Source organism: Mytilus trossulus, chromosome 2 (genome assembly GCF_036588685.1).
Source record: "Mytilus trossulus isolate FHL-02 chromosome 2, PNRI_Mtr1.1.1.hap1, whole genome shotgun sequence".
Taxonomy (NCBI): Eukaryota; Metazoa; Mollusca; class Bivalvia; order Mytilida; family Mytilidae; genus Mytilus; species Mytilus trossulus.
Window position 1 is genome coordinate 20,783,745 of NC_086374.1, and position 144,179 is coordinate 20,927,923.

Genomic DNA, 144,179 nt, shown 5'->3' on the forward strand with positions numbered 1-144,179 from the left:
GAAACACCATAATTTAACTTTGTATTCAAATACTTTCTGCAATGGTTGCCAATACGTACCGTTTTTTTCTGGTTTATGGTTTCATCTGTAAAAGTCAAAGTAATCTCTTCAATATTGTCTCCATTCACATTGATTGACACAAGTGTTGATACCTTGGTAAGTGAAATCTTTACGGTTGATGAAGGTGTTACAGTCAGTTTTCTATTATCATCCGAGCTTTGAAGACCAATCAAAGTGTCAGCTGATATTATCTCATCGTCATATGTTATTGACAGACCAACTCCTGAGTCTTCCATCAAATCAAGAGATAGACATTCCTCAGGTGCAGGTGATGGTGTCGGTGTCGCCATTGAAACTGATGGCCCTTCTGTTGGACTCATTGATGTTGTTGCAATCGATGTTCCTCTGGTTTTATCTGAAGTTGAACCTGAAGGAGATAAAAGTTACGATTCAAATCATATAGGTCTAAATACTTTATAATTTTGACTGTCTTATTTGAAACAACAAGTAAGTAAGGTCTCTTAGATTTTGAAGAATGTGAGGCTCTGAAAGACATTCACGTAGTTGTTGTTTCTTCAGACAGACAAAATATTATCTGCAAAGATTTAAATATTCATTATAATTTAGAAAAACAAGAGAAAAATATGGAAAATCAATAGAGTAAGCATGTTGTGGTTTTGAAATTAGTTCGTAAGGCTCTGGACAACATGCTCCTCTATCAATTCCATAAAATATACCCTCTATGCATACATGTATTAAGTCATACTTACTAGTCGTCTGAAGCATTAAATTAATATACAGTAATATGGTATACTTGTCCATTACTGTAGGTAAATAAACAAATATAACAATATTGTATACATATGTTAAACTTACCCTCTGAAATATAACAATAGGTTATACATTTGTACTTACCCTCTGAAATGTAACAATATGGTATACTCACCCTCTGAAATGTAACAATATGTTATACCCACCCTCTGAAAATATAATAATATGATAAACTTACCCTCTGAAATATAACAATATGTTACAAATGCCATCTGAAATATAAAAATATGTTATACTTACCCTCTGAAATGTATCAATATGTTATACTTACTTTCTGAAATGTAACAATAGCTGAAAATATAACAATATGATATACTTACCCTCTGAAATGTAATAATATCTGATAATATAACAATATTGTATACTTACCCTCTGAAATATTACAATACTTACCCTCTGAAATAAAACAATACTTACCCTATGACATATAACAATACTTACCCTATGAAATATAAGAATACTTACCCTCTGAAATTTAACGATATGGTATACTTACCCTCTGGTACTAAACCTTTTTGGTCAGATATTATGTTGTTTTAACACCTTGGGATTTAGCCTGCTCGAATAAGTATGTGACTTTGGTGTGGAAATCACTGAAAATACATGTATTAAATTAAAAATAAATGAAATTACTTGAGTTAAATTTTCATGACTTACCTTGTTCGTTCATATGAAAATAGCAATCATCTACAAACCTCACAGTAGTTATAAACACTGAAGTTTTGTCGAAGCGTCTAACCATTTGTTCTACCACAACGGATGTGCTGTATCAGCCTGCATCAATAATTGCTTTATTATTAACGTTTGGCCTATAAATGATCAACTTTCCATATGTGATATATGTGCGTAGCCCCTGTAATAAATAAATGTTTGCATTAATAAACAAATAAATGCTGTTTAAAACGACAGTCTGGTGTGCTTTGTTTCGATCAGATCGGATAAGTTCACCATTTGTTCTAATTCTGTCCCTTTTCACCTACTTACCAAGTAATGGGATGGTTAAGCGCACGTATACATGATAAGTCCCATACTATTTAGTATGTGTCTGTCACAAGTCAGGTCCCTGAAATTCGGTGGTTGTTGTCTATCATATTTGGGTTTGTTTTGGGTTTTTTTTTTGCTTAGTCTTTTAAGACATGCACCAGGCCCATTAATTTTAACTAATAAATCTTTATAAAATGCCGAGTGAACATTGAAGGATAAAATCAATATATGATTTTGTATGTGTTGCCTTTGTTCTTTTTTCTCTCTTTTTTGTGAAAGAGGTTGTTTTGGGTTTTATTTTTATAAATTTTTGTTAGTTATTATGAGAGGGTATAAAAAAATGTAATGAGACATACCCCGGTAATTCGAATAGCACATAAACAAAGACAGCTGATATATTCCAAGAGAAAGAAAGTTAAATTGATGTTTACAAGACAAAAAAAATCAACCAGAAAATAACCCATTATGACAAAAAAGTGTGAATTGCGGCTCTTCATCTTAACAGTTTAATGTACAAGTTAAGCGATTGAACAGACTCAAAATCTACCATACAATTCAGAAAAAAAATGTGTTCAATTAGACAAGTAGGAAGTCTATGTTTTCTATTTTAAGGCCTTGTCTGACTTTGTGATGTAGAACAGTACGTATAGAGTTGCCCTTCTTCGCTTTTGTTCGTCAAGTACCAGAATGCATTATGATATTAGCTAATAATTACTTTAATTTATTTGACAAGTACTATCTGTTTAAAAAAATATATTCAGATGTGAGCATATAGTATTACATTTTTGCTTAATTGAATTTTCTTGGATAGTTATCTCATTGGCGCGAAAAATAAAATGGACTTTATTAGCAATAAATGCTTTTATTACGAAATGTAATGATATATCACCTCCGACTTTCACTTTAACAAAAAAAGTATGCCTACATAATCAACCCTTCGGACTTCATAAATTTTGTTAGAGTCGATTAACTTTATTTGATGAAAATTAATAAATTTCCTTATACAAAAATGCATCACATATACAAAACAAATGAGAAACAGATTTGTTTGTGACGTGGAGGGCAGCAAGTATAAGCAACAACCACTAAATTACAGGCTTCTGATCACGACAAAAAGGTAAACCTGATTAAATCTTGAAAGTGCCAAGATAATCCTATTTTACCATTGTTGAATAAGTTTAGTTTAGTTTTATATTGCAGCATTTCAGCAGCACCTCCATACAGTTATTTCTGTCTCCTTTTTCTGAAGTTTAACGGGCGCTGTCATGACTTACTTAATCCTCTCTCTCGTCTTTTAAGGTAAGTAAAATTCGTCGGACAAAGCGGCATAACTCAGATTTCAATAAAGATATGTGTATACATGTAGGGAAAACGGTACTATTTATTCTGCCATAGGCGACAATACTAACATTTTCTAAACTTACAAGTTTTTATAATAAAAACCTGGATAAAACAGTTATGTGTGGTGTTAGTACTTTATTACTGTATTTTAAAAATTGAAGCCAAATAGTATCATGACCAAATTTCCAAATGAGCTTGTTTATGTTATCCATGCCCACCGTCATTTTGCACCAAATTTATGAAATTTTGGAAGTCTTTTCGAATAATTCTCTAGAAAATATTTCAATAGGTTTTAAAATTTATATTGTAAATTTGCACACTGCAGTTATTCATAGATAAATTAAAAAAAATATAGTGTACCCTTATATCCAATCACAGCGCTCCTATGTTGACTTCCTTCACCTGTCTTTGGGTACACAAAAGGCCAACCTAATGCTGGGAAAATGTAATACTACCGTTTTCGCTGTAACCGATAGAAAACTGAAATAAGATAATTAAAAACTGGATGCTTTTTTGATATTCACAAAACTCCGTAAAGGAAGATAATAAGAAGTTTCGAATATTCATTTGGTATTTTGTTGCAGAACTTTACTGTGTATTTCATTTGTTTTATATATAAATGTGTAGAACATGTATTTGGTGTTATGTCTATTAGTCTTAAGAAAATGTATGCTCCGCAATTTGTTGAATGTTTCAACAACTCATTCATTTATCATTCTTATATGTTGGTATTTTCAAATAGACAAATAGAAAATACAAAAATCGTCCAAGTTCAATTTATAAATTTCAGTCACTTTAATTTTTATATAAATGAAAACTTTTACGATAAAAGTTTCTAATTACATGTAGAATATGACAACCATGAACCAAAGACAACCCCCTGAATAACAGGCTTGGGAGATGGACAAAAAGAATGTGGTGGTGTTAAACATGGTTGTGAGCACCCAACCCTCCCCTGGTGGTGTTTCATTAAAAAATAAAAACAAACTGTAAAAAAAACACCAGTTGCAATTGACAGAAATCAACAGATCGGTACAAGGTTAAAAAATAATTATAAATTTAAAACATAGGCTCAAAGCACCGACATGATGTTGGCTATTACTTTTCATAACTGTACATGTATAGCGATATACATGTATATTTAGTAATGTCATAGTTTTGAAGAAGAAAAAAAACATATCTATGTTAGATTGGTTACCTTAAAAATAAGTTTATTCAAAGGATTAATTAGTTTCCATACGGATCGTATCTTTTCCTAAATATTGACAACGTCGCCGTTATAATTTGAATGGGATTTCACGTTTTTAATAAGAACACTACCGGTACAGCAAATTAGTTGTATCTTTGAAAGAATTTGTAATGACATATTTGTTTTCCGTCCATTTTTTTTTTACATAAATAAGGACGTTAGTTTTCTCGTTTGAATTGTTTTATATTGTCTTATCGGTGCCTATCATAGCTGACCATGCGGTATGGGCTTTGCTCATTGTTGAAGGCCGTACGGTGACCTATAGTTGTTGATGTTTGTGTCATTTTGGTCTTTTGTGGATAGTTGTCTCATTAGCAATCATACCACATCTTCTTTTTTATATCACTAAAGGTTTTAATTGTTTTATGGAAAAGAATCCCTGACTTAATAATTTGTAAGTTAAACATAAATTCTGTTAATTGAAATAAAAAAAAACAAAGGAAATGAAATATATACATTGTAGGAAGGGATCAAAGGAAAATCGACGTCCAAAAAGGGCAGATTCGAAAACAAGATCGAAAAATCTTCTCTTTTGTCGTTTTTTTTTTCTTTCTTTTTTGTGATGGAGTTCACTGTATAGAACTGAATTATCCAAATCGAGAAAAGGACAAATGTTGCTGTCTGAATATCATTTATTTAAAATCAGTTCCTATGGGTAAAATTTCAGCCGTAAAATAAGAAAATTCTTATTATATAAAGGTTTAATATTTTCAAGGTAATGGTAAGTGTTAAACGTATCAATAAAATGTAATTTCGACGAATATTTACTGTGTTTGGCCATAAACTGTAATTAATCATAATTCAGGAACAAGTTTGCCACGAAACATTTTCTTATGAAATCATGATAACAGCGTCATTGGTAAAACTTTTTTTGTTTTCAGGGGAGGTACTATTTTGACTACCGCTGGTGAAGATGATAAAGGCGCGACAAACTGTTACTTGTATCCCTTCTATCTGACAAAGCTTTAAGTTCTGTGAAGATGATAAAGGCGCGACAAACTGTCACTTGTATCCCTACTATCTGACAAAACTTGATTTCTGTGAAGATGATAAAGGAGCGACAAACTGTCACCTGTATCCCTACTATCTGACAAAGCTTGAAGTTCTGCGATGTTTGATATAATGTTAAAAGCATTCACATGATTCTACACGTAACACTACAGATATAGAAAATATATAAAATTACGATCCAAATTTAAATGAGACTTTTTTATTTCAATTTCAAAGCTACAACTTCATGTCGTATTTGTTGACTACCGATTCGAAATAATTTGTACAAATTGTTAGCTTCCATAGTTTTCCTTTCCCGTTGATATTCTTTTCAATAACAGAATTTGCAATAGTCTTCAATATAGTTCGCATCAAAAGTCAGATGAGGTCACATCATAGGTCAGTTGAGGTCAAATTATTATTTTACAAGACAATAATATATCATCGAAGTTTTAGGACTCATTATGACAACATTATACAAAACTGTGTGATTGTTAATAACGAATTATTTTTCAATATTCTGTTTTTTAAATATATAAAACAAAGGAAATACTTTTTATTTGCTCTGCCAATGCGACAACTACCCATCATAGAATTAAACAACCGTTTAGATCGCCGTAGCAACTTCAACAATGACCAAACACAAACCGCATAGTAAGCTATAAAATGTTCCGTCATGACAAAATATGAAACAAGAAATGAAGAAAACTAGCAGCTTGATTAATGATGATAACAAACGTGACAGACAGCAACCGACGGCAACCACTGGATCAAATGTTCCTGTCTTGGGACATGCGCATAAAAAGTATATGCCAAAGTATAATTATCTACAAGCACCGTAAGTACTTAAACAATATTGTATTCGGTTTTAAATCAATTCTTATTATCAATATAGTTTTAACAAATGTCTTATGATATTACAGGAATGGAAAAATAAACAAAATTTTAAATATTACTGAAAAGGTAAAAAAACATTTTTACTCACATAATAGCTATATCTTGAAGTTTGATGCTCAAATGCCAAATCTATGATATATTTTACATTATATATGAATTTCAATCTATAAATTTGCGCACGCATATTAAAAAGCTGGAATATCAAATTTATATTTTCATACGTGATTGGTCTCATGAGTATTAGGCTCCTCCTCATTGTTTGTTTCATGTTGAATTATTTGACTTGATTTACGTTGTTTTTTTTTCAAGTTTTTTTTTTTTAAGTTTCAAAGCAACAGATGTTGTGTACGTCGAATATTATGACTTTTACTGTTCTAAAGTATGTAAATATTGAGAAAAAGTCCTTGGAAGATAATTTTGTAAACGTCGAAATATTAAGTCTGACAAATTGATGACTTTAAAACATCATTTACCTATTGCTATAATACAATTCAGTACAACTATTGTGCAAATTAATATTGTTTCCCAGGAATACATTTTCAAATGAGTTTTCTTTTATAATTCATTTTTATTAGATTGCTGTTTCTTTATATTGAACTCAAAATATTTAAAGCAAAAAAAACCCAACACTTTTATTGATATCCGTCATCTGAGTATCACAACAAGCTCTTTGATATATTCTCGTTATTTTGTAACCGTCGGTTCTCTGGAGGAATAAATTTCATTATACTGACTCGTTTGTTCTTGATTAGGATATATGTTTTATATATTAAAAAGTAGTTAATTGTTCACCTGTTCCAAGTCAGGACCCGGTAGTTTATGTCTGACATTTTTTTTAATTTTTTTTTTTGGGGGGGGGGGGGGGGGGTATTTATTTTTTTTTCTAAATTAAGCAGTAAGTTTTCTCAATTGATTTGTTGGGCCTTTTATAGTCGACTATAAGGATTAATAGGGTTTTTTTTTCTCGTCGTTGAAGGCTGCACGGTTACCTATAATTGCTTGCATCCACTTCATTTCATTGAAACTTTGGTGGATAGCTGTCTCATTGACAAACTAACCACATTTCCCTTAGTTTTATATTTATAGAAAGGAGGTTTGAAAATATTTGTGTACTCTCTAATGGATTTGGTATGACTTTTTAAAATGAAATTATTCATTTGTCGTTTGATGTTTTAAGACTGTCCTGGTTTAAACAAAAAGGAAGTTACTGTCCACATTTCATAATAGACTGAATGTGGAATATCAGATTTTCTTAAATCTAGAGTATAATACTGCTTAACAAAATATCTCCATCTTTAAAAATTGTGTTTGAGAGGGGTTTTTTTTAAGGACATAAAATAAAAAAAAAAGAAGGCATACTCTCTTTCCGAACGCTATCGACCTGTTTTGATAGAAATATTTTTCAATAGAAAGACAGTCCAACTCTTTACATATCTTATTGTCCATGAAATTCATCAGATAACGTTTTAATTCTGTAACTGAAATACATTAGGCATAAACAAGATCTAAGTATATAACCTTTTGCATTGGTAATCAGATTTATAAGATAAAAATGACAAATTTGTAGAAATGTATAATGAATGATTGTAAGAGGAACATATGTTCCCTTATTTCTCAGTATAAATAATAACGTCATTTGAAAAACAAAATCAATTTGAGTTTGTCAGTGACCGTGACGTAATCAAACCATTATAATTAAACCGAATTAATCAATTAGATAATTTCTTCATAAAGCATTCGTAGTCCTTGTAAATAGTGAACATCTTGCTTTTATATCTAAAGAAATTATAATTAAATCAAATAGTTCTGCACTTTTATCAATCGCTTTTATAAGAATAATGAAAAATATTTCAAATTGATAAATATTATTTGATGACACCGGAATCTGAATTCTTTTCAACTGAGTTTTACTATGCATTTTGCGTTGTGTTTGATCATTCTACTCATTCTACATTGGCTATGTGTATTAAAGGAGGGGTGATATCTCACAAAAACCCACAGCATTGATTCGCCTGTTCCAAGTTTTAAGTCTTTAGTGTTCTTTTTTTTTCATCTTTCTTTTTTTTTTAATTTTAGTTCGTTTATATGTTTTGAAGTTTAGTGTGACGTCCATATTTACTGAACTGGTACACATTTTGTTTTTGAAATGATTTTCTTTAAACCCAATAAATTGTCATAGCGTGTCCGCATCATGTGTCGAATGCACTGTGAAGCAGTGTTGATATACCACTGTCCCAGGTTAGGGGAGGGTTGGGATTCCGCTTACATGTTTAACCCCGCCTCATTATTTATGTATTTGCTTGTCCCAAGTCAGGAGCCTGTAATTCAGTGGTTGTCGTTTGTTTATGTGTTACATATTTGTTTTTTGTTCATTTTTTTACATAAATAAGGCCGTTAGTTTTCTCGTTTGAATTGTTTTGCATTGTCTTATCGGGACCTTTTATAGCTAACTATGCGGTATGGGCTTTGCTCATTGTTGAAGGCCGTACGGTGACCTATAGTTGTTAATGTTTGTGTCATTTTGGTCTTTTTGTGGGTAGTTGTCTCATTGGCAATCATACCACATCTTCTTTTTTATATTGATACCCGTTATCACAGATATGGTGCCCAGTTTCATGACTATCGACTTCGTATATGCTCTCTCTTGATACAAACCTTCAATTTTGTCATAGATTAAAATGGTTCATCTTTGACAATGTATAGGAAATAATCAGTATACACTGGGATATATGTAGTGCATATACTCATTGAAATGTGGGTCTTTATAGTCATGACAGTAGTAGATGCCTTTTTGTCAATTAGTGAACATGAATTTCGGAATTGAAGTTAATTTGAAAAGACACTTCTTTACAACCTTTGGAATACAATATATTTAGGCTTATGAGCTAAAGAAATAGCTCATGATTGAATAATTTAACTGTGCAAACAAATCGTAAGTATTATATTTCGATACTGCATACGAATTAAGCGCATTTGTTTAAGGTTTTTTTTTCACTTTACCATTGAGAGCAAGTCTAAAATATTGTACCTCTAATTCTATTTTTAATAGTAGGCTTATATTTTTATAATATCAAAACCAAAAGAATAACTTCACCACCAATCCTAACTAAGCGGACCCCTATTTTTTTTAAACATATTTCATTTATGTAGGGCAATCTGAACCTTGATTGTTATTTATCAGTTTTCGTTGATTAATCAAAACGAAGAGTAAAATGATTAGTTTATCTGACTGTTACACTGATATACAGTAACATCACATGCTGTAGATTATCTTGTGATATGGACGAATACTTTAATCTGGACCAACATGGCGGACGTCACACAGCTGATATTATTCACCCTTGTTATACTAACATGTTACGTTTATTCAGATGATCCACATCCCATTATTGATGTTTGTAGACAGAAAAGTCCATGCTTGTGCGAATATTCCAATGGGGACTTCGTAGATCTCACATCTCTATCTAATGATAATGACACAGAACCCAGGTAAGAGGAGGCGCAATTTCCACTGAGATTAATTCACTCAGGAGTATATATATATATAGAACTTCTCAAAACATGTAAGATTTTGAGTAAATAGAGGAGTTTGAATAGTATAACATCGACATTCGTCGCTATACATTACTACTAAAGTCTTGATTCAATACCCACAATTTGCATCCTTAAACAAAATGAACTAATTTTATATCTGAAAGACAGAACATATCATTTTTGTTATAATCAATGATCGTTCTGCAAAATTTGCATGATTATGATTAAATTCAAAAGTACTCATAAAAAACTTTCACACTGCGCATTTTTGATATAAAGATTGAAGTATTTCAAATGAACCTGTTTTTAAAATAATACCAAATTATATCAAAAGACAAAACACTTCACTAACAACCAAACAAAAAAATACAAAACTTGAAGCCCTCCTGAAACGACGATCAACTTAGTAAGTGTTTCGGAAGGGTACGCAATTCCTCCTGTTCTGTTTGCCGTCCGTCGGGTGCCTTATGACAGTGCCACTCCGGCGATGACTCGCATTTAGAGCAAATAATACAGACTGTGGTAACGCCAAGCAAAATATACCCTTGGTCAGCTGTGTCGTAGATATTCTGAATGGGGCAACCAAATCCTGTTGATTATACCATTGAAAACCATTGTTGCATTACATTTCACATAAGTAGCAAACCAACAAAGAGGACATGGTAGAAAGAGCAAACTAGAATAATATATCCGCGAGAGAAAAGTTTTCCACATTTCATATTCAATATGCGGATGTTGCTGCATTTTTGCTAGATAAAAATGAAAAGCTCACTTCTGAATCAATAGAATCATCATTATTTTGTGGTACAGTTCAACTACCAATCGACCATCACTGTCAATTTTTAGATACGGAAATAAACAATATCAATGAGTTATGATCTATCAACATGGCTTTAATGAGTTATTAAGCTAACATCATATGGCAGAATTTTAAATTAAATGATACAACCCTTTTCGTTCTTTTTTGTTGAATCTATACATTAAGTATGATGCATACGAATGTACGGATAAAGTCTGCTAGAGAATAAACACAATAAGATGAAGTCGAAAACTCGGCCTTTTTTCAAACAGTATAAACATAAGAAACTAATGTGATTGTTCAGAAGACCACTATCCGCTATGGTCATCTTTTCTATCCGACACGCACAAATTTGCCCATTTGACCAGATAACCTGGTAGACACAAATAGAAACTTTGATGCACACCCATTATGAATGATAAACATTTACAAACATTAGAATGTGTTCTTCTGTTGACAGCATAAAGGTAGGAATCAATTTTGTACATGAAAATTGATTGTCTTCAAGTTAACCTATATTCCTTTACTTAACCCAAACAGTAGTCGTGTTAAGTATAGGGATACATGCTTATTATAAGCGAATCCATCTGTTATTTATTCTCTTTGAAATGAATGACACGCTTTTTGGGATGTGGGACAATGGGGGGTAAAAGCATGGAAATCTTAGGGAAAACCATAAAGTAAAAGTATAAAGGGGGATTTTTTAAACGAGCATCCGTGTCACCTCTTCGTTCTTGTAACTGTTATGGTTTTTTTTTACATTTTTCTACATCAATATCCAACAAGACAGGAACTGATATTTTATAGAAACTCCCTGAACAAGGACACAAGAAAATTAATGTAAATGGTATATCACTTTCAGGATCTTATACATGATCATTATATATATATTAAGCAGAATATTATGATATTGACAGTAATTTTGCTTTATATATTTATATATTATTTAGGTTTAAAGATATGCCATCTGAAATATTGGGTGGTGCAAAATACTCGTGGAATCCTTGTCATCTGTTTAATGAAAAAGAGTGCACAAACGTCACGGTAACAAGATTTTATCATTAATATTGGAAGGAAAATGTTTTTTTGTTTGGATTTTTTTCCGTCTTAAATCCGTTCATAGTATTGTTTACGTGAAAATGAAAACTGTGTTTTAGATTGCTATTTAACTTCGTACATTAATTGATATTTTATCTTGTTCAAGCGTCGCTGTTGGGTCTTTTGTAGACGAAACACACGTGTTGTGTTCAAAACTCTGAAACTGGTATCTTTTATTGTTTGTTTTTGACCATTCCAGGAGGTTTATCTGAAACAAAAGGGTCGAAATATATTATATAACCTAGCCAGCACTGAACCAGTAGTGACCACTTTGGAAAGTAAGACAACTCAGTGTTTCATCGCGCTGGTAGAAAAATCATATATAATGCAGTAAAAAGAAAATGTTTTGAATTCAGGGTTTTATTACTTTCATTCTTCGTAGCAATATCAAAATTGCCCCAATTCTATAAAAGTTGTAAATAAAATAAAAAGAATCTAAATGAGCTGTCATCGATCTCCAAATTACCAAAACAATGGGACAAACACCAAGGTTCCCAGGACTTACACATAAATATATTGCGGACTTGACATTCTGTTTAGATCTTTTACAAAGTATGATTATAGTAACGTAAAAAAGAATAGAAAAAAACAAATCTCTGTATATCTGAGTAAGGTCGGTAAATATTTAAGTTCATTTTCGTTTGAGTTTTTTTATTGCTAGGTTCGTATTTATTAAACTAGTTTTTTGTGTACTATTTTGTAGACAGCTGTGTGTCTGATTTCTTTTCTTTTTTTTGCATTGTATTATCTGTTATTTCTTCTACTTTGATCACCCTTTTTTGTATCTTTTGTCGTTTTTTAAAGGCCTTTCTTTTTGATAAGAAAGAATGGGCATGTTTATTGTATATCTCTTGATAAAATAAAATGTTATGTTCTCGTTAATTTTCTTCAAAGATCTATGACATCTCTTTAACATTGTATATTTTTAGTTAACTTTAATTTAAAAAAAAAAAAAAAAACATTGTAAGGCGTATAAGAGAGAGACTTTTTTTTTTAGATGTGTGAAGTTATTTCTGGGGCACCTACTCCAAGATATGTACCAATTGGGAATATGATGAACGCAAAGTTCGATCATAACGAAGTAAATGGTGACCTTCAACTTCAATATGGTGTAACAGGCGAAGAGAACAGGTAATGGATCTTGTAATCAAACGTTACTCAGACACAAATGATGTGTAATTCAGTACCTTAAATACAAACAGTAACTCTTTAAAAGTTTTTGGATAGGACACTGATACAAGTTTTATAAACAAATTGTTTAATGAAAAATCCGTGTTGAATTCAGTATTTATTATTGTACCTTGACAAATAAAAAAACAAAATATTCTAAGAACGCAGACACTTCTCAGTATCATTTTCCATAAGGACTTTAAACAGTGTTCAAATGGCAATGAATTCTAAACCACACGCACACACGCACACCTACATAGAAACAGATTTAATGTTTAATCTGTAATCACTATTCGCTATTTACAGGACAGCATATATACTATTGTTCTGTGATAAAACCCAGGATCCTGGACAATTCATAGTCACAGGTGAAGAACCTGCAGGGAGTGGTAAATATGTAAGTTATCAATTCAGATAAAGATTAATATCATACTTTTAATGCTTATGTATGTTCATTAAGTATTTGCACCATTCAATTCAAATGTTAAGCGTATGATGCACTTAAAATCCATCAATTTGTTTTATATGCGATCGAGAAATACGTATTTATTAACAAATTGAAGTCTTATAAATCTGCTCGGAACGAAAAAGTCATGACCCATGTTTAAAAGAAAACATGCAAAAATCCTTTCGGGATTCCAAAGGAACTTAGTACAAGGCAAGTAAATATTTTTGAAGATTTAAAGAACTGAAATATACCATTACATGTACGAATAAACCCAGATGTGATCTCATCTGATTTCACAAAATCCATACATTCTCATATGATTTCGTTTACAGTACTTTGAGTTACATAGCAAGCATACATGTCGATCTACGACGTCTCCAACTATATCAAATCCGGACAATGGTTTGAGTGCAGGATCTGTTATAGGTATAATGTAAGTATCAATCAGGAAAGAAGTAAATGTGTAAAGAGCACACTTAGTTTACTCTATCATTATAAAATTCTGAGTCCGTAAATCATTTTTGAGAAAAGCGCGAACATTTTTTTACTACGCTATCAATCAAATTTTGTTAAAATCTAACGCTATAAGGTATTATAGGGAAAATCCGAATTCTGAATATTTTTTTTTTGTTTGTCATTCGCTTGACCACAATATTTATTTTCGGCGTCACTGTTTTTCTCAGATACTTAAAGTAGTATGTCAAGTTGTCAACTATAGTTAATGTTTTGTTTTGATTTAACTGTGAAAGTTTCAGGTGTTGCGGGATTCATCTGACCTTGACCTAATTATCATGGTTCATGTGGAAACATTACGTGTTTGTAGTAAAAAAACGTTACTCAGATACAATTAACAAAAAGGCAACACTAATTTGAATATGGATTGGTTGTAAGGTGTGTGGATGTCAAATGACTTTTTATCAACCTAATTCTCTGATATAAAATGTGCATGTTCATTTAAAAAATTACTAGATCTATAAAAAGTATTATCTTGCATCATATAATCGCGATTAGTTTTTTCTTTGTTTAAACTTTTTGATTGACCAACACAAAATAATGGCGGTTTTCGTACTGTAGAATTGCTTGTTTAGTTGGAGTATATTTACTGGGAGGTATGGCATGTCAAAAGATAAATGGAGCTACAGGCAAAGAAATAATACCTAATTATCCGTTCTGGTCAGCTGTTGGCTCCTCAATAAAGGTATGTACTTTATATTTGAATATTCAAAGCCTTTAGGTCTCAAATGGCTGCTACTGTCGCTGGACATTCAATCCCAAAATATATCATCCGACAAATAGCATTTATTGCGGTTATGATGAACATATTTAAATGATACATTTTTCTGTAGAATTCGAATAAAACCACCTCGGTCTACGTTTGTGTCTATGTGTTTGTTTGGTTTATTTTCGCTCTGAAACCAATCATATTTCGTCTTTTCAAAGTTCCTATCTTGAGCATAAAACCTTTGTGATATAACGCAAATCTTTGCGAAATAACGCAATTATTTTCGAAAAAACGCAAACATTTTGCTTTATAACGCAAACATTTTTTTAAAATTGTGTGGCGCTTATACGCTGCCGTAGAATGTCCTCTCGGATAGCAGATTTTTCGGGACGTAGCAAACGATAATTTCGGAAAAATAATGGTACAAGCATACTTGTAGTTTATACAAAACAAATTAATAACAAATCCGGAAGATGAAAAAATAATGCTTAGAGCTGAAACAGAAAATATGACTACATATCCATGAGATAAGATGATAGTATTGATGAAGTATGACGTAATCAGAGAACTATATTTTAATTAGATTGTAAACGTCCAATATTATTAGTTCTTATTCAGATACAGTTACAGTGGTCCGTGCAACAATTGAGATTATATTAATAAATAAAATCTACTAGTATTTACATGTGTAAAATAAAAACTATAATTATTGTTTTTCTTGTAGGCTGGGGTAGTTTATGTCTTTACATGTGGAAGAAAATCGGAATATGACGAAATTGACGAAAAACAAAGAATAAACCAACAACCACAACAAATCTAAATACATTGACTCGTAGAATGTCGTTCTCTGTGTGAACTGTTCATTATTGTTTATAAAGTGACGACTGTGTGTAAATGACATAATAAAAGAGAAGATATATTTTGTGTCTTTTTATTGTCAGGTCCTCAGTACAGATTCGCCAATAACGAAAAATTGTCTGATCCAAAAATAAGTTATATTTCAAAAATTCTATTGTTCAATTTGAACATAACCACATATAGGAATTGTGTACGTCTTTAATTTTGTACACAAAACTCCACCTTGAATTTATTTTATTCTCATTGTTTCATGTTTTTCGTACAAAAAGGTCAGTTCTATAAATGGTAATATGATGGATGTTTTAATAAGTGGAGAGAGCTGTCAGGTTTTACTTCAACTTCCACGTTGTGACGACTGATAATAACTTCTATTTTACGGATATTACAGAATAAAAAGTAATAAAATCCCCCAAAGCATAGGTTCAGATTATCTGATTGTTCTATTTATAGTTAACCTGATCTACTCACTGATTAATCAGTCTCACTTGCGGACAAACTTATCCCATACCAGTAGTGTTACTGTATTAACAAACAATTATTATAGGAAATATGAAATAGTAACTTATTTATACCCCCCCCCCCAAATTATAATATATATTATTAAGGCATAGTTAACTGTTTGTTTTTTTTATTTTTAGCCATGGCGTTGTCACTTTGTTTTACTAGCTTTATGATTGTGACTGTCCCGTCCCTTTGGTATCTTTCGTCCCTCTTTTAACGTAAAAGAGCAATATTTCGGATTTTGCTGAAAGTGTTTACGCATTTATAACTTGTTAAGTATCATCTAAATATCGACAAATATGTATACAGAGTTACAGTCGAATAAAAAATTGTGAAATATGTCTATAAATAAATGAGATATGTTAAAAGCGGCAAAGAGTATAAAATTTTTTTTATTTGAATTACCAATTTTTTGAAAATGCGCCCACATAATTCAGTTTATAAATTTCATTTTTGTGCTCTGTTTAAAACTGTTAACATTCCTATTTGAGATTATCTTGATTTAATACAACTTTCTATGAACATTTAGGTTATTAATTAACGTTTTCACGTCGAAAGAATTTTCGTTCAATCATCTGTAGAATCATCTGTATACAAATCTTTACACAAAGAGGCAACATATATGATAGTTTAGTTTGATTAAAAGAGGGCCTCGGATATAGCCTTGTTATACGCAAGATTTTATGTATCTCAAATTCATTCATTCATTCATGTGTTTTCAATCTAAACTTTTTTTTAGGTCTGTTTAAATATAAAGACTTGAACCAGTCGAGATTATTTCTAGAGATTTCCAACTTTTTCAGCGTAGAGAAAATTATCGTTTGATGTGTTTTATCATTTGAAAAAAAGTACAATATCGTATATGACACGGAACAAAAGAATATTGCTGGTTATGACAAAGAGAAAAAAGAACAATATTGTACATGTATATGACAAAGTGAAAAAAGAACAAAGGTGTACATGTATATGACATAGAGAATAAAAGCAATATTGTATGTGATAAAGAAAAAACAAACAATGATGAACATGCTTAAGACAAAGAGAAAAAAGAACAATATTGTACATGTTTATGACAAAGAGAAATAAGAACAACGTTGTATATGACAAAGAACAAAAAGAACAATGTTGTATTTGACAATAGAGAAAAAGAACAATGTTGCATATGACAAAGAACAAAAAGAACAATGTTGTATGTGACAAAAAGAAAAAAAAAACAATGTTGTATATGAAAAGGAAAGGAAAAGCACAATGTTACATATGACAAAGAGAAAAAAGAACAATGGCGTATATGACAAAGAGAAAAAAGTAAAATGTCGTTTATGACAGGGAACAAAAAGTACAATGTTGACCTACCGAATTAGACTATTTACCGGTTTTGTGATAACATTAGCAACACGAGGGATTCTACATATGAAGCAGGATCTGATGACCCTTCTGGAGCAACCGCGATCACCCACAATTTTTGATTGTGCTCGTTTTGCTGTTGTACCCATATTTGTGACATTTTGCCTATTTTTTTTACACATCGTTGTCAATATAATGGAATTTGATGCGACTGTCATTCAAGTGAGAGGTTTAGTTGGCTTTAAAACCAGGTTTAATCCACCAGAAAATGCCTGTACCAAGTCAGGAATATGACAGTTGTTATCAATTTGTTTGATGAGTTTGAGCTTTTGATTTTGTCATTTGATTACGGACTTTCCGTTTTGAATTTTTCTCGGAGTTCTGTAAGTTTGTGATTTTACTTTTCCTGTATAAATATGAGAAAGAACAAAGTCGTGTATGACAAAGAACAAAAAGTGCAATATTGTATATGACTGAGAGAAAAAAAGAGTAATTTGTACATGGCAAAGAGAAAAAAAGTCAAATTGATTTCATCTGATTGATTTTATTAAACTGCTGAAATGACTATTCATTTATCAGCTTGACAAACAAATTAGATACACACAGTATAGTATAAATACCGACCTTGACTTATCTCGGTTCACAAAACATTTTATCAATCAACCTTGGTGGTTTTCATTTCATAGATTTGATCTTGATAATAAGATTTTCTTTTCTGTTTGAAATCTTCTTAAAAATTCTTACATCAGACATTATTATTTTCGTATGCATGACATTAGCTTTTAGTACATTAAAAAACTTCTTTTTTTAACATACTACTTTATACATTAAAGAAATAAATATTTGGTATTATATTCCCAAAGCGTGACAACGCACAACAATTCACTTGAACCAACAATTCCTAATGGTGATTTTAACCTACGTTATCAGGTGTCTTGTCACCGCTGATATCCGAAGAGCCGTGGAAAAGGTTATCTCCCTTCTCTACAAGTTAAAGATGATATTCACATCATATCTCAAGAGTTTTCCACAAAACAAAACAATTTTTTTTTTATAAAATAAGTATCAAATATCGGTTATTGTTAATGTAAAGGAATTGCCTTATTAGGAAAATGATATTTTTAATTTTCATCCATAACAGTAGTGTAAAAACTATTTTAAAGAAACTGTCAATGTCAATGAGCTTTCTAACTAAACATGATGTCAACAGTGGCAATGAAATCTGCCGGAAAATAACTGTTCCAATCATCAGATATCTGGACTTGGCTGAAATATCGTAGTTTAGTTAAGTAGTTGATAAATCGAGCTAATATAGAAAATCCCATAATATCTTGACAGTCTGGGTAAATATGATAAATTGTTTATGCATGTCACAGGTATATATAGTGAAACAATATTCACTTCTGATATCAATTAAAGATAAATTTGGCTTTATCAAATCACATGTCAAACATCACGTTAATCTATTAAAATGGACATTTAAGGGAAAACTAAATATTCATGATTGCAAAATGAATGTCAAATTGAGCTATCTTCAAAGGAAAAATTCTTTAATGCATTAAACTAGAAGTTGACTAAGAAGTGGAACATTTACAGCTTTCGTTATTCGTAAATTCTCAAGATGACTCACTATTCATTGTTATGCTTTTTATTCTTTATTTCACTATTCACAGACATATGTTATGGGTTTACTTGTGTTAAGGAAAACCCATGTAAATGTAGACTAGATGACGGGACTGTCATTGACTTATCACCACTGGGGTTGACGAGCGGAAACCCGAAGTAAGTTGAAAATTACTTCTACAGTAAGTTTTAATACATGGTTTTTCAGTGGTGACAGCTTTATCTTTGATAATATTTCTTCAAATACAATTTCGTTAGAGAGTTTCGAAGCTAAAATATTTTGAAATCAATAACACAAACAGTTAGAAGTGTGATATCAGGTCCATACTTAGTCCGATATGGTATTCCATTCGATTACAATCATGGTCATCGTCAATACTAAAAGGAGAAAAACATGTTAAGGACCAATTATAGAATTCCATGATAAGGAATCTGTGAAAAAGATCTGAGCAAATGGCTAAGGTTTTATTTCTGTTTTGTGATTTAGTTAAATTGTCTTTGCATTTGTTTTATTGCAGATATAAAGATGTACCTGACGCCGGCGCTGGTGACGTCTTCTCGTACAACCCTTGTTACAGTTTTACAGAAAATGCGTGTAATGATGTTTCAGTAAGTTTTTCAGAAATCATCATTAAATGTAAATCCGGACTGAGACCATTATTCCATTATGGCATAACATTACTTTACATATATCATATCCCACACTTTTTTATATTGACCATGTTGTTAAACATTTTGTGAATACTATATACCATGTTCTTAAAATATATGGCCACTGTTTCAAAATACTTGGCATCCAACCCAGATCTGATACCAAAGAGAGCTTTATTAGGTGAGCATTTTCCTATGGGCGCAAGACATTTATCGAAAAAATTGAAAATATTCTGGGATATTTTGGGGCAGAGATTAGAGCCCCTTTTAGCGCAGGTTAAATCTGAATTTGATAGCTATTTTAGCGAAAACCTACCCGATTGAATGGTACCCACTAGACTAAAACCATGTAAGATATGCTTGCTTAAAATTTCCGTTCATTGCTTTTACAATTTGATTAATCATGGGGGGAAATGCTATAGAAACAAACAGAGAAAAAAATCCAGTATATGTGATAGCTACCATTATTCAATAGTCAGAAAGACCAAGAAATAACACGAATACTATCATCAAATTGCAAACAACAACATATCAAAATGAGTTTAGATGATTGTGCATCTCATACTAGACAACATTTGTAATTCTTATTTTGGCTTCGTTTTAATAACATTTTACAGATGCAGCATATCAGAATAAGAATATGGAGGTACTCTTGCCATTAAGATAATTCTTAACTAAAAATCCAAATGACGTAAACATTTGCTACTTTATGTCGCCGTACGGCCTTCAACAATGGGGCACGTGTACATACATACCTGTTTACCATCGGCTTGAAGAGGCTTCATACGTCAATTCCGAATGGGTTTCGCGTCTTTGAACACCCTTTTATATTCCGCAAAAGCTTCCTTTAGATTCTTATTTTTTGTCAGAATATGTTTGTCTTTATACATCGTAGTATCCATTCCACTTACCCAATATTTCAATCTTATCGGAATAGATTCGAATATGAAATATACCGATAACCTTTTGATATAGGTATGTCAGATACGGAATGGTGCTGGGTTCAGTGCAGGAACACAAGATAGTGCCCGATTTCAGTATGATGAGCAAAACGGACTGGCTCTTGTGTATTCAGCAACGAGTGATGTTTTGAGGTCAGTATATTTTTGTTTTTTTAAATTCAATATGAAAAAGGTGATACCTGTACATGCATTTTTTTGGTAATCTGATATAAAGCATTTCGGGAAATTGTATCATTCATGATTTTGAGTGAACTTCCGAAAAAACAAACTGCAAAGAATTATTGTACAGGAAATCGGCTAGAATTCTGCGACTTGTATGCAAACATAAATTCACATGAGTAGAACGGGATCTTTTCTTGAAAATCTATATTTAAGTTGATTTCTTCGAGCATCAATTAATGTCATAACGACATTCTTGGCTAAATCAATACATAAAATCATTAAATATTATTTCCAGAACTACATATACGTATCTCCAGTGTGAACCTGATCAGGAGGGGGCATTAAATGTACTAGGTGAAATTGTGCCTGATGGTAACTATGTAAGTGTCAATATTCTAGTTGGTCATACGATTACAAAAAACATATAAGCATTGCAAAATCCAGTTCTATTGCCTGTTAGTGGCACATTACGAGTCCTTCCTGCGACTACTTGACTTTAACCAATAATACGACAGGTTCCACATGAGGAGCATGATCTGCCTACATCTCCGGAGCCCACAAGATTACTCGTCAGTTTTCGTTTCTTTACATAGAAATGGATAAGAAAAGCGTAGTAACCAGTAAGAAAACAGAAAATACAAACGTTCTCAAGTAGTCATAATTGACGATTTCTATGTCAAAGTAAAGAAGGTTAACACAAATACGCAGAACTTTTAGTTAAAAGGCGAAGTGTTAGCTTTTTTTCTCTCTTTCGGATATGCCTTGCATGATAAAGTTAATTATAATTAAGTGTTTCGTGTAATCGCTAAAACAAATTGTTTATATGGTGTATAGATTTTATAATATTAAGCTTACGTTAAGTTTTCAATTGAAAAATATGTCTTTATTGTTTTCAGTATCTGTATTTGGCTAGCAAATACGCATGTCCAACTAAAGACAAATCCGGTTCCAGTGGTGGCGGTGGTCTATCAGGTGGATCCATTCTTTTAATTATGTAATTATACAAGCGAAATATAAAGTTATTTTTTGTATATTCAAGATTCCATTTTTAAGTCGAATCAAAGATAGAGCTCTTCAAGTTTGTTCACGAAAACGCCACACTCGAAAATAAACGGTCAAAATGAAAAACTATGAAAATTACCGAAGATGCTATCTCACACAGCGGATGATTTTTCCAGGTATAAAAGATTGATCCCACAAAAACCGTTATGCAGAAAAACGGTACATTTTATATTTGAAATTGTCCTGTCAGTTGTTAGTTTTTGTTACAAAGCAATTATATTCGAACCTAAGCCTGTTTAAAATGAACAAAAAAGGAATGTCTAGATATGCTAGCAAAATATGGAATAGGAAAATCCATCTTTATAAAATATTATGTTTGAATAGATCTTATTGTAATTGCTGTATTTTTAGCTTTCTTGTCATCTGAAATAGAAGAACATACGTATGATGACGAATTTAAATCTGGTTAAAATTCAGATATATTGACGATTTTTTAGCAGATTACGTCAAAGTCATGATATAAAACAAAAAGGCCGATATTTACTCCATTTAATTATACAAGCAATCCCTGTGTTCTAAGAACACTCTCTAATTCATTTCTATTTTACCAATATATATGTCAGGCTTTCAACACTATAAAAATGATTCCACTACCAATTTCAGAGTTGTTGTGCTGTTATTTGTTTACCTTATTGGAGGATTAGCATTCCAAACAGCTGTGAAAAAGGCAGAAGGCACAGACCGAATACCTAACTTAGGTTTCTGGGTGGCATTACCAGGCTTGATTAAGGTAAGTATCATTTATACTACTTCATTTGCATTGCTTTATGGTTAATTAGATGCCTTTCTGTTCAAGCAGATATTAAAGATAAACTGCCCAAATAAGTTATGCATGTATATCTCAAGCTTGTCGACACATATATATGTGACCTACCAAATTAGACTTATCACAGGAAATGTACTGACATGAGCAGCATAGCGGCTGTCACGTGTGGCAGCAGATTGGTATACCGGGGCACCCGAGATCACTCACCCACTGTTTTGGTGGGATTCCTGTTGCAAAGCCTTTGTTTTTTATGTTGTGTTTTGTGTTCTGGTGTTTGTCTGTTTGTAACTAGGTTTTATTTGATTTTAGCCATAGATTGGTCTTTCGAGTTATATCTTTCGCCTCTCTTTTATATAGCTGGTTTTAAGCTAAATTTAATATCAATCCAAAAACTTTCGCTTCATTGGTTTACATTTGTATACAACTGGGTGTCTCTTATTTTATTATGCACGCAAGTTTATAACATACTTTAATGCATGTGTATGTGTATTACCACTGTTGGTATTATCACTATTATGCATGCAAGTTTTTAGCTCACTTCTGTGTTGTATTCATATCATTGGATGGGTGCCGTTGATTGTATTTTGCACACAAGTTTATACATGTATTATATACTGTATATGTACTGCATGTATATACATACCACAGGGTTGGTGTCGCTATTTTCCACGCAACCATATATACATGCCGCTATAAATGTATAATGTTATAGTTTATAGTTATCATACATCGATTGTGAACATGAAAAATGATGAGAATGACAAAATAGTTATGAACAAAAAGACATTATTCACACTTTCTAAACGATATCCCTATTTGATTGAATTAAGTCATTATCATAGTTTATATGAACATATAGGATTCTGTTGCATTCAAATTTTCGTCAAAAAATAATTGTGTTATGATTTTTCAGGAAGGATTTTCGTTGACCTTCAATACAGCAAAATTAAAAGCTGGATATAGTTCGATATGAGACTTATGAACATGTGGATTATGGAATAAACATTTGGAAGCAATATTTTTAAAATGTGGCTAATTATACATAAAGATGTATAAGATTATTGTTATTGACTGATCATGGTATATGAACATTCAGTATAAACTATATTTGTTTTAAAATAAACATAAATACATGATTTCAATGAATTATTTTTGGGTTGTTTTTTTGTGTTATCAAGGACGTAGGTTTTCTCCAATACAAAATGTAAGACAGGAATGCAGCAAGACCCCGATATTCAGAAGCTTGACTATCACTTCAGAAATTGATGGATTGTTTTAGCGGCAAATTAAATAAATCTCCAGAACACATACGAATGTGAAATAAATATAGATTCTGCTTTTTGTACCAGAATGACACGATTGGCCGCGTATTTGTTTTTTTCTTCTTGCTGGTTCGCAAGGTATCACTGACATGTCAACCTACTCATGGACATCATTCTGACTCAAGTCGACCAGTATAAAATTTTACACTCACTCATTGATGCCACGTGCTCAGTAAAGAAGCAGCGAATACCTTTTTTTTTTAAAGTCTTTTGTTGTGTCCTCTAGTTGATAAAGCCCACTGCCTCCCACAATCTTTTAAGAAAATTATAAAATTAATAGAAAAAGTGGTAGGGACTTTGTTTATACACAACTCGAGCATAGTTGATATTCCGAATAGATGAACAGAGAACCATACATGACACTTTAAACGTATGATGTATCAAAAATAACCCATAACCGCTTTTAATGCAAGAAAAATGGTAAATAGTTTATTCATATTAACTCACCGTATACTTGTTAATTCTCATAATTTTTTTGTGCCATTCGGCATGGAAATTATCGAATAACAACTGTATTTCAGAAAACACCTAGATATATTTTGAAAATTTTATTTTAACATGTTATTGGTAGCTATAATTGCGTGATAGCTAGTTTTTGTTTTAGGAGTAATCATCATCGTGAACGCTTTAGACCCCATCCCGGCCCCATGCTTATAATGGCCCACACACTTTGAGTCTCGAAAAAGAGATACTGTAATTACACCCACAATAAATCGTGTAAATAAAACATTTGAAGGCAATATGAGAAAACCAAAATCAAACAATCGACAATTATCATATTTTGATGGATTCTACTACAAATTGTTTTGTTTTTTGATTTTGCCATGTGATTATGGACTTTCCAAATTGATTTTCCTCTGAGTTCAGTATTTTTGTGATTTTACTTTTTGCAATTTAATTTTGGATGTAACGCGTCTTCTGATTGACTGACGTTGTTTTATTATCAGCCCATAGACATAATTTAGGCATGTGACCGTGACGTCATCAACGTTTTTTAATAATTTTCTACGGTTAAAAATGGAATTTAGAATTAAATTATGAGAAATGACTGTAATATTTTTTCTGTCTATTCGAAATAACATAAAAAAATATGGTGCACACTGTTAAATAACCCGCTACGCGCGTTATTCAGTGTGCACCACATTTTTTATGTTATTTCTTGATAGACAGAAAAAATATTACAGTCATTCCTTAAATAATTCTATTTTTCTATATGATGTTGATTTTATCCTCCAATCTTACTACTTTTCCTTGATTATTCGCTTTGGTTGAGTTTTTGTAATCTTTTTCTTGGTGGTTCTCTTTTGGCGTTTTTTTACCTGCAGTAAAGATTTTCAGATTTATGTGTACATAAAATAAGCCAGTTATTAAACGATGAATTTAGGTAAGTTTTGAGTCCTTTATGATATCCGATTTTTATGTAAAATAAAGTTATGTAATGATTTATCTACGTTATTTAAACAAAACACACTACAAAGATCGAATTAAACTAGTCTACGCCTTCAAAGATAGAAATAAAAAAAAATGGACCTCGTTTTGTTACATCCGTCGAAGATCAGTATTACGTTATACTGTTCTCTGTTTGTCCGTCGTAATAGTTATCAAAGGTACCAGGATTATAATTTAGTACGCCAGACGCGCGTTTCCTCTCCATCAGACTCATCAGTGACGCTCATCAAAATATTTATAAAGCCAAACAAGTACAAAGTTGAAGAGCATTGAGGATCCAAAATTCCAAAAAGTTGTGCCATTACGGCTAAGGTAATCTATGCCTGGGATAAGAAATTCCTTAGTTTTTCGAAAAATTAAAAATTTGTTGAACCGATGTCAATGCTAACAATATTTGTTTCAGGAATAACCTTCACCTGGTAACCTTGCGGAAGCATTTTTTTTTGTTCTCCTCTGGCTGGGTTTCGTTCTCATGGTTCTGAGATATCGTGGCACCAAATCGCTTTGCATTATGCCCGACCAGCTAGACCACTCAACCACCTAGGCTCTACAAAAATAAAGCTACCCTTCCTCTTCAGTTTTTATCTAGCGTCGTAACAGGTGCATTAAGTTAAAACCATGTTACCAATTATAGCTTTGTTGTTACTTTTAATCGTTTACCTGCGATGTTGCAGAAAAGAATTACGCGCTTTGTGTGATGGTTTCTTTTGATTCTGTTGACAATTTTGACTGTTCAACTCCTTACACTATACTTCAACACAATCTTATCAGACTAAAGTTGTCCTATTTAATTCTACCGTACTGTAACTCTGAATGCAAATATATTTGCAGAAACTCATTTAAAGCCTTTTCTGATGAGAAAGGTAAATATGCTAGATATACTTACTGGAGGTGTAAATTATTTCCGGCTTATTGATATTTATGTAACAAAGTTTATCGACAGGTTGTAGGTATTCGGGATTTCCTATGGGCACTAATTGTGTCCCTTCAATTGCAGACTTGTTCTTATACATGTACTCAGGTTATGAATCACAGTTTTTGACTTAACTTAGTAGAGATCCGTTTAAATTGCATTTAAGTGATAAAATTCAACTCACCGTTATCTTGATGATTTTTTTTCGTTTAATAGATGATCAAGAATTTCTAAGAAACAGAACAAAAATACAGCCGTAATTTTCTTCAAGGAACTTACTTTAAATATATCAAATGTAGACAGTAATAACTGTCCTCTCCTTGATTTAGATATTTCTGTTTAATACGGGTCAGTTTCAACACCACACTATAAAGATCACTAAAATTAACAACTTTTCAGTAACTACTAGATAAAGTTAAAAGAGAGAAAGAGAGTCAAAGAGATGAACAAAACATTATCTAAAATGACAAAGGTCAATGAAACAATAATTTGAAAACGCATGTGGGAGAAAGGAGAAGATGGATGAGAGAAGTGAGGAAATTCAAAAGTCTACCCCATCATCTTCTTCTTCTTCTTCAGCATGTTCAGGATGTCCACCCTATCTGCAGGGTCACCGCATTAAAAAAAATGTCTATTTTTAAAATTGCGTTATTAGAAATTTTATGTACTAGTTAAAAATTTAAAATAATAGTAACAGAGTTAGAATAGGGTTAGACTAAAAACTAGTTAAAAAACAGGAACTTGTATTTACACTATATACATTTTAAAATGGATAAAAATACTAACGTATCAGTTGTTTAAATTTCTCATAGCAAAAAGGGAAGTGATATGAATTACTATTCCGTATTAGTTATAGGTAAATGTATGCACTAGTGTAGTTTCATATTTAGTTTATATGTACTTAAAAAATCAAAAATGGTAAAAAGAAAAAGAAAAAAGAAAATGAAAAAAACTATAATAAAAAAAATGTTTAAAAAACAGTAGAGGTCGTCAACACAATTTAAGGTCTACAAGTTTATTTACAGGGGTAATTAATATTCAAAATACTCTAGTTATGATTTTAACTAAGGATTACTTTACTATATCACTTAGTATTTAATTAAGTTTATATAAAATTGAAAATGGAAATGGGGAATGTGTCAAAGAGACAACAACCCGACCATAGAAAAAAAAAACAACAGAAGGTCACTAACAGGTCTTCAATATATAGTATACACATAAATAGTATAATACTTGTTACATGTTACATTCCCTCGAGTGACAGCCAACTGCATGTTAAGCACCGAACTTTAACTGATTGTTCATTTGTTTTCCAAAAGTTGGTCTCTTTTAGCATGCAATGCATAGATCTAGTCTTTGCAGATTCGTTCTAAATCTCTCTACTGAGACACAGTTAAAGGGTTGTTCCTAGAACAGCCAGCTAAGAATTCGTGAAGGTCCTCATCAGAATTAAATATACTGCAATAAGGGATATGATTATCCTCCAGTAGTGATTTTAGTCTATTGAGATGAATTTTTCTCACACTATCCAGACTTTCACACACATTAAAAAGCGACATCTCGTCGCTCCCGTTTTCTGATGTCGCGTGACGCGTGGAGCCACGCGACATATCAGAAAACGGGAGCGATGAGAGATTGGTTTCTAATTAGATTGAGGAAGTGTTTACTGTTTATAATCCTCACGTCCTACCATGCACAATTTGCATTCTGCAGATTTTGTTTCGTCAAATCGGTTGGTAATACTTTGGGTTTTGTAAGTTCCTGTAAGTATCCTAGATTTTATTATCCCTTTGCTAACATCTCTTTTGTGATCTCTGACACTGCTCCAACAGAAGTTTGTTTTACTAAATTCCAGTTGTTAACTTCCATGTAATACAAATTGAGTGTTGTTTTGCTTCTAGCAATTTCGGTCCATCTATTTTTCATGAGTCAATCGTTTTCAATTTTTCTCTGGATTTAGTATAATCTCATGTGCGGATGGAAGATCATAAGATTTGAGGATTTTGTCCACGTTTATGTACCAACTATTTGATTTATCGTCTTTTGCTAGCTAGCTGGCTAATTCCAATTTTACATTCAATTGAGTTAGGATCTTTGGATATTTTGAGAAATAGGGAAATGACAGCTTTATGTATGAGTTGTTCAATAGTTTCTGCTCCGAGCAAGATAGAGATAGCAGCAGTAGCAGTTCTTTGTGGTAAAGTTATAATTTGTTCAAATGTTTTTTTTCTTTCTGAAAAGCTTCTAATTTTTGCGGGATATCAGTTTAATTAATGTTGAGAATTAATTCCATATAGCATTCTCGGTATAACGTATGTCTGGAAAAGTTTATACGATAATAGTGGATTTATACCATTTATTCCATGTAATCCTGCACCTAACAGTGAATACATTGTAGCTCCATGCAGCATAGATTCTTTTGCCACCAGCAGGAAATTAAAGAATGCAAAAGCGGAAAAAAAATACGGTGTCATTTTAAAATTATAATAAAGCGCATGGGAGATAACTACAAATTTTTTCTAAAAAAATTCGTGAGTGGTGTGAAAACCGAAATCATAAAATAAATATCCAGGGTATAAACAATATAAGAATTTAGTCATGACAGAAAAGGAAACATACATAGAGAGAACAGGCGTAGTAAAAGACGAAGCGACAGGTAATAATTGAAAAGAATTTTCGAGGATTTTTTACCCGGTTTTGTCGGTTCATTGACTTAAAGAACCAAGTCTCTATGTACAGTTACATTTGTACAAAGATATTCAAAAAGACCTTAACGTCTAACTTTTTGAACTATGTTAGTGAAAGGTATACATTATGCAAATATCACAATGATATTCACAAGACTTTGGAAAAGAAGCAGTGTCACCAATTTGTGTGGGTTATATTTGATATGTCGTTAACCCTCTTGCTGCCGACCGTTTTTCAAGGTTGCATTTCATATGCCGGAAAATACGACAGCTCAATGTCTGTGACGTAACATGCCAAACAACGACGTCATTCGATAAATGACGTCACGACATAATGACCATTACATTTGGGACCAATCAGAGAAAAACATAAACCTGTTTAATATTCGGTCTTTTAATTGAAAGAGATACAGCATTGATGAGAAGCTCGCATAAATTTATCCATGGACATATGTGTCCCTCCGGCACTGCCGGTTTGGACATATGTGTCCCTCCGGCAGCAAGAGGGTTAATGTATTGTCCCTATAGTTTTTATTCTCCCTTTTTGTATTAACCTGTTAGCAAATGGCTACAGTGCTGAAGGTCCAGGGTTCAATACTGATTTGGGATGCTGGAAATTTCAGTATAATAAATAAGCTCTATTTAGAGTTGGCAAGGTATACAAACAGAGACAACATATAAGCTCTGTTGAGCTTTTAACCGACATTTCAGTACATCACAATGGTGCTTTTCATCTTCCTTCACACAGAGATTAAACTAGAATGGGTACTTTGGGGGCCTTGGTTGGTCAAAGTTGTCCTCTTCTTTTGACCTGTAGATCAAGTTTCTGAAATCTGTCCGGTTTGTCTGATTCCGCTACATGTAAATGGCTCAGTGGTTCTCTCGAGTACTTCAGCTTCCTCTACCATAATAACAAGACTTTCAGGTGTCCTAGCACTCCCTTGTGTTGGGTGGGGATTGATTGTCCTTGTAAAAAAAAATGTCTCAGTTATAAGTTGGTGACACATCTACAATAACATTAATTCAGATCTAGGTAGTGTACATGCAGCTTTCATGGGGCTCTGTGGATAATGGAGGCATTTACCAGTACATATATACATACAGTAATATTAAACTATAATCCCACAACATTCTCTTGGCACTTATATATCTTTCTTCTTCCAATACACATGATACAGTGCAAGTGTAGTCCCTTAATTAAGCATCTACTGAGGTAGGATCCTTGAATGCGGGACAACTTGGACTAACCAGTTACTTACTAATAATAAATAAGACAACTTGAATTTTCAAAATAATTTAAGCAAATAAGCAAATGATTAGTAACTCAAACTGTCTATAGATATAGGAAGATGTGGTGTAAGTGCCAATGAGACAACTCTCCATCCAAATAACAATTTTTTAAAAAGTAAACCATGTATATCATGATTATAGGTCAATGTATGGCCTTCAACATGGAGCCTTGGCTCACACTGAACAACAAGCTATAAAGGGCCCCAAAATTACTAGTGTAAAACCATTCAAAGGGAAACCCCCTTAGGACAGGTGCAAACATTTGCAGCAGGATTAAACGTTTTAGTGGATCCAAACCTTCTCCCTTTTCTGAAACAATAGCATAACATCCCAACATAGAAAAACACACGGTAAAATATCAATTGGCAGACTTAACTCAATCAAAAAACTATGATTAAGACAACTTGGCCAGTCTACAATAACAACTCAGAGAAAGTATTAAAAGAGGATTTTTGAACCAACATGACCAATGTCCATATAAGTGATAAAAAATTATTAAATGTTATATTATAAATGACAATATCATTTTAGCATGTTGCTAAATTTGCAAGCATGATTGAAAAAATACTGTATAATGTGAATACAAATTATTTCTTAGTATTTCAATTCATTCTTAAAACTTTATTGAAGCAAATAAAAGTCTTGTTGCAATCAATGGTGTAAATTTAATTATTCTTAAAAGGTACAAATTTTAGTCATTTCTATACTTAAAATCAGTGTCAAAACTTATAAGGGACTGACTTCTCATCGGACACAGTCATGACAGTCTTTTTCATTTAATTCTTTATTATGTCAAAACTAATTATATACTTAGTCTGAGTGGCCATTATTTTGGTCCAAGTTGACTCTGGGCCTACTTGTATGAAACCCCTATTCACCAAAGGCTGTGGAGAGATGTTCTATAGTCGTTTACTGTCTGAGACCAATGAATACCTGTATGTTGATGTTCTGACATATGCAATTGTGTTGTGTTTTCTCTAAACTGTCTTTAACTCTTTATTTTAGGTGAATTATTCATTCCTGCATCAAGACGGCCAGATGGTACATGGAGAAAGCCACGTAAAGTGAAAGATGGATACATTCCACAAGATGAAGTCCCAACGTAATGCTTACATTTTAGGGACATATTTAATTTTGCATCAATAAAATCTGTGTTATTACTCTTCTTGGACCATTTTAGTTATAAGAAGACATAGAAATTTTGTAAAAAGTACTTTCAAATTATTTCATATCATTTAATGTTATGAATCAAGGACGTATAACTAACAATCTAATATACGTCCTTGTATGAATGTAGTATATATATATATCTATGCATTTTAGTAGTCTCTTTATACTTTTGTATAGAATATGGCTCTCATTTTATTTAGTATTGTTTATTAATTTATAAAAATTTGAATGTACTTATTTATGTTAATAGATAACTTTGATAAAACTTTGAATTGGTGAAAAATTGTGTGACACATACATGCTATAGAACATAATGATCAAAAATTTCTCCTTTTTTACGGCTTTGTAAATTTTCAATTTATTCAGTCTAATAAAAAGCTCAGCTTTGATTATGTTCATACTGTTAGTACAAATGCACAAGATAATTGAGAAAAAAGACCAATTTTGCTAATTTTGTCTGTAGTAAGGAAGCTTGTTTAGAATCAGATATGGGAGATAATATAATAGTACATGAATGCATATGGTACTAATACAGCTGACTGAAATGTATAGAGATATGTCCATCTGTCTGTCACACAGCTGGTTTTAGGAATTAATTTGAGTTGTTTGAATTGAGTGTATTGTACCCATAACCACAGGTTTAGATTTGTTTGTCTTATTTGTTCTTTTAAATGAACAAGAGTAATCATGGTTATCATAGTTATGGTCCTTGATGGTTTAAAAAATTCAAAGTTTTTGATTTTAACAGATCATATTTGGAAATTTATTTTACTATCTAATAAAATGCATTTTTTTCATCTAATGCAACTGGATGTTTGTGGTTTTCAGGATGATGAGTACCAAAATATATTCCATGTGACTTTTTTTCTCAAAAAGATTGCCATGCACATATTATGGTATATAGTAGAACTATGTTTTTTGTCTTTGAATACACATTGTTCTAAATGTTATCAATTAAACATTGTTAAAGGTTAAAATTCTGAACTTTGACTCTGAATACATTCATGACACTATCTATCAATCATATTGATTACATGTCATGTATGAACCGGAATGGAAAACATATATTCAGCATTGTCAAGTTTCAAAGTTTGAATATTGATCATGGGAGATAATTGTTACAACAGTAGGTAGCAAACATTGTAATGCACTTATCTCCCCCTGCCAGTATGAGGTTTTATCATTAGGTTTTTGGCCATGAATATTATTAAAGTAAATAGACAATCGTTGTGATGCTAAATGAATATCAAATATTTAAAACATCTGATTTTGATTTTTTTGTACTTCATCCTTTAAAAAAACACTTGTTGATGATACACTGCTAGCCTGTAGTTGAACATGGACATTAACAGATTTTCATTTAAAAATATGCCACTGGACAATTAGCCACCAGTAATCAAACAATTCAAATTATAATTCATTGAATCTATTAAACCTGCAATAACCAAGTAAAAAGAAGTGGTTGTAATAATTATAGAGACAAACAAAAATTGTGTACCATATTTCTTTTTTTCAGGTATGAAAATAAAGGTGTTCAATGGATGAAGAGTAAACCTTCATTACCACCTGGCATGAGTCCTGGACAAGAACCACCTAAAACACATGTACAGGAAGACACATCAGCTATGTCAAAGTCAGCAAAGAAAAACATGAAAAGAAAAGAGAAAAAGAAACAAGGTCAAGGTGAAGGACAGAGCAGCCAAGTAGATCACATAGCAGACTCATTAGCTAAAACAGACATAAAAACAAAATCAAAAAAATCTGATTCAACAAAAAAATCAGATTTAACAAAAAAATCAGATTTAATATCAGTGAAAACAGTGGAGCCTGAATCAAGTGAATCAAATGACAAAGCCAGTATTGAGAAAAAGTTGCGTAATGTGAAAAAAAAGCTTAAACAAGTTGAAGATTTAGAAGCCAAGATAAATTCAGGTGACTTGAAAGAACCTGAAAAGGAGCAGTTGGAAAAAATAGCCAAAAAATCGTCATTGCTAGCAGAAATTCAAGATTTACAATTAGACTTGAAAGCATTATAATCAGAGATAAATGAAATAAAAATGAAGTTATATAATTGCATCTATGTCTAATGATTTGTTCAGTCAAATTTTTTTTACTCAACTTTAATTATATAATCGCATCTATGTCTAATGGTTTGTTCAGTCATAATTTTTTACTCAACTTTAAGTGGCAGGAGTTCTAAGTAAATTGGTGTACATTTCAGACAGTAAGTTGCCTTTATAAGTCCCTTAAAACAAGGTCAAAGGGTACTTTAACAGTCTGCACCAAAAAAAAATCAACTTCTAGTCCGATGACAATATAAAGACATTTTTCTTATTTGTCCAAACAATGTTTTGTTAAAAACTCAATCGTCTGAATGAAATTTTATTAGTCTGGGGCATCGGACCAGTGGCTAACTGTGCAGACTGGTACTATAGCTTTGCTATATGTCCATCTGTTTGTCTGTCCATCCAAAGTCTGGCAAATCAATGTTGCACACTTTTTCTTCATCCTTGAAGAATGTGATTTGATATTTGGTATATAGTTTTTTCATAACCGGTTAATGATCAAGTTTGAATTTTGTTCCAGTCTGATGATTTTGCACAGAGTTGTGGTACTTGCACATAGAAAATTCAGGCAAGTAATCAGGTTCTGTATTTAGTTTTATCATGAGTCATGATAAGTTAGATCAAAGTAAACCATTACAGGTCAAATAAAATTGAGAATGGAAATGGGGAATGTGTCAAAGAGACAACAACCCGACAGTAGAAAAAACAACAGCAGTAAGTCACCAACAGGTCTTCAATGTAGCAAGAAATTCCCGCACCCGGAGGCGTCCTTCAGCAGGCCCCTAAACAAATATATACTAGTTCAGTGATACTGAACGCCATACTTATTTCCAAATTGTACACAAGAAACTAGAAAATAATACAAAACTAACAAAGGCCAGAGGCTCCTGACTTGGGACAGTTGCAAAAATGCAGCGGGGTTAAACTGTTTGTGAGATCTCAACCCTCCCCCTAAACCTCTAGCCAATGTAGAAAAGTAAAAGCATAACAATACGCACATTAATTTCAGTTCAAGAGAAGTCCGAGTCTGATATCACAGGATGTAACCAAAGAAAATAAACAAAATGACAATAATACATAAATAACAACAGACTACTAGCAGTTAACTGACATTCAAGCTCCAGACTTCAATTAAACTGACTGAAAGATTATATTTCATCATATGAACATCAGGCACAATTACATTTTTCAAGACGGAGCCTTCCCTTGCACCAAACAGCAGGCTATAAAGGGCTCCAAAAATGACTATTGTACATGTAAAACCATTTAAACAAGAAACACTTTTGAAGCATATCAACAAACAACAATCACTTAAAATCTGGTTCCAAACTAGTGACAGGTGCAAACTATTGCAGCGTGTTTAAATGTTTTTATAGGTACCAACCTTTACCCTTACATGAAAATATAGTGTAACATCACAACATTAACAAATTCAACCAAACTTGCTTACAATCATCAGGGTTTGACCCCAACAAGCATAGCCTACATGGGTATAAATAGAACATATGGGTAGCATGCAGTTTTTGGCTTATATCTCTGAAACTAAAGCAATTAGAGCAAATCTGACAATGGTTTAATATGTTCATCAGGTTAGGTAAGATCTGCCCTGAAATTTTCATATGAATCAACTGGTTGCAAGGTTGCTGCCCCTGAATTGGTAATTTAAGGAAGTTTTGCATTTTTTGTGTTGAGCCTACGACTTGTGTTGCAGAAAGCTCAACATAGGTAAAGTGATCAGGAGGCGGGGTGGTGTTTGCTAACTTCTTAAAAGCTTTATATTTTACAAGGTGTAAGACCTGGATGCTTCATATTTTGTATATAGATGACTCATGTTACGAAGTTTCTGTCTGTCACAGGTCCATTGTCCTCGATCTCATTTTCATGGTTCAGTGACAACTTTAAAAAAATGAAAAATTGTAATGTTAATTTCTCTCTTATTATGAGTAATAGGATAAGTCCTTTTGGTATGTGTGGTACTTTGCAAGGTCCCCATGCCAGTCTTACATTTTTCACTTGAACTCAAACTCATTTCATGGTAAGTTTTAACAAGGTTGTGTTTTTGGTGGTCAAGTCCATTTCTCAGATACTATAAGCAAAAGGTCTAGTATATTAGGTGTATGGAAGGACTATACAGTGTAAATTGTTTATCTGGCAGGTGTCATCTGACCTTGACCTCATTTTCATGGTTCAGTGGTAAAAATTTAGTTTTTTTAGTTTTGGCCTTTTTTTTCTGGTACTATATGCAACAGGTCAACTATATTTGGTGTATAGAAATATTTATGATGTACTTTTCAGTCTTGCATGTATTATTTGACCTTGACTACATTTTCATGGTTAGGTCAACTATATTGTTGTATGAAAAAATTGTATAAACCTGTACATGTGTGCCTGGCATGGTTCATCTTACTTGGACCTCATTTTCATGGTTCATTGGTCAATCTAATGTTTAGTTTACTTGGCTTAGTCTGTTTCTTAGAAACAATAAGCAATAGGTCACCTATATTTAGTGTATTGAATAATTGTAAGTTTACTGATACATGTATTTCACGTTTGGTTTAATTTATAACTTATATGACCTTGACCTCATTTTCTTGGATCATGTTATGTTAATGTGATAGTTATAGCAAAGCTTTATATTTAGGGACTGTCAACATATTGTCAATGATTAGTAAAGAAGGTGAGACATTTCAGGGTGTGCACTCTTGTGTAATTATCTTGAATATTATTATGGATAGAGATAAACTGTAAGCGGCAATAATGTTCACCAAAGTAAGAAATACAAATAAGTCAACGTGACCAAAATTGCCAATTGACCTCATAAGGAGTTATTGTCCTTTGAAGTCAATTTTTAACAAATTTTTGTGAACTTAAAAAAATCTTCTCTGAAACTAATTTGGAAAATTAACCAAACTTGGCCACAATTATAATTTAGGTATCTAGTTTAAAAAAAATGTGTTTGGTGACCCTGCCTTTGGGACAACATGGCCTACATGGCAAAAAATATAACCTAAGGGTATAACACACATTTTGGCTTATATTTCTTAAACTAAAGCAAAAGTATAATGGTTACAATACTCCATGCATCAATTTTAAACAAAAATATCAATTGAGCAACACAGGCTCTTTGGAGCCTCTTGTTGTTAAATCTTACACTTATCATCTTTTTTACAATTTGATTATATATTTAGAGCCTTGGTGTAAGGTAACTTGATTTATTTCACTGCTTCATAAGGTAAATTTGTTGTCAAAAAGAGTTAGATTTAATTGTTCTGTTGCTCACTCCACATTTCTTGTAAAATTATAAAAACGTTTAAAATAAAAATTAATGTAGTTATTGTACTTGGACAGAAAAATATGTGGTGCAGCCTGAGACATTAGTTTGCTGTCCATCTATTATATTTGTTCTGTTAGATGCATGTTGCTTGGTTAATCATATAAATCAAAGGATGACTGGCTAAAACTGATTCCAAATGGCTCAATGGTTTAAAAGAGATTAATAGTTTTTGAAGTTCAAATAGTGTTTGTAGAATGGAAACCCAATGATTAAAAACATTTCATTATGCTACATTGCACATATACTTTTTTATTGAATGTTAAAAACATAACTTGTAAATCAACATAGGTGTATTGAAAAATACCAAGTTTATATGTCAATAATGGCCATCAGTAATATGGTATATAGTAACAATTCTTTATGTTATGTTCAAGCATCACATTTTCCTTAAATAAAAAAACTATGACTCTTCGGTGTTTGTTATAATCCAATATCTGGTACAACAATTGTCACGATGCTTGTCTCCTGTCACTTATAAACTAAAGAATCATGTTGACCAGATTACAGAATGAACCATTTAAACCTGCACATTATTATTAGCAGCTCACATTCAACTTTTTATCAACTTTGTTTTCATAACTGCCATATAAACTTGACCTTGAAATCTAGCAGCATCTCCGAATCTACAAAAATAAAGATAAATTGTGATTAGCTGGCACAAAAAAATATATAAATTCCTTTGTTGCATTTTTATTTGATTTACTTTTTCTTTTTAAAAATTGAATGCTTCTTTTTTTTAATTCATCGGAGTGTAAAAGCGTTGACTGAAGCACATTTTGTATGAAGCGCTTCATTCTAAAATTGTGTGCACGTTAAAACTTTTACAACCCAATGAAAATAAATTATTGCAAGTATTTAGCATCTCATTTTTATCATTTTAGACTGAAATCCAATTTTAATTTTTTGCGATATTGAGAAAAATCCTGTTTAATTCATATAAAAAATTCAAAACGCAAGTTGAAATTATTGCGCTTATAACCCTGTCACATTTTTTCACAATAATTTCTGATTTTATATATAGGTATAAGATAATGACTCTCCTAGGAATTTATTTAAAATACTCTTTATGTATGTATTGTTCAATAACTTAACTTAAGAAATGTTTACCTTCTATCTCATGTATATGATAACCTTGAATTGGTATTTGTTTTCAAGATAAACCATATTTTAATGTCTTCAAGTGACATCCTCAGTTTGTGCACTTTCTAACTTCTCCCCAGTGTTGCCTTGATTTTTAAGAAGACCAATATAATTTTGAGCCATGTTGGTCCACAAATATTTTTCTACTTGTACCTACAAATAGAAAATATAGAAACTTCATGTATATGTTACAAAAATTTGAGATCAAATCTTAAACCTATGCAAACAGTCACTTGTATTTTACTGATGTTTTTATTTTGTTTTTAGTATCTGAATATAACACATCACAAGCATGGTGGAAGTGTTTATTCTTGTTATAAAACTTTCATATACATAGACAAGGACATATATTAGTTGTTAGTTATACGTCCTTGACATAGAGTAGCGTCAAAAACTTGTCAAGCCAGAGTTAAATGTATATTTGCATAATTCCAATTATCAAAGGTTTAGGTCTAAACATATATTTCCAACAAGAACCCCCAGTAACATAAATAAAATAATATGTGGTATCATTGACCTAGCACTAGTATTTCACCATAAATTGACCTAATCACAAACTTTTTTTTTAAAATTCATTGTTGATGTTGCTGGATGTGAGAATAAACAGTAGTCAGATTTATGTATAAACCAATACAGGAAAATCAAATATGATAGACAGCAACTCACAACAACCACTGAATTACATGCAATTAGATGACATAGTTCTGCATGTCATGACAACTTTAAAGTGATATCATTAGAGAGATCCAGTTTCAGGACCATTTTAAATAAATAAATTTAAGTTTGATAATGAATGGATAAACACAAATCCATTGTATGTATACAACAAAATAAATTCACAAAACAAGTATATTCGGGAGTTTCTCGCTACATTGAAGACCCATTGGTGGCCTTCGGTTGTTGTCTGCTCTATGGTCGGCTTGTTGTCGCTTTGACACATTCCTCATTTACTTTCTTAATTTTATATGTTGAATACAAATGTGAATATCACTTCAGTATACTCTGAAGGCAGTTGTATGATCAAAAGACTGTACCTTTATAATAAATTATTTATTTTCTTGTCAAAATCTTCACTGAAATACTTCTAGCTTTATCAATGGACTCACAGTTATCATTGACTACTATACTTAATATTACCTGACATATATGGTCTCTGGCTAAAGCAGGGAATTTACAAAACCTTTTTAATGATTTTATCAGCTGTTTACTGGTATTATACAGGTAAACATCTACAATAACAAAAAAAGTGCATAAAATATTTTATGAATATAAATGGCATTGCCTTTAATTGTTTTTTTTTATTGTGTTGTTACATCACTTTCCCAGGTAAGAGAGAGGCTTATGTCCAAAGTGGAGAACCTATAACTCAGTGGATGTTGTGGGCTGCTGTGTATTACAATTGTTTTTCTTTTTACTGTCTTCTAAATAGATCAGGCAGTTCTTTTTCTTTCTTTTCCTATACTGTATACCGGTATATGTGTTTTGATCATAGTTGAAGGCAATACTATGACCTATAGATGCATGCATGCACATAATAGACTTTTGTTGAATAGTTTCCTCATTGGCACTTATTCCACATCGTCTTATTTTTATATTAATCCACATTGATCATTATACAGGGATAAAATAACGTTTATCTGAATTCAAAAATCATTTGTGAATGAAACATAGGATTTAAGCAAAAGTACTGCTGTTATCAGGTTATCTGAAATGAGGTTAAGAACGTGACATATATGTGCTCTGATTAGGTTAAAAACAATATACCTGGAAATATTTCAGGATAAACAAGTCTATTTGGACACATTGGGTAGCAACCATAATATACAGCTTCTAACCTATAATAAAAATATCAATACTGATCCATTAAAATCGTTCATTAAATTATCACTACAGGTATATTGCATATTGTAACATGTTTAAATGAAACTGTATTGCACATGCATAAACATACAATACATCAAATAACATATATTACATGATATAACACAAGGAAAGGTAGCAGAGAGCAAAAACTATGTCAAATGAAAAGTTGTGAGACTTATCACATTTAACATTGGTCTGAAAAGCTTAAGATTGTTTTTTGTTTGAATTTATTGTTGTCCAGTAAAAGTTTAACAGTATCTGTTTCAGCATGTAAACTAATACTAATAGTTATCAAAGGTACCAGGATTATAATTTAGTATGCCAGATGCGTGTTTCGTCTACATAAGACTCATCAGTGACGCTCATATCAAAATATTTATAAAGCCAAACAAACTAAATTCTCCAAATAAGGTTTTATATAGACAGCCCTCCATCTATGATTTTTTGTATTAGCCTCCCCATGTTTTATTTAAACCCAAACAATTGATATTATGGAAATGTTCTCAGTATACTTACATGGAAACTCCAAAAAATTCATGTAATGCAGTTGATACTACTACATCAGCTGACTTCAGTATGTCAATATAGTCTGTTCTGCTCTTCTGGTAGCCCCAATTTACTATATGTCTTTCTAACTTCTCTTTTGCACTATCAAATACCTCTAAATTCATAAAATACAATGTTAATTACCTCTAAATTCATAAAATTCAATGTTAAATAGCTATAAATTCATATAATTCAATGTTCAATACCACTAAACTTATAAAATACAATGTTAAATACAGCTTAATTCATATATATATATAGATGTCCCCAGACTCAGTCCAAATTATAAAAATCAAACCACAAATTTTAACATGAAATGCAACATTTTATTAATTATTCAAAAATGTTGTATTGAAATTTGGGAATTTGACCTAATTTTAAAGGAGTAAAGGGTACCTTTGGTACAATCCTACAGGTAGTCACATATAAGATATTTTAAATCCAGAGGCAGAGACATTTGAATCCATGGGTTGAATTTGTCGCTCAATGTTGTGAGAGTTACATCATAGAAGGTGTGACGTCAATGTGACTCATTTGCATAGCTATGTAAGTATCGACAATGTGGCAGCCAAGGGATAATAAAATCCTTAGTGGATTTAATCTATTACAGACATCATGGAAAATCTACCAAATTTGATGTTTTACAAGGAACAACCAAGGAAAACATTCTTGAAGTTCCCTGGTGAAATGGGTAGACACGTCTAGGTATTGGTAAGCAACAACCTGGGGAAAAGACATTCAACATATCAAATAATCAACTGAGATCATTAGCAATCAAATTTACAAAAACAATTGATAGAGAGATGAACATAGTGACAACTACAAGTTCTGTGTGCATCCTTCATCTGTTGCAGTTATTACCTGGTATATCTGTAAACTGTTCACCAAGGACAGACAAATTAAATTCACTTCCGCTTTCAGATAATGATGTCACAACCTCAAAGAATGTATCTGGATCTTTGTCATGCTCCCTGCAAAATATTCATAATTGTCCTCAAATTTGTGAAATTAATCATCAAATTACATTTTTCTTCACTTTTATACAGGGTATTTGCAAATAAATATTGTTTGGAAATACAGGTACAAAACCTTACAAGTTGCAGTTAGTTCATAATTCTTAAAAGCAATGACATAGTATTTGGTAAATCAAACAAAATGCAATGAATTTTCCATCATTTGAATAACAGAAGGAATTTGCAATTTCATTATAAGCATGTCATCAGGAACAAAAAATAAACTCAATTGTTAGTCACTATAATATAACTATAAAGCAAATTTTTTGTATGTTCAATAAAAATCTAATTGCATCATAATCACTCAACCAAAAGATATTAAACATAAATCTAAAATTAAGATTTTTCAGCTAAATCAAGGACATAACAAATAAGCCATGTGAGTCTTGAAACTAAAATAATAATATGATAATTAAATATTTCCGTACAATTTGCAAGTTTATAATCAAATGACACATACATATCCTAAATTGAATTTACTATTATCATGATTATTGACATAACTATGTTAAGTTTCTGAGATCCAGATTATCTACGACTGAAACAGGATGACTGTTACATAAAATGAAATAAGAGTTATAGGACATATGTAGCATTTCAACCAATTATAAGATATATAATACTGATATATGTATTTACCATCTGTGTGCCCAAACAATATGAAGTGGCTTCACAGGGCTACCATGATTTGCTTCAGGTGAACGGGGGTCTTCTGCACATGTCAAGTTGACTTCCTTATAATTTGTGTATGAGTCCTGTGATTCAATCAGCTGATCTCTGATTTGACATTTGCTATCTGATAATACATTATCAGTGTTGGTCTTATAAGCAGATGATTCTGGCTTCAAGCCTTCTATTGATTGATCACCATTCCTGACTAAATAAGACAATAAATATCAAGAAAAATGAAATCAATTGAGCAATAGACATTAACCTATTGCATATAATTTAAATTTTAAAACATAAGGTATTTGGTTGGATCTGGTCTGGAATTGAAAGTCTTCCAACAAAGTCTAAAAAAAAGATGTTTTCATTGGTCAAAGCTCATGTATGTGCTGCCATATTCATTATTGGTTTATTCCAGTGTTCTCCTCACATTATCAAAACTTGAGTTCAGACTAGAGTTTTTATAAACATTTAATATTTAGAATTACAAAATGTCAATTTTGGCTGTTCTTGTGTTTGCAGTAAAAAATAATGCAAATGCTATTCTTGAATGTAGTAAGTAATGACTGAAGATTATAATAATTAACTTTTTTTAGACATAATATTACCTGGAAAGTACAATACCTGACATTACACTACTATAAAGGTAACAAAAAAATTTCAAGTCCTGACATTAAATTACCTGGAAGGTCCAAGGGAAAGTACAAGACCTGACATTTTGGTCTGATGACATCTTCTAATGTCTTGGGTCTGTGATCAGGTATTAAGTTCAGAAAGGTCTTAATCGATGATAAAAATGATTCCATGTTGTATTTGGAATTAAAAACCACAGTATCAGCTACCATACTGTAATATAAAATAAAAGTTTACTATGATTTGTTTAATCTGTTATGAACAAATTAGGTAAAAATTTTCCTTTTTAGTGTTCATAAGACACATGATTTGTAGTAAAAGAAGCTATTACAAATTATACAATAAATATCCTTAAAGCATTTAAACTGTCAATCGTGATTTAGAGGTCTTAAATAATAATCTGTTACCTTTATTTTTGAAAAGAATTAGATATCAAACATGATCTGTTTTTATTGTTGTGAAGAAAATGTACTTTTTATTGTCATGCACCAAAAATGACCATTTATGTCATTTGGCAACGTTTTTTTTTATCATTATTCACCATTAAGGTAACCTCAATAACGACCCTCGTATTTATAACATTAGCATAAATATTCTGCAAGTTTTAATCTTTTTTTGTGGGATAACAACTTTAAATACCATCAGTTATAACCATATTAGAAATCTCAATCTTGCTGCTTTTTTATTGGATAACAACTTATCATGATATAAGTTCAATTACCGCCATAAAAGAAATCTCAATCTTGCTGCTTACTGATTGGATGATATCTTACCATGATATTATCTGATTATAACCATACTGGAAGTCTCGGTCTTGCTGCTTTTTGATTGGATAAACCAACTGATTTTCGTGGAAATACAGTATCTTTGTGAGTCCCTGCAAATCTGGTCGTAATGCAATAAGTTCTGCTAGATTTAATACTGAACTAGCAAACAGAGTCCTGCAAAATAATAAGTGGGTAAAATTGAAAACATGCAGAAATGTCTCTGTGACCTGCTTTAATGACCATGAATCCAAGATTGATTTAATATTAGTCTTAAACATGTTAAATATAAAAGTTTAACAAATGTGTACACTGACTTTATAACAGTAACCAAGTTAATATTGTCATGAATTCATGATTTTGTTAATTTACAGTTTGCTAATGCCAAATGGCAATAAACTAGCTATCAGCATGATCAGTGACTTTAAATATTTCCAGATAAAAATTTTGAGTCGAAATTGAATTGCAAAGCATTACAGGACATGACTTATAACTGAATATCAATTTAGATCATACTGACAATGACTGATAATCAAACCTATATTTATGAGAATAAGGAATTTGTTGACTCAGGTATATAGCACTAGTTCTTGCTCTCCAGTGCCATTTCTTGGCTGGCATTGTCATCACATCACAGTCACTGATCTTAGACTGAAGTAAATCTACCATCTGTTTGTGTGACCCACCATAAAATGGTTCAATAATTAGTATCTCTGCTTTCATGATTATCTAAAATAAAAAGATAGTTTGCTGTTTTCCAATTATCTTCACACCTATGTAGTGTTCTAAGGTCCATTTAGCCTATAAGTTTCATAGACAATAGACAATATTTATTAGCACATTACATTAAATGATTATGACATATAGTTTTAAGACAATAAACTGACAATAGTTTAAATAGTTAAATGGAATATAAAAGACCACTTTCGAGTTCCTCCGTCACCAGGAAAAATTCATCAATTATGCACGCCTTTATGACGTCATTTACCAAATAGAGGGGATCCCCTGTATCCCTGCACTATTAAAGTTCATCTAGTGTCTAAGGGATTGTCACTGTGCAGGATAAACTAGAAATAATGTTTGTTTTGTAAGTACTTAATCATAGTCATGACAGTTCCATAATGATAGCAGTGCTGATTGTCAATCATAAGAATTTAATTTGCCGAATAATTTGTGCAAAATAGTGTTATAGTTTTCCAACCACTTGCTCAACATTGGAACAGAAGTGACGATGCCCCTAAACACATGAATGATATTCACTAAAACCAGAGTTCTTGACAGAAATGCATTGAACTCAAAAGTTGTATGTTATAAGATAAGATAAGATAAGATAAGATAACTTTATTAGCACTAACACATTGACAATAAATGGTTATGGCAACAAATTAAAGACTAACTACAATAACATATATACAATGAAGGAGTGACAGTGGATATTATTATGAGAGAAATATATAAAAAAATAAATGAGAAGCATATACATTATTACAGAAATCAAGTACCTTTTAATAATGAGTTTCTCACCAACAAGCATTCATTCAAATAGTTGACAACAATTTTTAATATTGTTTGGGAATTACTATTTAGAATTGATATAAGCAAGTTATATGATAAGGAAGGAAATTTGTTGTTCAATAGAACATTATTTAATTTTTTAATAAGGTTATCTCTCACATATTTATAGGAGGAACATTTTAAAAGAAAGTGAAGTTCATCTTCAATGTCTCCATTGTTGCAGCAAAGACATACCCTACTCTGCTTTGGTATTTTTAGATATCGCCCTCTTTCAATAGATAAAGTATGAGCACTTAACCTCAATTTACATAATGTTGATCTATCATGATTTGCATTGATCAACATACGATGGTCTTTTATTTGGTTTATAAAGTATATTAAAAAAATTCAATTTTTTATTTTGATTGATGTCAGTTTCTTGCTTTTGGAAGGCTATATCATTAATTCTTTCTTGAATGGGTTTTAAATACATCTTAATATCAATAGGATTTAGATTAATAAAATGAAATCCAAGTCTTGAAATGAGATTTTTCATATTTATTATCCAAGAGTTATTTTTTTCAGTTGCTTAATAAATTTTTTGGGCAAGTGAATTATTTGATTCAAGTATATGAAGCCAATATTTTATTGCTGAAAATTCTATTTTGGTATATAAAGGCAATCTATTTAGCTCGGCTAAACATGCAGCATTTGATGCTTTACAATGTATTCCTAGAATTTCTTTAATGAATTTATACTGCAAGTGTTCAAAGGGATCTGAATCCCTGTGCTGTTTGCCTATTCCCCATACTTCACTACCGTATAGAGCAATAGGCACAACTAGGGAGTCAAATAATTTTTCTAATAGCTTGCATTGGTTATTAAGTCCAATTATATTAGAGTGACAGTAGTATTCATAGAAGAAATTGGGAAAAAGATGGGATTGTATGGGCCATGCAAAGTGAGCTTAAAAAAGTCCCAAAAACATAGTAACCAATATAATCATTATACTTCAATGAGGGTAATTGAGAGTGAATTGAATTTTGTGCCATATATAAACAAACAGCAAGACTTGTTAATATCATTAGATTTCAAGTCCAAAAAGTAATACTGCTTTCCATACTTTTTATGCTTGACCTTATAGCTAGGTTGGCTAAACACGTTAAAACGCATACCAGGCTCATACAAAATTAATAAATGAGAGCACAGGAATCGGAAGTTCTATCAATAAAATTCTGTAAATAATGAAGTCGACTATCAATAGAGCTTCTCGTACAGCTTTTATTGATAGTCGACTTTATTATTTACAGAATTTTTATTTATTGATAGAACTTCCGATTCCTGTGATGATAGATAAGCAACAAGTTGAACAAGGAACCAATAAAATAAGAATTGGTGGATCCTAGAAATAATAGGGAATGAAACGCGTTTTCAAGAACTATTTTCTGAAAATCTTCTATCTTCTGTTTATAAGCCTCCACATCTTCGCTAGCCAGGGGTTACGATCCACTCCCGTTCTCTTAATGGGAGTGGATCGTAACCCTTGCATGGCTAGCGAAGATGAAGCCTCCAATAAATAAAGCACCTTCACATGGAGTTTAACCCTTTACTGAAAGAGTATGTACAGCAAATACATATTACTTTAATAGTTTTTTTTCTTAAATCATTAGATATCACATATTTATCACAAAAAAAATATCAAAGGGAAAATGCACAAAATAGCGATAATAAACTGTATCTGTTGTATCCTTTATCTCTTGTTGAATGAGATACCAAAATTTTGAATTATTTAGTAAGAGAACATAATCTATATAGCGGAAAGTAAAGCTAATGAATTATATAGCTAACATATTATCTTTCTTCATAAGATGTTCCTGAATGAAGTCAGCCTCATGCATGATAATAAAGCCTGAAACAAGTCGGAAAGAATAGGTGCACAATTGGTTCCCCTTGGAATGGCGACAGTCTGTTGAAAACACGTCCTTCAAACGGAACAAATATGTTGTCAATCAAGTAATCTAGCATGTTGATAATGTCAGTTTCACTGAATTTTTGTTTGAATCAGAGTGATTCTTTGCAAAGAAGGATTTATACCTCCCCAAGACAAGATTAAACGCCAAGATAAACCGACTCCTTATTAAAGTAAGTACCTACAGTCTGGTGCCAGTGCATTGAATGTTCTCCTGTGATATAACTACTGTTAGTCGCAGTCTAGACTCTTTATTAAAGTAAGTACATACAGTCGGGTGCCAGTGCATTGAATGTTTTCCTGTGATAGAACTACTGTTAGTCGCAGTCTAGACTCTTTATTAAAGTAAGTACATACAGTCGGGCAAAGGAAAATAGTTCCGGAACGGAAACGATCACTGTCCGGAGTTTGCCTCCGTAGAAGCGTGAGAAGCTAAATTTTCCGCCTTGTAATATAACGTCGGCGACGTCACGGAAAGAATTTGTTTATGAAACAAAAGATTAGTAACTTTTCTTATATCAGTTTATTGTTACCAAAGCTTCATCGTATGATTATACATTTGATAGGTATTACTAGAGATATATATGTTATATTTATACACACGAAACACATTCTGATGTGATGATCTCATCCGTTCTCTTTCGTGGACCCTTGGTATCATTGACTAAATGAATACAATTACTTTCACCACTTCAGGTCAATTAGTATATTTTTCCAAGGACAGACGTCTCTGATATCTCCAAAGTATTAATAAGTTAAAGAACTAAAAAAAAAGCACGGATAGAGAGGAATACTCGTCGACTTAAACTTTCATTCAGGAGAAGAAGTCCGATACGGATAAAACTTCATTAAACTTAGAGGAGATATGAACACCCGCTTTTGCCAGCACGGCAGACGTGGAAGTACAGGGACTAACCACATTAAAGTTTGAGCAGTACAAGATCTACAAAAAAACACCTGCCCTACAGGTGCATGTATAGGGTCGAACACTTTCCAGCACTAATGATACAAAATAGATGTGGTATTAAGTAATTAAAGGCCACTGGGACCTTATGGCATTTCACAACGAGAAACCCTCATTCAAAATGTAATGCAGGAAAAGGGGGAAGAATCGCTGCACTGTCGGGTTGTCTCCCCTTTCCCTCCAAAAACGTTAGTAACTTTTGAATGTCGGCGGACTGACATCTTTCACTGGGGACTACTGTGTCTCTCTTTTATCTATACCGGGATTCTAGCTTCTTTCGGAGAATCTGGGGAATACCCTAGCTCAGTCTGGTCGTGGTTATACCTTCTTCTGGCGTGTCCCTCATCTCGGACACTTGCACTTTCGAGGCCTGGCGCTGGTGAATAAAATACAATGATGTTTCAATTATTTATTCCAAACAGCAATCTACATTAAAGTGTGATATGTGATCTGTGATCTAAATAGTAAACTTTGTTTTAACTTATTTCTGTTAATGAAAATCTTTTATAAATTTAAGTTAAGTTTTAAATATCTAAGTTATTAAATCAGAAGAAAAATTCTTACTTTAAAATTCATTTGAAAATAGTTTATACTTTAACAATTTACATACCTGGTGAATAAAATACAATGATGTTTCAATTATTTATTCCAAACAGCAATCTACATTAAAGTGTGATATGTGATCTGTGATGTTGGGAGTTTGCGGTGTTCCCTTTTGAACCCAAACATCACTTGCTGATTGGAATTATTTTATTTACCAATGAAATTTAAGCACAGGGGCAGTTACCATTGCCGGGTTTACTATCCATACGAACCCCTAAAACATTATTACATGACCGATTAATTACCGAACCACACTGTGATATGATTGGTCTACCAGGTGAAATGATATTCAAGTTTATTTGATCCAGCCTGTGGTCACCCCGACCGTGCAAGGGCCGTATAGCCAGTCAAGGTCGTTAAAAACTTCCATTTGTTTGTGGTCACTGTTGTATTTGTTTTAACTTCTGCGTTTCGAGACGGGAGCTTTTTGGAGGAATATAAACTCTACCTTTATTTAAATAGCTGGAAATGATCAATTTGACAAAGATAATTGAATTTGTCATTAGTAAGTAATATTCCAAGACAGGATTGCCTTGAAGTTACACAATGACCTTCCCTTTCTGTATTTTGATTCTAATGCATGATGATTTAAGTCCAAAGTTTTCAGTTTCAATAAGAAAACTCTGAGTATATAAGATTTCATGATTTTTTTTCGAATATAAAAACTGACAAATTCATGTAGACATTGCACAAAATAAAATTATAAATTATAAAAATATCTTGCAATTTAACTTAATCCTTAATGAACAAATAGTCCCCGAGCATCCTGTTTCCATTACTGATTTCCCCGGTTATAAGTACTGATGCTCCCAAATGTTGAAGCATAATGCAGTATATCCTTAAAAAATAAAGATATAACCAGGAATATTTGCAGTACATATAATATATATATAATAGTACGAATGAGGGTTTGGTGAAGAGGAGAAGAGAAAGAAGATGTTGTGTCAATTAAGTCTTAGAATCCAATATATACGGGTGTCCCATTTCAGTGTCAAATGTTACAACCCAATGTTTATATGACTTAGCAATTGGAATGTCCTGGCTTTATAAAATAAAGTTTAGATCTGGAAAGTAAAATTAGTAACTATATAATACTTTGTTATCCGTCTTATCTAAATTGTAATATAAATTGCCATTTCCTTAACCATTCGCCCAGCTTCACGGTGGGTATGGTTGTCCTGCGAGAGAACGTACTGTGCTGGTGATTCGGTCCTGACGGGTGCTGGTGATCAATGGAAAAATGTAAACAAAGACGGAAATGATGATTTTTGACGTTTTCACTCATAAAAAATGGAAGAAAACGGTTGAGATTTTTCAATTTTGTTTCTTATGGGTTCATATGTAAACCATTAAAAAGTTGACCCCTCTAAACTGTTTCAGTAAGCGTAACACAAAAATGCTCATTTTCAGAAAATCTAGAACTGATAAAATAAAACAAAAATGCTCATAGAGTCCGCTTTCTATACAGCAATCCACACGACAAAACTATTTTGTGAAAAAAACATTGCAATTAATTAAAATTTAGCATTTTCTCATGTTGTTCATGTCCTGATACTGTGCTGGTGGGTCCTGTCATTGTGCTGGTGGGTCCTGATACGGTGCTGGTGATTTTGGATAAAAAGTTGGTCATATTTGAAACAAATGCTACAAAATCAATGACATTGGGCAGATAATTGTTGTCAATAGGATCTATGACTCCTATTTTAGCTCTTGTGCATCCATTTTGGCTGTTTAATATGTGTTTTCAAATGATCGTAACTTGTATTACATAATAACATAAAAGGGCAACATCTTTCGTCCAATATCAGATAACAATATATAGTATCTAAAATAAAAATAGTTTTATTAAGATATTAAATGCCCCTTACATTGAGGCTTCAACAATGATCAAAGCCCATGCCGCATAGACTTGTTTGTTAGCGCTACGCATTCCCCTCCCCACTTCCACCCAACCAACCCTGCTCATTTCCTCCTTCATTGTTACAGTGGTGTACCAACACAACAAAATAATAACACAAAGACACAAATTATTGAACAACGTATGCTCGCAGGTACTGAACATGCTGAAAGCTAGTTCAAAGTCGCATTTTCAACTAATAGATAAACCATGTTCTAATATACAAAAATCCAAATCGTGTCGATTAAAAAAGTCTCAAAACTTAAGTTCACATTTTAATTTTTGATGAAGCAGAACTTTAAAAGTGTGCAGTGAATCTTGTGCTCACAACAGTTATTGTCATAATTATGTTTGCATAAGACTTATAAAGGAATAAAGAAGGTACCAAGAAATATTTTACACTTCAATTTAATAATCACGAATGGAAGGAAATGGTACGGAAGATTACATAGGACAAAAAGAAATTGATAGTATTTTTTGGCAAAAGACTTAAACGCTTCTTTGCATTATATAGAACAGCTCTTCTATAAAAGCATGCAAAAAAAAACTTTGGTTGACTTGCTTGCTATGTTTGCTTGGATGTTTTCAAACAATAGGGCGTCGGAGTTTCAATACATATTGGGATTAATTTGATTGGACAAATACAAACTGACAGGAGTTGATTTTTTCAAACACATTCTAGTATATACATGTAGTAAACAGACTACTCATCTGTCGTTTACTAACATCCAAACAATCATAGCAAGCAATTTGATCAATGGTTTGCTTTGCATATATTTATAGAAGAGCTGTAAATTCTAAGAAAAGAATCTTGTTGTCGTAGATGGTTAAATCCTCAACAAAATCTCAATAACTTTGTTTAAACGAATAAAGGTTTCAAATCAAATGTTCGTGGACTATTTAGAGTCCACCCTAACGAGGCATGTTAGCTGTTTGAAAGCTGTTGCAACTTACGCACGGAAACTTTCACATTTCCATCTTCTTTACTGAAATATTTTACCCAGCTCATACTTGACAGGATTGTTATCCTAGTAACAGGTATAACCAATGAATTGAACACGTCAAGTTAAAAATTCCACAATACTATATTATTCATTTTATGTGTCCATTTGTTCGAAAAAAAAGTCGAAAAGAAGAAAGTTTTTCTAATGTCATGATTATCAGTCGCTTACTAGATCTATGCTAAGCATTTATTTCAGATGACATGGACTTCTCACCCTGGTGACCCTGTTGCGTTTCATAACTTTATCCATATACATATATCAACAGATAAACAAAAGGCTGCAACTTGTATTTTTGTATTTAAAATGATTCGTTGTAACAAGAATTTTTGTGGTGAATGGAAACTGTGAAGGTCAAAATCTTAAATTGCCTATAAAGGTTGCTGGACCCAGTTTCGTTATCTGATTTGAATTTTCTGAAATGTGCAAGGTAGATAGACATTGGCCTTTTGATTTTTTACTCGGTAAGTTTTGCCCTAACTGCTTGAACTTTTGCAATATTAACGACGATTTCAATGAGTGTGTAGACAAAGGGAATATCTTTGGTTATCTAGCTTGCTGAACAGAAATGTCATTGTTATGTTATGTAAACTACCCTACTTTAAGAGTAGACTAGTCCGACAAATGGCACATCTTTCTGTCTGTAGGATATTACCTTTGCCTACATACTAAATGGAATCGGCTGCAACTAAAAACTCGAATACACTTTAACAGAAAGTGGTCATGTTTGTTGATGAATATTGTTTTTCCTAGCTAGATTCACTCTTCAAAAATCATTTGGTAATATTTGGTCAAGTAATTTCAGAAAAGATCTTTTTGTAATTGCGGACGCCAGGACAATACATGAACCTCACACGACCCCTCAACACAGGTGAGCTTATATATGATCTTATAGCGATTCGGGTTGATAACCAGTTGAAATAAAGCCAGTTTTTTGTGTGTGTAGATTTGTATTGTTTTAAACTGTTATGACCTTTTAAAGTTAAATGTAGGTGTTAAATTTTAGAATTTCTTTTTTAAACTAAAATTCTTGTTTTATACTCAATTGGTAGTATGAAGCTACGAGATATTCTAAGTTTTTGAAATTGAAGGCACAATTAACAAAGCAAACGCTAGTTTCAAATACTTTTAAATAGATTTTTAACGATAATGTTCCCTTGTGTTGATCCCATGCTAAACATAACAAAAATCTCTGTTCAAAGGTCTGTGAATTTTCTACTAAAAAAGTGATTTTATTTTCACCAAATTCTCTTTTTCTACTAAATACAATAATGAACTATAAATAATAATGCTTTGCAAAAAGTTTCCCCTTGATATATGTAAAAAATTATATCTCTATTATTCATTGTCTGTGCTGTTTTTCTACTATTGCAGTTTGCACATTTCGTAATTGACAAGCCTCAGAAGAGGTCATAAACCATACACGAAAAGATAAAATATTGATCAGAGTACTTAATTTGCATCTCTGAACCCCCACCCCCGGCTTGTTTTTTTAGGAGGGTTTCTAAAAATTGTCAATTACAGACAGCCGAGTACGCATTTTACTTTCAAGGCGTGATTACGTTGATTGTTAAAGTCCTGAAAACGGATAGATGGGAACAAAAATGTTTGATATATCTGGTTTTAGATTCAGTTTTTTTAAATATAAATTAAGGCCATATAATAAAACTAATAATTCACAATATCATAAAATGCAGAAAAAAATGGATGAATTGAAATATCTTAGAAAGGAGTCATTACTACAGAGATGGTGTGTTTGACACACAAAACGTAAAAGCTTAGTGATATTACCAATATTATAATAAAAGTGTATTTTAGTGGGGTAATTTTTCCATTTACTTAATATTTTAAATTAGAATTAAGGCACATTTGATTTTTATTCATAAAAATATTTAAATATAGAACAGTAGGACACATTGTTCACTTCCTCCCCAGTAATTCTTTATCAAAGATATTTATTTATTTTGGAATTTTGAAATGAAAAAGATAAGAAATATTACTAGTTTTGTTTGTGTTCTCTAGGTTATCTCGTCTTCATTCTCTGACACATTCTAGTCTGCCCTTTCATAAAATAGTGTATTTTCTTTAATGTTATATCGAACTTTCGAAAAAAAAATACCTGATTACCGTTCAGACAAAAAAAAATATGTTGAAAAAATCTTACAGGTACAGCAAGTGATTCTTAATAGATAGCTATTAGATACATTTTACTTTTAAAATACAACTTTTAAATCTTACGGGAAACTATTCCAAGCTTAACATGTTCACTGTAACCTCGCTCTAACTTATCCCCTACCCCCCCCCCCCCCCCAAAAAAAAACCCAAACAAACAAACAAATCCGCAATACTGTTTGTCATTCTTATAGTCAGCACTCAATTGTTCAAAAACAAATGTGTTTTAAGCTGCCAAAGACATTTTTATTTTATGGGTTATTGTTGAAGGTCGTACGATGACGTATGGTTGGTAACACATACTTCCTTTGGTTTCTTGTGGAAATTTGCCCATTGACAACAAACATACCACATCATATACTTTATATAAGTATTGTATGAATTACAACGTATTTTCATGATCTTGCAAAATGATCGTAATCCCGAAAAACGTTAACATATTTTCTTATCTTAAAAGTGGACAAGAAGGGTTCCATTAACAGGCCAATAAATAAGATTACAGTTAATTTTAAAAAAAAATTATAAAAAATAGGGCCGGTATTTTTTCTCTCATAATAACAGTAAACAGATTCACAACAATGTCAATTTCAAGAAAGTAGACAACAGTTATAATTAAACAATAACAGTACAGCATCAATGATATAAAATATATGACACTTTAAACTAAAATATAAAGGCACAGAACCAGGACCGTTTTTATTATCACCAGCACAGTGACAGGACAATTCCGTTTAACGAACGTGTACGACTTTTTCAATATAATATTGTTGTAATATACTTTGCATGGTACTTATGACGCATCAGAGAAAAATTAAGCAACAAAGCAGTCGTTTTATTGCCGTTCTGATACAATGTAAACAAACCCACCAGCACAGAATCAGGACCCACCAGCACCCGTCAGGACCGAATCACCAGCACAGTACGTTCTCTCGCAGGACAACCATACCCACCGTGAGCTTATTATTTCGTGGTCAATACCTGGTTCGATTGGCAGTGTATTAAGACCGAGATGCCGGTCCAAACATCAGCAGAAAAAATATCTACTAATACAACGAGTTAATCAAATATATCATTAGTCTTAAATGAAATATTCTAGTCTGAGTTTTTACTGATTCCTGAAGGACTTCAGCGGGAAAAAGACCAAATACAGATGGTTTATTATCCAACGTTATCAAATAACTTAGAAAAGTCAGACAAAAAACAAAAAATAGAAGTAGCTATTTTTTTTAGACTGAGTGATTATAATTAAACTGCTTAAAACACAACAGGACAGGTATATACATTTCTATGAGTTGATGAACAGTTTGCCATTTTAGGCGGAATTTTGACAGTATTCATAACACGCTTGTTTCTCGTTATTAAATACAGTTAAACTTATATTAAAACACTCTCTCCATTGCTCTATACCATCACGACTTGATACATATATCGGATATAAATCGGAACGTGGATGCTATATTCACTTTTTTTTTTTAAGATTTCAATAACAATTGCAATAAAACAATTATAGAGAAAGATACATTCTTCAAATGATTTATTAAAAAACTATTAAATTAAAGCATTGATAGAGTTTTTGAATATCACCAACAACGTAATTGAATAATATAGAACACGTATGATAGATACTGTTTCATGTATGTGGGCGAAATATGGTAGAGGACACTTTTTCCTTTTCTTTTTTTTTTAAATAAGACAAAATTAATATATATGTGCATGTTAGAAGATTGCATTTCTCGTCTTTATTACACATGGTATCATAAATCGAATTATCATTTATACAGATTTGTATATTTATATTGTAGGAGTGGAGTATATACAAGTATCTCTATTTCAATTTAAAACATCGTCATAATTATTCAATATTGGTCCATGAAATCCAATACATTTTGTCGTATTAAAAGTGTAAAATAAAATACATAAAACAAAAATTGTTGCATACAAATGTAATGTGCTACATAGAATTGCTACGTGTTCAACACTAAAATTTTGTGTGTTCTATAATTCTATAACTTGGGTAGGAGTGATTGGTCAAAAATAGATATATGGGAGGTGTGAACAATCCTCACTACTGTTTAGTACTGTTTTAACAGGTTGAGCGACACAATTTGTCCATCAATCACTTACTCGTTTGAAATAATAAGTTATTATGTGTATACACTATAAATTAGAATTGATTATGTTATAAAATAGCGATTAACCGACATATTAATAGCGATTAATCGGTATAAATAGCGGTTAACCGATAAATTTAGCGGTTAACCGACATATAAGTAGCGGTTAATCGATAAAAATAGCGATTAACCGATAAATTTAGCGATTAACCGATAAATAAATTTATCGGTTAAATTTATCGGTTAACCAACATAAAAGTAGCGAGCGGTTAATCGATAAAAATAGCGATTAACCGATAAATATAGCGGTTAACCGGTATATAAATAGCGATTAATCGATAAAAATACCGTTTGAACCAAATGGTACACCATAACTTTATGCCTATTTGGATGCAAGGATCCCAGAAATGGTCTTGTCGCACAATAACCAGTAGTTATGAGTCGATTTTGAATATTTTTTCGTTTAAAGTCTCTTGTATGGCAACCACTCTCTTTTTAGGATTGTAAGTTGTTTGCAAAGGGTTTCCTTCTGACCAAACTGCATAATGCTTGGTTTTCCATCTCTGATGTTAATGTGAATGTCTCTTTTATCTCGCTATGTATTAACATTCTTTTTTTTATTAAAACAACGACCTACACTGGAATGGGGATGCCTAATTACACGTGCAATTGTCACACCGACATACCTGTCTCTTTCATGCCGATTATCCGCCATATTGCTGCAGTTTGGAGTTGTGGAGGACCCATTACATGGTGTCAATCACATAACTTTACAATCTTGGTTATTCAAAGTGTCGAAAACAATGAGGATGAAAACATCTATTTTCTGGTCTACGGGTCAAACGCAGATTAGAACTTATCAAGTCGACATTTTTGTTTAAACTTGGGTGAGGTTTGAGTAATGTTTAACTAGTTCTATTTCAATAAATTATGCCACAAAATAATATAGGGTGTTTTTTTTTTATTTGAAATTTAAATTCCATGTGTATATATAGAAAAGCAAAATCAATCGTTAATGAAAGATTTATTAAGTAAAACATTACAGGTGAGGGAATGAGGCTCTTGAGAGACTCTTGTTTCTATGATTGCCTATGAAAACTGTGATATTTAGAAGAAAAACAATTGTATTCGGTTTTGCCTTAAATGATTTGAATTATTATTAACATATAAACAAAAGAAATATTCATTTAACCAAATAGGTCAACTTTTCGAAAATTTCCATCCTGGAAGAACATTTTACCGTTGCAGACGACTCAAATTTTTCCATTGCAGTTACCACCCCTCAATTTAAAAATCGACTAATAGCTATAAGCTAGATGGAGTATTTATACTCAATCTTTAAATCTCCATCAGGGAATCTATGAAAAAAATGCTTTAAAAAACATGTTGAATATTGAAAATCGAATGTTGAAAACGAATGTTGAATGTTGAACGTTGAAACGAATGTTGAATATAAATTTGAAAGTATAAAGAAACTAAGGATTCAACTCCCTCAGGCAAAGTTGACCTAGTACTAAATTTGGCTTTTTTTTTTAAGGTATTTTTGTCATATAGCTCTTCAACTGTTGCGATACTTATACATCCCTCGGACTTCAAATGTTTGGCTTTGAGCGTTCCTGCTGAAGGTCAATAAAAAAAAAAAGCTTCGGACGCATGAAATTATTAAAAGATTGAAAACAACACTTTTAATAATTTCTTGTACCCAAAGCGCTTTTCTGGATTGACCTTCATCAGGAACGCTCAACGCCAAACATCAAACGTGTTGTTTGTATCTTTTTACTCACTGGGTCAATAGCTCCACTGGTGGACTATCAGGCCCGAGGCTTTCATCGTCTCAGTAGTCAGTACTTTGGTACTGGCATGATTTATAACAAACCTTTCTAAATTGTCCGTTTAAAAATTTTGAAATTAAGGAGTCAACACCCTCAGACAGAGTTGACTTTAGATGAATTTAGCTTTTTGTTTTATGTATTTTTGTCAAACCAATGCTAATAAATTACCACTTAAGGTAACAGGTACGTAAATGGCTTTTCTGGTGATTTTTAAAAGAAATTGTATACACGTAGTCCGCGCTGTATCTTTTAAGGGATAGTTGATATGCACTCATTTTCGAACGTGTCCATACGATATCAGTTTGATACAAATTTGACAAGAATTGTACACTTGAAAAATCTAATTAACCATTAACCATAAGGACCGGAAGGACAGACAGAGGAATGAACGTGCAAAATTTTATGTACCCCGCAATGCGTCTCGCTGTAATGAAATAAATATATAGTTAAAATTTCCAATGTAATTACGCAAAGGTAATATGTCCAGTCCTCTCGCTACCGTTTTTGCCAAATCAAAAATTGAAATAATTATGGTATAGTTTCTCTGTCTTAACAAAAGCATCCTTTAGCATATTGAAGATTCTCCTTTATAAGATGTTGTTTTGTTTTCTGACAACAACAAGAAAGAAGATGTGGTTTAATCGCTAATGAGAAAAAAGTAAAAACACAAAAAAACTGAACTCCGAGGAAAATTCAAAAAGGAAAGTCCAAAATCAAAAGGCAAAAATCAAAAGTCTAAACACATCAAACGAATGGATAACAACTGTCATATTCCTGACTTAGTACTGGAATTTTCTAATGTAGAAAAGGGTGGATTGAACCTGGTTTTATAGCTAGCTAAACCTCTCACTTGCATGACAGTCGTATCAAATTCCATTATATTGACAACGTCGTGTGAACAAAACAAACAAAAACGATAGGTAAAAATGTCACAAATAGGGGTTAATAGTCTAATTCGGTAGTTCACATTCGTGAAAAGGGAACAGGACTGTAGTTACGACATAAGAAGATATCCGATATCATCTGTGAAACGGATATTCCATAACGGTCAACAAACTCGTGATATCGTCCGTAAAATTCACAAAGTGATGATATCAACTGAGATGTAAATCTCCACAAGAGACACAAAAATCAACAACTATAGGTCACGGTACGGTCGACAACAATGGGAATAGCCCATACCGCATTGTCAGCTATAAAAACTGTGAATTTTAAATGTGAAAGTGTCATGAATGTGACCTACCGAATTAGACTATTTACCGGATTTGTAATCACATAAGCAACACGACGGGTGCCACATGTGGAGCAGGATCTGCTTTAAGCAACACGACGGGTGCCACATGTGGAGCAGGATCTGCTTATCCTTTCGGAGCACCTGAGATCACCCCTAGTTTTTGGTGGGGTTCGTGTTGTTTATTCTTTAGTTTTCTATGTTGTGTCGTGTGAACTATTGTTTTTCTGTTTGTCTTTTTCATTTTTAGCCATGGCGTTGTCAGTTTGTTTTAGATTTATGAGTTTGTCTGTCCCTTTGGTATCTTTCGTCCCTCTTTTAAAGTCTCCCAATTTTATTCAATTGTTATCATTGACCCGAATAAAAGTTTAATTTTATGAATTAATGTGAAATTCTAAAAAGTGATTTAAACGTGAATAACAGAATTTAAAGGAGTATTGTAATGAAACAGCAGCCCACCAAACAAAACGAAACAAACAAAAACAAACAAAAATCTGGAGGTCAACATATGGTATAAATTAATACGTATTGTAACGTTTTCGCTCGGTGTTGCTATAGCGTTTTCGTTACCCTGAAGTAAAACTCTGACCCACTGACAAAACTAGACAATCCGCCAGACAAACTAAATACTCGACAATAAATACTGTTTCAAATGACTGCTCCCTTGGGTTAACTCAACCCTGTAATCCAATATGTAAATTTAAAGATGCGTTGTTTCCGAAGACAGAAATAAATAATTCGTTTCAAGTTAATGATTTAATGAAGTGTTACTATGATCAGTTATATATATATGTTATTCAAACAATTTCAATATTGTATATCTTTTTACATTAGATCAACACAATAAATAACACTTAATAGTATGCAAGCTAGAGAGTACTCTGGTCAAGTTCTATATACACATGTATTAAATAAACAATCTTATTAACAAGTAATTATAGAAATCTCTATAATTATATAATTGATGCCGACTTCTCAAATGTATAAGTTGCGATTCCGGGTTTTACTGTACTTTTTGTGAATATTCGAATTCGTAATATATATGTAAAGAATAGTTAATAATTGCAGTTTCTATACTGTTGGTATATCGAGTAAATAATACAAGAATAACTTTAACTGTTACTTTCTCTGAAGAAAAACTCTATTGACGTCTTATTAGAAGCGACCTTAAGACTCGAGATGAGTCTCTGTATAAAATATGGAATATTTTATATTTCTGACTTTTCTGTACTTTTCAGTATATAACTTTTTGTACGTCTAATGATCTCTAATCTTTAGAGTCCCTTATAATATGAATTTATATATCTAAATAAAGTAAAACTCTGACAAATTATTTCCTAACCTTTTAAAGTGCAAGACTCAAATTGTAAGTTACAGTGCAGAAAGGATTTATTATTAGGCTTGTGATTGTAAGCAACCTTTTGCCACGGTAGTCCGATCACGACTAACGCGTTCAATGGTAGTGCAGTATATATACAACAAAAAGACTTAAAAAAGACTTCATATTGACGTCAAAAGCGACTCGAAAGACTCTATTTCAACGTAATATTGCCGTTCACGACAGTGCACTTTGACGGTTTACGGTAAAGCGACTCAAGTAAACATGGCGGACATTACAAGGAAAAAGAGAGACTCTGAGTCTCTAGAAACTTGACCAGGTTAACTAATTCACTCAATATAAATATATATAGAGATTAAAACAACATAATACAATCATCAACAAATATATAAAGGTAGGTCCAGTATAAGGAAATTCTGTATTTACTATGTACAAAAATAAATAGAAAGGCGACTCAGTTTCAGGTGGGACTTGACGTTATTTTTATCTCTGCTCAAGTTACTGTTCATAATAAATATCCAAGATAACTTATTCTAATAAAAAGAAACATATTCAAAAATTTATAAGTATCCAATACAGTTAAACAGAGATTTAATCTGATAAAAAGTGAAAAGGGGGAGGGGACTCAAACTATTGAACAACGAGGCCGAAATCCGTTACAATATGTTAATACATGAGTTTGTACAGTACATATACCTGTATGTCAAGTTCTAAATTGCGGAGTCTTTAGTTTTAAAAGCCGTAAAAATTATTAACAGTCCGTCATAACTTTTCTTGAGATATTTCTCACTTAGACCACAAACAAAGAGATGTATTTATGATTTACATGATTATTTATAGGTAGCTCTTTACAAGCAATATTTATACATCTGAAAAATGTCGCCGGTAATTTGCAGCGATAACGTCGAAAAATTCTGCCAGCGACGTCGTGCACGTTAGCGCTAACGTTGAGGTTACAAAGGGAGGGGCGGGGGCTCAATTTTTAGGATATTATAGAATTCAGCACGGTGACATATATTTTTAATTTGAGATTTTGAGAAAGCATGACAAAATGCATCTATTTTCAGAAACACTTTTTTCCATATTTAAAAAAAAACCCACTTTGAGCAACTGGTCCGCAAGGTCAAGCATAAATGATAAAATGTTTAGCTGCAAATTAAGAAACCTATATATGCTGTGTCAACTATTTAATCACAATCCAAATTCAGAGCTGTATCCAGTTTGAATGTTGTGTCCATACTAGCCCCAACCGTTCAGGGTTCGACCTCTGCGGTCGTATAAAGCTGCGTCCTGCGGAGCATCTGGTAATAGCTTGTTCGGTGTGAGCCGAGTATCTGTATTGAAGGCCATACCTTGACCTATGATGGTTTACTTTTATAAATTGTAATTTGGAAGGAGTTGTCTCATTGTCACTCATACCACATCTTCCTTTATCTATTGTGTCCATCTTTCCTACATTGAAAATCTACAACTTAAAACAGGTGAAAATAAGAAAATATAGATCCTGTTTACTTCTCCAATGGCATTTTATTACTCCTATCAATCAAATGAGGACAAGGGTCATTTACAGTTGAGTTGCGACGTTGTTACAACGTCCTATGAAGGTAAAAAATTACATCACAAATTACATTGTGCCAACGTTGTGTGGATGGTTGTCAACACGTGCCTTGGAGTCCACATAATTACGTTGTCACAACGATAGCAACATAATGCCAACGTTTGATTGTTTACTGGGTTAACACATGACGCAATCAATCTACTTGAACGTTGAAAAAATGTGGACGATATTCTGCAATCCACGGATCCTAGGAAAGTTTCTTGTAGGGTAAAGAAACGGACAAAATACGTCTTTGGTAAGTTTTGAATTAATAACATTTTTTTTTATATTTAGACTTATAATCTAAAATCAAGGAACCGCCCCTAAAGTTAAAAAAAAGATTTGAATTGTGCAGTATATCTGAGGAAATTAATGCACACTTTAGCTGTTCATTATTCAGATTATAGCACAGTAAGAACAAAGAGATTGTACCCATGGCATGTGTTAATTACTAATACGACAGTAACGACTTTGTATGTGGCGCATTATTTACTTATTCGACAGTTACGACTGTTTGGTACTGACTCTTGTATCTGCCACTTTATAAATAAAGAAATTTGTTTGTTTAGATTTGTATTTCAATATAAAGCTGTTGTTAATTTTCTTTTCGTCTTTTCTGTCATGTCGAGATGACCAATCAAATCTGCGAAATACAAAAACATAAAGACAATTTAAAATAGAGTTTCATGCAACGAAAATTGTAATATTGAATATGGAATCAATTGTCAAAAGATCCAACGCTTTCCAATACAGAACCATACTTAATAAAAGTACAGTTGTGATACAGACATAAGGTTTGATGGGAGATTAATACATCAACATCCTTACAACTCATACCCTTATCTTAATCTGATGCAAATCAGCAAAAACGTTGCATGGCTTTACATTAATAATTCTGAGACCTTTTATAGTTTTCTGTTCGGTGTGAGCCAAGGCTCCATGTTGAATACGGTAATTTGATTAACTTTTACTAAATGTGACTTGAATGAAGAGTTGTGACATTTACAATTATACCACATCTACTATGTAAAAACTCAATTGCACCACATCTTCTATATAAAAACTCAATGTTACCACATCTTCTATATAAAAACTCAATTGTACTACATCTTCTATATAAAAACTCAATTATACCACATCTTCTATATTAAAACTCAATTGTACCACATCTCCTATATAAAAACTCAATTATGCCACATCTTCTATATAAAAAACTCAATTGTACCACATCTTCTACATAAAAGGTCAACCACATCTTCTTATGAAAACTCAATTGTACCACATCTTCTATATAAAAACTCAATTATACCACATCTTCTATATAAAAAAAACTCAATTGTACCACATCTTCTATATAAAAAAACCTCAATTGTACCACATCTTCTATATAAAACAAGTCAAAGAAAACACAATTATACCACATCTTCTATATAAAAACTCAATTGTACCACATCATTTATATAAACACAAGACAAAGGAAACGACACACAACACATTAACACGTATGAGAACAGATACTACCTGAAATTCGCATATGAATTCGTCCTTCGTGCTATCACAATAACTTGAATCTCTCGAAAACCATGCCTTATAGCCAACATCCAAAACTACGCATCTTCCTGCTTCATATATTATTGTACCCGGATGTGACCAGTCGTCATACGAGTTGGTCTGTGTTGTATTTCCGGATACCCATGTATAGCGAGTACCGTCCTTTGACTCTAATCCTATCCATGGAGACACTAGTCCTTTTTAAAAGATAGGTTGTTTTTTTAATAACGCATGTGAACACTTTTATATGACACTGTTAATTAAGACGAAACCCCCCAAATACGACATAAAAAACAAAAGTAACTGACATGGGGAATTATCGTGACTTCTTTTTTCCAAGTCATTTTCTACATTCATTACGTCAATTATGAAACAGTTGAAAATTAAAACTGTTCTTCATTTATAAATTTATAGTTTTTTTTTAGTTATTTAAATTAAGACAGTTTAAATTAATAATAAGTAGTTAAGAATAAAGTTGTCATAAATTAATCATGTTTGTGTTACAGCACAAATATACCGAATAAGGACAGACAGAACTAAAACATTCACATGGTTCATTTACACTGGGGTATATTTAAAGTTTGTAATACCAATTGCATGCTTTTTAGTACACGTTTTGTTTGGGCAATACCAGTGACATGTTTTCATAGTAAACGTTTAAACTTTTGGTGAATGAGTTACCAAAAGCCGTTCGGTATAAATGATGGCATTGAACACACATTGAGTAAATATTGTTTTCAATTATGGGAACAGCGGCTATTTGTCGATACCTAGAGAGCTTTGACTTTTCCTATGGTTGTAATAACATTAACGGTACCAATTTTCCTGCACCACATACGAGGCAGAGAGGGCAAAACCCTGGTTAAAAAATGTATATAACGCAAATCCAAATGAATTATTGTTTTTATTTGTATTTTCAATCAGATTAATTTAACTTTTAAGAATATATCATAGATGAAAATTCAAACTCTTGCTTACCCAGCGACTCAGCCTTAGATAAAAGGAAGTTATTTTCCGCTTCGTTGTTTATTTCAACGAGTGTTGCACACATGTCTAAACAAGTTGCCTACAACACATTAGTAAAATTTACATATTATATGCTAAAGTGTGCTTCAATCATACAACAAACCAAACAATGTTACAGAAAGAATGATGATATAGTGAATTCAGACGGAATGTAGTAACTATTAATGATGATATAGTGTATTCAGACGGAATGTAGTAACTATTAATGATGATATAGTGAATTAAGACGGAATGTAGTAACTATTAATGCTGATATAGTGTATTCAGACGGAATGTAGTAATTATTAATGCTGATATAGTGAATTCAGACGGAATGTAGTAACTATTAATGATGATATAGTGAATTCAGACGGAATGTAATAACTATTAATGATAACTATTAATGATGATATAGGATATTCAGACGGAATGTAGTAACTATTAATGATGATATAGTGTATTCAGACGGAATGTAGTAACTATTAATGATGATATAGTGTATTCAGACGGAATGTAATAACTATTAATGATGATATAGGATATTCAGACGGAATGTAGTAACTATTAATGATGATATAGTGTATTCAGACGGAATGTAGTAACTATTAATGATGTTGTTGTTATTGTTTAACTATATATATGTATTGTTTTTAATTGAATCAAATTGTGAACACACTTTTTTCAATTATTATTTATATAAAACTAACATGTTACTGAAATGTTGACAACTGTTAAGGGTTATTTGTGCCATTAATATTGATAAATCAAACATATCAGAATATATTTAGGTAACGTAAAAACATAATGTGTAGATTAATTATAAACCTCGGCTTGCGGAAAAGTTTGTAGTTCTGCTTTCACAAAATAATACCGGGAATCCTGGAATAAAGCGAAACGTGAATCTGTGACGTCATCTGGAACACCTATATAAAGAAGACACATTTGAATTCAAGGCACTATACTCCCGTTCGTCTTTGTTATCCTTTGTAATTTTACATATATTACTTTCGCTAGCTGCACTTGGTCAAATGTATTTGTTTATTTTGAGTTTCTAGTTATGAAGTATTGTTTTTTTTTGTTTTTTATGTCTCTTTTCGGTAGGCATAATAAGGAATGATGTGAGTACCTTTTTTTTATTTTCTTGATACCACATTTAACAACTTGTAATTGATGATAGAAAAACGATAATCAATTGTTGACAAGTTGCTATCAAAGTAATACGATTTGTGTGAAAGTCCTGAATTTCAAACTGTGTTCAACTGTTAAGAAAATATGTAAGTTAAATAAAAAGAAAGATTTTAAAACTCTAATATACAAGATATCATTATATCATTAAATTGTATACAATTTATCAAAAGTTAAAAGATGAAACAAGCATATATGTTATGTAAAAAAGATGAATATATAAACATATGTTACATGTAGCTTTTATCCGACTCCATAAGCCAGATTCCAAACACGATATTGTGTCATTCCCTCTGAGGGTATGATCCAAGGGGCAAGACAGTTTCCCAATACTTCCGACCGTTATTCCATGTAGGTCAAAGGTCATACTCCAGTTACCACAGGACAATGTTGGTTGACTGAGACATCGTACTACAAAAACAATGCAATTTGTGATGTGCAAGATACTATTTAGGTTGTTATCTCAATACAACAGATAACTATGGCACGCCGTTATTATATTTATTCAATTTCGAGATATCTTATTAAGTTAAATAATATATCTTAAAAACTAATTGAGATATCTTAATAACAAAATGAGATATCTTATATATTAATTGAGATATCTGATTTATTAAATAAGATATCTTATATATTACATAAGATATCATATTAAAATGTTTATAAAGATATCTTATTAACTATATAAGATATCTTTTATATAGTTAATAATAGAGATATCTTATAAACTAATAGAGATATCTTATTTACTTTCAAATTAAATAAGATATCTTATAAAAATTAAAGATATCTTAATACTTAATAAGATATCTTGTTGATTAATAGAGATATCTTATTACCTCATAGAGATCTCTTATTAACTTATAGAGATATCTTATAAACTAATAGAGATATCTTATAAACTTTTAGAGATATCTTATTAACTTATAAAGATATCTTATTTGATTGGTTATAAAGATATCTTATTTAATATATAAAATATCTCCATGAGGTAATAAGATATCTCTATTAGTTTATAAGATATCTCTATTAATTAATAAGATATCTTATAAAGTATGTATTAAAAAGATATCTTTATAAAGAAGTAAGATATCTTATATAGTTTATAAGATATCTTATTAACTAATAGAGATATCTTATTAACTTATAGAGATGTCTTATAAACTTATAGAGATATCTTATAAACTAATAGAGATATCTTATTTACTTTCAAATTAAATAAGATATGTATAAAAATTAAAGATATCTTAATACTTAATTAGATATCTTGTTAAGTAAATAAGATATCTTCAAATTTGAATAAATATAAAAACGGCGTTCCATAGATAACCCATTTTGTATACTTTTGTAAAGTAAGATAAATCATACTTTGAAAACTTCTCATATCTTTTTTTAAATTCCTAGTATCTAGATTGTTTTTTTCATATATCGATATAACCTATTTTAGTCCGCATTTGTTGGCCTTTAAGTACGAAGATTTGTAGAAACAAATTCATGCTTAAACACATACGAAATAACTTACAGTGACTTGACTGTTAGTGTTGCTATCCACCAATTGCAACTCATTCAAAATGTTGACCAAGTTGCAATTTGTTTTATTAAACCAAATTGTTCAACTGGTCAGAATATTGAACAAATTGTTCAGTCAAAATGTGAAAGTGCAAGGTGATAAAATAAAACATACTTACTATCCTAATAGTTATCAAAAGTACCAGGATTATAATTTTATACGCCAGACGCGCGTTTCGTCTACATAAGACTCATCAGTGACGCTCAGATCAAAATAGTTAAAAAGCCAAAAACAAATACAAAGTTGAAGAGCATTGAGGACCAATAATTCCAAAAAGTTGTGCCAAATACGGCTAATGTAATCTACTCCTGGGGTAAGAAAATCCTTAGTTTTTGTAAACAGAAAATTTATAAAAATTACCATATAATTGATATTCATGTCAACACCGAAGTGCTGACTACTGGGCTGGTGATACCCTCGGGGACGAAACGTCCACCAGCAGTGGCATCGACCCAGTGGTGTAAATAGTTATCAAACGTACCAGGATTATAATTTTATACGCCAGACGCGCGTTTCGTCTACATAAGACTCATCAGTGACGCTCAGATCAAAATAGTTAAAAAGCCAAAAACTCCACTTTAATGATGTTGTGACAAAATTTGTTTAACAGTTTGTATAGGTATATTATAGTCATTACCATGCTTAAGGTGAACTTGTTATTTTGAATTGCTATAAAAATGTCAAAACTAAGCTTTCAAATAGTTTTTCTTTCTAAATAAACTCATCATTAATACCAGGACTAAAATTTGTAAATACGCCAGACGCGCGTAAAAGTATTCTATATTCATCAGAACCAGATATCATTTTAAATAAAACATCATATATTCAGGAAAATATGTGTGAAATAACAATATACTATTGATAAGTTTCCATGGGGAGATGACCTAAATTATTATTCTTTTGAATAAAGACTTTTGAAAGAAAAAAATATTATCTCTCCATGGAAACCTCCTACAAACATATTGCAATTTTACACATATTTTAGCAACATTAACAGTCAAGTAACTGTAATTCACATAATGTCTAAGTCTTTTGAATATAAGACTTTTCGAAAGAAAAACAATATGAAAGCTTAGTTTGGACATTTTGACAGCAATTCAAAATAACAAGTTCACTTTAATCATGTTAATAACTATACTATACCTATACAAACTGATAGACTAATGTTGTCACAATATCATTAAAGTGGAGTTAAAGTCTTAAAGGATTTTAAGTATGTTTTATTTTATCACCTTGCACTTTCGTGACTTGACTGTGGTTTTCTACAGCAGTTGGTTCAAATTTTTGACCAGTTGAACAATTTGGTTTTATAAAACAAATTGCAATTTGGTCAAAATTTTGAATGAGTTGCAATTGATGGATAGCAACACTAACAGTCAAGTCACTGTAACAATAATAACACCGAGTATAATCTATGACAATACACTGTAAAAGACATCTTACAGAATAATAAAGGAAATGTTAAAACACATGCATACAAAATTGATATAATATGTCTGAACTTTTCATGACTTAAAAAATTATATTCTTTTTCATTTACCAATTGATTTGCTTTGTATTGTCTATTATTGTTGGAAAACAATTATTAATGAATTTTAAAACGTAACACGTCTTTATGATGTTGCCTGTCATTGTTTAATTTCACAAAAGAAACATCTTCCCAAAATATATTACCAAACTTATTTGGTGATTGTTATGTCAAAAAAAAAAATTTTCTATTTCCCGTATACATTTTTAACCTAATAGTATAATAGCAAAAATAAAATCCAAAGAAAGCAAATATACTTAAACAAATTGGACCAAAAAATTGTGTAGACAAAGCAAAAAGTAAAATCATGAAATTTATTAATTCATGTATTCTTAATATGTTAAATGAAGGACGTAACTGAAACGGAAATCCTCAGCCTAAGAATTATGTTAATTGTTCTCTTGAGTCTTTCAATTTTGGTCTTAATAATATTTTGTTGCTTAGGAAATTGATTCAAAGGGGAATTATCGTTAATATAAATTTTGTCTGTTATACAAATGTTCTTAGTTTTGAATAAAAGCTATAAAAAAGAAGAAAAAAGAATATTGAATTAATTGTGCTAGCCATTCTGTTTATTTGCGTGGAGTCATAATCATAACTGTTAAAAAAGCCAACAACGACAAACGAGTCGATTCTTACAACACTTTGTTATAAATTAGGAAATAGTTCAAAACTTACCAGGATTTGGATGCTTATGACATCTTTTACTTTTCACTAAGATAAACAAAATATTTATTAATCCTTGTTACATCAAGAACATTGAATGCTTCATCTCACTTTTTTCCTGATTAAAGTACAATTTCTAGTATATCATATTAGACGCATAAATCAGGTTGACGTTTTTAAATGTTTTTTTTTAAACATCGTGCAAAGACTATGGCATTTCGATCGATTACAAAGAGTAAGACAAACTAGAGCAATACATGTGTGTTCTTTTGGTGTACATCTTTTGAAATTAATATAATAGTACTTAAACTATCTATTTGTATAGTCGATTTACAACAAATTGAAAGCAGATATACAAAGTCTTGACTAAATAACATTATTCGTTTCACAATCAGTCTTAATCAACAGTATAAATTTCGCATGCCAGTAGAAAATAATTAACACAACGTATGTTATTTAAATCACGCGTTCTACACTTTAAATTAGGTGGTTGTTGCAGTCCATGTATGGTTAAGTTATTGTTGTTCTGATATAAGATTTCACGTGATTCTATAAATGATTCTGCGTCAGTTCGTACAATAAAAATATGACAAACAGGTGGTATCATAAATGATAGGAAATTGATTTCTTCCCTCCTACATATTTATTAAATCTTTAGTAGGATATATTTATCTATGTATGTATATGTATCTATAATTCGCCTAAATATCAGCTTAACAATGTCAGATCTGTAAATTTGTTTAAGCAAAATGTTTGTTCTATCCTCGCCTGGTCTCGAACTCATACTACTGAGATAACATGGCACCAAATCGCCTTGCACTATGCCCGACGCGCTAGACCACTTCACCACCTCGACTCTACAAAAATAAAGATTTTGGGCGGATGTTGCCTTTCCTCGTCAGTTTTAATCTAGCATTGTAAATATAAGGCATGTAGATGAATTTTTTACTGATCAATTAAATTATCTATTTTAAGGATCCTATAAATTAATGTAAGATGCAATCACAGAAATAATTATACTATAAGTACGTCTAAACCAGTGACACCACACCAGATTTTATCCATCGCGTCAACAGTAGTGATGGTGATAAAAGGCTGAAAATACATTCTTTAATATATGATTCGTCTAATAGTTACCAAAGGTACCAAGAGTCAATTTCACAAAGAAACTTACGACTAAGATTGGTCTTATGTCAAGAACAATTCCGTGTACTTACGATAAATCTAAGTCGTAAATGTTTTTGTGAAACTGACTCCAGGATTATAATTTAGTACGCCAGACGGCGCGTTTCGTCTACAAAAGACCCATCAGTGACGCTCATATCAAAATATTAATGAAACCAAACAAGTACAAAATTGAAGAGCATTGAGGATCCAAAATTCCCAAAAATTGTGCCAAATACGGCTAAGGTTATCTATGTCTGGAATAAGAAAATCCTTAGTTTTTCGAAAAATTCAAAGTTTTGTAAACAGGAAATTTATAAAAATGACCACATTATTGATATTCATGTCAACACCGAAGTGTTGACTACTGGGCTGGTGATACTCTAGGGGACCAAACGTCCACCAGCAGTTGCATCGACCCAGTGGTGTTAATAGTTATCAAAGGTACCAGCATCATTATTTAGTACGCCAGATTCGCGTTTCGTCTACATAAGACTCATCACCACAGCCCAACAATGTTAGATCTGTAAATTTTCTTTCGCACATTTTTTGTTCTTCTATATATTCATACATATATTTGTCAAAGTATTTATGCTACGAGTATACGGCATTGTAATATGATATATTATTTATAGTTAAAAGATCGGTAAACAGAGAAATACTTTTATCATAACAGCTGAGAAAATGAGAAGATTTTAAACACACACAAATGATTTCTCAACCAATTCAAACGAGAAAATTAAAGACCAAAATCATGCATGTCGAGTTAAATTATACTATGTATTTTCAATGCCGTTTCTATGATTCTGTAAGCATACTTACTTTCAATGACTGGAAGATAAAACGTTATCATAAAAATTGTTATAAAACTCATCAAAAACTTCATTCTTGTCGTTGTAACTTATGCACAGAGTTACACGTTTTAAGGAAAACTGACATGCAGCAGTTAATATACATGAATGAATCTCATTATGAATGACGAATAAAGACTTTAAAACTCAATCAGATTATTATATGCGTTCATTTTGTTATTCGTAGAAATCTTTTTTTTAATTTTTTCAATATTCATTCAAGTGAAACAGTAAAGATAACTCTGACATTCAAAAATGAAAAAAAACATACAACACTTTATAATAGCAGGCGTCTGAAGTGCATTTCTTGATAAAACTACAATGTTATCGTTATTATTTATTGACGTTAAGAAAATAAAAATTAAGACAAAATGTACTATAAATTACAGATGTTACAAAACTGCTGTTACAAAAATATATAGGAAGTTTAGAGAGTGACAAATCAAATAATAGTCTGTACCAGGAAGTTAGTGTATCATAAGTTATTCAATATTTTAAGAGTCAGAGGTGTTTCGCCACTTGGAAATTTCAACTCATATGCAATTTATTCAAAAAACGATATCCAAAACAAACTTTATCCAGGTTTGATTTTGGTTACCGTTTAATTCTGGGGCCAGTTTCACGAAGCTTTCTCATGACTAAGACATGACTTAGAAAGGTCTTATGACATATCTGAGTCCTAAGTGGGTTTTTCCAAAGTGGTCCTATTAGGACGTCTCTTAAAATTGGTCATACAGTTATGACTATAAGAAAGGTGTCTTATGTTTGTCATAAGTTTATTTATATAAATAACACTTATTTTTCATATCAATTTAGCAGATTATTTTAATTATTATGTAATTATCTATTCCTGTTCCTGCATATAACTCAATCGTTAAAGATTGACTGATAATTATGATTAGTCAACAATAGATTTTTCGACAAATATTATAGTTTATATAAACTCATCATAGATACCAGGATTAAATTTTGTATTTACGCTAGACGTGCTTTTCGCCTACAAAAGAATCACCAGTGACGCTCAAATCCAAAACAGTTTCAAAGGCCAAAGAAAGTACGAAGTTGAAGGTATTCTGTTCCTGAAGTAGAAAAACCTTATTATTTCAAAAATACTAAAGTTTTGTAAACAGTTAATTTAAATACTTAGGCTTTTCTACCTCAGGAATATAATACCTTAGCTGTATTTGGCAAAATTTTAAAGAATTTTTAGTCCTCAATGCTCAAGGCCTTAATAACTTTTTTCTATTCGAGCGTCACTAATGAGTCTTTCGTAGACGAAACGCGCGTTTTACGGAAGTACAAAATGTCAATCCTGGTATCCATGGTGAGTTAATTCATGTTTTGCATACCGCACTTTATCAACTGGTAACCAATGTATGTCCTAACGAAGAATTCGTCAACAGAAAGTGAAAAGAATAGTTCAATCAAATAAGGACCTTTTTTTTAGATCATTTCATCAGATAGACATAAAACTTCTCAAATAATACACGATGGTCTTGACGTATATATTCTATACAAACTGACGTTGTTTATCTTCTTACTGTGCCTATCCAATAAGCTTTGTGGTAGTGAATTACCTATTGCCTGACCAGTTTAAAAATTTGTCAACACAATTTGTCCATTTAAATTGTACAACAGGTATTGTGAGAGCTATTATCAACAGGTGGTCATTTAACTACCTGTAGATTTACCTGGTTTGTTTTTGAGAGCTTATTTAAATGAATGATACATGTAGCTACTTGTAGCTTGCTTTCCTCATGTCCAATGTCCTGAATGGACTATTCTATTTAGGTATGGGACATTTTACATTTAAGGAGGCTCGAGGGTATAAAAAAATCAGAAAAAAATCAAACATTTGTTTTTCATTACAAATTTTATTTGTTACCTTTTTTAGTTGTTACTTTATCATATTGTACAAAAGTCAATCAAAACAATCAATTTATGTTGGCCCCAGATGACTTTTAAAATGTATACATCATTGAAAAAATTCCAAATTATCTCCCTTTGGTGGAAAAATGCCATTTTTAGCTCACCTGGCCCGAAGGGCCAAGTGAGCTTTTCTCATCACTTGGCGTCCGTCGTCCGTCGTCGTCCGTCGTCCGTCGTCGTCTGTCGTCGTCCGTCGTCGTCCGTCGTCGTCCGTCGTCGTCGTCGTCCGTCGTCGTCCGTCGTCGTCGTCGTCCGTCGTCGTTAACTTTTACAAAAATCATCTCCTCTGAAACTACTGGGCCAAATCAAACCAAACTTGGCCACAATCATCATTGGGGTATCTAGTTTAAAAAATGTGTGGCGTGACCCGGTCAACCAACCAAGATGGCCGCCACGGCTAAAAATAGAACATAGGGGTAAAATGCAGTTTTTGGCTTATAACTCAAAAACCAAAGCATTTAGAGCAAATCTGACATGGGGTAAAAATGTTTATCAGGTCAAGATCTATCTGCCCTGAAATTTTCAGATGAATCGGTCAATCGGTTGTTGGGTTGCTGCCCCTGAATTGGTAATTTTGAAGAAATTTTGCTGTTTTTGGTTATTATCTTGAATATTATTATAGTTAGAGATAAACTGTAAACAGCAATAATGTTCAGCAAAGTAAGATCTATAAATAAGTCAACATGACCAAAATGGTCAGTTGACCCGTTTAGGAGTTATTGCCCTTTATAGTCAATTTTTAACCATTTTTTGTTAATTAAAGTAATCTTTTACAAAAATCTTCTCCTCTGAAACTACTTGGCCAAATTAAACCAAACTTGGCCACAATCATCTTTGGGGTATCTAGTTTAAAAAATGTGTGGCGTGACCTGGTCAACCAACCAAGATGGCCGCCACGGCTAAAAATAGAACAAAGGGGTAAAATGCAGTTTTTGGCTTATAACTCAAAAACCAAAGCATTTTGAGGAAATCTGACATGGGATAAAAATGTTTATCAGGTCAAGATCTATCTGCCCTAAAATTTTCAGATGAATCGGTCAATCGGTTGTTGGGTTGCTGCCCCTGAATTGGTAATTTTGAGGAAATTTTGCTGTTTTTGGTTATTATCTTGAATATTATTATAGATAGAGATAAACTGTAAACAGCAATAATGTTCAGCAAAGTAAGATCTACAAATAAGTCAACATGACCAAAATGGTCAGTTGACCCGTTTAGGAGTTATTGCCCTTTATAGTCAATTTTTAACCATTTTTCGTAAATTAAAGTAATCTTTTACAAAAATCTTCTCCTCTGAAACTACTTGGCCAAATTAATCCAAACTTGGCCACAATCATCTTTGGGGTATATAGTTTAAAAAATGTGTGGCGTGACCTGGTCAACCAACCAAGATGGCCGCCACCGCTAAAAATAGAACATAGGGGTTAAATGCAGTTTTTGGCTTATAACTCAAAAACCAAAGCATTTTGAGGAAATCTGACAGGGGATAAAAATGTTTATCAGGTCAAGAACTATCTGCCCTGAAATTTTCAGATGAATCGGTCAATCGGTTGTTGGGTTGCTGCCCCTGAATTGGGTATTTTGAGGAAATTTTGCTGTTTTTGGTTATTATCTTGAATATTATTATAGATAGAGATAAATTGTAAACAGCAATAATGTTCAGCAAAGTAAGATCTACAAATAAGTCCACATGACCAAAATGGTCAGTTGACCCCTTTAGGAGTTATTGCCCTTTATAGTCAATCTTTAACCATTTTTCATAAATCGAAGTAATCTTTTACAAAATCTCCACTGAAACTACTAGGCCACAATCATCTTTGGGGTATCTAGTTTGAAAAATGTGTCCGATGACCTGGCCATTCAACCAAGATGGCCGCCATGGCTAAAAATAGAACATAGGGGTAAAATGCAGTTTTTTGCTTATAACTATGAAACCAAAGCATCTAGAGCAAATCTGACAAGAAGTTAAATTGTTAATCAAGTCAATATCTATCTGCCCTGAAATTTTATTATAGATAGCGATAAACTGTAAACAGCAATAATGTTCAGCAAAGTAAGATCTACAAATAAGTCAACATGACCTAAATGGTCAATTGACCCCTTAAGGAGTTATTGCCCTTTATAGTCAATTTTTAACAATTTTCATTAATTTGGTAAATTTATGTAAATTTTTACCAAATATAGGTCTCTGTTACTAATGGGCAAAGTTCATGATAGATATAATTGTAAGAAGCAAAATCGTTCAGTAAAGTAAGAACTTCAAACACATCACCATCACCATAATACAATTTTGTCATGAATCCATTTGTGTCCTTTGTTTAATATGCACATAGACCAAGGTGAGCGACACAGGCTCTTTAGAGCCTCTAGTTTGGCTTTAGAATTGAAATATCTTTTTCAACTCATCGGTGACCTATGTTTTTAAATATAATTTCCATATAAGCTGTACTTAAATTAAATTATTGTAAAATTTGAGCGATTTCTGTAATAAGTTTCTGTAATAAGTTTCTTTTTTTATTTCGATATTAACTTTATTTTTCCTATTACTTCAACAGGAAAAGCCAACTTTTACAAAAATGTATGCTTCTTTCGAAAGCAGATTGTGAGCGCACACAAACGGTGACCCCACTTTTTTATTTTATTTTTCTATTAACTATAAGATAAAGTTCATTTGTAGAAAAATATAGAGAAATCCTATATAAATGATTTAGACCCGCGAACCCCCTTAATGCACTATTTGTTCTTTCTTATAAAGATATTCATTGTAAATTTATTTATTTTGCTTACAATCACAAATAAATCATTGCAAGTAAATCCCATTCTCATTATGAAGAATAAAGCACTGAAATTTCTATTCACTAAGCCATTTGTACTTTTTTTGATATATTGAAAATAAAATTTTAACAGTAATTCCAATTGAAGTAGATCCTGAATATTAAATGAAACTTAGCATCACTACTATTCCATTTCAGGAATCGTAATATAACATGAAACTATATCCCATTAGAAAACACCAAGCAATACATGATTCATCTTGTAGAATTATTCACAACTAGATAGGCTATCCAAAAAAAAATCCATTTCACAAACACTTTAACTCCATATAAGGAATCAGAAACTTAAAATACATCCCACATTAAAATCACCATGAATCAAAAATATATCTACATTTTTTATAAACTAAATCCACTGATTGAAATTTCCATCTTGACTATTTAGAGACACAAAAAGAAATGGCTTAAAATGTCCAATCTCTAAATAGAATAGTCTATTCAGGACTTTGGTCATGATACATGAGGAAAGCAAGCTAGCTATCAGTCATTTAAATTTTACCTTTTAGGAATAGTGAAGATTTTTTTACTGGGTAGTTACAGTGACTTGATTGTTGGTGTTGCTCTCCACCAGTTGCAACTCATTCAAAATTTTAACCAAATTGCAATTTGTTTTATTAAACCAAATTGTTCAACTGGTCAGAAATTTGAACAAATTGTTCAGTCACATCGTGAAAGTGCAAGGTGATAAAGTAAAACATACTTACAATCCTATAAGACTTTAACTCCACTGTATTGATGTAGTTATACAGTCTATCCTGTATAGTTATATTATAGCCATGACCACGCTAAAGGTGAACTTGTTATTTTGAATTGCTATAAAAATGTCCAAACTAAGCTTTTATATAGTTTTTCTTTCAAAAAGGAATTTATATTTATAAGAATCATATATCATTTAAAATAATACATCGTATATTCAGTGAATTGTGTGTGAAATAACAATATGCTATTGATAAGTTTCCTTGGGGAGATAACCCAAAATACTATTCTATTGAATAAAGACTTTTTGAAACCAAAAAAAATAATAATGTGTGATTCTTATAAATAAAGAAAACTTTTCGAAAGAAAAACTTTATAATAGCTTAGTTTGGACATTTTATAGCAATTCAAAATACAACAGTTCACCTTTAGTATGGTAATGGCTATTAAATTCTAATTCGTAAACTCACACGAATATAAAATATTTATCAAATAACCACAAACTCTTACATTGGAGACGCCACTTGCAGAGACAAGTGCACATTTTATTATTCGTATATGTATAATGAAAATCAATGTTTTTGTGTAAATACAACGAACATTCTCAGCTGGTACTGGTTACCGCATACTACATTGTACTAAGGTGAACAAATCTGAAAATAAATAATATAAAATTATTATATTATTTATTTGGAAAAGTGCTACTGGTCACTTTAACTGCAATGGCTCGAATGACTTTAATCTACCTGAATTCACTCGTGCATGAAACTTTAAACCCCATTCAAACCGACCTTACTATTAATAACTATACACGTGTTAACTATAAACAACAACAACATTCTTACATGTTCGACTTTTGTACAACTTTGATAAATACATTTAAATTCTAATTCGTAAACTCAAACGAATATAAAATATTTATCAAATAACCACAAACTCTTACATGGGAGACGCCACTTGCAGAGACAAGTGCACAATTTCGACACACAAAGAACGGGATAAACGTAAGGAAAAAGACTCTTTATTCACAGTGTGGGAACGGAACTGTACGGTTTTCTAATATTTTGGTCATTCGGGAGACTGTCAAGCGGTGCTCCGACATTCGAAAAATAACAAGTTGCTTGATGGAAACTTTGACGAACTCTTATGTTCCTATATAACGTTTCTGCTTCAAGTTTTGATAGCTAAAACATTCTTTATGTAAATATGAAGCAATAAAATAATAAGAAAGATATATGCATCGAAACGTTTTCCTTAGAATGGTGGACCTCCGTGTAAAACAATCAAAATGGTCACACAACAGCGATCAAAAATGTCAAATAAACATCGAAAAATCAATGTTTGCTACCTGGATTTTCACATGTGCCTTTTCTGAATTATAGTATTACCTGTCTGAAAGTTTCAAAGCCATTGTCCCAGTAGAAATCCAAATATATTCATTTTCTCCATGTCGGATATTTTTATTGACTGTACAATCGATCGCAAGTTGACTGTAATATCACTCGGAGCCTTCCTGTAAATCACTTGGAGCTTTCCTGTAGAATTGCTTGGCCAAATTTATTAAATACGTTGCATATGCATTGCATTGGTTGTTTGTTGCTGTCCTATTTCTTCATCTATGGTATTTGAAGTGAAAATAAGCACAAAACCAGTCATTTTGACAATTAAGATTCTATCAAGGAACCCTTTTAAGGTGACTATATCAGAGACAAAAACAAAACGTGTACATTACATTTAAAAAAGAAGATGTGGTATGATTGCCAAAGAGACAACTTTCCACAAGAGACCAAAATGACACAGAAATTACCAACTATATGTCACCGTACGGTCGTCAACAATGAATAAAGCTCATACCGCATAGTCATCTTTAAAATGTTCCGAAATAACAATGGAAAACGACTTCGGAAAACTAACGGCTTATTTATGTACAAAAAATGAACGAAAAACAAATATGTAACACATAAACAAACAACCACTGAATAAGTATACAAGACAAAAAGAAAAGGACAGTACAAAATGTGTTAAGAATCTAATTTTAAATAAAAATGAAAATAATCCTCGTACAAAATAAATATTTATATATACCGAAAAGATTCTCTGGAAAGTTAATTGGCATATTTTGAATTTTACTTAATATATTATTCACCAGCAATTTTAGAAAAATAATTAATACATATTTGAACAATACAACAAAGAATTTGTCAGCACAGGATCGGGATATTGTAACTTGATATGTACCATAGTTTGTTTGAAAAAGTGTGAGGGAATCGACACATACACCACAGTTCCATATTAACCCTCTGATTGGTTTACCTGAAGATTGAAAATGGTCATGTCGTGTATGTTAGATACCTCACACTTTTAGCAACTACATTGTAACACATGTTCTTTCCTGTGATATCAGTTCAGAACTTTGACACATGTCATTTACCAAATAAAAAAGTGATTGGATATATGTGTAGATACACAATAGGATGAACTGAATTTCAAAGCAAAGCTTTATCGTGAAATTTAGCCTCTCTTATGGTGTATCTAAACATACCCAACACTTTTTAATTTGGTATAACAAGGAATTCGAATGTGGAATTGTGGTAGCTAACCACTGACCCAAGAAAAGACACGTATATGTCAATAAACATGATATTCAAATAGAAGATGTGGTATAATTACAAATGAGATGTCTGTTTATTACAAGCTATACATGTAGCTACTGGTAGAAAAAAGCTCCTGTAAAATTATTTTTTTTATCAAGGATGGGAGAGGACTTGTTATCTGAAAGACACAGAAAACACAAAATTCTTCAACATTTTTTTTTATATCAATGTCACGATTCAGGAACTTTTTAATAGTCCCAACTATAGCATCCGACAAACGAACGAAACAGTTGTTTTTATTTAGGGAAAACAACATTTTCTCAAACCACATTTATGTTTTCAAGGAGATGTGATATGATTGTCAAAGTTAAAAAATAAATGGATTTAAGCAATTATAATCAGCTTTAAAAGGTCCCGAAAAGAAAAATAAGAATCAATACCTTTCGAATTTAACTGACGGCCTAATTCATAATAAAACAATTTACGAAAAACATATATGACAGACACGAACCAACGACAACCACTGAACCACGAGCTCTTGACTTAAAACAGGTACATAAAGAATTTGGAAAGGGTAAAACTGTTTGTGTGCGCTCATTTCTCCCCAAAACTATCACAGCACAAGACCAAACTATAAAAATCAGATGAATAATCGGATCATCATACTATCATTGACGATATCAGACCAGGTGCGGATCCCGCCTTTTAGTCCAGCGGATATCAGAATAATTGATCACTTTATGGTAAAAGCATGAAACTTGGCAAAATGAAAGATTAAAGGGTATAAACAAAATTCAGATATGGAGCCACGTAAAAAAAATCCAATATGGCCGCCAAATTCAAGATGGCCGCCATAAGTATAAAATTTTTCACTTGATGAAGTCTTTCAATTCTAATGAGTTCCAAAGATGTCAGAAACTTAATGAAATACAATTCAGATATGACATTTATTATGTTGTTAAACCTTATGGTACAAAAATAATAGAAAATGGCGTCCAAATTAAAAATGGCGCGTCAAAATGTCTAAGTTTTACCATATTCGAATGTATACACCATTATTATGTGATAGAAAGTTATCAAAGCAGTAAAACTGATCTTTTTGATATCGACAAAGGGTTACAATGTATCACTTTTACCTGGGTACGAAATAATATTTTCAAAATGGCGGCAATATTCAAAATGGCGCCGTTTAACGTGTAAAAATTTGACGTTTGTTTTTGAATATGATATAAAATGATTAAAAAATAATGGATCCAAATGCAGGGTAATCAAAATAAAGCACAGTCTCAATCGGTTTCTCTTTCACAGTCCGGTGAGCATTTGCATAATGCTGTGCATTTTAATGCTGCTTTTAAGCATTTACATGCACCTCGACATCCTTTCTTACAGCCACAGTGGATGAGCTCTTGGCATGACATTGAAGCTTCAGCAAGCACAGACCAGAATGGTACCCAAGTACCATCAAGTTTTTGCCAACCAAATAAATCTGGTGATGGCATACCTGGATTTGAAACTAAACAATTTCCCCAAATAACACTTCCTTGGTAAACTGCACGTTTCGTATGTTGAAGAAGTGCATCTCTTGTTGGAGGAATTTTGTCTATTGTTCTTGTCTTTTGTGTGAATAACTGTTTTCTTAACTCATTCACCGTATTAGCTGTACTAGACCGATCATACAAAAGAACAACATACCGTTCTATTACTTTCAACACTTTTAAAATTTCAACTTCATTTGGATTCTCAATAATCTGCAGAAATGCATCTGACAACTCCTCATATACGGACCATGTGTCCCAAGCTGATTTCTTACCTTTCCCAGAAAAAGCTGAGACTGTGTCACAACCGGTAAAGGCATGGAACAGTGGAAAGACTTTCGATTTCAATGGTCCTAGAGCAAGGCACAATTCATGAACTGAAATATATCGGAAGTTCTTTCCAGTGCCAAAACCTATCCACAGCTGTTCAATTTGCAGTCTGTTGAAACAAGAGACAGACAAGACAACAACATCTGTGTCAACTGTGCTGATCAGTATTCTGTTATGGCCTTTCAGGGAAGCATCTAAGGCATGCAACAACATTCTAGTATCAGCTTCCTCGTGTGAACATGGGCTTAACAATTCATAGCTATGTCCTGCAGTATTTCCAAGGGCGTTGATCTTGTCAGTTACTACGATCTCATTGTCGATACCAGCACTGGTTATTTTATCAGCGAGAAAATGAAACAACTCAACTTTATTTTCATCTAGACGCAAGAATTCCTGCCAATTTCCTGGTACATTCGTTTCATCTTGAACTCGTCTTTGAATACCATTCCCACGTTTTCCTCGAGTAGACGCCTTTAAGCTATTGTCAATGTATGTGTCAAATTCAATGTCAATTCTTTGTACATTTTTTCCAATATTCTGAATATACGGTACAAACACTTTTAAAGCGTATTCATTAAATGATTTTACATTGACAGGCTTGAGCATATTAACAACTGCAGATCCATCAAGAATAACAGAAGACACTACAGGTTGAACATCTGTTGGAGGGGTTAATCTCTCCAGACATTTTGAAAGAAGGTCAGCTTTTGTTCCTAGACGTATAGTACCATTTTGACTAAGCGATGGAGGGAAAGCATGATTCTCATGTCTGAAGAAATCGTCAAGGTTTCCATCTCTTGATTGACAAGCAATATACAATCTTGAAAATAAAGAACAATTACTTTTCAAAGCCATTAGCTTGTGATCTGTCGTAGACGTTTTCTTTGCAGGAGGTGGTGTTTGAAAAAGTGGTAACTTATTCCTCTTGATAGTATTAAAGACAGACGTTGTTCGATCAACAAGGCGTTCTTTCGTATACTTTTCAAACTGTTCTTGTCCCAATGATTCTATTGTGTTAACAGTTTTAACAACTGATATGTCAACAATGTTCTTCGAATCTAATACAAGCAAATCCTTACTTGTCTCTAAAAACGGATTTCCAAGATCATCAATTACATCATACAAAGACACAATGTCATTTCGGAAAGATTCTTGAAAGGATAATGTTTGTTCATGATGAAGTTTATTAGATGCGTTAGTGTTCACAAAGCATTCAGTGACATTTTCAAATTCATTTACCAACCTAGCCATTTCAGGCCCTGCAACCATCCATCTACGAAGCGCCCCTGGATTTTCCGTCAACCCAACAGCACCACCATCTGCTTTAACACAAGCATTATTTTGTTCGTGGGCTTGATCAATAGCCATACAGGAAAATTTCTTCTCTGTCTTGTTGACAACAAAGTTGCCGTCAAGGAATGCTCTATGAGTTTCTGGGTTCGTTTTTGGTAACTGAACCATATCACGCAAATGAATTGGTAGCCATCGTGAATAATTGGTGTGATCCAAGGCAAAAAAACAAGGAATGATCTTTGAGAGAGCTTCAATATATAATGAAAAGTTAGCCTCACGTATAGACCTTATAAATATTAATACTGTCAATTCAAATCGGAGAGTTATATACCAAAATTTTAAATGAGGAGATTCTTTAGATCGTTCCAAACACCACTCTTCAAATTCTAAGGTAACCTCATATCCCTCAAAATATCTTTGTATTGACAGTAAGCATTTGACAATAAACGGTAAAGTGTGCATGCTGTAACTTGGTGTGCTCTACGTGTTTTTGTAACATGAGAAGCCTTTAGAAATGAATCAGCTGTACCTGGTGATGTAACCTGTGCATTTACTAAAACACTAGTCCATCCACTATCTTCAAGCCAACTACCAAGTGCTTTGAACGCAGCCATCTATATGTGTAGGCCACCGAACATCATAACAAAGTGATCCTCACCATATATCTGAGGCCAGTTCCACTGTATTAGTTTTGCTACAGTGAAAAGGGGTTGGTCAAAAGCAACAACTGGCGTTTGGCCAGGATTTAGCTTTCTAACAGCGCTACGAATAATGTTCAAAGAGTGTCGTATCATTGCAACAGATTTTGCTTGCTCATGAAACAGAGGTAAAAGGGCAGACACTGCTGGTAATTTATTCCCATCTGGCAGGACTGCAGCATGATAGGCGGACCATGAAATATTTGTACCCACTGTAGCACTAACACTTGAATTTTCTGCAACATGTTTCAGCCATTTGAATTCCCCTTTTAATGCAGCTGGGAATGAGAACATATCAATTGAAAGTTCTCCTTCAACTAATGGAATATCTGGTTCGTTGAATCTTAGTACAGCTGGTGGAAGATTTGAATAACTCTCTGTTAAAAGAGAAACTCTCTTTGACTGACATTTCAACATAGTTTTAGTTTGGTCCAATGCTTGAACAACGCCTTGAGCATCCTCTGAAATATGTTGGAATAAAGATATACCTGTACCATGGAATGAGTCTTTTGACGATATACTGCTTGGATTGTGATCAATGTTGTCTACAGCAGATGAAGTGAATACATTTTGCAATGGATTGTTAGGGCAAACAATACCTTCTTGAACATAACGACGACAAGCAATATTGGCCATTGAAGTAGAAATTTCTAACACTCGATCGTAGGAGACAGACAGTCCAAGTTTGAAGAAAGTATCTACTAGATCACGTTTTCTAGTCTTACAGTGGATCATGACTCCCAAATAAACACAAACTGGAGGTTCATGATGTTTCATGTGACGGTTTGATTGTTTCTTTGTACAACTATACATCAGAAGCTGTGCTATTGTTAATGTCGACTGAGAATAGCAACGGTCCTGAATGTTGGGTCCAAACTGAATCATACTGATTAAAGAAAGCAATGACTGGGGTACAGAAGCTTCCTGACATCCCTTTGGGAAGGTTCCTTTGAATTCTGAATTTAATGAGAAAATATCTTTACGAACAAACGTAGCTGCTTTAGATATGTTGACAAACTCATTATCAAAGTCTTCTAAGCAGACTCTCTTCAGTGCAGGACCAATGTCATCTTTGAAAGCAAGAATGTTTTCACGGCCTTGTTTGTAAGCATCTAAGTCTGGGAAATTAGATACGATTCTGTCTTTTAGTCGTGAACTATTAACTCTAGATGAAACATCTGCACCTAGACATGTGATTCTTTCCGTATACAGTTTACATAGATCTGACAATTTGTAAACACTTATGGTCTCATCGCATGACCTTGTCTCATTTATATAAGAGACAAGTTCTGAAAATGCAATGCCATGGATTTGCCTTTCTTTCTTAGATTCGACATTATCATTTTTCATTTCAATTCGAGATGCACGATTATATAGGGAAACTAAACATTTAGAGTGGTACTTTGCCTCCTGTGCAATTAGATCACCAGCACTTAACTTTGCAAGCAACAATGTGTCGTTCAATTTCACTGCACATTCTCTCACACGTGTATCTTGTCCAAATGTTGAGGACTGATGAAGGGCTTCTTGGCCATTTTCATTACAGAAAAAGCACACAGACGGGTTACTGATAGACTGAACGGAAAAGCTATGTCTAGTCTTTTTTTTTAGATGTGGTGGCTTCATCTATACTCTCACGTAATGTTCGTTTTTCTGCTCTATTTAACTTTGTCCTGTTTAGTTTTAAGTTGCAAGATTTATGCCAACATGCCTTGTGATCAATAAAAGACTGAGCTATTCCAGATCCCTCATCTAAGTTTTCAACGCACACATTAATGCATTCAGGCATTAATCGCAATGCATGAAACTTCTTAATATTGTCAGCTAAAGATTGATAACCAGCCCCAACATTGAGACGTTTAGAATCAAATGGGCATATCAGTTTTTCATCTATAATTTCTTGGCATAGGATGCAATTTGCCCAATCAATATTATTTGATTTAGTTGGTTTGTCATATTCTACACTTGATACCCTGAATGTCTTTTCAGTAGCCATGTTGTAAGAACTATGATCGTAAATTTGTTTAAATATTCCTTGTGGATAACTTCTGTATGCCAGACGCGTGTTTCGTCTACAAATGACGTATCAGTGACGCTTGAATCACAAAAGTCAAAAAGACAAACAAAATGTATGTAATTCAAGATGATGACCTGAAATCTTGAAATTTTCGCAAAACTCAACTATTTGTTAATTGTTAATGGCTTTCCAGATAAACACGATATAATGTTTAAAAATAAGACTTTTGGCGGTCATTTTGAATTTGTCGGCCATTATCGAATTGTTTTCCATATTCAGAAAAGATAAATTAGCATCATATTTAGCAATATACAATGTTTTGGGATTTTATTTTCAATGTTCAATTTAACTAATTTTTTTTTATTCTGCCTAATGACTGTTGGCCGCCATTTTGAATTTGTCGGCCATTTTGTGATTAGTTTTGATTGTTCAATATTCGTTAAAGATTAATAAGCATCATTACTAGCAATATGCATTGTGGTGTGCTTTTATTTTCAATTGATAAATTATACCTTATTTTTTTACTCCGTCTCATGACTGTGGGCGGCCATTTTGAATTGGCGGCCATTAAAGAATTATTTTTTTATTTTTCCATATTCAGAAAATATTAAGTACCATCATTACTAGCAATATGCATTGTGGTGTGCTTTTATTTTCAATTGATAAATAATACTATATTTTTGGACTCAGTTTCATCACTGTTGGCAGCCATTTTGAAATTGGCGGCCATTGTGGATTTTTTTTTGATGGCTCCATATCCAAAAATGTTATAAGCATCATAACTAACACTGTGCAAAGTTTCATGCTTTTAGCATTAAGTGATCAATTGTCCCAAAATATTGGACTTAGCTGCTGGACTATTTCTACAAAGTGGGATCCAAACCACGGAACACCATAAAATCGAAAAAAAAAAAAGGCTTCAACCACCAAAAACTCCCTCTCCCCGCATACCAGATCCGCTAATGCAGGCTGCAGCCATTCAAATAAAACGTTCAAAAATCATTAACACTTTTGAGTGTGTAATTTAAGTTAAAACAAAAATCGATAACAATACCAAAAATCGTAACAGAAAAAGGAGAGAAAAATCATGCTAGACATATATTGTATTGGATTGCAGTAGTTTTAATAAATATTTAGATGACAAAAGTATCATGGAAAACATAAACTGATCATGAATGTGACAGAAGAAGTTTAGCATTATCTACTTAAGAGATATAATTAGTCATATGCCACTAGAAACTATTACAACAAAATGCATTGACTAGCTTGCTTGCTAGCTGGACCGTGAAGTCATAAGAAGGTTAAGTAGGTTACCCTCCTTTCGGAGTAGTCTAGTTGGGCAAACGATGAAAAGACAAGCTCCGAGTGATTGTACAGGAAGGCTCCGAGTGATATTACAGTCAACTTGCGAGCGATTGTACAGTCAATAAAAATATCCGACATGGAGAAAATGAATATATTTGAATTTCTAGTGGGACAATGGCTTTGAAACTTTCAGACAGGTAAGACTATATATCAGAAAAGGTACATGTGAAAATCCAGGTAGCAAACATTGATTTTTCGATGTTTATTTGATATTTTTGATCGCTGTTGTGTGACCATTTTGATTGTTTTACACGGAGCTCCACCATTCTAAGGAAAACGTTTCGATGCATATTTCTTTCTTATTATTTTATTGCTTCATATTGACATAAAGAATGTTTTAGCTATCAAAACTTGAAACAGAAACGTTATATAGGAACATAAGAGTTCGTCAAAGTTTCCATCAAGCAACTTGTTATTTTTCGAATGTCGGAGCACCGCTTGACAGTCTCCCGAATGACCAAATTATTAGAAAACCGTACAGTTCCGTTCCCACACTGTGTTATTAAATTCCTAGATTTTGTGAAACAGACAACTGTGATTTAATTTAAGGTCCTCTTTTACGTAACCATATTTTGCTCTGTCTGATTTCCACCTTCCATGTTTCTTGAAAATTCTATCCGAAATCCCAGCGTTAGCGGCTGAAGTAGCACCACCAGATCTTAACGAGTGTAATTCAAACATAGTTTTATCAAGTCCTCAATATTGTAATTTTTCTAATAATAATTTTCTGGCTCTAGTATAAGAGATGTGTCTTGAATCATTAAGAAGCTTATGAGTATTCGCTTTCTTAAAGAATGTTATTTGCCGAAAAATGAATTAATCATCTTCAAGATTTATGTCAGCATCTTTAATATAGCACTCTAAACAATTAACTGGACATTTTATGTTATTCCTTTTCGCAATTATAACACAACTTCCCTGCCTATATTTGTTTGTCTTGCTCTTTTCTATAAAAAATAGACATATGTGTAGATTGAAATTGGATATCACCTGCCCTAATATTAACTATTTCTGAAAATCTCAGAAAACCGGCATTACCTATCAAACACATAGTCACTATTCGTTTATCCAACAGATTATCAGTAGAACCAAATCTATTAACTAACTGAGTAATTATTTCCGGTGTAATGGGTTCCTTTTTAGGACGAGAAAGCTGCCTTTTTGCACCTTCGGCTACATTTTTGACAAGCTCCGATGCACATGGATTGTTATATCCAGCTATATTATGTGCCCAAGCAATAGAATATATTACTTCTTCTATTTTAGACGACGAACACTCATTTTGCATCAAATAAATTAGATACAAACTAACATGATAATCGGTTGCTGGCATGCTGTTTACAGAATCATAATTTTTACACCATTTACACCAACTTCGGAAAGCATAATTATACTTTTTGACTCTATTTAGAGCTTTAGATTTCAAAACAATTTCTGGTAATTTGAATAATAATTCTTTTAAACTCCTATCCTTTTCTTTATGAAATTCCGTCCACCTTCCAACATGGAACAAATCTGAAACATGTATAAACGAAAAGAAAATATATAACCCGTTAATAAAGTTTCTGGCATACAATGTGTATTTTTAAGTAATAGAAACTTAAACGTGTAGTGTTTCGATCAGTGATACTAAGAAATCTTGTCGTCAACATTCAGCTCAATGTAAAACAATTACCAAGTATATATAATAACCGTCAGTCCGGAGACCAGTAACGATGAACCCTGCAAGCCCAGTGACTTTATTTGAACAACCTGCCGCGTGGTTCAATAATAACCAACCAACGGCTTTTATATAAACAAGCTCAATGGCTTTATACCAACAATCCCAGGGGCTTCAATGACATAATCCCAGTGGCTTTTATATTAAGACGCCAAGTGGCTTTATACCAACAAGTCCAGTGGCTTCATACCAACAAGCCCAGTGGCTTCAATGAAATAAGCCCAGTGGCTCTAATAACACTAAGCCCAGTGGCTTTTTATATATCAACAAGCCCAGTGGCTTTTTATATATCAACAATCCCAGTGGCTTCATACCAACAAGTCCAATGGCTATCATACCAACAATCCAAGTGGCTTAATGTTAACCACATGCCTAGTATTTAATTTAACCATCTGCCTAGTGGCTTTAATAACAACTTATTTTCTTTCCAACCGACTCTTTTGGGTCAATAGAAGTGGGACATTTAAAGACGTATCGTATCCGTTTCTGATACGTTGACGTATCTGAGAAAATATATTCTATGTGTTGATGTTTAAATTAAATAAATTAAATTAAATTAATCAGGGCCGTAACTACATTGAGGCAAATGATAATTTGTGTCCTTTGTTTAATATGCACATAGACCAAGGTGAGCGACACAGGCTCTTTAGAGCCTCTAGTTTATATTAAAAAAAAATTGCCCTCGAAAGTAAGCAATTGAAATGTATGCCTACAAATTGTGTCATATGAGGAAATTTTAAAGGAAGCATTTTTATTTGTTGCACAAAATAATCAGAAGTAAAGGCCCTCAGTTGAATAATTATTAATTGAGTCAAAAACAAGCCGCTTAAAAGAACAGTTACATGAAAAAAAACAGAACTTCAAGGAAAATTTAAATGGAAAGGCATTTCATTTCTGTAGGATACCTCTCACTGGTATGACAGTTGCGTAAAATTCCATGATATTGACAAGGTGTGTGCAAATACAAATGTATTATCTTAAAATATCATTTGGTCTCTTGTAGAGAGTTGTCTCATTGGCAATCATATCACATCTTATTTTTATAAGCAAGCCAATTTGATTTATTTTCTGTTAGAATAATGAGAAGATAAAATGTACACTTCATCATTGCAGTGTGTTTTGATCATTCTCTGGACTATATGTCTGTAATCATGTAGTCAAAGCAATGAAGCTATATGGGGATCACTCCATATCTTGATTTGGACAACAATTGATGTATTTTGTTGGACACTGAAATTAGTGGATCACACCATGAAGACCACGAAAATAGGTACCTTAGAGCAGTAACCTTATAAAAAGTAGAAACTCCACGAATTCAAATATACTTATTTTACCACCCAAAAGAAACCTACATCTTATAACAGTTACTGTCGCAGTATCATGGACATAAAAGATAACCTATCAGATTTCATTCACTATGTCAAACCAGACTTTATATGTGCCATGAATAAAACCAGGAAACCACTGAAGAAAGACACAATAAAATCATCTGTTGTCTTCCCAGATAACTTTAAAATCTATAGAAAAAAGTAAAATCACAAAAATACTGAGAAAAATTCAAAACGAAAAGTCCCTTAACAAATGGCAAACTCAAATGCTCAAACACATCAAACGAATGGATAACAATTGTCATATTCCTGACTTGATACAAGCATTTTCTTGTGTAGAAAATGGTGGATTGAACCTCTCACTTGTATGAAAGTCGCATCAATCTCTATTATATTAACATCGAAATTATGAGCAGAGTATTCTAAAGAATACATGAAGATCTCAATTGAACCTGTCACAGATTACGAAGTTGAATGGTCCAAAATTAAATTGAAAAAACAGCAAAGACTTTTTCATCACATCATATTAAATGCCTGATAAAAATATGAAAGACATAACAAATCTTGAACATCACTGGGAAAGATAACTATAGGAAAACCTAAACATATCGCTGGAGATTTCAACTGCCCAGACATTGACTGGATAAATATGGAAATAAAAAACACCGGCTCCAGACAAAGAAGTAAAACAAATCATTTATTGAACTATCTACTGAACACAGCCATATCCAAATCTAAAATAAACCAGAGAGAGGAATCTGTTGGATCTGGTATTCACACACAATCCGTTTCTTATCAAATCAATTAGTAATGCACCCGGACTTTCAGACCACGACATCGTCATTACAGACTCGTTAATAAAACAATGGTTCTTTAAGCAATGCCCACAAAAACGATACACATTTAGAAGAGCAAATTGAGATGAGATAAAAACTGACACAAACATGGTAACAGAGGCCATCTGTAATCATATAAATGAAATGCCAATAGACAAAACCTGACAAACTTTCAAGAACGATAGTGTACAAGCATCAAATGATATTAATGTACGATAAAAAAAAAAAAGAAGAAAAAACATTCAGTTCCAAGGTTATACAGAAAACTACGCAAAATGTTCAAAAGGAAAGCAAGATAAACTGGAAACTACAAAGAATATAAACATTTCCAAAGATACTGCAAACACCAAAAGAAGAGTGGAATTATGATAGATCAACATAAATGCAGTATTTGAAAAGAATAGTTCTAAACAATTCTGGAACAACATAAAAGTAAAGAAACAAGACAACATTGGAGTAATACCGCTCAAGTATGATTAAGGCCAGCAAAGAAAAATAAAGAAATTTGAAACAGCCAATTCAAATCCTTACTCCCAAAAATAGATTTAAATTCACAAATACCACCGCTAACAAAGAGAACAACTTCAAACATTTAAAGATTGGACATTAATATCGGATGGCGTACACAAATTATTGAAAAATGAAAATCCATATAAAAAGTAAAATGATAAAAAAAACAACTGATCTCCCAGGAAAATTCAAAACGGAAAGCCCCCAATCAAAAGTCAAAATCAAATGATAAAACACATCAAACGAATCCACAACAACTGTCATATTCCTGACTTGGTACAGGCATTTTCAAATGTAGAAAAAGATGAATTGAACCCGGTTTTAAAGCAATAAACCTCTCATTGTATGACAGTCGCATCACATTCCACTATCTAGACGATTTGTGAACAAAACAAACAGACACAATAGTTAAAAATGTCAACGCCATCTTTCAAAAATCAATTAACACCGGGGCATCCATCCTTGAACCAGGCCGTAACTAGCCTCTTTTAATAGTGAGGCAAAATATATTCGCCGAGCGTAGCGATGCGAAAAAAATTTGGCGAGGGGTCTGGGGGCCGCTCAAGGCCCCCCGAAGCTCTGAGAAAATAACACAAAATCTTGCATTCTGAGCGTTTCCCGGACTCTTTCTTACATAGAAGCGCAAATAATTTTTAGCTATTTTTTCGACAATATTCAGGTATAAAAAAACATAGATTCATTGTTATTTAAGACTTTAAGGTTTTAGGGAAAACATTAAAAGACCGATATGTAGGATAAAGCAAAAATCGTAATTCTCATAATCATTAATATCGGATCTGTCTATCTGTTCTTGTCTTATATTGTCCTGACTTGTGATTTTTTTATGACTAGATTTATATATAATGACAGTGTGCAATCCGAGTAATATACTTTAAGTACTAGTACTGCTTAAGTCTCGCTATAGGGACCATATTGACTTTGTTTTACGGTATTTATGATTCTTTCATTATCGAAGACCCTCCAGCAACTATCAAGATGAAAAACAGGAATAAAAACTTTGCCCATTGATCATTTTTTTCTCTCAATACATTGACATTGTGTGCGATTAGCTCCCGTGCACGTGTACTGCATATTCCTTTATTTCTGTTAAAGGGTCTGAACACGACTTAATGCAAATTTAACCCTTGATGTAAAAGGTTATATTAGTTCGGCGGCTTTGTAAAAAATTGTGCACATCCTGTTACAAGCATGAAATTTGGCATAGACCTTCCTCAACTATTACTCTTTTATTTTAGATAGGGAGGCATTTGAAAAAAAATGTCTCACTTCCGGTAAAATCCAAAATGGCGGACGTTATACTTTAATCAGCCCAATATCGAAGGCTAGCGTGTAAAAATGTCCTATTATCATGCTACTATCATAATATTTGGTACAGACCTTTGTGTTTAACTACTTTTGGATAAATTAAATAGATTAGATATCTTCAGAAACCCCACTTCCGGTTAAAATTCAATATGGCGGACATTGTACTTAAATAAGCTGGTCACAGACCACAATTAATTCCTCTATCAGTTCTTTATAACCTTTTGCATCATTAAAAAAATTGCACCATGCACTTTTGTCAAATTTTTTGTGTGTGTAATGTATTGTCCTAGTCCAAATATATATCCAAAATTCAGAAAGATTGAAGCAATCACTTTTACAAATTTAGCCAATACACATCCATACCCCTATTGACAAGTCAAGAGATGTTCCGAAAACTGTAAATATCACCTTTTTGCACTTGACCTAATCACTCATTCCATATCAAAATCAGTTAAAATACAACCTCCAAAAATTTATTTGACCTCTCTTCTTTCATTTCCACCCAAAAAGATTTAAGGAATGAGTGAGGAAAGGAAAGAAAAAAAATTAAGGAAAAATACACTTTAATTAAAAGGAACTATATTCGTGGACAACGAAAAGCGGGGTCATTAATTGTGGTCTTGGGCCTATTAGGGGCCTAAAACTTGACCAATTCTAATAAAACTTGGCATGATTCAAGCTTAGTATATTATAAAACAGGTTACAAAGTTTCAAAGCCATATGATACCAAATAAAAAAAATGTGGCATTTTTTATATCTGAATTTTGGGTGCTGAATTGTGGCGTTGAATTAGAACAATTAAAACTATCAAATTTGAGCTTATAAAAACCAAAAGATACCAAAACTAACACTTTTTAATGTCTCTATGTATAAGTTAACATCTATTTAAAGCAACAGAAAGCATACTTCATGTATCAGACTTATGAAAAATGGCCAGAAGTTAATTTTATATGAGCCTGTGCCAAAAAATAGAGGTTTTCAATTAGGGTGAGGCCTTATACCAAATGTAATATTTTTCACTTACCACAATTTTCTGAAGTTGTTAAGTTATCAAACAAACTTTAACAGGTTATAAATGTACTTTTGATGGAAATATAAGTTTCAAATAGCATAACACATGTGGATAAAATGGTCTTTAGCAATGTTATGCTTAAAAAAACAGATTGCCAGTTTAGGCCGTTCCCCACATTTGCATATTTAAAAGCATATAAATAATATGGGTGATGGAGATATACTTCTTTTTGCTAAAATCTGTGCTCAGATATGATAAAACATGGAGCCTGGATGTAACAAGACTGTCACTTTCAACTATATATGCAGACAGTATGGTCTGATGCAAAGTTTATTAACTTTACTGTTTAAAAACTGAATGAAATTTCAGCCTCAAAAGGCCAATATTTAAACCACTAGCTACCCAACAGAAGAAAGTAAAGGTAGTCTGTGCAACAGAAATGGTTAAGCAACCAGTAATAAGTGTTTTTGATGTAGGTTCAGTGCAATCTGTTTTGTAATACAACTTTTAAGTGCATAGAACTTCACATTTCACCTGCTGCGTATACTGACCGTTAGCCTTAGACTATTAAAACAGCACATTTTGCACTCATTTTATGTTTTTATCTACTTTTTTTTGTGTTCAGAGTTCACAAATAAGTTAAACAACTGAAATAAATACCACAAACACAAATAGATATCAGAAAAAAACTGTCAGAGAGAAATTAAGCATGCTGTTTTTGAAAAGATTGTGAAAAAAGTGAAAAAGCTACATTTTAGGCATTTAACCTGAAAAGTGACTTTTTCACAAAATTTCTATCAAATGAAAGTAAAAATCATTTCTTCTCATATAGTTTGACAAATCAATACCAATAGATCATTCAGAAAAGATGCCAAAGTAAAAATTAAAAATTTGCTGAAATGCACCTCTTAGGGGCCTAAAACTTGACCAATTCTAATAAAACTTGGCATGATTCAAGCTTAGTATATTATAAAACAGGTTACAAAGTTTCAAAGCCATATGATACCAAATAAAAAAAATGTGGCATTTTTTATATCTGAATTTTGGGTGCTGAATTGTGGCGTTGAATTAGAACAATTAAAACTATCAAATTTGAGCTTATAAAAACCAAAAGATACCAAAACTAACACTTTTTAATGTCTCTATGTATAAGTTAACATCTATTTAAAGCAACAGAAAGCATACTTCATGTATCAGACTTATGAAAAATGGCCAGAAGTTAATTTTATATGAGCCTGTGCCAAAAAATAGAGGTTTTCAATTAGGGTGAGGCCTTATACCAAATGTAATATTTTTCACTTACCACAATTTTCTGAAGTTGTTAAGTTATCAAACAAACTTTAACAGGTTATAAATGTACTTTTGATGGAAATATAAGTTTCAAATAGCATAACACATGTGGATAAAATGGTCTTTAGCAATGTTATGCTTAAAAAAACAGATTGCCAGTTTAGGCCGTTCCCCACATTTGCATATTTAAAAGCATATAAATAATATGGGTGATGGAGATATACTTCTTTTTGCTAAAATCTGTGCTCAGATATGATAAAACATGGAGCCTGGATGTAACAAGACTGTCACTTTCAACTATATATGCAGACAGTATGGTCTGATGCAAAGTTTATTAACTTTACTGTTTAAAAACTGAATGAAATTTCAGCCTCAAAAGGCCAATATTTAAACCACTAGCTACCCAACAGAAGAAAGTAAAGGTAGTCTGTGCAACAGAAATGGTTAAGCAACCAGTAATAAGTGTTTTTGATGTAGGTTCAGTGCAATCTGTTTTGGAATACAACTTTTAAGTGCATAGAACTTCACATTTCACCTGCTGCGTATACTGACCGTTAGCCTTAGACTATTAAAACAGCACATTTTGCACTCATTTTATGTTTTTATCTACTTTTTTTTGTGTTCAGAGTTCACAAATAAGTTAAACAACTGAAATAAATACCACAAACACAAATAGATATCAGAAAAAAACTGTCAGAGAGAAATTAAGCATGCTGTTTTTGAAAAGATTGTGAAAAAAGTGAAAAAGCTACATTTTAGGCATTTAACCTGAAAAGTGACTTTTTCACAAAATTTCTATCAAATGAAAGTAAAAATCATTTCTTCTCATATAGTTTGACAAATCAATACCAATAGATCATTCAGAAAAGATGCCAAAGTAAAAATTAAAAATTTGCTGAAATGCACCTATTAGGGGCCTAAAACTTGACCAATTCTAATAAAACTTGGCATGATTCAAGCTTATTATATTATAAAACAGGTTACAAAGTTTCAAAGCCATATGATACCAAATAAAAAAAATGTGGCATTTTTTATATCTGAATTTTGGGTGCTGAATTGTGGCGTTGAATTAGAACAATTAAAACTATCAAATTTGAGCTTATAAAAACCAAAAGATACCAAAACTAACACTTTTTAATGTCTCTATGTATAAGTTAACATCTATTTAAAGCAACAGAAAGCATACTTCATGTATCAGACTTATGAAAAATGGCCAGAAGTTAATTTTATATGAGCCTGTGCCAAAAAATAGAGGTTTTCAATTAGGGTGAGGCCTTATACCAAATGTAATATTTTTCACTTACCACAATTTTCTGAAGTTGTTAAGTTATCAAACAAACTTTAACAGGTTATAAATGTACTTTTGATGGAAATATAAGTTTCAAATAGCATAACACATGTGGATAAAATGGTCTTTAGCAATGTTATGCTTAAAAAAACAGATTGCCAGTTTAGGCCGTTCCCCACATTTGCATATTTAAAAGCATATAAATAATATGGGTGATGGAGATATACTTCTTTTTGCTAAAATCTGTGCTCAGATATGATAAAACATGGAGCCTGGATGTAACAAGACTGTCACTTTCAACTATATATGCAGACAGTATGGTCTGATGCAAAGTTTATTAACTTTACTGTTTAAAAACTGAATGAAATTTCAGCCTCAAAAGGCCAATATTTAAACCACTAGCTACCCAACAGAAGAAAGTAAAGGTAGTCTGTGCAACAGAAATGGTTAAGCAACCAGTAATAAGTGTTTTTGATGTAGGTTCAGTGCAATCTGTTTTGGAATACAACTTTTAAGTGCATAGAACTTCACATTTCACCTGCTGCGTATACTGACCGTTAGCCTTAGACTATTAAAACAGCACATTTTGCACTCATTTTATGTTTTTATCTACTTTTTTTTGTGTTCAGAGTTCACAAATAAGTTAAACAACTGAAATAAATACCACAAACACAAATAGATATCAGAAAAAAACTGTCAGAGAGAAATTAAGCATGCTGTTTTTGAAAAGATTGTGAAAAAAGTGAAAAAGCTACATTTTAGGCATTTAACCTGAAAAGTGACTTTTTCACAAAATTTCTATCAAATGAAAGTAAAAATCATTTCTTCTCATATAGTTTGACAAATCAATACCAATAGATCATTCAGAAAAGATGCCAAAGTAAAAATTAAAAATTTGCTGAAATGCACCTTATTAGGGGCCTAAAACTTGACCAATTCTAATAAAACTTGGCATGATTCAAGCTTAGTATATTATAAAACAGGTTACAAAGTTTCAAAGCCATATGATACCAAATAAAAAAAATGTGGCATTTTTTATATCTGAATTTTGGGTGCTGAATTGTGGCGTTGAATTAGAACAATTAAAACTATCAAATTTGAGCTTATAAAAACCAAAAGATACCAAAACTAACACTTTTTAATGTCTCTATGTATAAGTTAACATCTATTTAAAGCAACAGAAAGCATACTTCATGTATCAGACTTATGAAAAATGGCCAGAAGTTAATTTTATATGAGCCTGTGCCAAAAAATAGAGGTTTTCAATTAGGGTGAGGCCTTATACCAAATGTAATATTTTTCACTTACCACAATTTTCTGAAGTTGTTAAGTTATCAAACAAACTTTAACAGGTTATAAATGTACTTTTGATGGAAATATAAGTTTCAAATAGCATAACACATGTGGATAAAATGGTCTTTAGCAATGTTATGCTTAAAAAAACAGATTGCCAGTTTAGGCCGTTCCCCACATTTGCATATTTAAAAGCATATAAATAATATGGGTGATGGAGATATACTTCTTTTTGCTAAAATCTGTGCTCAGATATGATAAAACATGGAGCCTGGATGTAACAAGACTGTCACTTTCAACTATATATGCAGACAGTATGGTCTGATGCAAAGTTTATTAACTTTACTGTTTAAAAACTGAATGAAATTTCAGCCTCAAAAGGCCAATATTTAAACCACTAGCTACCCAACAGAAGAAAGTAAAGGTAGTCTGTGCAACAGAAATGGTTAAGCAACCAGTAATAAGTGTTTTTGATTTGAACGAAAAGCGGGGTCATTAATTGTGGTCTTGGGCCAATAAGCTTATTTTTTTAGGGAGGGTAATTGAAATGAATTTTTAACGTATTGCTACTATAATTACATTGTGTATGAACCTTTATTTGGTGCTTATGATGGAGACAATGTATAAGACATATGTCTTAAAAACCCTCACTTCCGGAAGTATCCAAAATGGCGGACAGAGAAATATCAGTTTTTTATTCAAATTTTCAACTTTTTTCAAAATGTAAAGAAAATGATTTTATTTTGTGCTGGTCATTAAACTTTTGGCTTTAAGTTATCACCAAAACCACTTATTCTAGCATGTTGTAAATGCTAAGATATAAAGTTGACACTTCCGGTAAAAATATGACGTAAATTTTAAAGATGAGTCCTCAATCTATTTCTTCGATGTAGAGTTTTGGATAGATTGATTTAAACAAAATAAAATCACTATAGTACTAAAAATTATTTAAAACTACTTCTATTTGGCCAAGAATACATGTTTATTCACAGTCAACACCACATGCACACAAGGCACTGCACGTGAGACCCAATTTTACACATTAAAAATAACCGCGGCATCCTTTCTTACATCCATAATGTACAAGCTTCTGAAAAAATGATGAGGTCTCAGAACGAGTTTTTTTTAAAGGGACCCTCTTTGTCCCTTCGCAATCCATTAGTGACAAGACTAGGTAGCATAAGAGTCAATCCAAAGCTCGTCTCACTAAACACCTGCATTAGTATATTACACGTTTTACATGCTTGAAAAGACTAGAACAAGTCGTGAGAAAAGCCTCACTTAAAATTTTGTGCAAAAATTGACTTTCTTGGTTCGTTAATCATGTTAGATCTGATAAGTTTGTGCGATCTTACAATACAACCCCGGTGATTTAGGCTGATCAATTATCATTCTTTATGTTAAAGTCACATCTTCAAATACCATTAATGTCTCCCACGCAGTCTTTTTTTTTTCCTTTTCAAGCAAAGAGAGAACAGTATCACAACCCGTCATAAGGTATTGGTCAGAAATAAAAGTGTGTGATCACTCATTGCCTAGTGCATTTGAAAGGCCATTGATAGATATTAATCCAAAGATTTTTGCCTCCCCAAATACAATCAATAGTTCGTCTAACCCTTTGTCACGGAATAGCGAAATACTGGTAGTTTGAAAGCTGCTAAAAGAAGCAAGGGCAACATTTAGGGGAAAGGGAAAACACAGACGAACCCAGGATTAAAAACATCCTCAAAGATGGGAAAGTTTTCTGAGAGATGACAACAGTAAGAAAGAACTTTTAAGTTTTCATTCACAGGAGCTTGCTCAGTACAATTTTGAGTACAAGGTAGTTGGAACAACAAATGCTCAGGATGTTTAGTGTTATCCACCACTTGATGATGTTTCAAGTTTAGCACCATGTTTACACGAAGAGACTGACACTAGAATCAAGATAGATGTGTCTGATGCAGTTAAACATAGACTTAACTGAGTCATGACTCAAACAGTCGATATGTTTCGCTATTCCGTGACATAGGGCAGACAAACTTTGGTTTGCATTTAGAAGGGGAAAAGTATAAGATATATATCAATCAATGACCTTTCAAATGCACTAGGGATTAAAAGAAAACACGTTCGCTGGAAAAGGAACTGCGTTGGTGACATTAATGGAGTTTGAAGATGTGACTATAGCATTTAGAATGATGATTGGCCAGCCAACATCACCATATGGATTTGATGTTTAATCATGTCATTGAAAACGATACGTGGTTTTGTTGGAAGATAAAAAAAAAAGAAACAGATTAGGTTAACAAGGCAAGAAAATATGTGTTTTTGCAGAATTTATTAAGATGTGATAAACAATACCACAGTCTTTGAAAATGTTGGAAATCAGCTCTCCGATTGTGAATTGCGGCCTACTGAGTATGCTGATTGGGTATTATGTCCTTACCTAAATAAAATACCTTGAAACTGAAATACGAGTGGATGAAGTCTTGGATGCGTATGGTAGTTATAGCAACAAATGGTCAGGATATTCTATCTTATCCACCACGTAATGTATTTCAAGTTCAGCACCAAGTCACATTTAGAGGCAGACACTAAAAACATGGTGCATGTGCCTGATGCAGTGAAACACGCACTTAAACGAGTCATGATTCGAACAGTCGTTAATGATGATGTTGTCACTACTGTTTCGCTATTCCGTGACATAGGGGTAGACGTTGTGTTTGGGAGGGCAAAAGACTTTGGATTAATATCTATCAATGGCCTTTCAAAGCACTAGGCAATGAGTGATCTGAGTGATCTGAAACACTTATTGTTATCCATGTCTTTACCTGTTGTGATATTGTCCTCTCTTTGCTTGAAAGGGGGGGGGGACTATTTTGGAGACATTGATTGCATTTGAAGATGTGACTTTAACAAAAAGAATGATGATTAATCAGACTAAATCACCGGGGTTTTTCTGTAAGATCGCACAAACTTAGCAGATGTGTATAACATGGTTACCGAAGCAAAAAAATAACTATTTGCCCAACAGGGACGGCTTTTCGAGGCTATTCCCTCAACTTGGTCTAGTCTTTTCCAGCATGTAAATAATGCAATATACTTAGGCAGGTGTTTAGGGAGACGAGCTTGGGGTTGACTCTTATGCTACCCACTGCAGGCGGGGACAAAGATGATAACTTTTGAAAAACTCTTTTTGAGGCCTCATCATTTTGTCAAAAGTTTATACATTGTGGATGTAAGAAAGGATTCCGCGGTCATTTTTAATGTGGAAAATCGGGTATCCCGTGCACTGCGATGTGTGCATGTCATGGTGACTGTGAATAAACAATTTAAACATGTATTCTTGGCCAAATAGTAATAATTTTAAATAATTTTTAGTACTATAGTGATTTTATTTTGTTTTAATCAATCAATCCAAAACTCTAAATCGAAGAAAATGATTGAGGACTCATCTTTGAAATTTACGTCATATTTTTAACCGGAAGTGTCAACTTTATATCTAAATATTTACAACATGCTAGAATAAGTGGTTTTGAGGATAACTTTAAGCCAAAAGTTTAATGACCAGCACAAAATAAAATCTTTTCTTTACATATTGAAAAAAATGAAAATTTGAACAAAAAATTGATGTTTCTCTGTCCGCCATTTTGGATATAACCGGAAGAAAGGGTTTTTAAGACATATGTCTTATGCATTGTATCCATCAGAAACACCAAAGGAAGGTTCATACACAATGTAATGATAGTAGCAATACGTTAAAACACATTTCAGTTACCCTCCATAAAAAATAAGCTTATTTAAGTACAATGTCAGCCATATTGGATTTTAACCGGAAGTGGGGTTTCTGAAGACATCTAATCTATTTAATTTATCAAAAAGTAGTAAAACACAAAGGTCTGTACCAAATATTATGATAGTAGCATGATAATAACACATTTTTACACGCTAGCCTTCGATATTGGGCAGATTTAAGTATGACGTCCGCCATTTTGGATTTTACCGGAAGTGAGACATTTTTTTCAAATGCCTCTCTATCTGAAATAAAAGAGTTATAGTTGAGGAAGGTCTATGCCAAATTTCATGCTTGTAACAGGATGTGCACAATTCGTCTGAAATATGCTTGTAGCCGCCGGACTAAATGGATTCATGACAAAATTGTATTTTGTTGATGGTGATGTGTTTGAAGTTCTTACTTTACTGAACGATTTTGCTTCTTACAATTATATCTATCATGAACTTTGCCCATTAGTAACAGAGAACTATATTTGGTAAAAATTTACATAAATTTACCAAATTAATGAAAATTGTTAAAAATTGACTATAAAGGGCAATAACTCCTTAAGGGGTCAATTGACCATTTAGGTCATGTTGACTTATTTGTAGATTTTACTTTGCTGAACATTATTGCTGTTTACAGTTTATAGCTATCTATAATAGTATTCAAGATAACCAAAAACGGCAAAATTTTTTAAAAATTACCAATTGGAGGGCAGCAACCCAACAACCAGTTGTCAAATTCATCTGAAAAATTCAGGGCAGATAGATATTGACTTGATTAACAATTTAACTTCTTGTCAGATTTGCTCTAGATGCTTTGGTTTCATAGTTATAAGCAAAAAACTGCATTTTACACTTATGTTCTATTTTTAGCCGTGGCGGCCATCTTGGTTGAATGGCCAGGTCATCGGACACATTTTTCAAACTAGATACCCCAAAGATGATTGTGGCCTAGTAGTTTCAGTGGAGATTTTGTAAAAGATTACTTAGATTTATGAAAAATGGTTAAAGATTGACTATAAAGGGCAATAACTCCTAAAGGGGTCAACTGACCATTTTGGTCATGTTGACTTATTTGTAGATCTTACTTTGCTGAACATTATTGCTGTTTACAATTTATCTCTATCTATAATAATATTCAAGATAATAACCAAAAACAGCAAAATTTCCTCAAAATTACCAATTCAGGGGCAGCAACCCAACAACCGATTGACCGATTCAGCTGAAAATTTCAGGGCAGATAGATCTTGACCTGATAAACATTTTTATCCCATGTCAGATTTCCTCAAAATGCTTTGGTTTTTGAGTTATAAGTCAAAAACTGCATTTTACCCCTATGTTCTATTTTTAGCGGTGGCGGCCATCTTGGTTGGTTGACCAGGTCACGCCACACATTTTTTGAACTAGATACCCCAAAGATGATTGTGGCCAAGTTTGGATTAATTTGGCCCAGTAGTTTCAGAGGAGAAGATTTTTGTAAAAGATTACTTTAATTTACAAAAAATGGTTAAAAATTGACTATAAAGGGCAATAACTCCTAAACGGGTCAACTGACCATTTTGGTCATGTTGACTTATTTGTAGATCTTACTTTGCTGAACATTATTGCTGTTTACAGTTTATCTCTATCTATAATAATATTCAAGATAATAACCAAAAACAGCAAAATTTCCTCAAAATTACCAATTCAGGGGCAGCAACCCAACAACCGATTGACCGATTCATCTAAAAATTTCAGGGCAGATAGATCTTGACCTGATAAACATTTTTATCCCATGTCAGATTTCCTCAAAATGCTTTGGTTTTTGAGTTATAAGCCAAAAACTGCATTTTACCCCTTTGTTCTATTTTTAGCCGTGGCGGCCATCTTGGTTGGTTGACCAGGTCACGCCACACATTTTTTAAACTAGATACCCCAAAGATGATTGTGGCCAAGTTTGGATTAATTTTGCCAAGTAGTTTCAGAGGAGAAGATTTTGTAAAAGATTACTTAAATTAACGAAAAATGGTTAAAAATTGACTATAAAGGGCAATAACTCCTAAACAGGTCAACTGACCATTTTGGTCATGTTGACTTATTTGTAGATCTTACTTTGCTGAACATTATTGCTGTTTACAGTTTATCTCTAACTATAATAATATTCAAGATAATAACCAAAAACAGCAAAATTTCTTCAAATTTACCAATTCAGGGGCAGCAACCCAACAACCGATTGACCGATTCATCTGAAAATTTCAGGGCAGATAGATCTTGACCTGATAAATATTTTTACCCCATGTCAGATTTGCTCTAAATGCTTTGGTTTTTGAGTTATAAGCCAAAAACTGCATTTTACCCCTATGTTCTATTTTTAGCCGTGGCGGCCATCTTGGTTGGTTGACCGGGTCACGCCACACATTTTTTAAACTAGATACCCTAATGATGATTGTGGCCAAGTGTGGTTTGATTTCGCCCAGCAGTTTCAGAGGAGAAGATTTTTGTAAAAGTTAACGACGACGACGGACGACTTCAGACGACGGACGACGGACGCAAAGTGATGGGAAAAGCTCACTTGGCCCTTGGGGCCAGGTGAGCTAAAAAAGGAATGAATGTTGTCTGTCATGAGAGACAAACAAGTAGGTGTGGTGCACATGAACACCTTTTTTGCAATGTATCACAAATAATTATCAAAAAACATATGAGTATTTCTAGAATCTTTCTTTTTGACAACTTCAATTTCTACACACTTATTTTTTTCAGCAAATTTTATACCAACAAATTTAATTACCCATGAACATGTAACTTTCCCTCATATCACTAAAAATGGATACCCACAAATAAAGGTACTTTCTCAGTATGTAAACCTAGATGACTGATTGGTAATATTCTCCATACCATATGTTTCTAGTGTGGGGTACAACAAAAGTATCTAAAATACAGATCTGTTTTATTCGGTTTTGTAGTATAGAAATACATATTTACTAAATAAAAAATAATCAAATTGACATATAAAACTTTTAAACAGGTATAATTTTGAAGGCAACTATTTTATTTTTTTATTGCCTTCTAATTTATTGTTTATTTACATGATTGACATTTACAATTTCTAATGGATTCCTCAAGAGTTTTTGCCTGTGACTGGTTCTGGTGTTCTGGTGTAAAATTGTAAAACTAATCCATCTTAATATCTGTCATAGGACAACAGAATCTAGGTTTGATTTGTCTCACATTCCACATTCCATGCAAGCAAGACAAAAAATAATTTCTGTTTTAAATTGGAAGTTATTTGTTAAAAGACATGAGATCTTTACTTAGCCTGATTTCTCTGTATAATACAAATTTTAAATTTAAACCTGTTAACAAACTACCAAATTTCTGAAACATGAAATTATATCAACAAAATGAATCTAAGACATCCATGATAATTTTTAAATGACAAATATGTGATTGATGATGGTGATGTACATAAAACTGTCTCATCCATTTTCAATAGATATTAATCTGAACACAATTGTGTTAAATTCTAAAATCATTGCCACTGTTTTTGCAACCAATAAGACTTTTTGCCATATTTTGTGGCTTATCATTAAAATTGTTCAGGCATCAGCCTCTAAATGTTGTAACAAAAGTCTTCTGTGACACATTAAAATTGTTCAAGCATCAGCCTCTAGTTGTTGTAACAAAAGTCTTCTCTTCTTCTCTAACTCTCCTTCACTGAGATCACTACCTGATGACGCCCAATCATTGGCCTGAAAAACAAATAAAAATACTTGCATACTATTTGAATAACAACGACAGTTAATTTGCCTTCAATTTTCAGTTAATTAGGTGTGCTTCATATCGACTTACAAACTAGAAATAAACTCATCATAGATACCAGGACTAAATTTTTCATGTATGCCAGACACATGTTTCGTCTACAAAAGACTCATCAGTGACGCTCAAATCCAAAAAAGTTCAAAAGGCCAAATAAAGTATGAAGTTGAAGAGCATTGAGGACCAGAATTCCTAAAAGTTTTGCCAAATACAGCTAAGATAATCTATGCCTGAGGTAGAAACGTCTTAGTATTTCAAAAATTCTAAATTTTGCAAACAGTTGATTAATAAATATAACCATATCAATGATAATTCATGTCAGCACAAAAAGTTCTGACTACTGGGTTGGTGATACCCTCTGGGAAATAAATCTCCACCAGCAGTGGCATCAACCCAGTGGTTGTAAATAAACTCATCATAGAAATAGAAAGTAATCTTTAATGAATAGAACTATGCTTCACGACTATATAAAGAGATAAATTTTCTCTTTGTGAAATTTCATTTTCCGGTACAAGCACTCAATCAGTACATAAAAGACATATCTCTCAGTAAATACAATACTTTTAACTTTCCCATCATCACTTCCTTTCTATTGATTCAAGGGTTCTTAGCACCAAAATTAAGGTCCTCTCTTCAAAAGTTTTACATACACAGTTATGGTATTATTCATTTTAAAGGGAATACTAGCATCTGTGTTGTAGATGACTACTGTTATGTTCATTTTGGTATTGATGTAATGCTATCCTATCTGATCGTTTGAAAATAACTGTAAATTAATGTATATAAAAATAAGGATATGAGGTATGATTGCCAATGTGACAACTATCCACCAAACTTTAAGTAAAATGGCTGTAAGCAATTACAGACAACCATGTGAGCTTCAACAAGGAAAAGATGCAGACCACTTTAGGAGTTTAGGTTGTTAAAATTGTTTTTTGTAATGACTGGAAATTTTTTTTTTTTTAAAACCTTGACAATGTCTTGAAATATTAATGATTTAATGTTATTTATTAAATATGACATATTCTAGTGATTATTATCCTATATTTCTTATAAATGGTGTATGTCAAAATCTCAAAACGTGTACTGCTGAAACATAAAACATTTCTTCTACTGTTGTCAAAATCATCCAAGAGGTAAGACAGTACAATAAAATACACATGATCACTTGAAAACTAACAATTCTACCAAATATGAAAGTTGAAGCACATAAAGCCTTAGTGTCATTATGCTAAAATAGGTCAAAGATAGTCTATAAATTCCAATAAAAAACTAGATGTGTCAAAGCAACACGAATGGCCCCGTCCCAAAAAGTTGAAAAATCTGCAGTTTCAATAAAAACACATGTGGACACAATATGATGGTAGTCTCACATATCAAAAACCATCTCAAAATCTGGAGGTGTACAGATTTTTTTTGTGTATACAAAGTCCAAAGCCCGTAATTTCAGCATAAATTAGCAGATTGAAACGAACTTGAACTTGACCTGTAACTCATCATGGTTAACTCACATACCAAATATCAGCTCAATATCTGAAGGCGTTTAGAAAAAAAGTCTGTAAAATGGTTTGTTGTGGAATGACGGAATTACAGATTTTTGAATTACGGAATATCGGAATTACAGAATTTCAGACAAGGGTAAAACTATATGGCACCGACAGTTTCGTTGCTGGGCCATAAAAAGCAAAATGTAAACTAGAGGCTCTCAAGAGCCTGTGTCGCTCACCTGTTACTGTATTTACTGATGTTGGTCATCTTGGTTGGTAGGTGGGGTCATTAGACACTTTTTTTAAATAGATACCATAGTGATGATTGTGGCCACGTTTAGTTTAATATGGCCCATAGTTTTAGAAAAGAAGATTTTTGTACAAGTTAAAAAAATGACGAAAATTTGTTCAAAATTGACTATAAAGGGCAATAACTCCTAAAGGGGTACTCTAACAATTTTTATCATGTTGACTTATTTGTAGATCCTACTTTGCTGAACAAAATTGCTGTTTACAGTTTATCTCTATCTATAATAGTATTCAAGATAATAACCAAAAACTGCAAAATTTCCTTAAAATTACCAATTTTAGGGCAGCAACCCAATAACGAGTTGTCAGATTCATCTGAAAATTTGCGAGGGGATAGATCTTATTCTGATGGACATTTAAATCTTGAAAGATTTGCCCTAAATGTCTTAGTTTTAAAGATATAAATCAAAAACTGCATTTTACCACTATGTTCTAATTTTAGCCATGTCGGCCATTTTGTTTGGTAGGCAGTGTTATCGGACACATTTTTCAAACTATATACCACAATGATAATTATCGCCAAGTTTGGTTTAATTTGGCCATGTAGTTTCAGAGAAGAAGATTTTTTACAAGTTACAAAAACTAAGGAAAATTTGTTAAAAATTGACTATGAAGGGCAATAACTCCTTAAGGGGTTGACTGACAATTTTGGTCATGTTGACTTATTTGTAGGTTTTACTTTGCCGAACATTATTGCTGTTTACAGTTTATCTCTATCTATAATAGTATTCAAGATAATAACCAAAAACTGCAAAATTTCCTTAAAATAACCAATTCAGGGGCAGCAACCTAACAACGGGTTGTCCAATTCATCTGAAAATTCTACAGCAGATAGATCTTGACCTGATTAACAATTTTACCCCATGTCAGATTTGCTCTAAATGTTTTGGTTTCAAAGATATAAGCCAAAATATACATTTTACCCCTGTGTTCTATTTTTAGCCATGGCGGCCATCTTGGTTGGATGGCCTGGTCACCGGACACATTTTTTAAACTAGATACCCCAAGGATGATTGTGGCCAAGTTTGGTAACATTTGGCCCAGTAGTTTCAGAGGAGAAGATTTTTGTAAAAGTTTACGGACGACGGACGACGGACGACGGACGCCAAGTGATGAGAAAAGCTCACTTGACCTTTCAGGTCAGGTGAGCTAAAAAGGGGATATAGTTTGAACAAATATACATGATGACAAACAATTGTACTAAGTATGAATGTTTTTGGACATAGAGCTTTAGAGGAGGAATTATTATGCTACAAAAGGCATTAAAAAATTCAACATCCCACAACTCAAGCAAAAGTCTTCTAATCAAGCTGCTATCATGACAACCAATTCATTCATTTAATAGCCAAATTCAAATCAACATGGCAGAATTGAAGGGCAAAATGAATTGAGTTATAATATTCTGAAAGCTTTACAAGGTTTTATTATGCTACAATTACCTTAAATATTGTCAAAGTCCCATAAGTCTTGCAAAGGTGAATAATATATAAATATGGTGATGTGGTACCAGTGCCAATGATGCTACTTATCCACCATAAAGAAAATGTGTATATCCAGTCTTTTATAATAGAATTTTGAATAAAGCAATTTCTTTCACAAAGATCTGTCAATAAGAATCTGCCTGCCTCAATGATGTGTTTAAAATAAATTTAGACTTTTCTACTGAGGACGAAATAAATACATTAATAAGAATATCTTGCAACCTTTTCTTTTCTTGTTTCCTGCTCATTTTTGTCTTTTTTCTTTTTCTTTGAATGTTCTTCACCACCACTCAAACTTGATTTAGATGGCTACAAATATTATAAATAGGTCAAGGCAGAAGAACTTGATTTAGATGGCTACAAATATTATAAATATGTCAAGGCAAAAGAGGTTGATTTAGATGGCTACAAATATTATAAATATGTCAAGGCAAAAGAGGTTGATTTAGATGGCTACAAATATTATAAATATGTCAAGGCAAAAGAGGTATCAATTAAAACCTTGAAAAACTAACATATTATGGTGAGGTGGGGTGTGTTTCATGCAAGGATATCATAATTATCATATAGTTCTATCTATTATAGTTTGTTTAACATCACAAGTACACAGATGCCAAAATAGAATATCAACTATACAGATATATATATGTTCCGGACCATATGAGTATTTGGACCATACGCGTATGGTCATGACCATATGGGTATATACTCATATGGTCCGACCATACGCGTATGGTCTGACCGTACGCGTATGGTCGGGGTAATTAACACTCTGTTACAGTTTACTTTCAATACTTCTAAACTCGTTCATTAAAAAGACGCTATCATATATTTAATAGGTAATTTTATTATAATATCATAATAAAACGATTAACTGAATAAGAATTAGAAGTTTCACACAGTTAATTTTACTTACTTGTCAAAACTATAATAAGCACATTTTATACCGATGGTCATTACCGATTTGTTATTACGAGTGAATGGCAATATACCGACTTAAAAAAATTAATTCCAAAAATTTCTTAATGAACTGTTACCCGAGGAAGTCACTGGAAAGTAAAATTGTTTATTTAAGTTATCTTGTGAGTATGGTGTATTGCAGTCATGCTACAATATTTGAGATCTAGAGCTTCATAAAAAAACACCGTAGACATATCGGGATGGGCCAAGACCTAGGTTTCAAGGTACGAAGCTACAACAAGTTTAGTTTTTCACTCGCAAACAAAAGGTGTAAATGAAAAGGATCGTGCACAACCAAGTCTTGCAAATGCAAAAAAGCTATGATACCGTGTTGAAGTAAATGTCACCCAAGCCTATATGCAAGAATGTAATTAGCGATGAAAACTAACTATTGCATCAATATTTTATTTTAACGTAGTATTCAAATTATAAAAATAGTACCTTGCCATCTAACCATCATTGTTTTTATTAGATAAAGTACTGGTATTATTGAAACTTGAATAATGTAATTTTAACAAAAATACCTATATGGTCCCAATACTCATATGGTCCGGCCCGTTAATAACCAAACTAGTATTATACTCATATGGTCTGACCATATGAGTATACGCATATGGTCATGACCATACGCGTATGGTCCAAATACTCATATGGTCCGGAACATATACAAATTTACTCTAATGCAAAATGTTTCTTGTATAGTATCACTTCAGCAAAAATATTGACAGTGAATAGAAAAGTAAGTCTTTCACAATTGATTATAATTATATGACATCATTCTTTAAAAGGGCTAACCTGTTACAATGTATGATGTGACACAAAGAGGTGATGGGGTATAGAAATATGGTCATATGGACAGCTTTCTCAATGTGTCATTTATTAATAATTAGGTTAGTACAACTAATGTCAGTGTGTCATTCTGTCTATTTGTCAACTTGTTTAAGTGTCAATGCATTAATACATCAATATGCCAAACTATCAATTAAACTGTTGTCCAGTCAATAAGTAGAATTGTCAACTTATCAATACATATAAGGTTACAATATTTTTTGATTTATTGAATCCTAAATTCAGTCTGGTATACTAATACAAAAAATCCTTAAATAGAACTGACAAAACCTCAGGTGTAGGTCAGGCAATACCAGCTAAACGGGACTAGCAAATTATCTACTCAGTGAATTTTAAATGAAATTAACCAGTCAGCTGTTGTTTTTTTCCATTATACAAAGCTATTCTAGGAAGCAATATACTGTAAATTTAGAAAACTAATGTGCTAATATTTTTCAAATTTGTTAAATATTGCAATGCAACGACTTATGGATGGAAAATCTATCCATGTAGCTATTGGAATACTACAAGCTCACGATTACATGTTAGTTTAAAACAAAGATCATCCTTTCTCCCATTAATAATACACCAAACTAGTTAGTGAATCTACAGAACACACTCAGACGTTATTACTTACAGATCTCGATACATGTTTCTTCTTTTTAGACTTCTTTTTGTGTTTCTTTTTACTGTCATCCCTTTCATGATCTACAAGTATAAAAAGAGAAATTCTATCCTTAATTCTATACATACTGTTGCTGTAACATGTTTGATTGTCCCTGAGATTTCTATCTTTCTGTTATTTATCATTTTCCTGTCATGCAAACTTCATTTTAGAACACCTAATAACATTCATTAAAACCAATCAAGGATTTTTTTGTTACCGTGACCATTCACCTATGACAGATATTTTACAGTCATTGTTGGATGAGTACTGAATGATATTTTTTCGTATTTGATACATGATTTTTAAGTAGTTGTTATTGACCAGCATTGTGATTGACCTGGAGTACCAGCATTGACCTTGAGTACTCTCAGATTTGAACTTTATGTCTTTAAGTGTGTTTTGTTCGTTGTTTTGATGCTTGGTATGATGAGTTGTCCTTTTCAACTGTTTTTATAATTAGTTCTGATATTCTGCCTTCACACTAGAGTCCAAGGACAGTGGAGGGTTGGGCACTTAACTCCACTACATTCTAATCTAGTACCCAGTCAGCAAACTGTTTTTTCATTTTGAATTGTTTTACATTTATCATTTCCAAATCATTGAAGCTTGCTATGCAGTATGGTATTGCTCATTATTAAAAGCTGTACAGTAACCTATAATTGCTAATTTAAAACTCCTACGTTATATTGTTTCTAGTGAGAAATCTCTCAGTGACAATCACACCATAGTTTCATATTCATCCCAAATTAGACATTCAAACTATTTTGACAGGAAACATTATTCAATTCTAGCAACTAGTTTACTTCAACATGTATAGGATGCAGACCCAGGTTTTAAAACATGCACATAACCATTATATAAGCAACAGGAACAGTTTGGATAAAAACACAAAAATTATTCACTGTTTTTTATCCACATCTTTTCTGACATTTTAAATTTGTATTACTTGCAATTGAAAAAGATACATGTACAGACATGATCTGGTAAGACATTTCAGTTCACTTAAAAAGCAAAAAACTGTAAACTTAGTATGCTACATCTTCAATATACAATACCTTTGTGATGAATAGGTAAACTATAGCAAATATATATAAAGCAAAACGGCAAAAAATAATAAAAACCCATAACAAATTGGCTTTTGAGCTAGTGATATGCCTATTCATTGAAATACAAAACTCATTTATCTAAAAAAAGAAAGGACTTATTTTTGACAATCCAATGCAAAGAATTTTCAAGTGGACAATATCTAATTATACTTTTATGTACTATGAAAGGTTTAAAAGACGTCATTTACTTAACAAAATTGTAAAATAATGAGAAAATAAAGGTGAACCTTAACCATTCAGTACCCGAAACCTGTGTAAACATTGTTCTAAGACATCCTAAAACCCTGTGGAACCTAAACCATTCAAAACCTGAAACCTGTGGAAACTACAACATGACAAAGATCACAGCTGTTGAAACATTGTTCTAAGACATCCTAAAACCCTGTGGAACCTAAACCATTCCAAACCTAAAACCTATGGAAACTAAAACATGACAAAGATTGCAGCTGTGGAAACATTGTTCTAAGAAATCCTAAAACCTGTGGAGACTAAACTCTCTAAAAATGTAAAACATGTGAAACCGAAAACCTTAAAAACTTAACTTTTGAAACAAAACTTAAGAAATCATGAACCCCACAAATATCTGAAACCTATTTAAACAATAGTTTTTCCATCTTAACTTTGTAACTAATGAGGGTGCAATAAATACTCTTTTAGCCTAATTTTTCAGTGAATTTTAACTTTTGTTTATTAGGTCTGTCTTAAAAGTTGGATAATTTGAAATAAAAAAAAACCCAGATCAGAGGCTTAAACTTTACAATATATTATAAGTAAAGTTATGGCATCACAGAAAGACATATTTAAGCATTTTCATGAATATATGGATTTATAAGATTCAAATGGTCTCAAAACAGTAGTGAGGTAAAATCCAACAAAATACTTAGTATTGTAACTTCTCAATATTTCATACATTAACTATTATGACAACTGAAGCTATCTTTGACACTTAAAAAAAGCATACCTTGAACATTAGAATTGTCATAAATATTCATAAAAATTCTTGAGAGAACTTAAGTTTAGACTGAAAGATCTGGATAAAATGCAGTAAATGCTGTGTATCTTAACAAAACAAATCCCAACAATCATGCTGTATCAAACTCCCTGTTATGTACTCACATTTAACACTGCTTTGAGAGACAGAAACGTCTTCTCTCCTGGCCATGTGTCCTAAATTTTATCACATGTTAAAAGTAAGTACAAATAACCATGCAATTACAAAAGTTTGATAAAATATATCTTTCATTCATTGACACCATCAAGGCACATATTTAAACTCATGCAGATTAAGCTTGTCAAATCAAATTGAAAAAGCATAATTATTATTATCTTACTACTATGTAAAATAAAGAAATGGAGACTACTTTTTGTGTTAACTTCAGATTTTTGTCTTTAAATTACAAACAACATTGAATTCAATTAAATTACAGTGCCACTTGACTAATTAAATACCAGTGGCCACAGCAATAGATTACATTTGTTCTTTAAGGAAGTTAATTTTAAACATAAGTTTATTGAGTTAATGTAGACTATAATTGAAAACAGGATGCAAAACACATTCAAATTGACAAAAAAATACAATTTTCCCTTAAAAAATTTATTTAGAGGCATAATAAGAATTTCGTACAAAAATATGCCTGATTCAGAATTGTAACTTCAACTTGTACTCAAATATATCAGATTCAGAGACTGAACTAAAATTTGTACAAGAATATACCTCATTCAGATGTAAATAAAATTTATTCCATAATTTACCTGATTCAGGGATGTACCGGTAACTAAGATTCAACTAGAATTTGTACAAAAATTTACCTCAAAAAGAGACATAGCTAAAATTTGTACAAGAACATACCTGATTCCAAGACTTAACTAGAACATGCACAAGAATATATCTGATTCAGAGCTGTAACTGGAATTTGTACAAGAATATACCTGATTCAGAGCTGTAACTAGAACTTTTACAAGAATTTACCTGATTTCAAGAATTTATAGGATTCATACAAGCATTTACCTGATTGAAAGAAGTCACTAAAATTTGTATAAGAATTTACCTGATTCAGAAATACAACTAGAATTTGAACAAGAATTTACCTGATTCAGAGACATTACTCGGTGACCTTGATCGGGATTCTGATCTATGTTTTCTTTCTTTTTTCTTCTTTCTGTGTCTAGAGGAAGATGTTACAGTTTCTGCTTCAGACTCACTTTGCTAAAATTGAAATTATAACATTGGATGCTAGAACAGAACAGAAAAATTCATTGTTTCTATGATCACCCATCAGATATACCCCTCAAGGTACCTAGTCACATTTAACTTCTAGTTGATATGGTATCAATATCAGAAGCTGTTTCATTTTTGTTTCTTTTAGAGAATAAGGAAAAGTATTGACACTTATGAAGTTTATATTATAAAGTTTTTTGAAGTACGATTTATGCCAAATTATTTATGTTCTTTATTTCCTTGTATAAAAAGGAACTTGCATGTTTTACTTACTGATTTGGATTTTGACCTTGAACGTCTAGTTTTGTGTTTTTTTGCTTTTTTCTTTCTTGAATGGTGATGACTACATGATTCCTCTAAAATTTGTTGATATTCTCTAAACAAGCGTATCCTTTCCGACTCTACTGTCACAGCTTGATACGCAGAGTCTTTCTCTAATTTCTCCCTAACCTACAAAAAAAATTATAATTTTTTTAAAAGTTTACCACTGCTCCTATCCAATGCAATAAACTCAAACATTCATGATGTATAATAAAGTTATAATTATAGGAATGATAAATATCTCCTTAGTTTACAGTTAAGCAAAGTTCTTTTGTGCATTTTCTAAATATGCAGGTGTGGTGTAAATTAAAATTAGAAATAAACCCCATAACACAATTTAATCCAATTACAGAATAAAACTATTGCTTAAGTAGTTTCAAATAAGTATTTTCTTTAATTCAAAACATAAAAAACAAGAATGTGTACCCAGTACACGAATGCCCCACTCGCACTATCATTTTCCATGTTCAGTGGACCGTGACAATGGGGTAAAAACTCTAATTTGGCATTAAAATTAGAAAGATCATATCATAGGGAACATGTGTACCAAGTTTGAAGTCGATTGGACTTCAACTTCATCAAAAAACTACCTTGACCAAAAACTTTATCCTGAAGCGGGACAGACAGACGGACGAACAGACGAACGGACGCACAGACCAGAAAACATATTGCCCCACCTACGATAGTAGTATTACAGGTGTATAGTTTTATTTCTAGTTTATAAACCATTGTACATGTTGTTAGACTACTCACATCTTCCCATCTTGAAGTTTCATCAATCTGTGCTGGACCTGATTTCAACAGGTTTCTAAATGAACTCTCAATTTTTCTCAACTGTTTAAAAGATAAAAGAATAAACTACTGCTGTGAATATACAAATTAAATAATTAGACTATCATAATGGAATCTAATCACATTCTGGTTTAAAACGCTGTAAGTTAGCAAAAATGTGTACCTTTTTCACTTCTATGGAGTGTTAATATTAATATGTCTTTGAATTAAGCATTCAAACTATACGTCTCAAAATGTCAAATGAACCTCAGACTCATTTTCTAAAACAGTTATGAACATACAGGTACAAATGCACATTAGGCTAACACTTTTATTATGTATTATTCCAGCGTGTAGTATTGAACAAATATGGTGGATCATTAGTATATATATTTTCTTAGATAGAATTTTCTTATACTTTGCCATACAATAGATTTTTCCATGCTGATAACAACAATACAAAAGAATGGGTCACAGTGCTATTTTCAAGCTACAAGTCCAAAATTGCTTAATTTCCATATTGTTTATGAAACACAAAAAAAATATGAAATAAAGGTTTTTAAAATATGCTTTAAAAAATAAAACAAAAAATGGTGTCACCAACCTTGTTTTCTTGCTAAAAGAAAAAATTGAAAACTTTCTCTGTCATTCCAACTGTACTTATTTGAGTAATCTCTTCTTAAAGAGCTTAGTTGACAATTTGATTCAAACAAACACAAATATAAGGTGTTTGATAAATCGGTCTGAATAATGCAAAATCACTTATTTTTCTTTGTTCCAGTAAAAAGTCTTGCCTAATTTATTATTGCCCATCGGTATCAAAATTGGCAGATTTAATTAAAGGAATAGGCCTATTGTGAACTGCTATATAACATTCTAAGATTGTGGTAACGGGTATCTTATAACATCAATTTTGACATCATTACACAAGAAGATTAGTGAATAACTTTACATAATGACATAACACCAAGTTTATAACTGTAGGAAAATGTTGGCTTACTTTATGAAATGTTAAACACACTTTACATAAAATTAGAGCTTTTTTATAAATTTTTTTAAGTTTAAGTAATTAAAAACAAACCTTAACCTTTCATTATTTAAGATTGTTTTTTTAAAATTGTTTTGTCTAACACTAAACTTTCATATATATTTAATTACAAAGTGATAATAAGTTACTTTCATAAGACTTGATTTTGTACAACTAAATACTTTTAGTTTTTAGTTGGTTAAAAAGCTCATGGTTTTTCTTTCTGTTATCATGTACATATACCAACTTTAATTACTTGCTTACTTTGTATATTTCAATATTTTTATCATAGGTTCATATAAACTCATACTGACCAACACAGTTAGTTGGTAATTCCAGATGTGGCATAGTTGATGACATAAATTGGGTCAAAAGATGTAATCGACCAGTTTATAAACCTATTGAATCAAGTTTATCAAGCTGGAGATACAAAGATATAACCCACCTTTCTTGCTTCTTCTTTCAGTCTTTCTTTCTCTCGTGCTTCTGCTTTTTCTATAAGCTAAAATTATACAAAATGGTAATATAAAATGATACTATCATGTTTATTAAGTTCCTTAGTTTAAACATATTTATTTATAGTGGATTGGGAAACAAGTTTTGCAACTTATATTAATCCCTTTCCAATTAAGTTCCTTAAACTATACAAACAAAAATTGTTACCATTTTTTCTTCTCATGCAGTATTTACCATTGCATATTATTCTACTACTTAATTGCTTCAAACAAAGATAAAATTTTAAAAATACTTTGAATTCTCCTTTATTAGCTCACCTGGCCCGAAGGGCCAAGTGAGCTTTTCTCATCACTTTGCGTCCGGCGTCTGTCGTCGTCCGTCGTCGTCGTCCGTCGTCGTCCGTCGTCGTCCTGCGTTAACTTTTACAAAAATCTTCTCCTCTGAAACTACTAGGCCAAATTTAACCAAACTTGGCCACAATCATCATTGGGGTATCTAGTTAAAAAATTGTGTCCGGTGACCCCGCCAACTAACCAAGATGGCCGCCATGGCTATAAATAGAACATAGGGGTAAAATGCAGTTTTTGGCTTATAACTCAAAAACCAAAGCATTTAGGGCAAATCTGACATGGGGTAATATTGTTAATCAGGTTAAGATCTATCTGCCCTGAAATTTTCAGATGAATCTGACATTCCGTTGTTAGGTTGCTGCCCCTGAATTGGTAATTTTAAGGAAATTTTGTTGTTTTTGGTTATTATCTTGAATATTATTTTAGATAGAGATAAACTGTCAAAGCAATAATGTTCAGCAAAAGTAAGATCTACAAAAAAGTCAACATGACCAAAATGATCAGTTGACCACTTTAGGAGTTATTGCCCTTTATAGTCAATTTTTAACCATTTTTTGTAAATCTTAGTTATCTTTTAGAAAAATCTTCTCCCCTGAAACTGCTGGGCCAAATTATTTGAAACTTGGCCACAATCATCATTGGGGTATCTAGTTTAAAAATTGTGTCCGGTGACCTGGCCATCAAACCAAGATGGCCGCCACGGCTAAAAATAGAACATAGGGGTAAAATGCAGTTTTTGGCTTATAACACAAAAACCAAATAATTTAGAGAAAATCTGACATGAAGTAAAATTGTTAATCAGGTCAAGATCTATCTGCCCTGAAATTTTCAGATGAATTGGACAACCTGTTTTTGGGTTGCGGCCCCTGAATTGGTAATTTTAAGGAAATTTTGCTGTTTTGGTTATTATATTGAATATTATTATAGATATAGGTAAACTGTAAACAGCAATAATGTTCAGCAAAGTAAGATCTACAAATAAGTCAACATGAACGAAATGGTCAATTGACCCCTGTAGGAGTTATTGACCTTTGTAGTCAATTTTCAATCTGCTTCCTTTGTTTAATATTCACATAGACCAAGGTGAGCGACACAGGCTCTTTAGAGCCTCTAGTATATTCTAAAATATCTACAAAATGGGTATTGTTTCCATGATTTTTTTTTCTGTTATAAAGAACTTTTGGCAGTTGTAGTTACCAAAAGAATGTCTTGAAAAAAAGCAAGCTTAAAGCTGGAGCAGCTTCAACATGCCTGCTATAAAATTCCTTACAACCAAGAAAGGATTTATCAGTAAATCAGTCATTTCACAATATTTTTCTCATTTTAAACTTACACTGTTATATGTGAGTTTGATATTGCCAGAATCCAAACCAATTGCTCGTTTATCTTCAGCTATAACATAGGCCAGATCTTCAAATGATGTGGTGAGATCAATGCTAAAACCTTTGTCCTAAAGTAAAAAAAGAAACAACAATGGCTACAATAATTATGTATGTTTTAAAAAATACTATTGAAAGATTATTGAAGATTAACATACAAAGATTGTATTCTTGAACAATCAAGGTAACATTCAGCAAAATTGTAGATGTCACAGTTAGGTCAATCCTGTCACACAGCTATGTACATCTTGTATTGAGTCAATGATTACAATATAGTTTTAACCAATACTTGAAATGAGTGAAACTGACCTATTGATAAACTTTAGCACTGAAGAGACATGTATTGTCGAAATGCGCATCTGGTGCAAGAAAATTGGTACTGTTAATTTTATTAGCATAGATCTTTGAAGATGAGTAAGACCATTAAACAAGTGAATTATACAGTCGATTTCTTTTTTTTCATGAAATGATTACAACTAAACTGTGAAATATATATTATGTACATTACCTATAGAATTATTTTGAAAATCATAAAATTATCATTTGTAAAATCTTGAAACTTGTGTGTTGAGGAATTCAGTGCTTATAGCTGTTCTTTGCCTAGCTTTAGTGGTATGTATATTACCACTAACACAGATAGATATCTTACTCGTAATATTTCTTTAACAACTTTCTTTTCATCATGAAACCTTGCTTTCAAATCCTCAACATAAAACTTAAATAAATCTAAAGGAGTGGAACCTACAAGAAAGGAAAATACATCAATTACAAATAAAATACAATATCATCAATATTAGTTAAACAAACATTGTAGTTGAAGGCTGTATGTTCACCTATAATGGTTTACTTTTATAAATTGTTATTTGGATGGAGAGTTGTCTCATTGGCACTCACACCACATCTTCCTATATCTATTGTAGGTGTAATGTTTCAAATCTATGATTAAAATAGTTAGCAATAGAATTTTTTTTTATACAATTGCTGAATATTTAATGATGTAGCAAGACAATTTCTATTTTACACTGTAATTGTAAAATAAACCATGGAATCATTTATTTTTGTTGAAACCAGTTTTGGTGAATAAATGAAAATCAGATGTTTGATTTTGGGGTTTTGTATAAATGTGCCTTTTAGCTTACAAAAAGTGTGTACATCTAGAAAGGAGATAGAATCTTCTGATAAATACAAGTCTTGTCAAGAGTAAATTTTTTTGTTCTCCTTCATAGGAACCACTAAATAATTTGTCTGATAAAAGAAATAGAACTCACTTTCCATCTTGAGACTTCATGTTATGACCTTAAGATATGATTAAATAAAAGTACATATCTATGCTATAAATATGATAATCCACTGTTATTACCTGGTTGCCCTAACATATTTGTAAATCTGACATCTTGAGTAATAATTGGATACAGATCCATCCATAAAGACATAGAATTTAGTTTGCCCTGTTCATGTAACTCATCCAGTAACACCTGTGAATATGGCAAATATACAAAACATTATTTGGATACATTCTAGCTGTTGACACAAAAATCAAATCTATATTTCAGTGTTTTCGTTTGTAACTTATAGATTATATCTACACGCAATAAAGGTCCATTCTATGAACATTGGAAATTAAATCCAGCATATTGATCAACAAGAATATGTGCATTGTACACTAATGCCCAGTTTCAATATAATTTTCTATGTTCAATGAATAGTGAAAAACTCTTAATTTTGCATTACAGTTAGAAAAGATCATATCTAAGGCACATGTGTACTCATTTTCAAGTTGATTGGAGTTCAAATTCATCAAAAACCAACTTGACCAATTTTTTTTAACCTGAAGCAGGATAGATGGACAGAAAAAAAACATAATATGACAAAAAATATATAAAATACAGGAATTTGGATTTAATTTCTTCTCAAAGCGGGTTTGATAGTACTTTAGTTACAGCAATTTTTTATATTCAAAATAACTTGAAACTTGTCTAAAGACATTTGTATTTTGTTAAGACTGTATGACAACCTCTAAATGTCTTTTTAACAACTTTTTTTATTTGTAAACTGATGAATTTTAACGCTCTCCATTTTAAGATCTATGGAAATTAAAAATTAAGTTCCTCATGGTTTTTTTTAAAACAAAACACAAAATAGAAATAGAAAACACAATCAGATCAGAATCCTGTCATATTAAATGAATCCTACTAACCAGAAAACCTTCCCTATTCTTCCTTTGCTGTCTTTTCATCCTGCGTCTTTCACGTTCTTTTTCATCATCATATTCTTGCTCCAACATTCTTATGTGTTCCTCAAAAGCTATTAATGCATCTTCTTTATCCATATCTAAGAGAAAATTATTCATTAATAGTCTGAAGAACCGTTTTAATAAAGATTTATTTTCTTTGCACCCTAAGCTTTTCTAGATCTGGTGATGAAAAAAGCATTTAGATTCCAAAAAACAGAAAACTTCTAACCACCATTGTGCTATTGAACACAACTAGGTGAATACAGGGATATTATACAAAATGTAATAATTATAGCACCAGTGTTCTGATACTTACTATGTAAATCTGGGTCATCAGTAAACCTAGGATTATCTAGTAACATCTGTTGTGCTTCAGACCATGTAGTACAGTATGTTAAATTAGGCATGCTGTCCAAAATCTCAGCAAACACTTTGGTATTTCTTTTTCTTAAAGTTTTGGCTTCTTCCTGAAAAGAAAGTTTTAATTGTAACTTTTAGTTGAAAATAAAATATTGTAGATGAAATAAGATAAAAAAAACTAGAGGCTCCAAAGAGCCTGTGTCGCTCACCTTGGTCTATGTGAATATTAAACAAAGGACGCATTTGAATTCATGACAAAATTGTGTTTTGGTGATGGTGATGTGTTTGTATATCTTACTTTACTGAACATTATTGCTGCTTACAATCATTATATCTATATTGAACTTGGCCTAAGAGCTTCAGTGGAAATTGTTAATTAAAATTTACAAATTTTATGAAAATTGTTAAAAATTGACTATAAAGGGCAATAACTCCTTATGGGGTCAATTGACCATTTAGTTCATGTTGACTTATTTTTAGGTGTTACTTTGCTGTACATTGTTTCCCTTTACAGTTTATCTCTATCTATAATAATATTCAAGATACTAACAAAAAACGGCAAAATTTCCTTAAAATGACTAATTCAGGGGCAGCAACCTAACAGCAGTTTGTCCAATCCATCTGAAAATTTCATGGCAAATAGATCTTGACCTGATTTACAATTTTACTCCCTGTTAGATTTGCTCTAAATGCTTTGGTTTTTGAGTTATAAGCAAAAAACTGCATTTTACCCCTATGTTCTATTTTTAGCCATGACGGCCATCTTTGTTGGTTGGCCGGGTCACGCCACACAATTTTTAAACAAGATACCCCAATGATGATTGCGGCCAAGTTTGTTTAAATTTGGCCTGGTAGTTTCAGAGGAGAAGATTTTTGTAAAAGATTACCAAGATTTACGAAAAATGGTTAAAAATTGACTATAAAGGACAATAACTCCTAAAGTGGTCAACTGACCATTTTGGTTATGTTGACTTATTTGTAGATTTTACTTTGCTGAACATTATTGCTGTTTACAGTTTATCTCTATCTATAATAATATTCAAGATAATAACAAAAAACAGCAAAATTTCCCTAAAATTACCAATTCAGGGGCAGCAACCCAACAACAGGTTGTCCGATTCCTCTGAAAATTTCAGGGCAGTTAGATCTTGACCTGATAAACATTTTTACCCCACGTCAGATTTGCTCTAAATGCTTTGGTTTTTGAGTTATAAGCCAAAAACTGCATTTTACCCCTATGTTCTATTTTTAGCCGTGGCGGCCATCTTGGTTGGTTGGCGGGGTCACCGGACACAATTTTTAAACTAGATACCCCAATGATGATTATGGCCAAGTTTGGATTAATTTGGCCCAGCAGTTTCAGAGGAGAAGATTTTTGTAAAAGTTAACGACGACGGACGCAGGACGACGGACGACGACGGACGACGCCGGACGCCGGACGCCAAGTGATGAGAAAAGCTCACTTGGCCCTTCGGGCCAGGTGAGCTAAAAAAGGTTACTTGAACTGCATTCAGATTGATACATTGACAGAATAAAAGCAGTCTGATTTTAATAATGACCACTGACATACAACACAGAAGAAATTCTTAACATTAGATCAATACATGGTGTAAGATTTTTTAAGTAGTTTTTCTACCTTTGTTGTTGGCATTCAATGGAAAGTTTGCTTTTCACCTTGCCATTACCTATAAAACATGTTATTTACTATTTCTTATGATAGAACAAACATGAAAAGAAAACCTAACATATAAATCATTTGTATGTGCCTGTTCCAAGAGCCTGTAATTCAGTGATTACTATTTCCTGCTGTAAATCATAATCCTTTTATGTTTATAACTTAAATTAGGCTGTTTGTTTTCTAGTTTGAATTGTATAACATTTTTTGTGTAAAGCTTCAATTGAAGGTCACATGAAAACAGATTCAATGAGGTTAAATTTTTCCCTTGTAAGTGAATAATTCATCATCAATGTTTCTTAACAGCTTTTGATCAAATTGATCCATACTGGCTGCTAAAAGCAAATTATTATTTTCCTTTTTCCTTTTCATCAATGATTGAACAAAGAAAATCCTTTTTTTTATATATATATATATATATATATATATTTCATAGTTGGTTCCCCTTTAATTTGAATTAAATTCATCTTTCTTCACTCAAAACCTAACTAAACTTTGTAATATACATGTAGTTCATCTAAAGATTGTCCTTAATGTCTGTATTATAGATAATGGATACATGATACTAGAGCAACATGCAAATAAACATGCACCTAACACCACAGGAATCTCACATTATTTTTGCCATGGTATCAACAATCTAATATATTATTGTCATGAATTTAAAGACATCAGTCTTTTGCAGTTCAACATGAAAGGAAGTATAATTATATCACAAGTTATGGCATAACCAATAACTTAATGCTATTTATCAAGCAGCTATGATTTATAGTTGGTTAGAAAATTTGATAAAAATGTACTAATGTGCATGTCATTCTATAGATATAAGTTTTCCAAAAAAAATAGAACCTCCAAGGAACATAACTTTCACAAGGAACGTCATAACCAAATGAAGTTTTCTGCTCTATATCAAGAATCTACCCATATGTATTTACTGCGAAAAATAATGTGACAGATTTGATAAAGACTCATGAAGGAAGGGACAGAGGAAACCCTTTATACTCCCCTTCTTTAGAGAATTTTCACTCAGAACATCCCCTCCTAAGCGCAGACAGGGGCGTAGCTAGAAAGAAATATGTGCAAGCAACTACTGCCGAGCGGAGCGAGGCGAAAAAAATTTGGACCCTTTTATGCAGAAATTTCTTATTTTTTCGGTTTTCAGTCATAGGACGGTTATAAAAGAGGCGCTATATGTAGTCAGGACTTATAAAAAAAATATGATTGTAAAACTATTAATAAATCTTCTGAATAGAGTAATACTTAAACAAAACATATTTTAGATACAGAATTTACTCAAAATCGTCAAAAATATTCTCTTCGGGTCTAGGCAGAAACAAACTGCTCTTGTCAATATTCACACTGAATGAATATGCAGTAACTGCATGTCGTTGTTCATTGTTCACGGATCGTACATTTGTTTTCAACATACGTAGTACACTGAAATATCTCTATGGATATTGCAAGATGTTATAAACCAGCGTATATGTTCGGCATATTGCGATCTCCCAATTAAATTCGTCAAAATTACATGCCAGATCAGTTTCGTATGTCTCAGACAATGTTGAGATTTGTTCGTCTGCTATATTTCCTACAACATGATGAAGCAGATACAGCACAAAGAAGCGATTTTCTGATAATACTAGACGCGACTTCCCTCTCCATGATAATACTAGACGCGACTTCACTCTCCAATTCCCTTATCATATGGTCTATGAACACAAAACATAATGAGACTTTCCAATACTGTTTTGGCGTGTTTGCAGGCTGATTGGCTCCGGTAGTCTGTCGACCACATCGCCTCGGCATATTTTCAATTATATCGAAGGGACCTGATAATTCTAATGCCGATTGGTACAGTACATCTCATTCCAAACTGCTGAACCGTACACTGTAAAATGTGCTTCAAAACTACATGTCTTAGACTGAATATTACAAATTCAAATCTTGTAAAAGATACAAGTTACTGTCCGATTTTGCCATCAATTCCAATAAAACTTTTATTTTGAAACCAAATGCCGTTATTCAATGATATTTCATCAACTAAAAAAGTGACAACATAGATGTTTCCTTTAACATTCAATTTATAAGTTTTTATTTTGCCATTATTTTTTTTTGCATGCCGAATCGATGTGCACGCAACTGCGTGTTGGCGTATAGGGAGCTACGCGCCTGGCAGAGGGATAACAAAAACATGCAATAAATTCTAGCAACTCTAACCTTGTGTTCTGTACTTACAGATCGGTGCAGATTATACTCTTAACGAAAAAAAAATCATGCTCAATGAGTTTAGATCTTGCAATTTTGTCAGAGTAATGACTATAACAGCATTTAACAATAACAGGCCTAGAAATAATTTGGACTGCTTAATTTTATGCAAAACTTTCATTGATATTGCAAACATCCTTATTGCAACTACTGAAAATGTATATTTAGACCTGCACCAATCTGTAAGTTATCCATAGCCTTACCCACCACTCATAGGAGAAAATGTCCCTAATGCAATATCATGAATAAGGTCAATGTAATAATGGAAAAGACAAATATTTCAGATAAACTACAAAGTATTAGTTTTCCTCCAAACATAGTATTTCTTTTTTCTTCTTTCAAAATAACTATCAAATAAAATATTCCTTTCATTCATGATTTACAAAATTAAAAGGTAAAATTTATTTCCTCATTGATTTCTTACCCCTAATATTTCCTGAGAAAAGTTTATACGAAATATAATAGTCAATGTGTTTCATTCATATTTTTCTAATCATAATTCTAAAATTTTACTAAAATTCAATAGTGGATAAGAGGTATGAATGCAAGCTATGTGATCAATTGAGATAACACAATATCTGGATACATGTATAACCATACTTTTAAATCATTCCTTTATTCAACAGCAAATAAGACCCATATAGTGTTTTTGTAGAAGTAAAATGACATGATTAGTGAAAGCAGTAAAGGCAATGTTAATCTACTAATGTTGATTTGACTACATTTTACTAAAATTAAATACAGGTAACTACAGAATAAGTATCTATATGAAAAAGAAACAACAGCAACATTAATACAATGTTAAGTAGCAGTGTATATTAGTAAGTGTAATGATATATTATATGTGTGTGACTTTAATGAAATTATGTATCTGCCTGATTTTGTCACCTTTTCTCTCTTAGCAAGCATATGTATGACATCATCAAATAAATCTCTCCGATCTCTATCAGGTACATTGGCCCAAACATCCAGGTGACCAAACATGTCATCGGCTTTCCTGAAAAACACAAACAAAAATGAAGATGCCATTTTTTATTCATCAATGATTATATAAAGTTGGTCAAATGTCATTACGGTTCACTCAAATACATACATACATACAAATAGGCATATGTATCAGTATTTAAATGATTATTGTTTTATTGGTTATTATGAACAGATGTAAATAAATTCAATATATTTAATTCCAACCTAACTTTTCAATCAGAAAACATTTAATACCAAAACCTTGAAACCATGTGACAATATTGCTTCAGTGATTCTTACATTGTTTGAAGTTTGGTGTAATATAGTCTGACACAAAAGCTTATAAAAATTCTATTTGAAAAAATAAATTAAGGTCATGTCTGTCATATTTTTTTGGTAATTTATCTTGTTATAAATTATGCAGTTGGTTTTCTCATTTGATTTGTTTCACATTCCTTTAAAACTCAACTATAATGTATGAATTTATCTCATTGTTAAAGGCCATACTGTTGCCTGTAATTTCTTACTTCCACTTATTTGTACTTTCATGGATAGTTGTCTCATTGGCAATCATACAACATTTCCTTTACTTTAAATATGGCAGGTTTAGGACAAAAATATACAATAGTTTATATAGTCAATTAGAAAGCATCATTAAATGTGCCAGAAACAAATACGATAATGTCTTTATCCTCATACCTTGAATATATTCTAAATTTCCAAAAGTAGCAATTGTTCATTTATATGAAAACAATAATAAGAAAGAGTGTTTTGAGTGAAATGTATTTGACTGTTGAACTAATAATTTACCAGTATTTAATGTTAGAGTTCATTTTATCACAACTCAGTAAGAACTGTTCTAAATCTTCTTTGTTTTGCTTAGCTCTAAGTCTCTGTTCCTCCTAAACAAATGACAAAAATATCCAATTAATTTATCATCAACATATAACAATATTTTGATTCAGTTTCACAGTTCTCAATAGATTATCATTTTTGTCAATGATTTCTTTTAACATGTTTTACGAGCACTACTGTTCATTTCTTTGTATTGTTTCACATTTATTTTGACTTAAAACAGTGTAATATTTGTAGCATGAATTTTGTGTTCAGATGTTTACCATTATCATAAGTCTTTAAGTTTTAAATACATCAAAAATCAATTCTGTGACCCTATTATCATCTTATTTCAATATGGCAAAAATCATGTACAAACAACATATTGTTTTAAAGAACAAGAATGTGTCCCCTGTACATGAATGCCCTACTCACACTATCATTTTCTACGTTCAGTCGACCATGGCAATGGGGTAAAAACTCTTATTTGGCATTAAAATTAGAAAGATCACATCATAGGGAACATAAGTACTAAGTTTGAAGTCAATTGGAATTTAAATTCATCAAAAACTACCTTGACCAAAAACTTTAAGCTGAAGCGGGAAAGACGGACAGACAGACCAGAAAACATAGTGCCCCTCTACTATGGTAGGTGGGGTATAAATTTTTTTTAACACTATGGACAATACAGGCTTGAATTGATAAGTTGCTACTAAAGGAAGTTCTTTTTTTTTGTGTGTACTTAACAAGAATAATATCAATCCTGCTATTAACATTATACAGATATTAATATTAGACAACTGTTATTGTAAAGATTTGTAAATACCTTCTCTTCTCTTGCCCTCTTTGTCTTGTATTCATTAAATGCTTGTTTCCTTTCGTTCAGCTGTTTGAGAGCTCCGTACCTAGGGTCATTAACTATGACTTTCAGAGCTTGTTCCCATGATGCAGTAGATGACACACCCTATCATAATACATACTAAAGTTATCCGTTTATCAATGACAATAAATAATTAAAAAATATCAGCCTTTGAAGGTCGATTTTTACACTATGATATTTTCATGACGGTTATGTTGATATTATTGATAAATTTGAGAACACATTAAACACATACCTCTGTGACATATATTTCAAGTTTGCATTGTAATCATTCAACTTGCTCTGATAGTAAGAGATCACCTCTCAATTCATATAAAACATTAGATCAACATAATCATTGATGAAGAATTTTCAAAACTTCTGGTTTTACAAAGAAATTATAAATATTTTTTTCTATGAATTATATACATTTTGAAATAATGAGTTGGAACAAATACCCTGACATGTCTGCAATTATTTACCTTATCACGAAGCAGATTTTTGAAAGCTTCCATTGCCTCTTTTTTATTTTTAAATACAAGTGGAGCTTGTTCTTTTTTCACTGGTCTTTCTTCTTCACTTTCACTGGAACTGAAAAACACAACAAAATTAAAAACATTTCTCTGAAGTCATAAAGTTTTTTTTTAAATCACCGAATTAAAGTGCTTGTAAGCATAGAAGGGTAAATATTGCTTCAATTTATGTGTGGTAAGTAAAATTAAAGATTGCATTGTCAATAAAGCATTGATTCAACTACAATTCTGAACAATGAGAGATTAGTCCCAGTTTTAAAGATGACTGTAACAATGACATCATTTATATTTTTAGAACAGATTTTAGATTCTTGCACCTGCCAAAAGTTATGTAATTTTCTGGACAAATTTAACATTATTTTGTGACTTGAATATATATCTGAGCATATATTACATTTGTAAATTTCTGGAAAATTTTATGGATAGCATGTAATTATAGATTATCAGTGATCATCCAGATCTCAAAGAGATTGATTTTCTCGCTTGAGCCGGTACAGCGAAAGTGAGAAAAGCAATCAAGTTTTTTTTCTTATTGTCTCAGATCTGGTGTTAAGTTAAAAGACTGTCATTCTGAATAAAACTCACATATAAGTTTTTTTCAAATAAAATCTGAGAGCTGTAATTAGGTCATAATAAGGTAATGTAGAACAAAACTATCACAGCAAAAACAATGGGAAAAGATCTCAATAACCCCCAGAGGTACTTATTATGCATAATGAACTGAAATAGAAATGGTGTCTTATAAAAGTGCTTCCTACCTTTCTGCCGTGTCAGCATCTGCTGGCTGTGTTATTCCTGAGTTAGGGGGAGGTAACTCAATAGATGCTAAAGTAGCTTCCATGGCTGCCTGGATGGCAGATGATGGTTTTGATGGTTGGTTTGGTGCAGTTGTTGATTTTAATGATGAATCTGTTGATGTGGTATCATGGCCTGTATTTCTATCAAAAATATAACAACATTGAGTTCTTCTCATTTTCAATAAAAAATATAAGCTTTTTAATCTTCTGTATTTTTAAGGCTTGTATTTTATTCCTTTACACAATACTGTTTCATTTAAATTCAATTGATAAATTCAGCTTCAATGGTACAAAACATAACAAAAATCAATAATATGCATGTAATTCAGAGTTCAATGCTATCTAATTAGTAATATGCATGTAATTTCATAGGTCTATGCTGATAAATGCGAAATTTGATGTAATTTCAGAGGTCAATGCTATTTAATGAGTAATATATTTGTAGTTTTAGAGGTCAATGCTGTTTAAAGAGAAATATACATTTGTATTTGTAATTTCAAATGGGTTATTCCTGTTTAATGGTAATATATTTGTTTATAGCAACATTTCACATTAAATTAGGTTTCAATATTTCGACTAAGTTGAGGCGAGACAAAAAACTTCAAATCGGTGGAAGTTAATTAAAAAAATAGAAATCCACAGCAATTGTAACAAATCTGCTTCCGCCGGAACAGTCACTTTGAGACTCACCTTAACTTCCAAAATAACTCTGTTAACCTAAATCCTTACCACATGTACCACTCATGCATGAAATACTAGAAATATCAGAAGAATTTTTCTATAATCACACTCTGATTTATAATGCTTGTTCAATCACTAATATTTTTTAAGCTATAACTTTTATTTGCTTTTGTTAATTTGCCATGTGTCTTCTTTGTAAGTATTCTAATAATATTTGAAAATATCACTTCACATTGTTATTAAAAATAAACTAAAATTAAAATAATCGAAATATTTTTAAAATAAAGACTTACTTGTCTTGTTTGCTCATAGCTAAAAAATAAATAATAATGTCAGTATAATTCATGATGAAAATGAACAATTTTGATGGGGGAAAGCTTTATAACAATGGTATGATAATTAAAAGAACATAATTCAAATGTTCCTTGATGTTCTACATATTTTATCATCCAAGGACAAATGAAGGACAATGACTCCAATTTATATTTTTGATTTTTTTCAAATTGTTCATAAATATCCCACAACTAATGTTGTATATGGTCACTTACAATGTAATTTACCATATAATTTCTTTTTAGGAACTAAACTCATCAACAAATTTGTGGTCAGTACAGATTATCATATTCATCCAAGACCTAGTTGATATAAACTCCATACAATATTGACAAAACTGTACTGATGAAGATGCTTACAAGGATTTGCAATTTTTCGAAAAAAATTACATTTCAAAGGGGCATAATTCCTATTAAAAAAAGTCGATAATACTGATTTTTAGATTTATCTTAGATATTGGTGATATAAATGTTTGATAGGATTACATTCATATCAAACTGCTGATTCTTTTATGCAAGTATGTATGAATGAGTGAATCAATCACTGTACACGATTCTATACTTGGTCTACATAAGGCCAAGGAAGTTAATATCACTGAAGTTTTACATTGTACATCAAATGAGGGTTTTTTACCTTCTAATTCTTCCAATTCTTTTGGTTTAGTCCATCTGGATTCTTTTGTTTCTGTATTGTGGTAATATACTTTTCCTGTATCAGATTTATATACCTTCCAAGGACATTGTGATAGCTTTAGCTGTAATGTACATAAAGTCATATGAAGAGATAACTGATATTTTGTAAGTGTCCTTACTGTTGTCCATAACTAGTAAAAAATAACATTTCTACTTTTCTTATATCTAAAAAAAATCTAGGAAAGAACTTTGAAATATATAATAACATAAGGTGAATACAAACTAATCATTTCAGTTCATAACAATTCATTTTCTCAAATAAAATAATAAGTCAGAAAAATCAAATATTGAATCAAACTGATAAGTACCAATTTATAATGAAGTCCTTCAGTTAAAAAACATTATAACCCTGTATTTCATACTTCACAGAAAGCACAAATTGACATAATTTATACAGTCATGCTTTTGCCTAAATAAATTTTAAGTTTTAAAGTCTCCAATTAATCCTACCTCTGCCTTTGTTTTGAGATCATCTGGTTTCTCCCAGCTGGAATGTTTTGTGACAGAGTTATAATAGTAGGTCCTGCCATCTGGTGCCTTGTGTTCTGACCACACACTTTTCTAAAATATTTCAAAATGCGAGTTTAAATTATTGCATTTACAACTCAGTCGCACTATTCGCAATGATAAAAACCTCACATTAATTTTTGAATTTACAGTACTTTTTAATTGACCAAAAACATAGCTTCAATAAACACACAAATAATTTTTAATTGCACATCAATTGCCAAATTATCAGACCAAATTATTTTCTCCCAATATCAGTAGCTTATCTAATAAAACTTCTTACCCTATACATTGATATTGTTAATTATATTACAATTAAAATGATTTATTCTTGGCATAAAACTTTTAGAGACAAAATTTGAAAAGTGATGTTTCTGAAATTAAAACAAGAACTATCTTTAAAAAAGATATCCAACGTATTTAAATTTGAGTATATGTTTAAAAATATCCTTTCGAGAAGCACAATGACTTAATGATGCAGGACCTCTTTAATAAAATGTCCATCTGAATGTAACTACAAGATATTCTTTACTTTATTCTGGTTATATTAAGGCAATAATATATAAGAATATTGTGATGACACCTAAAAAATTTATTTGTCAAAAAATCCAGTGCAAATAACAAGAAACAAATATACATTTACTACTGTTTACATTAAACTTAATTCATGGTTAACAAAGCTAGACTATTGGTAGTATAAGTAGTATCTTTCTGTTTACATTCACCAAAACCCCGTGGAAATCTCACATGCGTAGGACTGGTGTGTTCTAAAAGTCATGTATGTTCGTACAACAAAGTTTACACTAAAAATTATATAATTGTCTCGAATAAACAGCTGTCATGGATGCAAAGAGCTATTGAAGAAACAATTATTTTAATAAAAATATAGATCTTTGTAAGATCTAGTTCAAATATTTATAGTTTTTCACTTGCTTTCCATCACGATATAATTTTCGAGACGTTTTTTCAAACACAACCAAATCACCCACCAAGACAGCATTTTGTCCAATGACAGAAAGGATTTTCGAGCATGCGTATTCTGTTGCCATAGTTAAGCGTCCTTAAGTTCAAAGGGCACAAACCGAAAAAATAAAATAAAATAAAAGCACTTTGAACATAAATACATTCATGATAAGTGAAGCAGGGGTAAGTTTAGTTTACCTTTTCTTGTTTCCCGTCACCAGACGAAGGAGAATTAGATGCTGAGCCTGTCTGTGCTACAGCTGCCACAGCGGGATTTACTCCTGCAAGGAAAATTATAATTTTATTTCTGTGTGGACAACACCAAAACATATGTAAACAATTTAACAATTGAACTCCATTTAATGTTTAATATGTACATTGAGTCATCTCACGGTGTTAACTTCACAATTTGTAATGTCAGTAACCAACTAATTTTCATAGACACTATTTTGTGTTTTGCCTTTTTAAGTCCTGTGAAAGTTTGTGAGTCTCAAACTTTCTTGATGTAGTTGAATATAGAAAGATCTAAGTTTTACATATTCTGGATGATTTATGTATAGTTGTCCTTCTACTTAAAATTTGCAAAAATAAATCCCTTGCAACTCAGTTGGTTTACATTATAAATGTTTGCATACACGTGACAATAAGTCATCACACAGACTGAAAAATATATTGTTACATGAAATGAAATTAAAGGTTCCAATTCTATTACATCAGATGCCATTCAGAAAATTAATTTCTTTTTAGTGATGCTCAAGGCGATAATATTTAAAAATCCTAAACCTACTACAAACATTGAAGAACTAATCAAACCAAAAGGAACCATTGTCAAATACTGACAAGGAATCAGAAGTTTTAAACAAAATGATAATATAAACAATACCTGCTGGAGGAAACATAGGTGGCATTCCTGGTGGCATCCCTCCGGGTGGAAAGCCTCCAGGTGGCATTCCCCCTGGTGGCATTCCTCCAGGTGGAACTGGGAAACCTAAAATAAAACAAAAACAAAGTTTTTAAATTAAATAGGTCATACAAAAAAAATATGTAGTCTTATGAGTTTGGTTTATCTAGATATCACAGCACTATGACAAATATTTGTTTACATTTCAAATGTTCTCTTTTGACTATGTTTTCCCTATAGGCTACTATTATTCATAAGGTGTAATATAATAGGTTGTATAATTTTTGAGACTTATCATTTTTGTGTACATGTATTATAACTAATGTGTTACTCTATAATTAACAAATGTACAAGTAACAGTGTGTAGATATTGAGATAGGGGTGTTAAATACAAATTCTGATCGGGCAATGATTTAATGACATTGTTTCAAAGAAGCCTTTTCAGTGACGCATGTTCTTGACACAAATTCTTCAACTCATCATTTTAATAAATACTGTACATACATGTACATGACATACATGATAAAGTTTAAAGAAGACATTTTCAATCTTTATTTTAAATTTGAACGGAAAAAAAATCAGAGAAAAAGTTAATGCCAGAAAGACAATGACAATGCATGCAGTACATAATTTTTAGCAATAGTCATCCATAACAGCATGATAACTAATTATTTTGTATTATACCTGTGGGTGGCATAACAGGTGGCATTATTGGAGGGGCATTCATATCAGGCCCTCCTGGTCCCATTGGTGGCATAAATCTTGGTGGTCCTCCAGGCATGCCAGGTGGCATCTAACAATTAGAATACATAACATTTAGTTGTAAATAATAAATAAACCTTACAATCATTTGAAAGAGGTGTAAAACAAATACCTCACGAATGTTTTCTACAGTCAGACATGTGCATACTAATTCAAAAATAAATAGAATACAAAAAAAAAGTGTATGCATTTCTCCAAAAAAGGCAAGCAAAATGAGTAACAAAAAACTTGACACAAAAACTAGTGAAAGTTCCTCCATGGTTCAATTTTCATCCATGGAGATCCCTGTGTACATGTACAAATGTATATCATTTGTCTTTTCTGTTATTTTGATGTTTTTGTGACCCCAACAGACCTGAATGTTAAAGGTGTACCAATATTCTGTTAATGAGATTATTAATTTACATAATTCCTGGATTTTGTTCTTTCTTGTTGACAGTGGGCAGAGATGCTAACTTATTTCTAATGAGATAACATTTTGTATTGTTTTATGGACTTTTTTAAATGTTATCACTAATTATTTTTTTTAAGCATTTGTTTTGTTCCATTCCAACCAAACCTGTTATAAATACTAAATGTACTAGGAGTTCAACATAATTGTATGCAATGATTGTTAAATAGTAACTAAAACTAAATGACGAACACAAAAATATCAAATATATTTGTTGATGTTTATTATACATGTATACGTACATAATGTTAATGGAGGGAAAACAATTAAATTGTTCTTATGTAAGTTATGTTTGAGTCTAAAAGCATTGCAAACTAAGAAGTACTTTTGTATTTCTTAGACTACTGTGCAGGAACAATTCAAAATTTGTTTTACAAACCTAATGTCCCATGGCTGTTTAAATACAATGGAGTAATGTCATCATAGTCATATATATATATTTTATAATAATTTAATACATAAAAAATCCAAATTTTCCTAGTTTAAGTACTTACCCCAAAAGGCGACCTTGAAGCTGGATTTGGTGGTCCTGTTGGATAATCAGGTGGTTGCTAAAATAAAATTATTCAAACACATGTTTTATTAAGTTTGGTGTACACTAATTATAAATTATATTATTATTAACAACAATTATCTTGGGCATTATCTCTGAACTTTGCATACATGTAAAAACAATCAATGCAATTACAAATTTTAAAAAGAAAACATAAATTATAAAAATAGAAACAGAAAATTAAAAAAACCATCTAAACTGCATATCCTACAACCTTGACAACAGAATGAACAAAGATAAAGAATACTGTCTGAGTGTCAGTATAAGAAGTCAAATGTAACGTCTGAAGGTGAGTTTTAAATAAAGTGTTTAAAATTTATATACATTTACATTATACATTGTTATATCATACTTCAATTTGATTTAATTTTTAATGCTAATTTTTGGTCTTTAATGCCTTACATCCATTCCAATACAAAACATAAAATAACCTTTCAAGACGTCATAATTATTTGGACTATACTCTGAGTAAATTTTGAGGTGTACATGTAAATAACCATTTTAGCCCATTTGTTATGATGAACCTCAAATTTATATATTCTTAAATTGTCAGAAAATATACATCTACAGGATTATCTGGATGATAATAGAACTCAGATTGTGTAATCAGGACGTCTCTAGCAGACTCACAGGTTCGTGACACACTGAAAGGGTGCATAACAAAATTTGGTGAATGTCAAAAAATCTAAATATTCTTTCAGGTATGTAAATATTCTTGAAATTCCACAGGTAAAGTCAACCTGTTACGGTAAAAAATCATTCAAATTTGCTGCTGCTACTTTATGAATCAGTCTTCCAAACCATTTCAGGACTAAAAACATTTTTTTACATTTTAAAAGTCTTGTTCAGTCCTGGAACGGTTTGGAATGTCACTGTTCTGCTTGCAGATAATTCTTAAACTGTTTTATTATTTATGCTGCTTATTGGTTGCTCTGGTCAAGCATGTTTATACTTCATTCTAAAATTTGTTGATTATTATTATTGCATGCTATATATATATATGTATGTGAGATTTCAACTTTGTATTACAGGTTGTTTATATGTCAAAATGCACTGTTTTTATGTTATTCATATGTTTTTATATTCGGTCAAAAGCTCCTTAGAGCTGGTGTTGCTTATTTGTACTCATGCCGAATCAAAATAAAGTTTTCTTATCTTATAACATTTTACAAGAAAGTAGCATATAGCTGAACGTGTACTTCACTTGTTTAATTATTGACAAATCTAATGCAGGATATTTATCTTATCATACGGGTGATAGTAAATGAATTCGCTATAGATTTTTGTTTGATAACGAAACCAGTTTTCTTTTAAAAATAAAGAAATATGTGAAAACAAAAGTATTTTCATAACACACGCAACCTACCGCCATCTTGAATTCGGAAGTCGATGAAGTTTTATAATTTTGGAAGAAATACCGGATACATTTCCGGAATTTGATTTCAATCAGAATGACTGTTGTCAGATATATATAGAATCTCTATTCCTATTAGGACAGGAGGGTTTGTTTGGGATCGGTTATTTATTTTTGTAAACTAAGAGGACAGATCATCTATTTTATGCACTTTTGTAGCAACATTTTTTAAAGGGTTTTGAAGAAGCCATAGAACAAATGATGCTAAATTATGGTTTCTGGGTGTTCCCCAGACCCTTTCTTAATCTTAGAAGTTTTGTTAGAATATTTTTTTGACAATATTTTGGTCTCAAAGCAAAATGTATAGTTTCAGTGTAAGACTTAAGTTTCTAGGGACACCATCAAAAGACCAACATGACCAATATGCATGATAAAGCAAAAATGTTATTCATGATAGTTAAGTCTGTGGCTGCTGTTTTTTTTAAACTCGTGCTCAAGTTAATATCGAAATTACTAAATCGCATTTGCCTCAATGTAGTTTGCGGCCCTGTACTAAAAGTGAGGTAAGCATTACTGAGAAAATATACCTCAAGTTAAATTAAACCAATTTTCGGACATTTCCAATGTCACCAGAACAAGAAAATTATATATATATCTACAAGTATATTTTAACAATATCTATACTTTTATTATCAAAAGATTTGAGAATTGTTTCCCAATTTTTTTTTGGGAAAAAAGATGAATTATGAAGAATCTGGTGCCATCTTATATTTTAGATTAAACCTGCTCAGTTATTTATTCTCAATACATTGCAAGTCAGGTAATTTATTTTCAAACTACCACAGAACAAACCATTTATTTTTGTGATTATCAAGGTCAAGTTAAGTTTTAAAATCCTCCTGCCCCCCCCCCCCCCCCCCCCGGAATATCAAATGGTCGTCCCCTAAGTAAAAAAAAGACCTTCAAAAGAGGTACTAAAAAAAAACAACCAGGTTTTCTGGAAATCTTATATTAGTATTCTATGGAGCGCATCAATCCTCAATTTATGATTCAAACTCATAGACAAGTAAATTTTGGCTCAAAATGGTCTTAATATATTCCTCTTTCACAAAAAGTTTCATTTCTGCAAATTTGTTGGTTAGCTTAAGTAAACAAGAACATCAAACGCAATATTTGTAGGGTAGGGCTACTATACGGTATAAATTGGAGGGAGTTATTGGTGGTATATGACACCAGAACGAGAAAATTATATATATTTTTACAATTGCGTACAATGGGAGGCAACTCTCATTGTCCCTAATTAATAACACCGTGTACTAGATTTGCCTCCCCTTGTTACGTCATCCGGTGCTTAGTTAGCATGTGGTTTAAACAAAGAGCATGTTCCAGTTACATTTTATTATGTATTTGATTATTATCATTTTTTCTTCGTCTTTATTGTTTATATATATTACCTAGATTGGGTAAATGTGTTTCATATTGACACTTTGTTCATTGTTGCTTATTGATACTATGTTTGGTATAGCTGTATATTATTGCATTATTATAATAAAGCACCTGTAACAAATCACTAGTAGTTGTCAATTAAGTTGTTAGAGGCGTATATAAATGTTAAAAGAAGATTTTTTAAATATAAAAGTTGAATATTCAATAGTATATAACATGTAAAAGAGAGGCGAAAGATACCAGAGGGAATGTCAAACTCATAGATCGAAAACAAAATGACAATATCATGGCAAATAATAAAAAAGACAAACAGACAATCAACAGCACATAAGACACAACAACGAAAACGAAAGACTGAGCAATACAAACCCGTGTTATAAATTCTATAATCAACTGAAGTGGTTCATCTGGAAAAGGAGGAATTCACATAATACAGATGAGATGAGATCAATTCAAACTGAAAAAAATATATGGAATGAGTAGGAAAAAATTGGAGAGTAACAGATACAAAAACGTAATCAGCAACAATACCAGGATCTGAGATAGACTCATTGACAACATTATAGGCAAAGGAAATATAAAAAAAAAAAGTAATTATCCGAAGAAATCTGAAAGACTGCACTAAACCAGTAAAAGCAGCAGCATATATACAAACATTGCAAGACCTACAATGGAATATGTGGTCAATAAAAACTACACAGACCTAACACCTGACTGTGTAATACACATGGTTAAACACAGCCTGGGCTAATATATATAGACAGACAACAATATATAATTCCTATCAGCAGACAGCTTAATTACCAAGAAAGAACAAATATTGAAACATTTGGACAGTCATTCTTTCCAAATTCCATCTTAAACAACCTCGGCCAACACGGCAAAGGAATTCACAGCTGCTCCGAAAGAAGTCCGTGAAAGGAAGTAAACAACATAGCATGTACTTAGTTTTAACTGTAAATTGGTGAATATTTGAAATGTAAATAGCTTTATCACCCGACACTGCACACAGTTTTTACAGGACCATACTCATTCATATATGATTTCGGATCCTTACTAGGAAGAAGAAAAAAAACCCAAAAAAACACAAAGGAGCGTCAGAATCATAAACAGTACCAACCCCTGACTATGTACCAGTACCAACTAAAATATAAACACTCTTATTGAATTGAAGAAAAAATATAAACACTCGACGTATTGAATTGAAGAAAAACAATAAACACTCGTCTTGAATTGAAGTGGATTTATTACGTCATATACTGAACTGTTCTCCAGAATAGTTTAGGAATGTTACAACAACAGAACAAAACAACGAACGAAATTATTAAAGTAATAGTACCTGACTGACTGACGTCGTTAAAATTTTGAAAAAATACAGGGAATGGTCAAGCTACATCCTTTATTACTTAACAAATAACCGAGACTATTGCTGTAATAGCATACAAAGAACCAACATATCTTTATTGATAAAGTTTAGTACGTTCGACACTAAAGTTTATCGACAGGTTCCATGTAAGTATTCTTATGGGCACTAATTGTGTCCCCTTTTAAAAATTGACTTGTTCCTGTACTGTTATGAATTACAGTACTTGACCATACCAAATAAAACTCCGTAAAAATTTTATGTGATTGATAAATTTAGCAATTCTTTAAATAAATCAAATATTAACAACAATTAATAAAGTCCTTACCTAGATTTAGATATATCAGTTTCACACAATAAACTCTACAAAAAAGGAGAAAAGGACTGTTTTCCATCCCCATTGTTAACCGATTTTTCAGTTTTGGACGTTGATATTCCTTTGGCTTCGTTTAACGGTGCTTATATATCACAAAAACAAAAAACAAAATTGATACTTACAATTACGTGTAGATTTATTCCGTTTTTCTGTTAATCCGTAACTATAAACTATGAGTGTGTAATTTACATTTAAACAAATTCACACACACACATGACTAAAGTCACTTGTCATGTACACTAACATATTTAATTTACAGTTCGGTGTGTTTGCATTTATTTCTTCTGAAAATAGGCGCATTCGATTGGTTATATTAAGTGTTAAATATCCATTGATTCGATTCTAAAAATTTATATGTAATTTATTTTTTATATCTTCATGCTAAAATAATAATTGGTTAAAGTCAGATTTATGTAATGTTCATTCATGTGTATATTTATGTATATATTGGAGAAGACGTTACTAAGTTGGAAAACTTGTGTCTAATCCATTTGTCTCTTTTTGGAACAATAAAATATGTTTAAACTAAACTATATATCACAACGTTTGCGCTATGCCGATGTCTGTGTTGACTACAATTAGCTTAATCTATGTATAACTGGTAAATTATAAAGTCATTTAACCGCAAATAATTGAAACCTTTACTTAATTCACCCACAGGTGCACATCTATTGTTTGGAAGTTTTGCTGTAGAAAACCTATTTCAAACGGAATTGCACAACCTATTTTTTTCCATTTGATATAAGTTTTCCATATTTACATCCAATTTTAAACAGTAAAACTAAATATTTGTGCCTATGGACATGATGGAGGAATTTAGTTTTAAGTAATTATGTATAATATCGAATCCCTGACATAATAATGTAACAGTATCACAAACATTTCACTCATTGAAATCCTAAAAGGTCTGCTTTGTTCACGCATTGTTGTAAATATAATGGAATTTGATGCGACTGTCATACAAGTCAGAGGTTAAGTGCATAAAACCAGGTTCAATCCACCATTTTCTACATTTGTAAATGCCTGTACCAAGTAAAGAATATGACAGTTGTTGTCCATTCGTTTGATGTGTTTTATCATTTGATTTTGCTATTTGATATGGGTTTCCGTTTTGAATTTTCCTCGGAGTTCAGTATTTTTGTGATTTTACTTTTTCCTATATTTGGCTTAAAACCTACAAAAAAGTATATTCAAATTTAAAAAAAGTTTAAAATAAACACTTTAATGCATGAGCTTGATAATATGTGTCAGATTTTCGTGTGTAAGATTTAGTCTAGTCGGCATCTGATTAACTATACAGGGGACATCCAAAGACTGCCGGCAGGTTGAATAACTTAATATAAACATAAATATAGATGTTTGGTTTGTTTGTTTGGTTTTATCATATTGGTTTCAAATAATCATTCATCATCGTTTTACTGTACTGGTATTAGAATGTTTTTGTAGATCGAATCAGTAAATCAAACGGATTACCCCTGTCTCACTTTCAATTTGTTGACATTCTTGTCCTTTTAATGACTGAATACGAATAATTAATGCTTTAAGTTAATCCATCCTTTACTAAGGGGTTAAATTGAAGGTAACTTGGATACTGATTCAACGAGGTCAAATCTTTCACGTGTAATCGAATAACTAATCGGCGATGATTCCTAACTTATTTTGACCAAATTGAACCAAATTGGGTGCTAAAAGCAATTTAATATTTCACAGCTTCACTTTATAAAGTAATGATTGAACAAAAAAAACCCCATTTTTTTTATATATCTCGTAGCTATAATGCTGATCAATGCTCCTTTAACATTTTTTTTATAGTTAACCAATACATATTTTTAGAGGATTGATGGTAATGGGTTATTTTTTTTAATTATTTAACTTTTGTTTTGTTTTCGTATGAACCCATGACAATACTGGAGTATGTATACCAGTATTGACATGCACTTTTATTCTAGTATTGTTCCGGTATTGGTGCATTTGATAATAAGATCACTGATACTGATGAGTCTTTTGTAGACGAAACGCGCGTCTGATGTATATACTAAATTTAGTCCTGGTATCTATGATGTGTTTATTTTCACTCAGATAAAATTAAGTTTAACACGCAAAGTTTATTTCCATTAATTTAAGGTAGATCATAGGTATATATTTCTTGAGATAGAATTTTCTTATACGTTACCAAAAAGGAGATTTTACTATGCTTTTTTCAAAAATATAATAAAAAGTATTGGTCACCGTGCTGTTTTCTAAACTATGAGTCGTTGAAAATTGCCTAAATTTGGTTAGATTGTTCATAAAAAAAACTATCTGTGATAAGATTTTGAAACAAATTTTGAGAAGAAAAATTTTATAATATGATTTAGAAAAATAAAACAAATTTGAAACAAATTTTGAGAAGAAAGATTTTATAATATGATTTAGAAAAATAAAAAAAAATAATGGTGTCACGAAACTTGTTTTTTAAATGTTAAGAATTTGCCTGTCAGTCTAGTGTACATCTTTCTTTTACTAAAATAATAACATCCTCTTAAATGATTTGATAAATATAGATTCTTACATTGATAACAGTAGACTATCGAATTTATCCAATCGAGATATTTAAATTATCAATTTTAAAATTTAACTATCAAGATTGGATAAATCCGATAATCCACGAGTAACTATGTAAGAATCATTTTCTCTAATGATTAACCGAAAATCCCCTTCGAGTGCCTTTCACATTGCACGAAGTCGTCAATTTATAAAACCTGTTAGCATATTTTGATTCATCCAGTTGGCTAAAAAGGTCATGACCCTAAAAATTATCCAATGATGTTTTGAGATCACCGGCAACCACACGTTGATAATTTTTTTTAAACAATGGGTTCGGAAAGGGATACATTCAATAGAATTCGAGAAAATTGACTCTAAAACACAGAATATTTGACATTTGTTTAAATATTTTGAGTTGTACAATAAATCACCAAGTTTTCTTTATATTATAAATAAACAGTCTAACCAATAAATTGCAAATCTGTCTTAAAATTTGCAGATCTGGGCAAATATCTAGACCGATTTTGTACTGGCTTTGAACAATCCAAGATGGCGGTATAATTGCATATACCTTAATATGCACAAACATACAATTGACACTAAAGCTGAATATCACCGGACTATACTTTAGGTACACACTTAAATGTTTATAAATATCAATAGCCATGGCTTCTTTTGGTTTTGATTTTCATTTGTCGTCTGGGACGTCCGTCCCATTCCCATCAAATTATGTAATTAAATTTTGGTACATATTCTATAACACATAAATCACTCTGCACGTTGGATTTAAAAATAGTTCGTTGAAACAGATTGTCATTACTTTTTTTTCAAACAAACTTGGGTTATTTACAGAGAATACTTGAGTATGTCTTGTAAATTTCTACATTTTTTTTTTATATTTTGTTGAAAATTGACCCCTCCCCGGGCCTAAAACAAGTTGTTTGTTCAGTGTTAAAAAAAAGAGAAAAAAAAAATGTGCCCATCAGAATAAAATGCGTGAGTTGCAGATTAATAAGATAAAATTTGAAACTTTCATATTAAATGCGCTCAAAAGATTGACATGTTATTAAAAAAAAAATTTGTTCAATCGAATTTAAATATATGTTAAGCACCGGGAAGTTATCAAATACTTACCTGATATACTCAACCATATCATTCAAGATTGAAAATATACCAAACAGGTAAGTTGATATTTATTGCTTTTGAGACATATCTTCAATAAAGTAAATATTTTTTTATTTCTTTTTTTTTTTTTCTTTTTTTTTATAATAATAGCTTATTGAGCCAGAAAAAAACCAAGTATATTCTGACAATAGTTCAATATACTAAATCAGTACTAGTATATGTTTAAAAATGCTAAGTAGTCTCTATATAACGAAACGGAATAAATTTATGTTAATAATGGTCTCGTAGTTTCAAATTATAAAATCGCGAAACTGTTAGTAGGTGTTCAACGTTTGCAGAAACAGTCTTCCTTGTTCATTAAAAACTTATCACTAAAGATATATGCACATTGATATTTCTGTGAATTGAAAGTCACAAAAGTTTGCGGATCATCATGGTGGGACTGTTACATTAAACAGTTGACACCAATGTCTCGCCTTCCTCGACTTTCATCGCAGGTGAGACAAAAGCCTGTTTTAGGACTGCTTTTTTTCTACATCTATCTACCTGATAGCTGCATTTTCGCCTTTTCAAAAAGAAAGATTAAAGAAATTGGCACGGCCACTTTTATTTATGTTGAAGTATGTTTTTACACCAAGTTACTCCAAACTAACCCACTAAAAGTCTTACTGCCGTACAGAATCGGCCATCACACCGCTTATATAATCGATCTGAAAGAAATTAAAGGGACATTGACTGTCAATTTCTGTTCACCGATTTGACTAGAATTCTCATATTTAATTTATAACATAATAAAAGTAAAATCACAAAAATACTGAACTCCGAGCACAATTCAATCAGAAAGTCTCTAACCACATGGCAAAATCAAATAGCAAAACACATAAAAAATGAGTGGACAACAACTGTCATATTCCTGACTCGGTACATACATTTTCAAATGTAAAAAATGGTAGATTGAACCTATTTTTATAGCACTAAACCGTTCTCTTGTCTGACAGTCTCATCAAATTTTGTTATACACAAATTAATATAGACAATTTACAACGGCCTTGTCGTTTGTTTATGTGTTTCATATTTGTTTCTCGTTCATTTTTTTTATATAAATATCGCCGTTAGTTTTTTCGTTTGAATTGTTTTACATTGTCATATCGGGGCCTTTTATAGCTGACTATGTGGTATGGGCTTTGTCCATTGTTGAAGGCCGTACGTGACCTATAGATGTTAATGTCTGTGTCATTTAGGTCTCTTGTGGACAGTTGTCTCATTGGCAATCATACCACATCTTCTTTTTTATATGGGCTCGATAATATGTATCATCGTTTCATGTGTATTTTCGTCTAGACTCCATCTAAACGATTCTTGAGTTGAACTCCGAAGACTGGCGACGACATAAAAGCGATATAAACATAAATATAGATATAAAAAGATAGCGAACTCGTGAAATTGGATTTCTAGGACCGTTTCATTTCATATTATAGGTTAGAAATATATGCCAATCATCGTTTTTACCTGTATAAGAATGAGATTTTGTGGATCGAATCAGTCAATCAAATGATCTGCATTTCGTTTTAATATCTGAACACGCACAAATCATTTGTAAGCTTTCTTTAGCTGAGGAATTAACTTTAAGGTTACACGAATACGGATTCAAAAAAGTCGAATTATTCACTTAGCTGATCTTGGCTTTCCTTGACAAAATTGAATCATAGTGGCTGCCAATAGCAAAAATGGTGAGACTTTA

The 144,179-nt window shown here is 32.0% G+C and overlaps 5 protein-coding genes across 8 annotated transcripts; 3 read left to right on the top strand and 2 right to left on the bottom strand.

Moving 5' to 3' along the window:
* Positions 1 to 9,545: 9,545 nt before the first annotated feature.
* LOC134704960 (uncharacterized) lies at positions 9,546 to 15,483 on the top strand. Its single transcript, XM_063563740.1, has 7 exons — positions 9,546 to 9,781; positions 11,576 to 11,669; positions 12,721 to 12,854; positions 13,200 to 13,290; positions 13,674 to 13,774; positions 14,416 to 14,539; positions 15,288 to 15,483. The coding sequence occupies exons 1-7, from the start codon at positions 9,600 to 9,602 to the stop codon at positions 15,381 to 15,383; spliced, it is 822 nt and encodes a 273-aa protein (XP_063419810.1). The 5' UTR covers positions 9,546 to 9,599; the 3' UTR covers positions 15,384 to 15,483.
* Positions 15,484 to 18,710: 3,227 nt separating this feature from the next.
* Positions 18,711 to 23,567, top strand: LOC134704961 (uncharacterized). The gene is made up of 7 exons (XM_063563741.1): positions 18,711 to 19,048; positions 19,408 to 19,498; positions 20,516 to 20,634; positions 20,960 to 21,044; positions 21,561 to 21,658; positions 22,330 to 22,456; positions 23,406 to 23,567. The coding sequence occupies exons 1-7, from the start codon at positions 18,888 to 18,890 to the stop codon at positions 23,463 to 23,465; spliced, it is 741 nt and encodes a 246-aa protein (XP_063419811.1). The 5' UTR covers positions 18,711 to 18,887; the 3' UTR covers positions 23,466 to 23,567.
* A 5,085-nt stretch (positions 23,568 to 28,652) lies between these two features.
* Positions 28,653 to 33,399, top strand: LOC134706709 (partner of Y14 and mago-like). The gene is made up of 3 exons (XM_063565891.1): positions 28,653 to 28,832; positions 31,159 to 31,255; positions 32,840 to 33,399. Exons 1-3 carry the CDS (start codon positions 28,775 to 28,777, stop codon positions 33,357 to 33,359), a joined length of 675 nt encoding a protein of 224 aa, XP_063421961.1. The 5' UTR covers positions 28,653 to 28,774; the 3' UTR covers positions 33,360 to 33,399.
* A 3,326-nt stretch (positions 33,400 to 36,725) lies between these two features.
* LOC134706711 (glycosyltransferase-like domain-containing protein 1) lies at positions 36,726 to 71,182 on the bottom strand. Its single transcript, XM_063565892.1, has 16 exons — positions 71,050 to 71,182; positions 69,076 to 69,111; positions 65,534 to 65,710; positions 64,940 to 65,037; positions 64,088 to 64,175; positions 63,080 to 63,306; positions 43,887 to 44,077; positions 43,358 to 43,525; positions 42,634 to 42,797; positions 41,925 to 42,162; positions 41,134 to 41,243; positions 40,243 to 40,387; positions 39,628 to 39,698; positions 39,001 to 39,092; positions 37,831 to 38,016; positions 36,726 to 37,346 (listed from the first exon to the last, which is right to left on the bottom strand). Exons 1-15 carry the CDS (start codon positions 71,111 to 71,113, stop codon positions 37,900 to 37,902), a joined length of 1,986 nt encoding a protein of 661 aa, XP_063421962.1. The 5' UTR covers positions 71,114 to 71,182; the 3' UTR covers positions 36,726 to 37,346; positions 37,831 to 37,899.
* A 32,933-nt stretch (positions 71,183 to 104,115) lies between these two features.
* LOC134706712 (pre-mRNA-processing factor 40 homolog B-like) lies at positions 104,116 to 135,642 on the bottom strand. Of its 4 annotated transcripts, XM_063565893.1 has the most exons (26): positions 135,615 to 135,642; positions 134,190 to 134,246; positions 133,167 to 133,275; positions 132,465 to 132,569; positions 131,780 to 131,862; positions 130,562 to 130,672; positions 130,053 to 130,173; positions 129,380 to 129,398; positions 128,367 to 128,546; positions 127,558 to 127,666; positions 127,043 to 127,180; positions 126,193 to 126,284; positions 125,305 to 125,413; positions 120,433 to 120,583; positions 120,081 to 120,214; positions 119,244 to 119,358; positions 118,533 to 118,624; positions 117,838 to 117,954; positions 116,144 to 116,200; positions 114,654 to 114,734; positions 113,853 to 114,029; positions 113,450 to 113,567; positions 112,478 to 112,528; positions 110,226 to 110,296; positions 108,023 to 108,109; positions 104,116 to 104,456 (listed from the first exon to the last, which is right to left on the bottom strand). In XM_063565893.1, exons 1-26 carry the CDS (start codon positions 135,618 to 135,620, stop codon positions 104,361 to 104,363), a joined length of 2,586 nt encoding a protein of 861 aa, XP_063421963.1. In that variant the 5' UTR covers positions 135,621 to 135,642; the 3' UTR covers positions 104,116 to 104,360. The 4 variants fall into 4 exon arrangements, with proteins under 4 accessions (XP_063421963.1, XP_063421964.1, XP_063421965.1 ...); XM_063565894.1 differs by lacking the exon at positions 112,478 to 112,528 and having other exon boundaries at positions 135,615 to 135,623; XM_063565895.1 differs by lacking the exon at positions 108,023 to 108,109 and having other exon boundaries at positions 135,615 to 135,623.
* Between the last annotated feature and the right edge of the window lie 8,537 nt (positions 135,643 to 144,179).

What these genes read in the sequence shown, in the direction of transcription:
- LOC134704960 (XM_063563740.1), top strand. Translation starts at nt 9,600, where the DNA reads ATGGCGGACGTCACACAGCTGATATTATTCACCCTTGTTATACTAACA. An exon ending in GTAACAGGCGAAGAGAACAG is followed by an intron (nt 12,855 to 13,199) that starts GTAATGGATCTT and finishes CGCTATTTACAG; the next exon opens with GACAGCATATATACTATTGT. An exon ending in CTGTTGGCTCCTCAATAAAG is followed by an intron (nt 14,540 to 15,287) that starts GTATGTACTTTA and finishes TTTTTCTTGTAG; the next exon opens with GCTGGGGTAGTTTATGTCTT.
- LOC134704961 (XM_063563741.1), top strand. Translation starts at nt 18,888, where the DNA reads ATGACTCACTATTCATTGTTATGCTTTTTATTCTTTATTTCACTATTC. An exon ending in TTGACGAGCGGAAACCCGAA is followed by an intron (nt 19,049 to 19,407) that starts GTAAGTTGAAAA and finishes GTTTTATTGCAG; the next exon opens with ATATAAAGATGTACCTGACG. An exon ending in ATGCGTGTAATGATGTTTCA is followed by an intron (nt 19,499 to 20,515) that starts GTAAGTTTTTCA and finishes CTTTTGATATAG; the next exon opens with GTATGTCAGATACGGAATGG.
- LOC134706709 (XM_063565891.1), top strand. Translation starts at nt 28,775, where the DNA reads ATGACAGAAAAGGAAACATACATAGAGAGAACAGGCGTAGTAAAAGAC. An exon ending in AGTAAAAGACGAAGCGACAG is followed by an intron (nt 28,833 to 31,158) that starts GTAATAATTGAA and finishes TCTTTATTTTAG; the next exon opens with GTGAATTATTCATTCCTGCA. An exon ending in CCACAAGATGAAGTCCCAAC is followed by an intron (nt 31,256 to 32,839) that starts GTAATGCTTACA and finishes TCTTTTTTTCAG; the next exon opens with GTATGAAAATAAAGGTGTTC.
- LOC134706711 (XM_063565892.1), bottom strand. Translation starts at nt 71,113, where the DNA reads ATGAAGTTTTTGATGAGTTTTATAACAATTTTTATGATAACGTTTTAT. An exon ending in TATAATCAGATAATATCATG is followed by an intron (nt 42,798 to 43,357) that starts GTAAGATATCAT and finishes TTTATATTACAG; the next exon opens with TATGGTAGCTGATACTGTGG. An exon ending in CCAGAGACCATATATGTCAG is followed by an intron (nt 38,017 to 39,000) that starts GTAATATTAAGT and finishes TTCTATTTGTAG; the next exon opens with GTACAAGTAGAAAAATATTT.
- LOC134706712 (XM_063565893.1), bottom strand. An exon ending in ATCTCAAAACAAAGGCAGAG is followed by an intron (nt 130,174 to 130,561) that starts GTAGGATTAATT and finishes TGTACATTACAG; the next exon opens with CTAAAGCTATCACAATGTCC. An exon ending in TGAAAGAAGAAGCAAGAAAG is followed by an intron (nt 114,735 to 116,143) that starts GTGGGTTATATC and finishes TCTTTTAAACAG; the next exon opens with TTGAGAAAAATTGAGAGTTC.